The following is a 114,252-nucleotide window of genomic DNA, read 5'->3' as shown; positions in this document are numbered from 1 at the left end:
GACAATATACAGCCTTGACATACTCCTTTCACAATTTTGAACCAGTCTGTTGTTTCATGTAAGGTTTCTAACTGTTGCTTCTTGTCCTGCGTACAGGTTTCTCAGGAGACAGGTGGGTGTCTGGTAGCCCCATCTCTTGAAGAATTTTCCACAGATTGTTGTGATCCACACTATCAAAGGTGTTAGTGTAGCTGATGAAGCAGAAGTAGATGTTCTTCTGGAATTCCCTGTCTTTTTCTGTGATCCAGCAAGTGCTGGCAATTTGGTCTCTGGTTCCTCTGCCTTTTATAAATCCCGTTTGTACATCTGGAAGTTCTCAGTCCATGCACTGTTGAAGCCTAGCTTGAAGGATTTTGAGCTTTACTTTGCTAGTGTGTGGGATGAGTGAAGTTGTGTGGTAGTTTGAACATTCTTTGGTATTGCCCTTCTTTGGGATTGTAATGAAAACTGACCTTTTCTGGTCCTGTGGCCACTGCTGAGTTTTCCAAATTTGCTGGCATATTGAGTGCAGCACTTTAAGCATTATCTTTTAGGATTTGAAACAGCTCAGCTGGAAGTTCATCACCTCCACTAGCTTTGTTTTCAGCAATGCTTCCCAAGACCCACTTGAATTCACACTCCAGGATGTCTGGCTCTAGGGAGTGATCACATCATCGTGGTTATCTGGGTCATTAAGACTTTTTCTGTACAGTTCTTCTGTGTATTCTTACTACCTCTTCTTAATATCTTCTGCTTCTATTAGATCCATTGCTGTTTCTGTCCTTTATTGTGCTCATCTTTGCATGAAATATTCCCTTGGTATCTCTAATTTTCTTGAAGAGATCTCTAGTTTTTCTCATTCTATTGTTTTCCTCTGTTTCTTTGCATTGTTCACTTAAGAAGGCTTTCTTATTCTCTTTGCTACTCTTTGGAACTCTGCATTCATTGGGTATATCTCTCCTTTTCTCCTTTGACTTTCACTTCTCTTCTTTTCTTAGCTAGTTGTAAGGTCTCTTTGGACAACCAGCTTGCCTTTTTGCATTTCTTTTTCTTGGGGATGGTTTCGGTCACCACCTCCTGTACAATGTTATGAACCTCTGCCCATAGTTCTTCAGGCACTCTGTCTATCAGATCTAATCCCTTGCACTTATTTGACAATCCCTTGACATAATCAAATCATAAGGGATTAAATTTAGGTCATACCTGAATGACCTAGCGGTTTTCCCTACTTTCTTCAATTTAAGTCTGAATTTTACAATAAACAGTTCATGATCTGAGCCAGTCAGCTCCCAGTCTTGTTTTTGCTGACTGTATAGAGGTTTCTCCATCTTCAACTGAAAAGAATATAATCAACTGATTTTGGTATTGAACGTCTAGGGATGTCCATATGTAGATTTGTCTCTTATGCTGTTGAAAGGGATGTCCATGTGTAAATTTGTCTCTTATGCTGTTGGAAGATGGTGTTTGCTATGACCATTGTGTTCTCTTGGCAAAACTCTGTTAGCCTTTGCCCTGCTTCATTTTGTAGTCCAAGGCCAAACTTGCCTGTTACTCCAGGTATCTCTTGACTTCCTACTTTTGCATTCCAGTCCTCTATGATGAAAAGGACATCTCTTTTTTTGGTGTTAGTTCTAGAAGGTCTTGTAGGTCTTCATAGAATCATTCAACTTCAGCTTCTTCAGCATTAGTGGTTGGGCATAGACTTGGATTACCATGATATTGAATGGTTTGCCTTGGAAATGAACAGAAATCATTCTGTCCTTTTTGAGATTGCATCCAAGTACTGCATTTCAGACTCTTTTGTTGACTATGAGGGCTACTCCATTTCTTCTAAGGGATTCTTGCCCACAATAGTAGATATAATGGTCATCTGAATTAAATTCACCCATTCCTGTCCATTTTAGTTCACTGATTCCTAAGATGTTGATGTTCACTTTTGCCATCTCCTGTTTGACTTCCAGTTTACCTTGATTCATGGACCTAACATTCCAGGTTCCTATGCAATATTGTTCTTTACAGCATCAGACTTTACTTTCACCACCAGACACATTCACAACTGGGCATCATTTCTGCTTTGGCTCAGCCTCTTCATTCCTTCTGGAGCTATTTTATCTTTATCTCTATCACTTGCTAAATCTCCTTCCTACTTCCTACCACCTGCCCTCAAACCAGCTCCTGTTCTAATTTTCCCTGTGTGGTGAAAGACCTTGCATCCCAAACCAGGAAGTCATTTTATTATTTTTCTTCCAATTTTATTGAGATGTAACTGACACAAAGAATTGTATAAGTTTAAGGTGTACAGCATAATGATTTGACTTGCATACTTCAAGGAATGGTTATCATAATAAGTTTAGTGAGAATCCCTCATCTCATATAGAGACCAAATTAAAGAAATAGAATATTTTTTCTTTTGATGAAAACTCAAAATTCACTTCCTTAATAGTTTTCATGTATGACAGCACTATTATATTTAGTATGTTGTACATTACATCCCTAGTACTTACTTATCATTTAACTGGAAGTTTGTACATTTTGACTGCCTCCATCCAATTCCTTCTGCTCCTACTTCCTGCTTCACCTCTGGTAACCAAATCTGATCCTTTTGTTCTGAGTTTGTTTGTTTGTTTTTTTAAGGACAATTGACCTACAATACTATATTAGTTCCTGTTATGTAACATAGTGATTCATTGTTTCTATGCATTTTGAAATGATCTCCATGGGAGTTCCATACAAATCTTTGTATGTCATCATACAAAGATTTTACATAGTTATTGACTACATCCTCACACTGTAAATTTCATACCCATGACTCATGTTTTGCAGCTGGAATTTTGTACGTCTTAGTCTCCCTCACCCATTCTTACGTTTCAAAGCAGTGGCTCTCAGGTCCTTGAGAAAGACACTTTTGAGCTGTAGGGGATACATAGTCACAACTGTAAGCTCTTTTGAGTAAATGCTCTGAAAAAAGTAGGTCAGAGGCCTGTCATAAGGTTGGAACAAACAGTAAATTCTCCTTGCTGTGTTGAGATTTCTCAGGCAGGCTAGGTAGGAGGGGGTCAAACGGGAACTGGGGGTCATCCTAGAAATTTAGCAAATCTTTTGGAACAGGATTTTGCACAGAGTTATGTGCTGAGACTTCCTCAGTTCTCATTAGCCTATTTGCTACAGTTTCCATGTTCCTCCCTATTCTTACACTGCTCTTTTTGTTCCAGCTGATATAATATCTGGTCTGGATAATTGAAATAGACCCCTAAGTGATTTTCCTACAGTTGCAGTTTCAAAGGAGTTTGGAATGGGTGGAATAATCTTCATTAGTCATCTCACCTCTCAAAAAGCACTCAATGTTAAATAATATGTCCTTGTTATATAAAGGTAGCTTTCAATATAGCCTTCAACCCCTAGTACCACCAGGCTTTACCAGTGACATTATCCCCTTAAACCACTCTTTTATAGAAAGTCACTTTCTTCCTGTTGCTAGTCTCTCTTTCCTTCTCTTTCACAGCATCACACTTTTGCCCATTTTAACTACCTCTCTCAAGTTCCATGAGGAAACGTTGAAGAAAGGAAGGAGAAGGGATAAAGAAGACAAGTGGGGAGTTGAGAAGAGGGAATAAAGAGGGGAGAAAGAAGAGGAAAGAGGAGGAATCGAGGTAGGAGGATGGGAGTAGAAGAAAGAGATTTGACAAAGATTGAGGAACTGAAATAAATTAAGAGTTGGTTCCTGAGAATAAAGAAGACTGTTGGTACAATGCATTCCTATACAGTCTAGAGGTTAAGATTCTGGTTTTCACCCAAGTATCATTGGCTGCTTATCTTTACATTTTCATTAAAGAGTATTACATAGATAGAATATGAGAGTTGCTTTTTACTTTTGAGAAGTTAATTTAAAAAATTTTTTATTATAGGTTCTTTCCCAAAAGTTTTGATTAAGCTCTGCAGAGTTATTCATGCATTCATTCAACAAATACTTACTGAACAGCCATTCTTGCCAGGAACTGTGTTAGACACTAGAGATACAAACCTTCTTTTATTTCAGGTATTGTTGCCTGTCATATGCTCATGTCTAATGTGTCAGCTTCACTATATTCATACAGAGTTATACACATACATACATACAAACACATCAGCATTCTCTCTGTCCAGATTCCACCCCATATTTTTTAATCATCCATGTCAGCAAGAAGAATATAGAGTCCTTAGGATGCAATTTAGGGGATTTATTCCTCGAATTCATTCTAGTTACCTTATCCTTAACCACACACTTGGGTCTCCATTTCCCAAAGTGTCCCTCATAACTTCCCATAACTTCTCCTCCACCCTTCTCTTCTTCCTGTTCCTATAGCTCACTGTTACTGTCCAGAGTCCCATGAGCTTATTCCTATATCCTGCTGGCAGGTCTTTCTTCCCCATCCCCATTTCTTTGATTGAAATATCAGGGAATGATCTTCCTGTTAACTAGACATAAGTCTTTAAAGAATTAAAGTCTAATAGATGGACTTCTGGTTTCCTGCCCAGCATGTAAAGAGCTCATGAGTTGCTACTCAATACTAACAAAAAATAAGAGGGTGAGCAAACTGACGAAACACCAAGACTTCTTAGGTACATCAAAGACAATGAAGTCACAGTACAAACTACTTCCATTAAAATTGCAGAGCTACATGGATGGATACAGAGAATGATAACTTTCTGGAGACAAAATCCACACATAGAGACCTCTGTGGGAATTATTACCAAGGTAGTAAAACCTGAACTCTAATTGACAATTTGCTAGAGCTCAGTGTGGACAAGTCTGAAAGTTAAAAACTCCAGAGCAGCCTAGTTATAGTGGGAGCTACATATTTTCATGAGTTTTATCTCCAGAAATTCTATCAAGTCCTCAGAGTGAATATCCCTTGGTACTGGCAATAGGAGAAAAAAAGTAATCATTTTGAAATAAATCAGAACTTTCTGCTATTCTTTTTTTTTTTCAGGGAAATGCATTTTATTTATTTTTATTAATTAGAGGCTAATTACTTCACAACATTTCAGTGGGTTTTGTCATACATTGACATGAATCAGCCATGGAGTTACATGTATTCCCCATCCCGATCCCCCCTCCCACCTCCCTCTCCACCTGATTCCTCTGGGTCTTCCCAGTGCACCAGGCCCGAGCACTTGTCTCATGCATCCCACCTGGGCTGGTGATCTGTTTCACTATAGATAATATACATGCTGTTCTTTCAAAACATCCCACCCTCGCCTTCTCCCACAGAGTCCAAAAGTCTGTTCTGTACATCTGTGTCTCTTTTTCTGTTTTGCATATAGGGTTATCATTACCATCTTTCTAAATTCCATATATATATGTGTTAGTATGCTGTAATGTTCTTTATCTTTCTGGCTTACTTCACTCTGTATAATGGGCCCCAGTTTCATCCATCTCATTAGAACTGATTCAAATGAATTCTTTTTAATGGCTGAGTAATATTCCATGGTGTATATGTATCACAGCTTCCTTATCCATTCGTCTGCTGATGGGCATCTAGGTTGCTTCCATGTCCTGGCTATTATAAACAGTGCTGCGATGAACATTGGGGTGCACGTGTCTCTTTCAGATCTGGTTTCCTCAGTGTGTATGCCCAGAAGTGGTATTGCTGGGTCATATGGCAGTTCTATTTCCAGTTTTTTAAGAAATCTCCACACTGTTCTCCATAGCGGCTGTACTAGTTTGCATTCCCACCAACAGTGTAAGAGGGTTCCCTTTTCTCCACACCCTCTCCAGCATTTATTGCTTGTAGACTTTTGGATTATGCTATTCTTAACAAGGCCATCAGGAGGATCTGTTTTACTAGAGCATAACCTACTAGGTTATGAGTTGAGTTTCCCTGGTAGCTCAATTAGTGAAGAATCTGCCTGCAATGCAGGAGATACCAGTTCGATTCCTGGGTTGGGAAGACCCGCTGGAGAAGGGATAGGCTACCTACTCCAGTATTCCTGGGCTTCCCTGTGGCTCAGCTGGTAAAAATACATCTACAGTACAGGAGACCTGGGTTCTTGCCTACTACTGTGGGCAAGAATCAATATGCTAGACTTGCCTGACTTAACTCAATATGAGAGCAAATTTGGAAAACTCAGCAGTAGCCACAGGACTGGAAAAGGTCAGTTTTCATCCCAATCCGAAAGAACGCTCAAACTACTGCACAATAGCACTCATCTCACACGCTAGTAAAATAAGGCTCAAAATTCTCCAAACCAGGCTTCAGCAATACGTGAACTGTGAAATTCCAGATATTCAAGCTGGTTTTAGAAAAGTCAGAGGAAATAGAGGTCAAATTGCCAACAACCACTGGATCATTGAAAAAGCAAGAGAGTTCCAGAAAACATCTATTTTGCTTTATTGACTATGCCAAAGCCTTCGACTGTGTGGATCACAATAAACTGTGGAAAATTCTGAAAGAGATGGGAATACCAGGCCACCTGACCTGCCTCTTGAGAAACCTATATGCAGGTCAGGAAGCAACAGTTAGAACTGGACATGGAACAACAGACTGGTTCCAAATAGGAAAAGGAGTACATCAAGGCTGTATATTGTCACCCTGCTTATTTAACTTATATGCAGAGTACATCATGAGAAATGCTGGGCTGGATGAAGCACAAGCTGAAATCAAGATTGCTGGGAGAAATATCAATAACCTCAGATATGCAGATGACACCACACTTATGGCAGAAAGTGAAGAAGAACTAAAGAGCCTCTTGATGAACATGAAAGAGGAGAGTGAAAAAGTTGGCTTAAAGTTCAACATTCAGAAAACTAAGATCATGGCATACGGTCCCATCATTTCATGGCAAATAGATGGGGCAACAGTGGAAACAGTGTCAGACTTTGTCTTTTGGGGCTCCAAAATCACTGCAGATTGTGATTGCAGCCATGAAATTAAAAAAGACACTTACTCCTTGGAAGGAAAGTTATGACCAACCTAGACAACATATTAAAAAGCAGAGACATTACTTTGTCAACAAAGGTCCGTCTAGTCAAGGCTATGGTTTTTCCAGTAGTCATGTATGGATGTGAGAGTTGGACTATAAAGAAAGCTGAGTGCTGAAGAATTGATGCTTTTGAATTGTGGTGTTGGAGAAGACTCTTGAAAGTTCCTTGGACTTCAAGGAGACCCAACCAGTCCATCCTAAAGGAGATCAGTCCTGGGTGTTCACTGGAAGGACTGATGTTGAAGCTGAATCTCCAATACTTTGGCCACCTGATGCAAAGAGCTGACTCATTGGAAAAGACCCTGATGCTGGGAAAGATTGAAGGAGGAAGGAGAAGGGGATGACAGAGGATGAGATGGTTGGATGGCATCACCGACTCAATGGACATGAGTTTGGGTAAACTCTGGGAGTTGGTGATGGACAGGGAGGCCTGGCATGCTGTGGTTCATGGGGTCGCAAAGAGTCAGACACAACTGAGCGACTGAACTGAACTGAACTGAACTGAAGTATAAGTTATAATGTCTTCTTATTTTTAATTTTATTTTTTGTAGCTCAAGACTGGTCAATTTTTTCAACAGAAAGTGTTCTTAGTTTTTTATGCTTTCTATGCTTTTTTCTGGTGTCTATTTCCTTTATTTCTGTTCTGGTCTTTATTATTTGCCTGTTTTGTTTAATTTTAGGCCAGATTTGTTCTTCTTTTTTCTTGAAGTCTAAATTTAGGTTACTTGAAGTATAATTTTAGGTTGCTAAATATCTTTCGTATGCTGTATTATAAGCATTTTTCTCTATGCACTCTCCTCCCGAGCTGTTTTTCTGCATCCCATAAAATCTGATATGTTTTATTTCCATTTTATTTCAAAATAACTTTTTATTTTCCTCTTTATTTTTTGACCCATTAGTGGTTCTTAAGTGTGTTTTTTCAGTATTCACGTATTTATAGATTTTGTCGCTTTCTTTTTGCTTCATATCACTGTGGCCAGAAAAATTAGTTGGTATGATTTTCATCTTCTTCAGTTCAGTTCAGTTTAGTTACTCAGCCTTGTCCGACTCTTTGTGACCCCATGGACTGCAGCATGCCAGGCTTCCCTGTCCATCAACAACTCCCAGAGCTTAGTCAAACTGATGTGCATAGAGTTGGTGGTGCCACCCAACCATCTCATTCTCTGTCACCCCCTTCTCCTTCCACCTCCAATCTTTCCCAGCATCAGGGTCTTTTCCAATGAGTCAGCTCTTTGCATCAGGTGGCCAAAGTATTGGAGTTTCAGCTTCAGCATCAGTCCTTCCAATGAATATTCAGGACTGATTTCCTTTAGGATGGACTGGTTTGATCTCCTTGCTGTCCAAGGGACTCTCAAGAATCTTCTCCATCACCACAGTTGGACATGACTTAATGACTGAAAAACAATTCTTTTTCAAATTCTTTTCCCATTTAGGTTATTACAGAATATTGAGCAGCATTCCGTGTGCTATATTAGATCCTTGTTGGCTATCTATTTTAAATATAGCAGTGTGTATATGTCAATCCCAAACCCATAATCTATCTCTCCTTCCCATCATTCCCCCTGGTAACCATAAGTCCGTTCTCTAGTCTCTGAGTCTCTTTCTGTTTTGTAAATAACTTCAATCAAACATTTAGGGAAGAGTTAACACCTTTCCTTCTGAAATTATCACACAAAAAAATGCAGAGGAATACTCCCAAACTTATTCTATGAAGCCACCATCATCCTCGTACCAAAGCCAGAGAGATAAAATAAAATTACAGGCCAATATCACTGATGAACATAGACACAAAAATCCTCAACAAAATACTAGCAATCCAAATCCAACAATACATTAAAAGGATCATACACCATGATCAAGTGGGATTTATCCCAGGGATGCAAGGATTTTTCAGTATCCACAAATCAATCAGTGTGATACACACCAATAATTTGAAGAATAAAAAACCATATGACTGTCTCACTATATGATGGGAAAAAAGCTTTTGACAAAATTCAACACTCATTTATGATAAAAACTCTCCAGAAAGTGGGCATAGAGGGAACATACCTCAACATAATAAAGACAATAGTAATGAAAAATCAGAAAGAGAAATTTTAAAACACAATTCCATTTATCATTGTATCAAAAAGAATACAGAATTTCCTGGCAGTACAGTGGCTAGGACTCTGTGCTTTCACTGGGTTTGATCCCTAGTGGGGGAACTAAGATCTCACAAGCCACGTGGCAAAGCCAAAAAAACAAAAACAAAAAACCTAGGAGTAAACCTACCTAAGGAGACAAAAGATCTGTATTACAAGATCTATAGACACCAATGAAAGAGATAGAAGATGACACAGACAGCTGGAAAGATATACCATTTTCTTGAATAAAAAGAATCAATATTGCTAAAATGGCCATTCTGGCCAAGGCAATCTGCAGATTCAATGTGCCTGCTATAAATGCCATCAAATTACCAATGGCATTTTTCACAGAACTAGAACAAAAAAATCTTACAATTTGTATGGAAATACAAAAGACCCTAAATAGCCAAAGCAATCTTGAGAAAGAAAAACAGAGCTGGAGGAATCAGACTCCCTGACTTCAGACTATACTACAAAGCTACAGTCAGTCAAAATATTATGGTACTGGCACAAAAACAGATGTATAGCTCAGTGGAACAGGATCAAAAACCCAGAAATAAACCCATGCACCTATGGTCAATTAATCTACAACAAAGGAGGCAAGACTACACAATGGAGGAAAAACAGTCTCTTCAGTAAATGGTGCTGGCAAAACTGGACAACTACATATAAAAAATGAAATCAGAACATCCTTTAGCAACATACACAAAAATAAACTCAGAATGGATTAAACACCTAAATGTAAGACCAGATACTATAAGACTCTTAGAGGAAAACAGACAGAACACTCTTTGACATAAATCACAGCAGTATCTTTTCTGATCCATCTCCTAGAGTAATGGAAACTCTGTTTTCAAAATGGGACTTAATTAAACTCAAAGCTTTTGCACATCAAAGGAAAGTATAAAAAAGCAAAAATTCAACTCACAGAACGGCAGAAAATATTTGCAAAAGATGCAGCCAACAAGGAATTAGTCTCCAAAACTTACAAACAGTTCCTGCAGCTCAATATCAAAAGAACAAACAACTCAATCAAAAAAATGGGCAGAAGATCTAAATAGACATTTCCTCAAAGAAAACATGCAGATGGGCAGGAGGTACATGTTCAACATCAGTAATTATTAGAGAAGTGTAAATCAAAATTACAGTATCACCTCACACCGGCCACAACGGTCATCATCAAAAAGTCTGCAAACAATAAGTGCTGGATTGAATGTGGAGGAAAAGTAATATTATGTTGATGAGAATGTAAATTGGTACAGCCACAATGAAGAACAGTATAGAGGTTCCTTAATAAATGAAGATAGAACTACCATATGATTCAACAACCCCACTCCTGGCATATATCCAGAGAAAAACATGGCTCAAAAGGATGAATCTACCTCAGTGTTCATTGCAGTGCTGTTTACAATAGCCAAGGTATGGAAGCAACCTAAATGTCCATTGAAGAGAATGGATAAAGATGTGGTACATATATATAATGGAATATTACTCAGCCATTAAAAAGAATGAAATAATGCCATTTGTGGCAACATGGATGGACCTGGAGATTATCATACTAAGTGAAGTAAGTCAGACAGAGAAAGACAAATATCATATGATATCACTTATATGCGAGGTCTAAAGTCATTTTTAAAAACTTTGTTTCCAACGATTCAACCAGTTGGCAATTATAAGTCTTTCTTTTCCTGTCAGAAGATACTGCTAGAGCTCAAGTTATTTGTTTCTCTTACTGGAGCTGAAAGTGAAAGTGTTAATCACTCAATTGTGTTTGACTCTTTGCAACTCCATGGTCTGTCCATTGAATTCTCCAGGCAAAAATACTGGAGTGGTTTGCCATTCCCTTCTCCAGGAGCTGAGCTGGCTTGCTGCTAAGTTTGTTGAGGGTGCACATATATGCTTGCAGGAGAAGAAAAACACTGGCAGCAGGGTGGATGAGATGTGTGCTTAGATCTTTGGGCTTTGAGTGTGCCCAGAGCTCAGCAGGGCAATTTTCGTGTGGGTGAGCTCCAGAGGTCAGTGTACAGACTTCTTGCTGGAATCATGGGTAGAGAGCAGGATATATGTTAACTTAGTTTTATTTACCTTTCCCCCCCCTTTTCCCATCTATAGAGTCAAGGAGGTCTCTCCCAAGAAATCCAGGTTTTACTGAATAACAACGGGACCCTCCAGTTTAAATACCTGTGGCCAGGCAGACTTTCACTGAGCTGTTTCACTTTCCACCTCTTCTACTAGAATGATCACTGCCATGTTAGTGATGCTGCTGCTGCAACTCCGCTGGATCCACAGCCTCTTCCAAGGTCCAATTAATTCATATTTGGATGCAAGGAGGAATGGATCCCTCTTGTGTTCTACTTTGTAGAGCAGACATGCCTTTATTTGGTTATAAATGTCCAGTTAGTTGTAAATAAAAGGGGAGGGAAAAGGAACAACTCCTGATGACATAAACAATCTGGGGAAAGTCTTTTTTTGCATTGTGGTAATGAAAAGGCAGAGGAACCAGAGATCAAATTGCCAACATCCCCTGGATCATTGAAAAAGCAAGAGAGTTCCAGAAAAATATCTATTTTGGCTTTATTGACTATGCCAAAGCCTTCGACTGTGTGGATCACAATAAACTGTGGAAAAGTCTGAAAGAGATGGGAATACCAGGCCACCTGACCTGCCTCTTGAGAAACCTATATGCAGGACAGGAAGCACGAGTTAGAACTGGACATGGAACAACAGAGTGGGTCCAAATAGGAAAAGGAGTACATCAAGGCTATATATTTTCACCCTGCATATTTAACTTATATGCAGAGTACATCATGAGAAGTGCTGAGCCAGATGAAACACAAGCTGGAATCAAGATTGCCAGGAGAAATATCAATAACCTCAGATATGCAGATGACACCACCCTTATGGCAGAAAGTGAAGAACTAAACAGCCTCTTGATGAAAGTGAAAGAGGAGAGTAAAAAGTTGGCTTAAAGCTCAACATTCAGAAAACTAAGATCATGGCATCTGGTCCCATCACTTCATGGGAAATAGATGGGGAAACAGTGTCAGACTTTTTTTTTGGGCTCCAAAATCACTGCAGATGGTGATTGCAGCCATGAAATTAAAAGACGCTTACTCCTTGGAAGGAAAGTTATGACCAACCTGGATAGCATATTTAAAAGCAGAGACATTACTTTGCCAACAAAGGTCCGTCTAGTCAAGGCTATGGTTTTTCCAGTAGTCATGTATGGATGTGAGAGTTGGATGGTGAAGAAAGCTGAGTGCCAAAGAATTGATGCTTTTGAACTGTGTTGTTGGAGAAGACTCTTGAGAGTCCCTTGGACTGCAAGGAGATCCAACCAGTCCATCCTAAAGGAGATCAGTCCTGGTGTTCACTGAAAGGACTGATGCTGAAGCTGAAACTCCAATACTTTGGTCACCTCATGCGAATAGTTGACTCATTGGAAAAGACCCTGATGCTGGGAGGGATTGGGGGCAGGAGGAGAAAGGGACGACAGAGGATGAGATGGCTGGATGGCATCACCGACTCGATGGACATGGGTTTGGGTAGACTCCAGGAGTTGGTGATGGACAGGGAGGCCTGGCGTGCTGTGGTTCATGGGGTCGCAAAGAGTTGGACACGACTGAGCGACTGAACTGAACTGACTGAATAAGGCATTTTATTAACATCTTCAACTTTATATATCTAATTCTTTCTCCAAGTTTGGAAAATTTTCAGCTATTTCTTTAAATACACTCTGCTCCTTTCTCCTTTTCTTCTCTTTCCATTAGGCCAATTATTCGTGGGTTTTTTTTTTTTCTTATCATATCTGATAAGTCTTCTTCATTAAAAAAAAAAAAATCTTAGTTTTCTCTCCTTATCTGAATCATTTCTAATTTCCTGTCCTCCAAGTTGCTAATTCTTTCTTCAATCTTATCTGCCGTATTTCCTAAGCTCTCTCAGACATATTTTATTTCATTCATTGAGTTCTACAGTTCTACGATTTAGCTGGTTCTTTTCAACAATCTCAATCTTTTTTGGTAAAGAACTTCTTCTGTTCATTAATTTTGTTTCTAAGTTTTTTAAAGTACCTTTCTGAATTTTTGTTTAGATTGTTGAATCCTTTCACAACAGATTTTATGAATTTTTTCAATTAGATTGCAATATTTCATATCTTTGGATTTGGTTGCTAGAAAATTATTATTTTCTTTCTGTGACACCATATTACAGTGATTTTTCATAGTGTTTGAGATCATGTGCCTCTGCCATCACATTTGTAGTAGCACACAACTTTCTTGGACTTCCCTTGTGGCTCAGCTGGTAAAGAATCAGCCTGCCATGTGGGGACCTGGGTTTGATCTCTGGGTTGGGAAGATCCCCTAGAGAAGGGAAAGGCTACCCACTCCATTATTCTGGCCTAGAGAATTCCATGGACTGTATAGTCCATGGGGTCGCAAAGAGTCAGACACTACTGAGGGACTTTCACTTTCACTCACACCTTTCTTAGATTTACTTTGACTGTTACAGTTCAACAAAATGGCATCCGGTCCCATCACTTCATGGCAAATAGATGGGGAAACAGTGGAAACAGTGACAGACTTTATTTTGGGGGGGCTCCAAAATCACTGCAGATGGTGACTGCAGCCATGAAATTAAAAGATGCTTGCTCCTTGGAAGAAAAGCTATGACCAACCTAGACAGCATATTAAAAAGCAGAGACATTACTTTGCCAACAAAAGTCTGTATAGTCAAAGCTATGGTTTTTCCAGTAGTCATGTATGGATGTGAGAGTTGGACTATAAAGAAAGCTGAGTGCTGAAGAATTGATGCTTTTGAATTGTGGTATTGGAGAAGACTCTTGAGAGTCCCTTGGACTGCAAGGAGATCAAACCAATCAATTCTAAAGGAAATCAATCCTGAATGTTCATTGGAAGGACTGATGCTGAAGCTGAAACTCCAATACCTGATGCAAAGAACCGACTCATTGGAAAAGACCCTGATGCTGGGAAAAATTGAAGGCAGGAAGAGAAGGGAATGACAGAGGATGAGATGGTTGGATGGCATCAATGACTCCATTGACATAAATTGGAGGAAGCTCTGAGAGTTGGTGATGGACAGGGAAGCCTGGTGTGCTGCAGTCCATGGGGTTGCAAAGAGTCAACATGACTGAATGACTGAACTGAACTGAGCTTGCTATGGGGCTATACTCAGGAAAGCACATTAAAAAGTTGGCATAGAGCATGACAACCTAGAGGGATGGGGTGGGGTGAGGGGTGGGATAGAGGCTCAGGAAGGAGAGGACATATGTGTACTTGTGTCTGATTCACAATGTTGTATGACAGAAGATAACACAATATTGTAGAGCAATTTTCGTACAATTAAAAATAAATTTTTGAAAAAAATAGGGAAAAAATTGGCACAGAAAAACCTGGTGACAGAGTGGGTAAAGGTGTGGGCTTAGCATTTGGTGATGTGTGAGTGCCCACAAAGAGCTAGACACAGCTGAGCAATTAAGCACAGCACAGCACAGCACACAGTCTTGCGGGGATCCTCAAATGAGGGTACTCCTAGAGGTTCATGGGCAAACCTCCTGCTAAAATTCCTAAGCAGACAGAAAGAAACATGTCCTTTCAATGACCTTTGTTATTCTTGCTTGCCTCTTCCCTTTCCTCTCTCTCCCCCAGTCACAGAAGTCTCTCTTCACAAATCTGTGTTGGACAGAAATGGATTTGAAATGGGCTAGGGAGCTCTGTGGAGAAGGCAATGGAACCCCACTCGAGTACTCTTGCCTCGAAAATCCCATGGACGGAGGAGCTTGATAGGCTGTAGTCCATGAGGTCACTAAGAGTTGGACATGACTGAAGTGACTTAGCAGCAGCAGGGAGTTCTGTAGGGTCTCTTTTACGAAAATATAATCCCTTTTACTATGCGTTCTCCTTCATGACTTGAGCATCTCCTAAAGGTCCTAATACCATCATCTTTGGAAGTCAGTATTTCAACATATGAATTTGTGATAAGGAAAACATTTAGACTATAGCAAATATGTAAGAATTATAAATATATATGCACCAGCTTCAGAGCCCTTATGATATAAGGTAAACATTGATAGATTTAAGGGGAAAAAGACAGCTGAAATGATAGTAGGAGATTTCATACTACACATTCATTATTGTATAGAAGAACAAGAAAGAAAAGCAACGAAAAATTACAATCTGAAACAACACTATAATAAGCCATTTGGACAGAGTAGACACATATAAAGTGTGTCTTTATGTGTATATATATCTTTTAGGGTGCTAAAGTGCACCCTAAAAGAGCAAAGTGCACATTTTACTCAGGTACATATGAAAAATTCTCCAGAACCAACCATTATAATGATCTACACAAAAAATGTAATACATTTTAAAGGATTAAAATTATTAAAGTAATATTTTCCAATGAAAAAGGAAATCAATAGCAAAAGAATACTAGAAAATAGACAAATATATTAACATAAATTTCAATAACCTATGGGCCAAAGAAGAAATCACAAACAAGTTAGAAAATATCCTAAGAAAAATAAAAACAAAACCAACATATAACAAAAGTTGTAGAATGCAGCTAAAGTGTGCTAAGAGGAAAGTTTATAACTGTAAATGTCAAAAAAATAAAGATCTCAAATTAATAGTCTAATTTTACACCTCATGAAACCAGAAAGGGAAGAAAATCCTGAACCCAAAATAGCAGAAGGAAGGAAATAATAAAGAATAGAGCAGAGATAAATAAATAGGTAATACAAAACAACAGAGAAAATTAATAAAACTAAGAGCTGACTCTTAAAAAAGATCAATAAAACTGATAAATCTTTAGTTGCACTGATTAACAAAGAGACAAGACTTAAATAACTGAAATCATAAAGGAAAGAGGAAACATTACAACCAATTTTATCAGAAAAATATTATGTATTATGAGTACTATGAATAATTGTATGCAAACAAATAATTAATGTGGATAAAATAGACAAATTTCTCAAAACAACAACCTACCAATACTGAGTCATGAAGAAATAGAAAATCTGAACAGAACAATTACTAGTAAAGAAATTGAATCACTAATTAAAATCTCCTCCCTAAAAAAAAAAAAAAAAATGAAGTACCACATGACTTTACTAGTAAATTCTACCACATATTTAAAAAATAATTAGCATCAGTTCTCCTAACCTCTCTAAAAAAAAGGTGTCATTGTTTTTTCAAAAAGTTGAAAATCCAAATTCATTCTTTCAGGGCAGAATTATCCTGATTTTAAGCCAGACAAAAACATTACAAAAAGAGTAAACCACCAACCAATATCTCTGGTGAAAATTGATTCAAAAATCCTCAACAAAATACTAGCAAAGACAATTCAACAGCACATCAAAAGGAGTATATGTTATGACCAAGTGCAATTTATTCCTGGAATGCAATGATGTTTCAACAGATGAAAGTCGATCAATAAAATACACCACATTAATAAAATGAGAGGGAAAAAAGTCATCTTAGTAGATGTAGAAAAACTATTTAACAAAATTTAACACACTTTCATAATGAAAGCAGTCTACTCAAGCTGCAAAGAGAAGAAAATAATGTCAACATAATAAAAGCTGTATATAAAAATATCACAGATAACAGAAAAAAGACTAAAGGCAATTTCATTAAAATGAGGAATAAGACAAGGTTGTCCACTCTCATCATTATTATTTGACATAGTTTTAGAAGTACTAGGCACAAAAATCAGAGAAGAAAAAGTAATAGGAATCCAAAATGGAAAAGAATAAGTAAACTGTCACAGTTTGCAGATCACATTATACTATACATAGAAAATCCTAAGAAGACCTACAGAAAACTACTAGGGCTTATCAATGAATTTAGAAAAGTTTCAGGATACAAAAATTAATTCACAGAAATCACTTGCATTTGTATACACTAACAACAAAAAATCAGAAAAAGAAATTAAGCAAATAATTCCATTAGCATCACAACAAAAAGAATAAAACACCTAGGTATAACCCTATCTAATGAGGCAAAATACCTGTAGTCAGAAAACTAAAAAATATTGATGAAAGAAATCAAAGATGATACAAACAGATGGAGAGATATATCCATGTTCTTGGATTGGAAGAATCAATATTGTGAAAATGACTATATTACCCAAAGCAATCTACAGATTCAATGCAATCCCTATCAAATTACCAATGGTACATTTTCATAGAAGTAAGACCAAAAAAAAAATTGTTAAAACTTGTATGGTGACACCAAAGATCCTGAATTACCAAAGCAATCTTGAGAAAGAAAAATGGAGCTGGAGGAATCAGGCTCCCTGACTTCAGGCTATACTACAAAGCTACAGTCATCAAAACTGTAGGGTACTGGCATAAAGATATAAATATTGATCAAAGGAATAGGGTAGAAAGCCTAGAAATGACCCCATTTGGTAAAAAATGACCCCAATATGGCCAATTGATTTATCACAAAGGAAACAAGACTATACAATGGAGGAAAGACAGTATCTTCAATAAATGGTGCTGGGAAAACTGAACAGCTACATGTAAAATAATAAAATTAAAACATCCTTTAACACCATACACAAAAATAAACTCAAAATGGACTAAAGACATAAATGTAAGGCCAGATACTACAAAACTCTCAGAGGAAAACATAGGAAGTAAGTTCTTTGATATAAAAAGCAGCAATGTCTTTTTTGAATAACCTCCTAAAGAAAAATAAACAAATGAGACCTAATTAAACTTAAAAGCTTTTGCACAGCAAAACACAACAACAAACTATAAACAAGGTGAAAAGACAACCCTCAGAATGGGAGGAAATAACAGCAAATGAGCAATAGACAAAGGATTAATCCCCAAACTATACAAATAGCTCATGCCACTCAATACCAGAAGAACAAACACTCAAGTCAAAAAGTGAGCAGAAGACCTAAACACATATTTCTCCAAAGAAGACATACAGATGGCCAAAAATACATTAAAAGATGCTCAACATCACTAATTATTAGAAAAATGTAAATCAAAACTACAATGAGGTATCACTTCACACCAATCAGAATGGCCATCAACAAAAAATCTAGAAAATCTCCTCTACAAAATGCTGGAGAGGGTGTGGAGAAAAGAGAACCTTTTGCACTATTGGCAGGAATGTCAATTGATATAGCCACTATGGTGAACATTATGGAGATTCCTTTAAAAACTAAAAATAGAACTACTATACGACCCAGCAATCCCATTACTGGGAATATACCTTGAAAAAATAAACATAATTCCAAAAGATACATGTACCCAATGTTCACTGCAGCACTATTTACAATAGGCAGGATGTTTTATTGTTCAGTTGCTCAGTCATGTCCTACTCTCTGTGACCCCATGGACTGCAGCATGTCAGGCTCCTCTGTCTTTCATTATCTCCCAGAGTTTGCTCAGATTCATCCATTGAGTCAATGATGCCATCCAACCATCTCATTCTCTGTCACCCTCTTCTCCTTTTGCCCTCAATCTTTCCCAGCATCAGGGTCTTTTCCAGTGAGTCAGCTCTTCACATCAGATGGCCAAAGTATTGGAGCTTCAGCTTCAGCATCAGTCCTTCCAATGAATATTCAGGATTGATTTCCTTTAGGATTGAGCAGTTTGATTTGGTTTGACTGGTTTGATCTGGTTTGACTGGATGTCCAAGGGACTCTCAAGAGTCTTCTCCAGAACCACAGCCAGGACATGGAAGTAACTTAAATGTATGGGTAAAGAAGATGTGGTACACATATACAATGGAATATTACTTAGCCATAAAAGGAACAAAATTAGGTTATTTATAGAGATGAGGATGGACCTTGAGTCTATTGTACAGAGTGAAGTAAGTCAGAAAGAGGAAAATAAATTTCATTTATTAACAGATACATATGGAATCTAAAAAGAATGTTACAGATGAACTTATTTGCAGGGTAGGAATAAAAACATCGTAGAGAACAGACATGCAGACAAAGAGGGGAGGGGAGGGTGGGATGAATTTAGAGATTAGAACTGACATATATACACTACCATGTGTAAAATAGGTAGCTAGTGGGAAGCTGCTGTATAGCACAGGGAGCTCAGCTCGGTGCTCTGTGATGACCTAGATGGTTGGGTTGAGCGTGTGTGAGGGAAGTCCAAGTGTGAGGAGATATATGTATACATATAGCTGATTCACTTTGTTGTACAACAGAAACCAACACAACATTGTAAAGCAATTATACTCCAATTTTATAAAAAGGAATTATCATATGATTTAGCAATTCCACTTGTGGGTGCTTACCCCCAAAATTAAAAGCAGAATCTTGAAGAAATATAAAAATGGAAGCATCTTAAATATTCGTTGATTTGTTGTTGTTGTTCAGTTGCTAAGGGATGTCAAACTCTTTGCGACCCCATGGACTGCAGCATGCCAGTCTTCCCTGTCCTGTCCCTAACACCATCTCCTAGAGCTTGATTAAACTCATATTCACTGAATCAGTGATTCCATCCAACTATTTTGTCCTCTTTTGTACACTTATCCTGCTGCCTTCAATCTTTCCCAGCATCAGGGTCTTTTCCAATGAGTCAGCTGTTCGTATCAGGTGGTCAAAGTATTGGAGCTTCAACCTCAGCATTGGTCCTTCCAGTGAATATTCAGGATTAATTTCCTTTAGGATTGACTGGTTTGATCTCCTTGCAGTTCAAGGGACTCTCAAGAGTCTTCTCCAATACCACAGTTCAAAAGCATCAATTCTTTGGCACTCAGTCTTCTTTATGGTCCAACTCTCACATCCATACATGACTACTGGAAAAACTGTAGCTTTGACTAGACGGACCTTTGTTGGCAAAGTAATGTTTCTGCTTTTTAATATGCTGTCTAGGTTGGTCATAGCTTTTCTTCCAAGGAGCAAGCATCTTTTAATTTCATGGCTGCAGTCCATCTAGTCATCATCTGCAGTGATTCTGGAGCCCAAGAAAATAAAGTCTCTCATTGTTTCCATTGTTTCCCCATACTTGCCATGAAGTGATGGGACTGGATGCCATGATCTTAGTTTTTGAACGTTGAGCTTCAAGCCAACTTTTTCACTCTTCTCTTTCACTTTCATCAACAGGCTCTTTAGTTCCTCTTCACTTTCTGCCATTAGGGTGATGTTATCTGCATATTTGAAGTTATTGATATTTCTCCCGACAATCTTGATTCCAGCCTGAGTTTCATCCAACCCAGCATTTCACATACTGTACTCTGCATATAAGTTAAATAAGCAGAATGGCAATATACAGCCTTGATGTAGTCCTGTCTCAATTTTGAATCCATTCATTGTTCCATGTAAGGTTCTAACTGTTGCTTCTTGACCTGCATACAGATTTCTCAGGAGGCAGGTAAGGTGGTCTGGTATTCCCATCTCTTGAAGAATTTTCCACAGTTTGTTGTGATCCACACAGTCAACAGGCTTTAGCATAGTCAATGAAGCAGAAGTAGATATTTTTCTGGAATTCCTTGCTTTTTTATGATCCAACAAATGTTGGCAATTTATCTCTGGTTCCTCTGCCTTTTCTAAATCCAGCTTGTACATCTGGAATTTCTCAGTTCTTGCACTGTTGAAGTCTAACTTGAAGGATTTTGAACATTACCTTGCTAGCATGTGAAATGAATGCAATTGTGTAGTAGTTTGAACATTAGATGAAATATTTTTATAAAAATAAATATTTTATGGAAATAAAGGGACAACTATGTGCATATTTCTATTTTTTAAAAAAAGACAGTTTTGTCCTAAAACAGTAATACAGTTTTGGTCTCCAAATCTTTTGATGTTCTTCAAACATATGGACACTCTCAAAGAGTTTTTATGTGGGTTGTAACCATTGATGAGTAGTATATTCAAAATTGAAACTAAGAAGTGTTTTATTGTTTACTTACTGATTAAACTGAAGATAACAATGCTTAATGGTGAATACATTGCATAATGGTAATGTCTTACTAATATTATGAAACTATATCTGACTGTTTTGGTCTGAAATTGATCTTAAAGAGTCAGATTTTTTTTTTCAAAATATGAGACTAATGAAGGACAGAATTTGGTATCCAGCCTTGCATTTTGGTCTTTAATCCATTTATTTTTTATACGCAGGTATTTTATTTTATTTTATTTTATTTTTTCCATTTATTTTTATTAGTTGGAGGCTAATTACTTTACAACATTGCAGTGGTTTTTGTCATACATTGAAATGAATTAGCCATGGATTTACATGTATTCCCCATCCCAGTCCCCCCTCCCACCTCCCTCTCCACCCCATCCCTCTGGGTCTTCCCAGTGCACCAGGCCCGAGTACTTGTCTCATGCATCCAACCTGGGCTGGTGATCTGTTTCCCCCTAGATATACATGTTTCGATGCTGTTCTCTTGAAAGATCCCACCCTCGCCTTCTCCCACAGAGTCCAAAAGTCTGTTCTATACATCTGAGTCTCTTTTTCTGTTTTGCATATAGGGTTATCGTTACCATCTTTCTTTTTTTTTTCCATTTATTTTTGAGTTTATTTTTGTATATGGTGTGAAAAAATATTATAATTTCTTTATTTTACATGCAGCTGTCCAGTTTTCCTAGCATCAATTATTGAAGATACTGTCTTCTCTATTGTATATACTGACATCCTTTGTTATAGATTAATTGGCCATAAGTGTGTGGGTTTATTTATAGACTTTCTATCCTATTCCATTGTTCTATGTGTCTGTTTCTGGGTCAGTACAATACTGCTTTGATTACTGTAGCTTTATAGTATAATCTGAAGTCAGTGAGCATGATTCCTTCAGGTCTGTCCTTTCTCAAGATTGCTGTGACTATATGGCATCTTTTGAGTTTTCATACAATTTAAAAATGGTTTGTTCTAGTTCTGTGAAAAATGCCATTGGTAATTTGATAGGGATTGCACTGAATCTGTAGATTGCCTTGGGCAGTATGGTCAGTTTAATAAAACTGATTCTTCCAATTCAAGAACATAGTAAATCTTTTCATCTGTTTGTGTCATCCTCAGTCTCACTCATCAACATCTTATAGTTTTCAGAGTACAGGTCTTTTGCCTACTTAGATAAGTTTGTTTACAGGTATTTTATTCTTTTTGATGCCATGGCAAATGGGATTGCTTCCTTTATTTCTCTTTCTGACATTTCTTTGTTCATTTGTGGCAGTACAACAGATTTCTGTATAATAATTTTGTATCCTGCAACTGTACTGAATTCATTTGTGAGCTCTAAGGGACAGAATTTGGAGAGGGAACTTTTTTTATCTTATAAATTTATAAGTTTATAATACTTGAACTTGAAAAGTCAGTCAGGCAGTTCAGTCACTCAGTCTTGTCTGACTCTTTGCGACTCCATGAACTGCAGCATGCCAGGTCTCCCTGTCCATCACCAACTCCCAGAGCTCACCCAAACCCATGTCTATTGAGTCAGTGATGCCATCCAACCATCTCATCCTCTGTCGTCCCCTTCTCCTCCTGCCCTCAATCTTTCCCAGCATCAGGGTCTTTTCAAATGAGTCAGCTCTTCACATCAGGTGGCCAAAGTATTGGAGTTTCAGCTTCAGCATCAGTCCTTCAATGAACACCCAGGACTGATCTCCTTTAGGATGGACTGGTTGGATCTCCTTGCAGTCCAAGGGACTCTCAAGAGTCTTCTCCAACACCACAGTTCAAAAGCATCAATTCTTTGACACTCAGCTTTCTTTATAGTCCAGCTCTCACATCCATACATGACCATTGGAAAAACCATAGCCTTGACTAGAAGGACCTTTGTTGGCAAAGTAACGTCTCTGCTTTTTAATATGCTGTCTAGGTTGGTCATAACTTTCCTTCCAAGGAGTAAGTGTCTTTTTATTTCATGGCTGCAATCATCATCTGCAGTGATTTTGGAGCCCAGAAAAATAAAGTCGGCCGCTGTTTCCACTGTTTCCCCCATCTATTTGCCATGAAGTGATGAGACCGGATGCCATGATCTTAGTTTTCTGAATGTTGAGCTTTAAGCCAACTTTTTTTTTATCTTTTCCATTTATTTTTATTAGTTGGAGGCTAATTACTTTAAAATATTGTAGTGGTTTTTGTCATACATTGACGTGAATCAGCCATGGATTTGCGTGTGTTCCCCATCCCGATCCCCCCTCCCACCTCCCTCTCCACCCGATTCCTCTGGGTCTTCCCAGTGTACCAGGCCCGAGCACTTGTCTCCTGCATCCAGCCTGGGTTGGTGATCTGTTTCACCCTAGATAATATACATGTTTCGATGCTGATCTCTAGAAACATCCCACCCTCGCCTTCTCCCACAGAGTCCAAAAGTCTGTTCTGTACATCTGTGTCTCTTTTTCTGTTTTGCATATAGGGTTATCATTACCATCTTTCTAAATTCCATATATATGTGTTAGTATACTGTATTGGTCTTTATCTTTCTGGCCTACTTCACTCTGTATGATGGACTCCAGTTTCCTCCATCTCATTAGAACTGATTCAAATGAATTCTTTTTAATGGCTGAGTAATATTCCATGATGTATATGTACCACAGCTTCCTCATCCATTCGTCTGCTGATGGCTAACTTTTTCATTCTCCTCTTTCACTTTCATCAAGAGGCTCTTTCGTTCTTCTTCACTTTCGCCATAAGGGTAGTGTCATCTGCATATCTGAGGTTATTGATATTTCTCCCAGCAATCTTGACTCCAGCTTGTGCTTCCTCCAGCCCAGCGTTTCTCATGATGTACTCTGCATATAAGTTAAATAAGCAGGGTGACAATATATAGCCTTGACATACTCTTTTTCCTATTTGGAACCAGTCTGTTGTTCCATGTCCAGTTCTATCTATTGCTTCCTGACCTGCATACAGGTTTCTCAAGAGTCAGGTCAGGTGGTCTGGTATTCCCATCTCTTTCAGAACTTGAAAAGCTATGGGATATTTTAATATCTTAGCAATGTTTGCTCAATTCTGATGGCCTTGTTTCCTTGGTTTATTTTTACTGACTTTACCCACAATATCAAAGGTTAATCTGTTTGGGTTTTTTTGTGTGTTTTTTTTGTGGGCTTTTTTTTTTTTTTTTTTTGTATAATCTGATTAGAGAGAAAGGATTCTGTGTTTTACCAGAATAACCACTTATGGTTTATGTTGATTTTCATGTGTCTCTATTTAGGGAACAAAGGAAGGAGGTAAATGTCTTTAGAATAGTGGTACCTTCTAAGTTTTTTGAAAACATTTTATTGTCACTTTTCCCTCTTTTTAAAAAAAAATTTTGTTTTTATATTGGAGTGTAGCCAATTAAAAATATTGTGATAGATTCAGGTGAACAGTGAAGGGACTCAGTCATTCCTATACATGTATCAATTTCTCCCAAACTCCCTTCACATCTAAGCTGCCACATAACATTAAGCAGAGTTCCCTGTGCTATACAGCAGGACCTTGTTGGTTATCCATTTTTAAATATAGCAGCATATGCATAATTATCCCCAAATCCCTAACTATCCCTTCCCCCCATTCTTTTCCCCTGGTAACCATAAGTTCATTCTCTAAGTCTGTGAGTCTATTTCTGTTTTGTAAATAAGTTCATTTGTATCATTTCTTTTTAGATTCTGCATATAAGATGTCATACAATATTTCTCCTTCTCTGTCTGACTTACTTCACTCAGTATGACAATCTCTAGGTCCATCCATGTTTGCTGCAAATGGCATCATTTCATTCTTTTTAATGGCTGAGTAATATTCCATTGTATATATGTATTACAACATCTCTAACATTTATCTGTCAATGGACATTTAGTTTGCTTCCATGTCTTGGCTATCATAAACATTGATACAAGGAACATTGGGATGCATATATCCTTTTGGACAATGTTTTTCTCTGGGTATATGCTCAGGAGTGGGATTTCAGAATTATATGGTAGCTCCATTTTTAACTTTTCAGGAACCTCCATACTGTTCTCCATAGTGGCTGTATCAATTTACATCCCCACCAACAGTGTAGGAAGGTTCCCTCCTTTCCACGTTCTCTCCAGCATTTATTCTTTGTGGAATTTGTTGATGAAAGCAGTTTGACTGATGTGAGGTGAAATCACATGGTAGCTTTTATTTGCATTTCTCTAATAATTAGCCATGTTGAGTATTTTTTCATGAACCTCAGCCATCTGTATGCCTTCTTAGGAGAAATGTTTATTTAGGCCTTAGGCCCACTTTTAGATTGGGTTGCTTGTTTTGCTGATATTAGACGTCATGAGCTGTTTGTAATTTTTTTTCATTTATTTTTATTAGTTGGAGGCTAATTACTTTACAATATTGTAGTGGTTTTTGTCATACATTGACATGAATCAGCCATGGATTTGCATATGTTCCCCATCCCGATCCCCCCTCCTACCTCCATCCCCATCCCATCCCTCTGATTCTTCCCAGTGCACCAGCCCTGAGCACTTGTCTCATGCATCCAACCTGGCAATCTGTTTCACACTTGATAATATACTTGTTTCAATGCTATTCTCTCAGAACATCCCACCCTCGTCTTCTCCAAAGAAGACATACAGATGGCTAACAAACACATGAAAAGATGCTCAACATCACTCATTATCAGAGAAATGCAAATCAAAACCACAATGAGGTACCGTTACACGCCAGTCAGGATGGCTGCTATCCAAAAGTCTACAAGCAATAAATGCTGGAGTGTGGAGAAAAGGGAACCCTCTTACACTGTTACTGGGAATGCAAACTAGTACAGCCGCTATGGAGAACAGTGTGGAGATTGCTTAAAAAACTGGAAATAGAACTGCCATATGACCCAGCAATCCCACTTCTGGGCATACACACCAAAGAAACCAGATCTGAAAGAAAGAAACCAGATCTGAAAGAGACACGTGCACCCCAATGTTCATCGCAGCACTATTTATAATAGCCAGGACATGGAAGCAACCTAGATGCCCATCAGGAGACAAATGGATAAGGAAGCTGTGTTACATATACACCATGGAATATTACTCAGTCGTTAAAAAGAATTCATTTGAATCAGTTCTAATGAGATGGATGAAACTGGAGCCCATTATACAGAGTGAAGTAAGCCAGAAAGGTAAAGACCAATACAGTATACTAACACATATATATGGAATTTAGAAAGATGGTAATGATAACCCTATATGCAAAACAGAAAAAGAGACACAGATGTACAGCACAGACTTTTGGACTCTGTGGGAGAAGGCGAGGGTGGGATGTTTCAAGAGATCAGCATCGAAACATGTATATTATCTAGGGTGAAACAGATCACCAGCCCAGGTTGGATGGATGAGACAAGTGCTTGGGCCTGGTGCACTGGGAAAACCCAGAAGGATTGGGTGGAGAGGGAGGTGGGAGGGGGGATCGGGATGGGGAACACATGCAAATCCATGGCTGATTCATGTCAATGTATGACAAAAACCACTACAATATTGTAAAGTAATTAGCCTCCAACTAATATAAATAAATGAAAAAAAAAAAGAATCAGTGAACATAGAATGAGGGATAATTTTGGGTTTTGTTTGGAATATTGTTGATATTTAATGTTCTATCTTCCGGATATATAAGAAACTCTTTTCTCTTTTCATAAAACCCATAGCTATTCAGTAGAGTACGCTTTTATAAACATAAATAAAACATTTGTAAGTGATATCTTTTTATTTCTGTCTAACACCTCTGGAATTTGAAAGTTATTATTGAGTAGTCTTATTTTCATGACAATATAATTATGTGCATAGTTTCAAAGAAGTCTGTCTTCCTTGTAACTAGGAGATAATTGAAAACAATGATTGTGCAGTCAAGGCTTTGACTAGAATGCCATATTTGAGAATGATGCTTATTTTAATCAGAGAAGATCAGAAACTTCTAGGAATGTAAAGTTTGACTTTATTGAGCCAATTCTTACAAAGCTCTCTTTGGAAAACTGGCCTGGCATCTGTTTTACATGGTCCCCTGCCTTTCACATAAGACACGTCACTTCCTGGCAAGCCTAGGAAACTGAGTATCTTGGGAACCATGAAAAGAAGAATTTGCCCCAATTTAGAGGTTGGAATCTTTTAGTGAGCCCTTGATTTGGTTTTCTAGCCTTGGGAAGAATTTTAAAATATCTAATCAGGAATTTTAGCAAAGCAAATCTAGGAAGGCCTATAGGTATAGTACCAACTTTTGTTCCAGCTATGCAAATAATTAGACTAAATCTAATGTGATTGATCAGTCTTATTTTGTGATCAAGCTTGAAATAAAATATTTCCTGCCATATCAGTAAGTCATCAGTGCTTTCTGGTCTCCTAATGTGAATGAGGGCTCCCAAAAGGGAACACAATGCCTGTGATTCAGCAAATGCTGCCACCCAACCCCACGGTGATTTCTGTGGACCTTGTGGAGGATGCAAGAAACAGCTACCCACTATACTTGCCACCCCTTATGGTGAACAAGGAATTAAGGATGTAGAACAATCAGAAACAGGATTTGGCCCCAGATAGCTGAGGTGCATATGAAAGGAATGAATTCAGTGAGCCCAGAGGCTTGCATCTTCCCATATATAGAAGAAAGCTAAATTCCTTACTTGATATCTAGGTTTGCCTTACTTAACAATAATTTTTGATATTCAGATTGCCTGTCCCACTTAATTGCAAGCTTATATATAGCCTGACACCCTCTCCCACATCCTTGGAGCAGTGTTCTCAGGGCTACTGAGATGCTGGCTCCCTGGCTTGGAGTCCTTAACATTCCCACCAAATAAAATACCCTCTACTTTCAGGTTGTGGCTAACTTTTTAGTCAACACAAGGATGATCTTTGAAACTATTTTGATCAAAGAGAGAGGGGTAACACCTTTTGAAAAGTGTTTTGTTTCAATAAAATTTATTTATTGTTTACAGTAGGACCTTGGGTTGTTATAATCTAGCCATATTCATTCATTTGAGCTATTTTGCAAATCTTTGTGAACTGTAGGTAACTGATAGATATATAAGTCAAATATCTTCAGGTTCAGATTTAATTATCTCCCCTCCCCAGTTGGAAAAACACTTTGCTTCCTTTTACAATTTACCTCAACATTCCTTTAATTCATATACATGTATTGTATTACATTTTTTTAACCAGGTTATAATATCTGTCATGTTTCCTTATTGAATGAGCAAAAAAAAGTATCTTTACCACTTGTTCATTTTTATATTTGTAAGAGAGTCGTGGTTTTACCTTTTCTCAAAAATTATCTTTTGACAGATTGAATAAATGATAAATAAAGCATTAAAAATGGCTCAAAACTAACTTTTAACATACATTTTTAGACTTTTTGAATTTTTGTATTATATATGCCTATTTACTGTTCAAATGATAGAATTTCAGGATTTAAAAAAATTTATAATTGCCAAAAGAATGCTCTGTCCCCAGTATATTAAACCTTCACACATACATACACACACACATATGTGTATATATGCAATTTTTATATAAATGTATATAAATGTAATATATTTAATATGATTTACTATAACTAAAATAATACAAATAAAATGCATAAAATTTTAATAAAATATATACATATAAAATTTTCCCCTAGTGAAACTTATTCATTTGAAAGCAAGTTCCATTGTGGTACTTAACCATTAACTGCTTCAGCAAGTAGCTTTAAAAGCAAGAACTCAAGGGAACCTCGTAAGAGGTCTTCTAGTTAATTTCGGAATAATAATTGAGCTAAACTGTTTTCTCTCATTTTTGCCCCTTAACAGGCTAAGGAAGGTGGATAGACTTTGTTGACCTAAAACAAACAGACTGCCAGCTATCGCAGTAGCAAAAAAAGAAAAAAAGGAAGATAGCAAAGAATTGCAATTTGGAGTCTGCAACCATGTCTGGCATGTGTGAGTCTGCTATGACAAAGAGAGGAAATCTCTTTAAAAGAGATGGGTGGGAGTAGGGAGAAAGAAGTACTATAGTAAACAGAGTTCATAGGAAGAATTGAGAGATTAAAGTATAATGGCTTTTTACTGGTTAAATCATGATAATCTCTCATTGGCTGAGCTCTTCCCAGGAAAGAAGAGTACATCTTTCTTTCCTCTTGGACTCTGCTATTGTCGTAGGATGTGAGAACTTCCCCTTCTCTCCCCCTGATTCTATATTAATTTTTTAAAACTAATAGTCACATTCCCCCCCTTTGATAAGAACTGTTCTCTGAAAGCATAACTGATCAAGAGTCAGATTTTCCAGTTTCAGCAGCTTTTTTGTCCCTCAGTTCCAGGAAGAAACTTCCCTAGGTGTAATGTCCCATAACAGAAGGAAAGTGCACAGATTGAAACCTATTGAGGTCATATGTGAGTGACGAGGAGGAACAGGAGAACTCACAGGTGTCTTTTATCTAAAGCTCCATAGGTTATTGAGATCATAGATATTGGAGATCATCTGAAACATTACCATTATGAAAGATTTGGTGACAAACTTTCAACAAGCCTGGTTGAATATTTCAGGAAAGCTTCTCATTAGATGTCATCTACTTTAATTCCAAGAAACACTTACCTTTAGGTCACCAGAAGACATGCAGGTATAATCAGGTTTGATGCTATCTTTAGGTGTGTCATATGAATTCATGACTCTATTTCCTGGAACTTGGTGACAAAGACCTTTGTTAGAAGTACCTGATGCAGGCTTTTCCAGTAAGGTCGAAGAGGGTCTTTCTAGAGGTGTCTTATCTAATAGACAAAATCTAAAGTTTATAAGGAATGATACTAAAGGTCTTCATCTCCTGAGAGTGTACATTGAAAAGAATGATCTACCAAAGCATGATTATTTTTAATAGAATTGGACCTTTTCAATATTGGAGGCTAGTTCTTTTACTTGGTTGTGGGTCAAAAGAAGCAAGAGCCAAATACATTGGGTATCATGTGAATATCTCAAAGGGTGAGAGTTAATGAGTTTCAAAAGGCATGGATCTCAGATTCGTAAGAACCAATGACAATGCTTTTGGCTGAAGTATTTGGAAGGCCTCTACCAATTTTGCCATTTGAGTCTTTTTGTTTGTTTCTTTGCTTTGCTTTGTTTTATTTTAATTGGAGGGTAATTACTTTATAATATTGTGGTGGGTTTTGTGATACATTCACATGAATCAGTAATGGGTGTACATGTGTTCCCCATCCTGAACCTCTCTCCTACCTCCCTCCCCATCACATCCCTCAGGGTCATCCCAGTGCACCAACCTTGAGCACCCGGTCTCATGCATCAAACCTGGACTGACGGTCTACTTCACATATGATAATATATATGTTTCAATGGTATTCTCTCAAATCACCCCACCCTTGCCTTCTCCCACAGAGTCCAAAAGTCTGTTCTTTACATCTGTGTCTCTTTTGCTATCTTACATATAGGGTCATTGTTACCATCTTTCTAAATTCCATATATATGCGTTAATATACTGTATTGGTGTTTTTTCTTTCTGACTTACTTTGCTCTGTATAATAGGCTCCAGTTTCATCCACCACATTAGAAATGATTGAAATGAATTCTTTTTAATAGCTGAGTAACATTCCATTGTGTATATGCACCAAAGCTTTCTTATCCATTCATCTGTCGATGGACATCTAGGTTGCTTCCATTTCCTGGCTATTGTAAACAGTGCTGCAGTGAACATTGGGGTACACATGTCTCTTTCAATTCTGGTTTCCTTGGTGTGTATACCCAGCAGTTGGATTACTGGGTCATATGGCACTTCTGTTTCCAGTTTTTAAAGCAATCTTCACACTGTTCTCCATAGTGGCTGTATTAGTTTTCATTCCTACCAACAGTGTAAGGGGGTTCCTTTTTCTCCGCACCCTCTCCAACATTTATTGTTTGTAGACTTTTTGATAGCAGCCATTCTGACCGGTGTGAGATGGTACCTCATTGTGGTTTTGATTTGCATTTCTCTGATAATGAGTGATGTTGAGAATCTTTTCATGTGTTTGTTAGCCATTTGTATGTCTTCTTTGGAGAAATGTCTGTTTAGTTCTTTGGCCCATTTTTTGATTGGGTCATTTATTTTTCTGGAATTGAGCTGCAGGAGTTGCTTGTATATTTTTTAGATTAATTCTTTGTCAGTTGTTTCATTTGCTATTATTTTCTCCCATTCTGAGACTTCCCTGGTGGCTCAGACGGTAAAGCATCTGTCTACAATGCAGGAGACCTGGGTTCGATCCCTGGTTGGGGAAGACCTCCTGGAGAAAGAAATGGCAACCCACTCCAGTATTCTTGCCTGGAAAATCCCATGGACGGAGGAGCCTGGTAGGCTACAGTCCATGGGGTCGCAAAGAGTAGGACACGACTGAGCGACTTCACCTTCTCCCATTCTGAAGGCTATCTTTTCACCTTGCTTGTAGTTTCCTTTGTTGTGCAAAAGCTTTTAAGTTTAATTAGATGCCATTTGTTTATTTTTGCTTTTATTTTCATTACTGTGGGAGGTGGGTCATAGAGGATCCTGTTATGTATGATTTACGTCAGTGAGCGTTTTGCCTATGTTTTCCTCTAGGAGTTTTATAGTTTCTGGCCTTACGTTTAGATCTTTAATTCATTTTGAGTTTATTTTTGTGTATGGTATTAGAAAGTGTTCTAGTTTCATTCTTTTACAAGTGGTTGACCAGTTTTCCCAGCACCACTTGTTAAAGAGGTTGTCTTTTCTCCATTGTATATTCTTGTCTCCTTTGTAGAAGATAAGGTGTCCATAGGTGTGTGGATTTATCTCTGGGCTTTCTATTTTGTTCCATTGATCTATGTTTCTGTCTTTGTGCCAGTACCATACTGTCTTGATGGCTGTAGCTTTGTAGTATAGCCTGAAGTCAGGCAGGTTGATTCCTCCAGTTCCATTCTTCTTTCTCAAGATTGCTTTGGCTATTCGAGGTTTTTTGTGTTTCCATACAAATTGTGAAATTATTTTTCTAGTTCTGTGAAAAATACCGTTGGTAGCTTGATAGGGATTGCATTGAATCTATAGATTGCTTTGGGTAGTATATTCATTTGCACTATATTGATTCTTCTGGTCCTTGAACATGGTTATCTTTCTCCATCTATTTGTGCCATCTTGATTTCTTTCATCAGTGTTTAATAGTTTTCTATCTACAGGTCTTTTGTTTCTTTAGGTAGATTTATTCCCAAGTATTTTATTCTTTTCATTGCAAAGGTGAATGGAATTGTTTCCTTAATTTCTCTTTGTGTTTTCTCATTGCTAGTGTATAGAAATGCAAGGGATTTCTGTGTGTTAATTTTATATCCTGCAACTTTGCTATATTCATTGATTAGCTCTAGTTATTTTCTGGTGGAGCCTTTAGGATTTTCTATGTAGAAGATCATGCAATCGGCAAACAGGGAGAGTTTTACTTCTTCTTTTCCAATCTGGATTCCTTTTATTTCTTTTACTTCTCTGATTTCTTCTCTGTGGCTAAAACTTCCAAAACTATGTTGAATAGTAGTGGTGAGATTGGACACCACTGTCTTCTTCTTGACTTTAGGGGAAATGCTTTCAATTTTTCACCATTGAGGATAATGCTTGCTGTGGGTTTGTCACATATGGCTTTTATTATGTTGAGATATGTTCCTTCTATGCCTGCTTTCTGGAGGGTTTTTATCATAAATGGATGTTGAATTTTGTCAAAGGCTTTCTCTGCATCTATTGAGATAATCATATGGTTTTTATCTTTCAATTTGTTAATGTGGTGTATCACATTGATTGATTTGCAAATATTGAAGAATCCTTGCCTTTCTGGGATAAATCCCAGTTGGTCATGATGTATGATCTTTTTAATATGTTGTTGGATTTTGTTTGCTAGAATTTTGTTAAGGACTTTTGCATCTATATTCATCAGTGATCTTGGCCTGTAGTTTTCTTTATTTGTGGCATCTTTGTCTGGCTTTGGTATTGGGGTGATGGTGGCCTTATAGAATGAGTTTGGATGTTTGCCTTCTGAAATTTTCTGGAAGAGTTTGAGTAAGATAGGTCTTAGCTCTTCTCTAAATTTTTGGTAGAATTCAGCTGTGAAGCCTTCTGGTCCTGGGCTTTTACTTTGCTGGAAGATTTCTGATTACAGTTTTGATTTCCATGCTTGTGATGGGTCTGTTAATATTTTCTATTTCTTCCTGGTTCAGTTTTGGAAGGTTATACTTTTCTAAGAATTTGTCCATTTCTTCCAAGTTTTCCATTTTATTGGCATACAGTTGCTTATAGTAGTCTGTTATGATCCTTTGTATTTCTGTGTTGTCTGTTGTGATTTCTCCATTTTCATTTCTAATTTTGTTGATTTGATTCTTCTCCCTTTTTTTCTTGATGAGTCTGGCTAATGGTTTGTCTATTTTATTTATCTTCTCAAAGAACCAGCTTTTAGCTTTGTTGATTTTTGCTATGGTCTCCTTTGTTTCTTTTTCATTTATTTCTGCCCTAATTTTTATGATTTCTTTCCTTCTACTAACCCTGGGGTGCTTCATTTCTTCTTTTTCTGGTTACTTTAAGTGTAGAGTTAGGTTATTTATTTTATTTCTCTCCTGTTTCTTGAGGTAGGCTTGTATTGCTATGAACCTTCCTCTTAGCACTGCTTTTTACTGAATCCCATAGGTTTTGGGTTGTTGTGTTTTCATTTTCATTCATTTCTATGCATATTTTGATTTATTCTGTGATTTGTTGGTTATTCAGAAGTGTGTTGTTTAGCCTCCATATGTTTGTATTTTTAATAGTTTTTCCCCCTGTAGTTGACATCTAATCTTACCACATTGTGATCAGAAAAGATGCTTGAAATGATTTCAATTTTTTTGAATTTACCAAGGCTAGATTTATGGCCCAGGATGTGATCTATCCTGGAGAAGGTTCCGTGTGCACTTGAGAAAAAGGTGAAATTCATTGTTTTAGGGTGAAATGTCCTATAGATATCAATTAGGTCTAACTGGTCCATTGTATCATTTAAAGTTTGTGTTTCCTTGCTAATTTTCTGTTTAGTTGATCTATCTATAGGTGTGAGTGGGGTATTAAAGTCTCCCACTATTATTGTGTTATTGTTAATTTCCCCTTTCATACTTGTTTGTATTTGCCTTACATATTGCACTGCTCCTATGTTGGGTGCATATATATTTATAATTGTTATATATTCTTCTTGGTTTGATCCTTTGATCGTTATGTAGTGTCCTTTGTCTTTTTTCACGAGCTTTATTTCAAAGTCAATTTTGTCTGATATGAGTATTGCTACTCCTGCTTTTTTCTTTCCCCTGCTTTCTTTTGGTCTCCATTTGCGTGAAATATCTTTTACCAGCTCTTCACTTTCAGTATGTATGTGTCTCTTGGTTTGAGGTGGGTCTCTTATAGACAGCATACATAGGGGTCTTGTTTCTGTATCCATTCAGCCAGTCTTTGTCTTTTGGTTCAGGAATTCAACCCATTTTCATTAAAGTAATTATTGATATGTATGATCACATTGCCATTTACTTTGTTGTTTTGGGTTCGAGTTTATAAACCTTTTCTGGGTTTCCTATCCAGAGAAGATCCTTTTTTTTTTTTTTTTTTGCTAACTTTTTTCTTAATTGGAGGCTAATTACTTTACAATATTGTGGTGGTTTTTTCCATACACTCACATGAATCCGCCATGGGTGTACATGTGTTCTCCATCATGACCCTCTCTCCCACCTCCCTCCCCATCAGAGCTGGTTTGGTGGTGCTGAATTCTCAAGCTTCTGCTTGTCTGTAAAGCTTTTGATTTATCCTTCATATTTGAATGAGTTCCTTGCTCAGTAAAGTAATCTGTGTTGTAGGTTTTTCTCTTTCATCACTTTAAGTATGTCCTGCCATTCCCTTCTGGCTTGAAGAGTTTCTGTTGAAAGATCAGCTGTTACCTTATGGGGATCCCCTTGTGAGTTATTTGTTGTTTTTCCCTTGCTGCTTTTAATATTTGTTCTTTGTGTTTGATCTTCATTAATTTGATTAATATGTGTCTTGGGGTGTTTTGCCTTGGGTTTATCCTGTTTGGGACTCTCTGGGTTTCTTGGAGTTGGGTGGCTATTTCCTTCCCCATTTTAGGGAATTTTTAAGCTATTATCTCCTCAAGTATTTTCTCATGGTCTTTCTTTTTGTCTTCTTCTTCTGGGACTCCTATGATTTGAATGTTGGGGTGTTTAACATTGTCCCAGAGGTCTCTGAGGTTGTCCTCATTTCTTTTAATTCTTTTTTCCTCTCTGCTTCATTTATTTCCACCATTCTATCTTCCACCTCACTTATCCTATCTTCTGCCTCAGTTATTCTACTGTTGGTTCCCTCCAGAGTGCTTTTGATCTCAGTTATTGCATTATTCATTATTGATTAATGACTTTTTTATTTCTTCTAAGTCCTTGTTAAACATTTCTTGCATCTTCTCAATCCTTGTCTGTAGTCTGTATCTGTAACTTCATTCTGTTTTCAAGATTTTGGATCATTTTTACTATCATTATGAATGCTTTTTCAGGTACACTCCCTATCTCTCTATCTTCTCTTTTGTTTGGTTTGGTGGGCTTTTATCATGTTCCTTTATCTGCTGAATATTTCTCTGCCTTTTAATCTTGTTTAGGTTGCTGTGTTTGGGGTGGCCTTTCTGCATGCTAGAATTTTGTGGTTCCTCTTTATTATGGAAGTTCCTCCCTGTGGTTAGGGTTAAACGAGTGGCTTGTCATGGTTTCCTGGTTAGGTGAGCTTGCGTCAGTGTTCTGGTGGGCGAAGCTGATCTCTTCTCTCTGGAGTGCAGTGAAGTGTCCAGTAGTGAGTTTTGAGGTGTCTATGGGTTTGGTGTGACTTTTGGCTGCCTGTATTTTTGTGCTCAGGGTTATGTTCCTGTGTTGTTGGAGAATTAGCTTGGTATGTCTTGCTCTGAAACTTGTTGGCTCTTGGGTGGAGCTTGGTTTCAGTGTAGGTATGGAGGCTTTTGGATGAGCTCTTGTCGATTAATGTTCCCTGAGTCAGGAGTTTCTGGTGTTCTCAAGTTTTGGATTTAACAGCCTCCTGCTCTGGCTTTCAGTCTTTTCTTACAGTAGCCTCAAGACTTCACCATCCATACAGCACTGATGATAAAACATCTAGGTTAATGGTGAAAAGATTATCCACAGTGAGGGACAACCAGAGAGGTTCACAGAGTTACATGGAGAAGAGAAGAGGGAGGAAGGCGATAGAGGTGACCATGAGGAGAAGATGGGTAATCAAAAGGGAAGAGAGCAATCTATCCAGTAATCAACTCCCTATTTGCTCTCCACAGTCTGGAACACTCAGAGGTTCATGGTATTCCATAGAAAAGAGAAGAGGGAGGAAGAAGATAGAGGTGACCAGGAGAAGAGGAGGGAGTCAAAAGGAGAGAGACAAATCTAGCCAGTGGTCAGTTCCCTAAGTGTTCTCCACAGCCCAGAACACCCAGAGAGATTCACAGAGTTAAGTAGAGAAGAGAAGGGGAAGGGAGGAGATAGAGGTGACCTGGGGAGAAAAGGGAGAGTCAAAAGGGGAGAGAGCAATCAAGCCAGTAATCACACCCCTAAGTAAAAATGGGTACTGAAGATTGGATTCTTAATGGTACAAAATTAACAACAAATACCAAAGAGCAAAGATTAAAAATCTAGAGTAGAGGTTAGACTCTCAAAAATACAATATATAAAAATTTTAAAAAATCACAAAAGTTTCAATGCTGTTCTCTCGAAACATCATGTCAATGTATGACAAAAACCACTACAATATTGTAAAGTAATTAGCCTCCAACTAATAAAAGAAAAACAAGCAAACAAAAATCACAAAAGTTATTTAAAAACATTCGAAATTTGCTTTAAAAATAGGTTCTTTTTTTGCAAGGTAATAGTAGGTTTTAAAAATGAAAATTAAAAGAGTAATAAAGAAGTTAGAATAAAAAAATTTAAAAATGATAATAGTCAAATATATATAGGAATTTCTCTGGGACTGTCGAGGGCAGTGTGGGGTCAGTTCAGTTTCAGATAGTTCCTTGTTCCAGCTTATACTTCTTCTCAAGGTCTATAGGTCCCTTCCAATGTAGCCAATGTTAACTATAGGGTTTTAATCTGTTGCACCTGTCACTTCCAAAGTGGTTCCCTCTTCTTTGTTTATTTTGGCTTCCTCTGTTTGCAAGTCTCTTCAGTGTCTAACTTCTGGCCTGACACAAGGGGGTAAGGTGGTCATTTATTTAAGCTCACATGTCCAGTTGTGCTGTGGGGAGGAAGGGACACTGCAAACAAATATCACTGGCGTGTGTGGGGAGTGCTCGCAGTGTCTGGGCCACACTGGGTTTTCCCCCGCTCACGGCGTGTGTACTTTCCCAGTCTACACTGCTCAGGCTCCAGGTTGCTCTGCAGGGGAACTGTCTAAAGCGGGCCCTGGGTTGTGTGCACTTCCCAGGTCTAAGCCGCTCAGGTTCAGGTTCTCGGGTACTCCACAAAGGCACAGACTCGGTTGGGCCTGCGTTTTGTGCCCTTCCCAGGTCCGAGCAGCTCAGGCGACCAGGTGCTTGGCGAGCACACACTCCCAGGTGGGCGGTGCATCTTATCACCTCCCCGTCCCAGCTGCTCGGTTTCCTGGGTGCGCAGCAGGAGCACTGTCTCAGGTGTGCTGTGTGTCTCCTCTGGGGAGCTGATCTCTGGCTGCGACCCTCCTGGCAGATGTCAACCGTCCAGGATCCCAGGAAGACTTGGTTAGCAACTGGGAGCCTGCTTGCAGTTTGGTAGAGGATGCCGTCTCTGGGGCTGAGTTTGCCCCTTGCCTTCCGGCTCTGGCTGTCACCCGCCTGCCTCCCTGCCTCTGGCAGGGGATGGGCTGGTCTGCAGCTGGCTAGCTCTCCTCTGGTATTCACTCAATCCTTTGTTCTGTGAGCGGCCTGGCAGTGCCTTAGGTTAGAGCTTTTCGCGGAAAAGTTCTCTCTCTCCCTTTCCTCTTTTTTTTTTTAAATTTTCTCTCTCTGGCTATCCCACAGTTTGGGTTGCTATCTCATGTTAGCTCCCTCAGATTGCCCTCAGGGCATTCAGGCCTGGTCCTTACCCTATTCAATGCAGCCTGTGCCTCCCTGTTCAGCCCCCGCTTGCTGGTGGCAGACACGAGCGTCTGGGCTACTTCTCCACTGGGAGTTGTGGTTAGGCATGTAATCTGTGGGTTTTATTTATTTATTTATTTTTCCTCCTGGTTATGTTGCCCTCTGAGATTCCAAAACTTGCCACAGACCCGCCAATGAGAGGGTTTCCTGGTGTTAGGAAATTTCTCCTCTTTCACAACTCCCTCCCTGGGACGGGTCTCTGTCCCAGCATTCTTTTGTCTCTCTTTTTATCTTTTATATTTTGTCCTACCTCCATTCCAAGACAATGCGCTGCCTTTTTGGGTGCATGGTGTCCTCTGCCAGCGTTCAGAACTTGTTTTGTGGTATTTGCTCAGCATTCTAATGATCTTTCAATGAATTGGTGGGGATAAATTGGTCTTCCCCATCCTATTCCTCCACCAAGATGTTCAGCTATGCCAATTGAGTCTTTTCTTTTTTCATTTATTTTTATTAGTTGGAGGCTAATTACTTTACAATATTGTAGCCAATTGAGCCTTAATGACGCTATTACTGCATTGAATTAAACCAGATGACTGAGAATAGTAAGTGCAGTGAAAGTGTTGTAAATAGTGGCCAAACAGCACAGATTTTTCAAAGTACCTGACCAGTAAGACAGGTTCCTCAATTATTATGAAGTTATAGAGGAGTTTCCCAGGTAGGGATAATCTTTTCCAAAAGGAATTTAACCTTAGAAGATGCAGTAGCCTACCTGCAAGGAAGCTTTAAGTTCAGTCTGAAAATACATAGATCATGACCAAAACACATTTATATATATTATATGGAGGAAGTTCTATGAAATCCGCTTGCCTGACCTCAAATGGACCATTAAGTGGTTTAACATTTCCAGGAGTATTATAAAGCAGGGTGCCTTGGGTTATACTTCAAACAGGTGGAACAAGTGAGGTAGGCACATTTTGTGGCCTTGTTAATATTAATATTCCCCACCAATACTTATTGATGAATGCTATCATTTTGTCAGTAGGCCAATGACTTAATGCATGTATAGTGGTGAGTAGGGGAAATTTTAGAGTCCTGGTGGGACTGGGTTATTATTTTGTCCATACCAGAGACTTTCTCTTTTTGCCCAACCAAAAATTATTGAACTTCCAATCTTGTTTCTCCTTTCCTAAGGTCAATTGTTGAGCTTCTCTAACCAGTTCTTTGAAGTTATCATTTGGGAATATATCACTTTGGACCATGACAGAGGTGTGGCTGCAGTTGGTTCCTTTAAGGGCAGTATTTGTTTTAGAAATGTCAGCAAGGTGATTTCCTTTAGTTTCTAGGCAGTCAAGTTTAGAATGCAACCAAATCTAAATAACTGTGAAGAAAGCAGGTAAAAGTATTGCATCCAATAGTTCCTGAGCAGAGAGACCATTTTTAATTGTGATTTCACTGTGAGTAAGGAAGCCATGTTGCTTCTATACCACTCCAAAGTTATTAATTACTCCAAAAGAATATCTACTATCAGAATAAATATTGACAGTTTTTCCTTTAGATAAAGTACAAGCACATGTGCAAGTGGTTTATTTAATTCAGGCTGTTGGGCCAAAGTAGCCATAAGTAAAGGTGCTGCCTCAACAATATCAAAAGAAGTTACAGACAGCATACCCAGCACAGTATTTGTTATTGCCACCTTTTAAAGAACTATCAGTGAATCATGAGAAGTCAGAATTACCCAAAGAAGTTTCCTGTAGATTATCACAAGGAGTTTGGAGGTGATATGTCAAGATTAAGCAATTGTGACTTTGTTGGTGATGGAGGGAGAAAGAATAGCAGGGTTAGGGCTATTACAACATACGAAGAATTACATGAGACCAGTTAACTCAGTTCAGTTCAGTTCAGTCACTCAGTCATGTCCGACTCTTTGCGACCCCATGAACCACAGCATGCCAGGCCTCCCTGTCCATCACCAAGCTCCCGGAGTCCACCCAAACTCATGTCCATTGAGTCGGTGATGCCATCCAACCATCTCATCCTCTGTCGTCCCCTTCTCCTCCTGCCTTCAATCTTTCCCAGCATCAGGCTTTTCAAATGAGTCAGCTCTTCAAATCAGGTGGCCAAGGTATTGGAGCTTCTGCTTCAACTTCATTCCTTCCAATGAACACTCAGGACCAATCTCCTTTAGGATGGACTGGTTGGATCTCCTTGCAGTCCAAGGGACTCTCAAGAGTCTTCTCCAACACCACAGTTCAAAAGCATCAATTCTTTGGCACTCAGCTTTCTTTAGAGTCCAACTCTCACATCCATACATGACTACTGGAAAAACCATAGCCTTGACTAGATGGACCTTTGTTGGCAAAGTAATGTCTCTGCTTTTTAATATGCTGTCTAGGTTGGTCATAACTTCCCCTCCAAGGAGTAAGCGTCTTTTAATTTCATGGCTGCAATCACCATCTGCAGTGATTTTGAAGCCCAGAAAAATAAAGTCAGCCACTGTTTCCACTGTTTCCCCTGATGGGACCAGATGCCATGATCTTAGTTTTTTTTTTTTTTTTTTCCATTTATTTTTATTAGTTGGAGGCTAATTACTTTACATCCTGAAAACTTCCACAAAATGGGGAAAGAAATAGTGACGCAAGTCCCAAAAACCCAGAAAGTCCCAATCAGGATAAATCCAAGGCGAAACACCTCAAGACACATATTAATCAAATTAACAAAGATCAAACACAAAGAACAAATATTAAAAGCAGCAAGGGAAAAACAACAAATAACACACAAGGGGATTCCCATAAGGATAACAGCTGATCTTTCAATAGAAACTCTTCAGGCCAGAAGGGAATGGCAAGACATACTTAAAGTAATGAAAGAGAATAACCTACAACCCAGATTACTGTACCCAGCAAGGATCTCATTCAGATATGAAGGAGAATTCAAAAGCTTTACAGACAAGCAAAAGCTGAGAGAATTCAGCACCACCAAACCAGCTCTTCAACAAATGCTAAAGGATCTTCTCTAGACTGAAAACACAGAAAGGTTGTATGAACGCGAACCCAAAACAACAAAGCAAATGGCAATGGGACCATTCTTATTAATAATTACCTTAAATGTTAATGGGTTGAATGCCCCAACCAAAAGACAAAGACTGGCTGAATGGATACAAAAGCAAGAACACTATATATGCTGTCTACAAGAGACCCACCTCAAAACAAGGGACACATACAGACTAAAAGTGAAGGGCTAGAAAAAAATATTTCACGCAAACGGAGACCAAAAGAAAGCAGGAGTCACAATACTTATATCAGATAAAATAGACTTTAAAATAAAGGCTGTGAAAAGAGACAAAGAAGGACACTAACTAATGATCAAAGGATCAAGCCAAGAAGAAGATATAACAATTATAAATATATATACACCCAACATAAGAGCACCATAGTATGTAAGACAAATACTAACAAGTATGAAAGGAGAAATAAACAATAACACAATAATAGTGGGAGACTTTAATACCCCATTCACACCTATGGATAGATCAACTAAACAGAAAATTAACAAGGAAACACAAACTTTAAATGACTCAATGGTCCAGCTAGACCTAATTGATATCTATAGGGCATTTCACCACAAAAAAATCAATTTCACCTTTTTCTCAAGTGCACACGGAACCTTCTCCAGAATAGATCACATCCTGGGCCATAAATCTAGCCTTGGAAAATTCAAAAAATTTGAAATAATTCCAGTCATCTTTTCTGACCAAAATGCAGTAAAATTAGATCTCAATTACAGGAAAAAAAAATTAAAAATTCCAACATATGGAGGCTAAATAACACGCTTCTAAAAAACCAACAAATCATAGAAGAAATCAAAAAAGAAATCAAAATATGCATAGAAACGAATGAAAATGAAAACACAAAAACCCAAAACATACGGGACACTGTAAAAGCAGTGCTAAGGGGAAGGTTCATAGCAATACAGGCTTACCTCAAGAAACAGGAAAAAAGTCAAATAAATAACCTAACTCTACACCTAAAGCAACTAGAGAAGGAAGAAATGAAGAACCCCAGGATTAGTAGAAGGAAAGAAATCTTAAAAAATAGGGCAGAAATAAATGCAAAAGAAACAAAACAGACCATAGCAAAAATCAACAAAGCTAAAAGCTGGTTTTTTGAAAAGGTAAACAAAATTGACAAACTGTTATCCGGAGTCATCAAGAAACAAAGGGATAAGAACCAAATCAACAAAATTAGAAATGAAAATAGAGAGATCACAACAGACAACAATGAAATACAAAGGATCATAAGAGACTACTACCAGCAGCTCTAAGCCAATAAAATGGACAACTTGGAAGAAATGGACAAATTCTTAGAGAAGTATAACTTTCCAAAACTGAACCAGGAAGAAATAGAAGACCTTAACAGACCCATCACAAGCACGGAAATCGAAACTGTAGTCAGAAATCTTCCAGCAAACAAAAGCCCAGGACCAGATGGCTTCACAGATGAATTCTACCAAAAATTTAGAGAAGAGCTAACACCTATCTTACTCAAACTCTTCCAGAAAATTGCAGAAGAAGACAAACTTCCAAACTCATTCTATGAGGCCACCATCATCCTAATTCCAAAACCAGTCAAAGATGCCACACACAAAAAAAAGAAAACTACAGGCCAATACCACTGATGAACATAGATGCAAAAATCCTTAATAAAATTCTAGCAAACAGAATCCAACAACATATTAAAAAGATCATACATCATGACCAAGTGAGCTTTATCCCAGGAATGCAAGGATTCTTTAATATCTGCAAATCAACCAATGTAATACACCACATTAACAAATTGAAAGATAAAAACCATATGATTATCTCAATAGATGCAGAAAAAGTTTTTGACAAAATTCAACATCCACTTATGATAAAAACTCTCCAGAAAGCAGGAATAGAAGGAACATACCTCAACATAATAAAAGCTATATATGACAAAACCCATAGCAAACATTATCCTCAATGGTGAAAAATTGAAAGCATTTCCCTAAAGTCAGGAACAAGACAAGGGTGCCCACTCTCACCACTACTATTCAACATAGTTTTGGAAGTGTTGGCCACAGCAATCAGAGCAGAAAAAGAAATAAGAGGAATCCAGATAGGAAAAGAAGAAGTAAAACTCTCGCTGTTTGCAGATGACATGATCCTCTACATAGAACACCCTAAAGACTCTACCAGAAAATTATTAGAGCTAATCAATGAATACAGTAATGTCACAGGATATAAAATTAACACACAGAAATCCCTTGCATTCCTATACACTAACAATGAGAAAACAGAAAGAGAAATTAAGGAAACAATACCATTCACCATTGCAACAAAAAGAATAAAATACTTAGGAGTATATCTACCTAAAGAAATGAAAGACCTATATATAGAAAACTATAAAACACTGATGAAAGAAATCAAAGAGGACACAAATAGATGGAGAAATATATCTGTGTTCATGGATTGGAAGAATCAATATTGTCAAAATGGCTATACTACCCAAAGCAATCTATAGATTCAATGCAATCCCTATCAAGCTACCAACAGTATTTTTCATAGAACTAGAACAAATAATTTCACAATTTGTATGGAAACACAAAAAGCCTTGAATAGCCAAAGCAATCTTGAGAAAGAAGAATGGAAATGGAGGAATCAACCTGCCTGACTTCAGGCTATACTACAAAGCCACAGTCATCAAGAGAGCATGGTACTGGCACAAAGACAGAAATATAGATCAATGGAACAGAACAGACAGCCCAAAGATAAATCCACGTACCTATGGACACCTTATCTTCAACAAAGGAGGCAAAGATATACAATGGAAAAAAGATAACCTCTTTAACAAGTGGTGCTGGGAAAACTGGTCAACCACTTGTAAAAGAATGAAACTAGAACACTTTCTAACACCATACACAAAAATAAACTCAAAATGGATTAAAGATCTAAATGTAAGACCAGAAACTATAAAACTCTTAGAGGAGAACATAGGCAAAACACTCTCCGACATAAATCACAGCAGGATTCTCTATGATCCACCTCCCAGAATATTGGAAATAAAAGCAAAAATAAACAAATTCGACCTTATGAAACTTAAAAGCTTTTGCACAACAAAGGAAACTATAAGCAAGGTGAAAAGACAACCTTCAGAATGAGAGAAAATAACAGCAAACGAAGCAACAGACAAAGGATTCATCTCAAAAATAAACAAGTGACTCCTTAAAAAAAACAAAAACAAAAAACAAGCAACTCCTTCATCTCAATTCCAGAAAAAAAATGACCCAATCAAAAAATGGGCCAAAGAACTAAACAGACATTTCTCCAAGGAAGACTTACAGATGGCTAACAAACACATGAAATAAATGCTGGAGAGGGTGTGGAGAAAAGGGAACCCTCTTACACTGTTGGTGGGAATGCAAACTAGTACAGCCACTATGGAGAACACTGTGGAGACTTCCTTAAAAAACTGGAAATAGAACTGCCGTATGACTCAGCAATCCCACTCCTGGGCATACACACCGAGGAAACCAGATCTCTAAGAGACACGTGTACCCCAATGTTCATCACAGCACTGTTTATAATTGCCAGGACATGGAAGCAACCTAGATGTCCATCAGCAGATGAATGGATAAGGAAGCTGTGGTACATATACACTATGGAATATTACTCAGCCATTAAAAAGAATTCATTTGAATCAGTTCTAATGAGATGGATGAAACTGGAGCCCATTATACAGAGCGAAGTAAGCCAGAAAGATAAAGACCATTACAGTATACTAACACATATATATGGAATTTAAAAAGATGGTAATGGCAACCCTATATGCAAAACAGAAAAAGAGACACAGATGTACAGAACAGATTTGGGACTCTGTTGGAAGAAGGCAAGGTGGGATGTTCTGAGAGAATAGCATTGAATCATGTATACTATCAAGGGTGAAACAGATCACCAGCCCAGGTTGGATGCATGAGAGAAGTGCTCAGGGCTGGTGCACTCGGAAGATGCAGAGGGATGGGATGGGGAGGGAGGTGGGAAGGCGGATCGGGATGGGGAATATATGTAAATCCATGGCTGATTCATGTCAATGTATGGCAAAACCACTACAATATTGTAAAGTAATTAGCCTACAACTAATAAAAATAAATGAAAAACAAACAAACAACAAAGAAAAACAAAGTGAATCAGGTCAAAAGCTAGCATAGTTCCAGTTGAAATAGCCTTTTTAAAAAAACCAATATTTTTACTGACAAATAGTGGATTTACAATGTGTTAATTTCTTCTATATAGAAAAATAATTCAGTTATACATATACATATATTTATATACATTGTTTTTAAATATTCTTTTCCATTTGGAGTTATCATAGGATATTGACTATAGTTCTCTGTGTTATAGAGTAAGACCTTGTTGTTTACTCACTCTATATATAAAAGCTTACATCTGCTAACCCCAACCTCCCATTCCACCCCTCTACAAACACCCTCACCCTTAGCAACCAGCAGTGGAAGAGCCTGATTTCAAAACAGAAAAAAAGAAAAGAAAAGAAAAATAAAGTTGACGTGACAAATGAGTACTCACAGAACAAGTCCTTAACCAGAAAAGATGAAATCTTTAAATAGATCCCAAATAAAACTTGGTGAGCTTCAAAATGAAAAAAAAAAAAAATACAGCAAAAGCTTGTATCTAGGATAAAGGCATCCTTAGACCCCGGGGAAAAGGAGAGAAGCAATGAGCAACTGGCCTCAATGTTGGTAATGCACCTATTTGCTGACCAGCCTGAGTCACTGGGAGTCTTTTTTGGATCCCCATATGGGCCACCAAAATGTTGACATAAAACAATTACACTGACAGTTATTTCTATAGCAAAAATGGTTTTATTTGGGGTCAGCAAATTGTGATGCAGAGTCTGCAATCATGGTGATCCACATGCAACTTTCTTCAACAAGGAGACAACTCTTTTAGAGGGAAAAGGGAAGTTAGGAAGGCTGTAGTAAACATAGAGTTCACTGGAGAAATTAAGAGTTCAAAGTATAGTGGCTTTTCATTGGTTGAGTTGTGAGTCTCTCATTGGCAAAGATGGTTGGATGGCATCACTGACTCAATGGACATGAGTCTGAGCAAACTCAGGGAGATAGTGAAGGACAGGGAAGCCTGGTGTGCTGCAGTCCATGAGGTCACAGAATTGGACACGACTTAACCATTGAACAACAACAGCAACAACATTGGCAATTAAGAGTTCAAAGTATAGTGGTTTTACATTGGCTGAGTTGTGAGTCTCTCATTGGCTGAGTTCTTGCCAGGAACAAAGATAGTGTTTCTTCTTATTACTGGGCTATGTTATGGTATTAGTGTGTGAGAGTGTCCCTTTTTGGCCTCTCAACTCTGCTTTAATTGAGGTTTCTGTTTGTTACTTTTCACTTTTTATTCCCACTATCCCAAAGAGAGAAAAGCAACTGGCGGTAATACTTGACCTCTAGCCCAGAGTTCTTAGTCTTCTGTAATGCAGTTATTAACTATAAATGGTGAGGGAGAATAAACAAAGAGCACTTATTCACAGCAGGCACTTTATAGCAGTCTCTAAAGCCAATTTTTTTTAATAGGTGAAGAAAAAGAAGCTATGAAATAATATGCTTACGGTAGTAAAATAGTGTGTGGAGTTGACCAAATCTAGGCTCTTTATGTGCTCCTCTCTGTTATATACCTAGCTCTGTCCCTACCAGACTAATCTCTTTAAGGGAACAAACCCTGTTCTGTTTTCTCAGTGTTTCTGGAGATGATTTCCCCGTGAATTGGGTGGGGGAACAACTGATTCCATGATTTATTTGGTCATTTTAGAGCGTTTCATCCTAAAGTGGGTGTGGCCATTTGCTTTTTCTTTTTATAATCGCAGAGGCTAGTGAAGCTGGGGGCGGTGATAACATGGCAGTAGGAAGGCTGATGAACTGAGCTCCAAGTTTTAAATGTACATTTGTTATCCCCGATTTTCAAAAGCTCCTCCGTAAGTGTAGAGTGTGACCTTAGAGGTAATATTGACAGTGGCACAGGCGCGACTATTACTGCTATAAAATTCAATGACTAGTATAAAATTCAACGACTAGAAATGCACAGAAGTTGCCTCAGCCTTCTTCTGAGTGGAGCCCTCCCTCCAGGTGCCAACTACAGTCATTGGTTCTGAGGTTAGGGAACTCATCCAAGTCTTCTCCCAGAAAGCTTTAGTTAGCTGCTGCCACTGCCCCAGGCTTCACCCCGCGGACAGCTGAGCAGCCCCACTGTGCTCTTTTCCTTCAGTCCTTGATAAGGAAACCCAGCTCAAAACCAGCAAAACTACTCCCATTGCTGCCAAGGTCTAGGAAGCTGGAGGCTTCGAGTCTGAACTCAGCCCTGCCCACACTGAACCCCTCTTTGTCCCTACATTCCCTGTTGAACCCCACATCCATGCTGTTCCCCTGTCCCAGTCTTGTTGCTGAACCTGAATCCCGCCGTGTTGTCATTCCTGACTGTGGTCCTGGAACCCGCTGTCATCAGCCTTTTGGTCCCTGCAGCTGTCTTTGCCACCTCTGTCACTTTCCCAAAGGAGACAGTATTCAAACATCTGGAAAGGGAACTCCTTAAATGTGCAGAAAGAAGCCAGCTTTGGCAGAACATCCTATTAGGCAATTTTGATGTCCTTTGAAAAAGATCCCATATTTAGACTGACTTTACAATACTACCATACCATTTTGTCCTCTTGCTTTCATGACAAGAAGATGTATCTCTGCTACTAAAGTAACTTGCACTTGTAAAAACTTATAAATGCTCTACAAAGCAAGCTATACGCTTGACTCATTATCAGTTAAAAAAAAAAGGCTAGGCAAGAATTATATCATTTCAAGAAAATATGAATTTCTATTTCAAATACATAATTACAGAAGAATTTCCTGAAATTGGTGACCAGCAGGTGAAATCTTTTCCAGAAAAAAGATTCTAAAAGTGACACAGGAATTGGGGGAAATTGATTACTAGCATCCTTCAAACTGACCCTCTTTCCAACCCTCTATCCAATTTTGAAGAAAGGATATTTAGCAGAAAGGATAACAGTTAAAAGATAGTTTGCCTACTGATACAGAAGAACTGTGAGTTCTTAAAGAATTAGAGAAAGGGAGATTTAATACATATGTTTGATAGAAATTCTCACACTGTGTTTAAAGATGAAGAGGATGAAATCTCTTCAAAGAAGAATGGCAGAGGAAAGAGGCATGTAGATACTACCAAAAATAACCAAATTTCTTATTCAGATAGCTCTCAAGTTGAGGCCACAAATGCAAGGTGCAGGATCAAGGATTTATGACATAAATAAATTAATATAATCCCGTGCCATCCATGTATTTTTCTCATTCTGCTTAGCCTGAAAGTTTGGGTTCAAATAAATACAGAAAAAAATACCCAAACTCAGCGAGAAGGCAGTGGCAAGCAAACAAAAGGGAAATAAATATCTGTATTAACTATATGCCAGATATGATAAATACCAAAGCACCTACCGACATTAACAAAGTTTTCATTTATGTGGTGAATGGTGAATATCACCCTGCTTTCCCAGAACTGACTTTGAAGCCTCCCAAAGGAAAGAATAGTTATAGCAGTGCAAGCACTGCAGCTGGCATCAGTGAAAAAGGATGACCTCTGGAAAGCAGTAACCATGAAGGTCGCTTTAAGTATCATGATAGTGGTGAAGAGAAAAAGCAGGAGCAAGATAGTCTTTCAAAGGAAGATTTGCCTTGATCTGAATCATCTAAGATAACTGAAGAAGTGAAGTGTCATGCCAGCCACTGCTTTTTCCAACTAGAGCAGAAAGAATGTTCAGGAAAAATGGAATAGAGTGCTTCAAAGCCTAAAGATGCCAATTTGCAGGAGAAAATTCAAATTCAGTTCTAAAAATGAAACTGCATTGTTTGGAAAAATTAAGGAGTAGACATATTAAAATTATTCAAAACAGAGTTTGTGATAAAATTATTCTTGTTAATTTCACAACAGGTTCTTTTACTTATGTGTTAATTTTGAAAAAAAGAGAATCAAATGCTGAATACTTATAGCCAGAATATTTTATTAGTTCCAAGTTACTCTGTTAACATCGCCTAATGATAACAGAGGAGAAGGCAATGGCAACCCACTCCAGTACTCTTGCTGGAGAATCCCATGGACAGAGGAGCCTGGTGGGCTGCCGTCTATGTGGTTGCACAGAGTCGGACACGACCGAAGACTGAAGCGACTTAGCAGCAGCAGCAATGATACAGAAGTAGCATCTAAAATTATTTTTTCAAAGAAAATTGTTTGAATGTTGTTTGCAACTCTATCTTAATATAGTTTTTTTTCCATTTATTTATTTATTTTTTAAATTATTTATTTATTTTTTTTTCTATTTATTTTTATTAGTTGGAGGCTAATTACTTTACATCATTGCAGTGGTTTTTGTCATACATTGAAATGAATTAGCCATGGATTTACATGTGTTCCCCATCCCTGTCCCCCCTCCCACCTCCCTCTCCACCCCATCCCTCTGGGTCTTCCCAGTGCACCAGGCCCGAGCACTTGTCTCATGCACCCAACCTGGGCTGGTGATCTAGTTTTATATGAGATATAGTAGACCATCACAAAAATGTAAAGGTTTCAACTGATCTACAACTCTTAAACTTATTTATGTTTTACAGGCATTTTTGTATCCCCATTACTCAAAGTTTTGCACCTAAATACATACTTAAAATGTAATATATTTTCTTCTGGTTATTTCAGAATAACCAGAATATATAACAATATATTAATTATATATTAACAATATATTAACACAAAAGGCAGAAAGAAATGCTTAAATCTGATAAAGGAAGCTATTTGTATGGAAATGATATTAAAATGAATTTTGAAATTAGAAAAACAAATGCTGAAGTGTTTATTATTTATTTTTATTTTAAGTAAACACCACTTGTACCTCCTAGTTCCTAATAGCCCACATGACAAACACCTAAGTAATAGAGGAAAGGCCTCTTGCCCACCTTTCTTGCAACTCTTGTCCCTAATATAGCTAAGCTGTGCTGAACTTCCTACCATTCTCCCAAACACTGCATTTTCTTTGTTCATACTGTTTCTTCTGTCATGTTTTCTTTTTGTAACGTGTTTTCTCTAGTTTATATGCCCATAAAATCCTTGTTTATTCTTCAAAACTAGCTCAAAATGTATTTTCTTTAAAATGCCTTTCTTAGGAAAAAAATATCTCCCCATTTCCACGGCAACCTTGTACATCTATTTCATTATATTTATATTACAAATATCTGTTTATGTGTCTGTCTCCCACTAAACTCAGAATCTCAGATGGACCTTGACACCCATCCACAATAAAGGTTTGACAACTGAAAGCAGAGTTTTGTCATCAAAAGGCTTGAGGTTAATACAAGCTCAATTCAAGGACTTTCAATATCCAAAGTAAAAAAGTATCTGCTTGGAATTCTTTTTCAGTACTGAAAGTGGATGGCAACAGAACAAGGCTGAGAAGTCCAGGATCAAAAAAGAGGAAAAAGGCTCTGAAGGGTAAAATGGTTCACTGACAAAGGAGATGTAGCTGATGAATGGTAGAAGGGGGACATTTGAATCTTCAGGCTTTAAACATCAAAACCAGTTCTCTTTATGCTTATATATCTTCACATTGCACCTGAGACTTAAAGGTCTGTCTCCATCTTGAATTTGATGTTTTATACTCCACCATTTGTTTTCATGTGTGAGAATACTCTCCAGGAAACAGAATTCCTTTTCTCATTTAATATGCTCTTCTCTCCTTAACTTCCATGCTGTTTTTCCTAAGATTTCCTTGTGCTCAAAATGCAGAACAACTGCCACTGCCCTTACACAACTTTCTAAGCTTTTGCCTCCTCCTCTGTATCCACTTCTCACTTTATTTAATACCATTCTTGAAGCAGTAGTTAAATACAGGCTTGGCACCTACCAGGCCAAGTAGGCTTAGGGACTACTGAGGGCCAATCAGTGCATAGGCAGCCACAGGAAGGATTGGCAGTGTTCTAGAAAGGGAGCAGGGGTTGTTCAAAGCTCAAAGAGGGAAGTCATAAGATCTGGATGGCTCATGCACTGTTGAATACTCTCTCTTCTAACAGAGGCTAAGGCACGAGTCTCCTGAAAGCGGCGGTGTCCCTCCTCAGTAAGCCTCCAGAGGCCAGACCTTGACCTTGCACTGGCCCCATCCTGAGGGCTGACTGGTGTCCTCTCAAAGCTGTCCAGGAAGCAGAGGTTGTGGCGGATGGTATTCTTCCATCCATCTGGAGCTGTCCAGAAAAAGGGGAAATGCTGTTGGGTGAAACTGTAGATCTCTTGCACATTGAGGCCACAGGGAGGGCTGTTTCTAAGTGCCAGAGCAATTAAGTGACTGTAATTGAGGGGGGGACGAGGCCAGGACTTCTCCTCCTGGCTGTTGCCTTGCCATAGCTTCTGGCTCTGGAAGCACTCCCTTTTGTTTGGGGACTGGCAGACCACAGAGGAGTTGTTATCTTTTTCCTTGGTCTCCTCTTCTATGAGCTCCCTGTCACTGGAGGAAGAGGTGATCCGCTTCTGTAGGGGAGGTTGCTTGCTGGAGGAAGATGGCAGAGACTGCATCACTGTGGCCTCTGAGCAGTTAGAGACTTCATCTCTGAGTAGCTGACGAGAAACGCGTATGCGTGCAAGATCCTTTTTCTTTCTGGGCTCTGGGGTCCCCCGGCTGCCAAGGGAGCATGCAATGTTGGGATTCACCCACATCCACAGGTTGGGTTCAGAGTTAGGACGATCTTTTCCGGGGCTGGATTCCCTCCCCTGAGGTACTTTTGGAGCCTCCATTACTTGAAGTCTGTATCTGGCAAGGTTCTGCTCAACTAAGGGGCACTGGTCTGTGGTGCAAGAAAGGGAGAACTCATTTCCCATGTCCCAGTCCAGCAGCCCTGGGATCTGGCCATGGAAACTGTACCAGAGCTCAGGATTTTTTAGTTTTAGGTCCATCTTTAGTGGAGAGGTGGGTGGAGAGAGATTTCTAAAAGGACAGAGATCTCTGAGGCACTTTTCAAAGCCTTTGTTGAGGCACCAGTTTTGATGCAGTATATCTCATCTAGAGTTTATCAGAAGGTAGATATACCAGAAAGGGGGGCACCAGTGCCTCATTGATTAATTGTTAAACTTGGAGAAACCACAATGTTCTGGAATGGAACTCAAAACAAACAAGTAACTAAGAAGAACTTTTTAGCAGGAAAAAAGTTCAAGGTAGAATTCCTGAGTTTTCATTGGAAGCACAGAGTCCCCAAGTGAGGACCTATAAATTTTGAACTATGTGCAAACTAAGGTGACTTGTATAACAGGTGCAAGTCTGGCATATCTTTCAACTCTTGCTGAGTTCATTTAACGATGGAACAGACATGTACATGTATCACATTATATTTTGAGTCATTCTTAAATGTTTTAAAAAGTCATTTTTTTAAAGTGCCTTTTGTCAAGTGATTTCACATAGATGATCTCAACTGATCCTCATGACGGTCCTGTAAGATAACACAGTGGGTATTATTAATCTCATATTACAGATAAGGGAACTGAAATCTATGTAATAATTAAGACTACATATCTAAGTAAGTAGCAGAACTAGGTCCACAGCCCAGATCTTCTGACCCTTTCATTATACCCACTGCCTCAATCATATTCAAAATACTATATAAAAGAAGCAGCAATATATGTAACCTGAGTTTTTAAAGTAAGATGGAATCTATCAGAAGATAAACTGTTAGCCTCAAATCCATACTAGAAATAAACTGTGCTATTTTCAGTCTTATTCTTGGAAACAGCTTCCTTATCTCAGGGCACCTTCTCAGAAACTGAGTTCTAAACTGTACTCTGAAGACAGTACACTCAAAGTTGAGCTATGGAATGCAAGTTTCTGAAAGCTCCAGAGTTTGACTTCCCAGTAAGTTCATCCCATGGGCATTCTTAGGAAAAACAAAATGGGAAGGTTTTATTTAATTGAATCTTCACAAAGTCCATCTCTATAGTATGTGATTTCATTAAAATCATTACAGAAAACTATACCTCAAAAATGTCCAGCAAATGTCAACAGGAGCTCTTGAGGGGACAAACTAAACCTCTATTGTTTCCTCCCCATTCTTGTCCTATTCTATCCCAAATCATCCTCCTTACAGACAGCCAGAGTGATCTTTCTACTGTATAAATATAAAAGTTAATAATAATAATAACATCAATTGTTAATACTTACTGAATGCTGTAAGCACTATATGTGGTTTAACTCATTAATCCTCAAAACAATCCTATGAAATACATGCTTTTGTTATTATCCCTTCACAAAGGAAACAAGATTTTTTTTTAAAGCTTAAGTCAGATAGTCAGTAAACATCAGAGTTGAATTTCAAATCCAGGCAGCCTGAGAGTTTTTGCTCACTATACTATAATCTCTTCTGTTTCTCTACACCAACACAAAATATATGACTTAATGCAGCAAAAAAAGGCCATCCAGAATCCCATTTCTGTTTACCTTTACAGGCTAATTTATCACTTCAGCTTCTTTGCTTCATAGTCACCTCCCAGAAACAACGAACTTCTGGGATTTTCATACCCCCCCCCCCCCATCTTTTGTGTATGGCTCTTGGCTCTAGTTGCCAGCTCTACTTGGAATGGTCTACTCCCAATTGCCTTGGCTTGACTGTTCCCTACTCATCTTTTAAGATGCAAAGATATTCAGTTCAGTTCAATTCAGTTGCTCAGTTGTGTCCAACTCTTTGTGACCCCATGGACTGCAGCATGCCAGGCTTCCCTGTCCATTACCAACTCCTGGAGCTTGCTCAAACTCATGTCCATCGAGTCAGTGATGCCATCCAACCATCTCATCCTCTGTCGTCCCCTTCTCCTCCTGCCTTCAATCTTTCCCAGCATCAGGGTCTTTTCTAATGAGTCAGTTCTTTGCATCAGGTGGCCAAAGTATTGACCTTCAGCATCAGTCCTTCCAGTGAATGTTCAGGACAAATTTCCTTTGTAATTGATTGACTGGTTTGATCTCCTTGCAGTCCAAAGGACTCTCAAGAGTCTTCTCCAACACCACAGTTCAAAAGCATCAATTCTTCAGCACTCAGCTTTCTTTATAGTCCAACTCTCACATCCATACATGACTACTGGAAAAATCATAGCTTTAACTAGATGGACCTTTGTTGGCAAAGTAATGTCTCTGCTTTTTAATATGCTGTCTAGGTTGGTCATAGTTTTTCTTCCAAGGAGCAAGCATCTTTTAATTTTATGGCTGCAGTCACCATCTACAGTGATTTTGGAGTCCAAGAAAATAAAGTCTGTCACTGTTTCCATTGTTTCCCCATCTATTTGCCATGAAGTGATAGGATCTGGATGCCATGATCTTAGTTTTTTGAATGCTGAGTTTTAAGCCAGCTTTTCCACTCTCCTCTTTCATTTTCATCAAGAGGCTCTTTAGTTCTCTTTGCTTTCTGCCATAAGGATGGTGTCATCTGTGTATCTGAGGTTATTGATATTTCTCCCAGAAATTTTGATTCCAGCTTGTGCTTCATCCAGCCCAGCATTTTGCATGATGTACTCTGCATAGAAGTTAAATAAACAGGGTGACAATATACAGCCTTGACATACTCCTTTCCCAATTTGGAACCAGTTTGTTGTTCCATGTCCAGTTCTAACTGTTGCTTCTTGACCTGCATACAGATTTCTCAGGAGGCAGGTAAGGTGATCTGGTATTCCTATCTCTTTCAGAATTTTCCAGTTTGTTGTGATCCACACAGTCAAAGGCTTTGGCGTAGTCAGTAAAGCAGAAGTAGATGTTTTCTGGAATTCTCTTGTTTTTTTGATGATCCAACAGATGTTGGCAATTTGATCTCTGGTTCCTCTGCCTTTTCTAAATCCAGTTTGAACATCTGAAAGTTCTTGGTTCACATACTGTTGAAGCCTGGCTTGGAGAATTTTGAGCATTACTTTGCTAGCATGTGAGATGAGTGCAATTGTGCAGTAGTTTTAACATTCTTTGGCATTGCCTTTCTTTGGGATTGGAATGAAAACTGACTTTTTCCAATCCTGTGGCCACTGCTGAGTTTTCTAAACTTGCTGGCTTATTGAGTCTTGTTGCATATTGGTGTTAACAGCATCATCTTTTTTTTTTAACAGCATCATCTTTTAGGATTTGATACAACTCAGTTAGAATTCCATCACCTCCAGTAGCTTTGTTCGCAGTGATGCTTCCTAAGGCCCATTTGACTTCACATTCCAGGATGTCTGGCTCTAGGTGAGTGATCACACATTGTGGTCATCTGGGTTGTGAAAATCTTTTTTTGTATAGTTCTTCTGTGTATTCTTGCCACCTCTTCTTAATATCTTCTGCTTCTGTTAGGTCCATACCATTTCTGTCCTTTATCGTGCCCATCTTTGTATGAAATGTTCTCCTTGTATCTCTAATTTTCTTGAAGAGATCTCTAGTCTTCCCCATTCTATTGTTTCCTCTATTTCTTTGCACTGATCACTGAGAAAGGCTTTCTTATCTCTCCTTGATATTCTTTGGAACTCTGCAAAGAATTTCAAGGACGTTATCTCTAATAAAATGCTGCTTCCACCTCCCAAAAGGGAATTAAAGGCTCACCTTCCCAATTGCGAATCGATCAGGGAAAAGCAGGGGACTAATCCTGAAATATTCAGCTTTTTATGACAAAAGAGTGTGGCAGCATTTTAACTCTCAGCAGTTCTTTATCCCATAAGTAGGGACTCTAGTGTTGTAGAATTTCTCTTCCATCTTCACCAGGGAGCACAGTCCGATCTTTAGGGATTGGCTAGTTAAACCAGGTCATCCCTGTGTATTTTATTTCTTTAAGCCTCTTTAAAATATTTAATGTGTAGGTAATTGAACTCACCATGTAACAAGAGTACAATATGTCTAGCAGATGAATAAGACACAACTCAAGAGAATATTGCAGCTAAATATAGGAAGACAGACAAATAAAGAGAAAATTAAAACAGTGTGATGAGTGCTAGACATTGTGTTAGGAGAGCATAGAGAGGGAAAACCCAACTTTAATGATAGGAATCAGAAGAACTCTCAATAGGAGGAGTTGCTTGAGCTAAGACTTAAAAATACACGCTACCCATGGGTAGATACATGCGGAATAGGCTAGCACACGCTAACCAAGAACTTGGTACCTTGTTTTTCTTAAGTGTGTTCCAAAAAAAGGGGTCAGAGCATTTTGCATATGCTCTAAAAAATAGTTAACAGTCATATTTGTGAGTATCCTTGTTTCTAAGCTCCTACCCACCTCAAATGTTAATATAGTTAGCGACTAATGAAACTGCATCATAAGCAAAATAGGGCACACACACATACACAGACACACAGACACAGACACATACATTAATGGCCCAATAATAGCAGTGGTGGAACTAGCATTTTTGTCTGCCATCAATTTTCAAAAGCATTCCTACATTCAGACTGAAGTCTCCACTAAAAGAACTATTAAAGAAGGCAGTTTATACATGTTTTGGGACAGGAAAAAAAATCAGATATGTCTCATAAATAAATTCTCTTGTTATAAACAAGAATACTTTCAAGCACATCAGAGGCAGTGTTAAAAGGATGGATAGTTAATTTACATGGTATTCTGCTACCAAACTGTGACTTTTTGATGCACACATTATTATTAGTTAAACTGGTTTGGTCTTTAAAGGGCTATGAGTACATAATGATATCCAAATTTTTAAAAGAAGTTAATTGTTATTTAAAAAACAATAGTAAATGCCATAGGCTATTTACTTTTTCTTGCTTTTACATAAGAATTCTTAAATTCTTAAACATAAAAAATTCTTAAAATTCTTAAACATGTTTTTTTTTTCATTTTAAGAATATGTCTATTTCTAAAGTATAGATATGTACTTGTTTCTGTTGGAGGGTAGACAGGAAAGAATACATGAGAAACAATGAGTAAACCATATGTTGTTCTAGGAAAATAGGTACATACCAATGGCTATTGCGTTTGTATGCTGCCTGGGCTGGTTTTCAAACCATGCAACCTGATCCTGGGGCTGTGCAAATCTATAGGAAGTACCTCTTCCTAATTCATACAGAAGAGTCATCCAGTCACCATTTGGCCACAAAGTATATCCTATCAGAAACAGCAACTTTTTTTTCTTTTTTTTTTAGAAACAGCAACTTTAAAAAAAAAAAAATTCACACATAGGCAAGCAGTATGTATACCAAGAACTGGTAAAACAGATTAGCCCTAATGGTCAAACATAATAATAGGTCCAATAGGGTATTCCAAGATGATTAATGATATAATGTAAATAAGAGAACGATCTAGGAAGACTCAACCCCTCATCTCCTAGGAGATGGGTCCACTAAAAAGACTTACTAATTATAATAAAATACAAATAAAAAATATAAGCCTTAATAGTAGTAACAACCCAGATATAAACAGCAAAAAAGACAGAATAATGGGTACTTCCAACATGCAGACATTACAGAATGCTTCATTTTGTTAAAGACAAGTCAACCCCTAAAATAACTCTACATGACAGAGATGCAGTGTGAAATATCAAATAAAACATCATTCTTAAGAGGATCTTAGCCAATGCCACATGGTTAAAATTGCCTTTAACTATTAAATCATGTCCTATAATTCCCCCAAAGAATCAATTAGTTGATAGCACATATTCTGTTACCTCAGCTTGTCTGAGATGGTATTTCTCTTTTCCTCTCAGTTCAGTAAGGTTATTGAAATCCTAGGAAAATGTAAAAGAGTGAAATTCTAGAAAAATATCAAAATGATTATAACAACCTAAAAAAGGAAAAATGTAAGGGCAGCAATAAAGAGGAAACAAATTAAACTCACGGTGTTCATATTTTAGAATAGGCTTAAATGCAAGATCATGAATATATCTGTAACCACTGTATATATGTAGGTTTAAAATGCTATTCAAACTGAAGTGTTTTAAAAAAACAGTGCTAAATTTGTAATTGCATTTTAAAACTTTTAGGAAATTTAATTAATCAAATTGACAATCAATATTTAGATGGTCAATTAAAAATTAGTTTTAAAAAAAGTTTTTAACAGTTTTATTAGTTATTTGAATTTAATAAAATTGAGCAGTAAACACAGTACAAATAGTAGCAAAAAAAAAAACAAATAAAATAATAAAATCTTTCAAAAATTCTCTAGGTACAAAAGTCCAATGGCTCACTGTTCTCATATGAACCAAAACAATGGAGTTCAACTTTGGACATTTTATGTTTCAAGCAGTTGGGCTTGTCCATATAGCAAACTGTAGAAGACTGCTGAAATAAATCATTGTTAATCCAGTCACCAACTTCTATCTGCTACATCTTATTGAGCTTCAGTTTCCTCATTTATAAAATGAGGATAATAAAAAATCTTACCTAAACAAATATTGAAGTTATTGAGACTATCAAATGACATAATGTGTGTCATTAATTACTATATAATGTACATCAAGACCTAGTTTTACTGTTTGACACATAATAAGTTCTGTAAATGCAAACTTTTATTTATGTTATTTTTAAGAATATGGTTCTTAAACAGGGATATATCATTCAGAAATCATATTGAAAAATAAATGAGATTTATTTTAGTGACTATGCATGGAATGCTTACTTAAATTAGCTGTATTGAGATTGGATTTTAATTATTAGTTTGGGAGCTGCAATCTGAGTTAAAAATCTCAATCCAACAAAACTTTGAGCCTTACTTAATTTTAAAGCTTTGAGAGTCCTGAACTCAAAAGCACCTGAGGAAGCAAGTGTGTTAGTCACTCAGTCATGTCTGACTTTTTGCGACTCCATGGACTACAGCCTGCCAGGCTCCTCTGTTCATGGAATTCTCTAGGCAAGAATACTAGAGTGGGTAGCCATTCCCTTCTCACAAGGGGAATCTTCCTGACCCAGAGATCAAACCCGGGTCTCCTGCACTGCAGGCAGATTCTTTACCATCTGAGTCACTAGGTAACACCTCTTTATTTGGAATATTTTTTCAAAGTGTTCTGAGATACTTTGAAAGCAAATAATAGTCCCTTGTTCATTGCCACTTACTGCTTGTTTTCCTCTCCAAGGGTTTGACTTTAAGTGCTTAGGCAGGGGAAGAAAACTTTCTACAAGGTAAAACAGAACATAAAAACAAATAACAGCTTTGTTAAGATAACTACATCTCGGGATGAGTTTCACACACTTTCCTGCAAAGCTCTTCTTAATGCAAAGGATTTTAATAATGATTAAGTGATTTGTGAAGAACATAAAGGATCTTAAGTACAGTACATGTTTCACACCATGTTAGCTGTTTTTTGTTATTCTCACGAGGACAACTCATAGCTACACACATATATAGAAATATATACTGTAGCCAGGTTAGTATAACACACTGATTTCACATATTTTGGTAACATACTCTTTGCTCCAAAGATATAAGAAATGATAAATAAAAATGTATAGACAGACAGACCATAAAAGATAGTCAAGCTCAAATACAAGAAAAATATCTCACTAGATCAGTAATACAAAATAATGAGTGGAATTGAAGCAACTGGCTTGCTGGACTATGGATTATCAAGCAGGACCTGGATGTTAGGAATTTGATCTCTTTGAGGGAAAGGAAACAAAAAAACTGGGACTAAGATGAGGCTACCTCTGCTTGTGAAAAGAAGGTAAAACATACCTCTGCGAAACTCTGGCAAACTACAGGTCTAAGAAAGAAAACAATTAAAGACCAAACTTTGTAGCTAGATGCTGAGCCAAGCTGCTTATTAGCTATCGTAACTGGTTCTATTTGATCTCCTGGACCTATGGTATCCTCAGTAACATCATGAGGCCATAATTTGGAACTATCATTTTGGGATTTGTAGTGAATTTAAGCCTGAATAGCTGGGAGGAAGCAACCAATCAACTTCATGATAAGGGTGGGTAATTAGACTAATAAATAGAGGTAGAGAACAAAAATCTTCCATTCAAATGAAACTGAAAACCAAAATTCCAAAACACATGAATAAATTTAATAACAAGAAAAATTAACAGCCAGATCATTAATTCACTTGAGATAGCAATAAAATTATGGAGTGATCTGGAAAACAAAGTAAGTATGCTTAGGATACTTCAAAAAGATAAAGAATCAACATATTAAAAATGTATACAGTGAAAGAAACTGATAGAAATGAAAGCAATTAAAAATTTTGAAATAAAAATGTCACTGAAAATTTTAATATGCAATAGATGAGACAAATTTGACTGGATATGGCCAAAGAGCAAATTGGTGACCTGGAAGATACAGTACTAAAGAACTCACAAAGCATGCAGCAGGTAGTAATAAAAAGATAAAATTACAAAAGAATAGTTAAGATACATGGAAGATAATCCATCTATTTCATCTAATAGGAAGTTCAAAAATATTGAGAATAACAAAGAATCAATAATTGAAGAAAGATTGCTAATTACTTTTCAGATTTGAAGAAATCTGAGTTCTCACATCAAAAGTCCACTGAGCAAGATAAATAAAAATCAACCTACTCCCAGACACAGTGAATAAAACCTCATAACATCAAGAATAAAGTGTCAGGAAAGGTGGGTGTTTGATACAATGACAGTGTTGCTGAGTTGGGTGCTGGTGGTAGTGTGCCGGCCCTCAGAATCTCTGAGAAGCCACTAGTACCTTCTGCCCTTGTCATCTGAAATAATCTTCTCTCATTATTTCCAAGATTATTTCAAATACAATATGCCACTGGGACACTTAAGTTTTGTTCCATAGCCATAGGGATAGAGATTTCAGAGGGGTCTGTGTGCGTGTATGTGTGTGTGCCTAGCTATATAGAGGGAAAGTACCTCCCACTGCTCTTAAGGTGTGAGAAAGTTTTGGATACTGACACCCATACAAACTGTGTTGGGAGTAGGCTAATTGCAGAAGCTAAGACTGTGATTAATAAAGCCAGGATGGAGACACAGAATCACTGGTTCACTTACAAAAAGACAATGACACTGGACAACATACTCCAGTTTGAGTCAAACCTGGATGTGCAATTTGGAGAAGAGGATGCAGATCCAGATGCCATGTTTCATTCCTTTGTTTTATATGGACTCTTTGGAACAGCTGAATAATTGACTCTGCCCCAAAGGGTGCTGAGAGGTTCTTGCAGGAAATTTATCACAATGTACTGAAACCTCAGACTTTTTTTTTTCTTGAGAAGTAATTTACATAGATTAAAATGCATAGAACAGATACATTCAATATGATCAATTTTGACAATTGTATACACCCATGTATACACCACCCAAAACAAGATGTAGAACATTTCTATCCCTCCAGAGGGTTTTCTTATCCCATTTCCAAGCAATCGTCACTCACCCTTGCAGCTACTTTCTGTTTTCCATCACCATAGATCAGCTGTGCCCGTATTTGTACTTTACATAAAAAAGAATTATACAATCATCATAATAAATAATAATAAAACAACAATCTTAAGAACCACTAGAGGGGAAACATGCTTCCTTCCAAAGAAAGATAAACTAGTCTGGGGGAAAACAACAATAGATGCTAGAAATATTTACACATGAAGTTAAACTGTCAACCTGGATCTTTGTACCCAACTAATACCTCATAAGGGCAAAATAAAGGCACTTTCAGTCTTTTAGTTAGAGTCCCTTGGACTGTAAGGAGATCCAACCAGTCCATCTTAAAGGAGATCAGTCCTGGGTGTTCACTGGAAGGACTGATGCTGAAGCTGAAACTCCAATACTTTGGCCACCTCATGCGAAGAGTTGACTCATTGGAAAAGACCCTGATGCTGGGAGGGATTGGGGGCAGGAGGAGAAGGGGATGACAGAGGATGAGATGGCTGGATGGCATCACTGACTCAATGGACATGAGTTTGAGTAAACTCTGGGAGTTGGTGATGGACAGGGAGACCTGGTGTGCTGTGATTCATGGGGTCGCAAAGAGTCGGACACAACTGAGCGACTGAACTGAACTGAACTGAACTGAAGCACCTACATACTGTCATTACATACACAGGAAAACAATGTATCTTATAAATAAGAGAAATGAAGCCAGAGAGAAATTATAGAGAAAAAGAATCAATGATAAGCAAAGCAACTGATAAACTATGTCTAATGTGACTATAAAATTACCATAACTGACCTTTTGTTTAAAATGGCAAACTAAAACTGTCCAAAATAATTAGGGGTTCAAATGGGTAGTTCAAGCATACTAAAGTCCGTGCCACAGTTAAGAGGATAAAAATACTGAATAACCAAATAACATTTTGTATATATAAAATGTTCTAGCAAATATAAAATATATATACACAAGTACATACATATGTAATACATATATATATATGATATGTAAGGACAATGTGAATGTAAATATAAATTATAGCATCCAGATCAGCAGAAATAATCAGGGATAGAGAAGCTAAAAACATTTATGTTAAATTGAAAATGAACAAAAAGGAAGTAGAAATGAGTCAAAATGTATCAATAAGCATAATTGTAAACAAATTAGCCTCATCTAACAAAGACTGTTATAACAAGTTTTTTGGTAATCTAGTTATATACCATTTATAAGAGCTTCATCTAAAACAAAACCACACCAAAATATATATAAAAATATAAAATAAAAATGATAATAACAAAACAGAAAAAATTAGTGTGGCAATACTAATATCAGATACATTAAATTAAAGGCAAAAAGTAATCTTCATATTATAGAGAAGAACAGAAAGCCAAGAACAACTAAGATACATTAAAGAAAATACAGTGAAGAGATCTGCCCTACCAAACACCAAGACTTCTTACAAAAGCTATAATAAATTAAGACTGTGTTATCAAAACAGGGAAGACAGAAAGGCCAATTAACAGAATAGTCTTCAGAAACAAAATTCACCATCATTACACTCTAATCCTCTTTTGTTTTTCTCTTAGCATTTATCATTCTTTAACATGCTATATAATTATACTATTTATTTTGTTGACTGTCTGTCTCTGTCCCTTAAATTATAAGGTCAGTGAAGACCAGGATTTTTCTCTGTGTTTGTCTGTTTACAATGAAGAGTGCCTAGAAGAGGATCTGGCTCAAAGCAGATCATCAATAAGTACTGACTGGCTGAATTAATAAATAAAAAACTAAATATGAAAAGCAAAATTAGATTTTTTAAAGAAGAAAATCCAGGGGAATAAATATGTTTATGTCAGTGAAATAGGTAAGAATTCCTTGGAAATACACATAAATTACATAAAAAATTAAAATGAGTACACACACACACATACTACACACCATTATAAACAATGGTTAAAAACAAGCCACGACAGGATGGAGGAAGATTTATGAGACACACAAACAAGATCATATAAGGAACTCTGACATATCAATAAGAAAAAAACAAACAATTCAGTATAATAGGCAAAGGATATGAAAAGTTCCATTCACAGAAAACAAAATCTGAAGGGTCAATAAACACACAACAGATGCTCAACCTCACTTGTAATCAGAGAAATGAAAACTAAAACAAAAATAAGATGTTACACACTGTCAGATTATCAGTATCTAATAAATTCAAAGATACTTAAAATTTATTACCTGAGAAATCTACTTTTAGGTATACATTATAGAAAAAGTCTTGGACATGTGCACACTGAAAAATACATAAAAGAAACAGCACTTTTTAATGGCTGAGTAATATTCCATGGTGTGTATGTACCACAGTTTCCTCATCCATTCGTCTGCTGATGGGCATCTGGGTTGCTTCCATGTCCTGGCTATTATAAACAGTGCTGCGATGAACATTGGGGTGCACGTGTCTCTTTCAGATCTGGTTTCCTTGGTGTGTATGCCTAGAAGTGGGATTGCTGGGTCATATGGCAACTGTTCTGCAGTCTTCTCCACACCATGACTACACCATACCAGCGAGGGGTGAGACAAGTGTGAACACTGAGCAGTTCCCAATTCTACCCCTCAAACCAGATTGGTAAACAGAGCAGATTTTATTTGCCACATTCTAATCTGTCTCAGGGTTCCCTGAAGGAAATGATAAATGCTGGAGAGAGTGTGGAGAACAGGGAACCCTCTTGCTCTGTTCGTGAGGGTCCAAATTGATACAGCCATTATGGAAAACAGTATGGAGATTCCTTTAAAAACTAGGAATAAAACTACCATATGATCCAGCAATCCCACTACTGGGCATATACCCTGAGGAAACCACAATAAACCATAATTGAAAAAGACACATGTACCCCAATGTTCATTGTAGCACTATTTACAATAGCTAGGATATGGAAGCAACCTAAATGTCTGTTGACAGATGAATGGATAAAGAAGTTGTGGTACATATACACAATGGAATATTACTCAGTTATAAAAAGGAGCACATTTGAGTCAGTTCTAATGAGGTGGATGAACCTAGAGCCTATTATACAGAGTGAAGTAAGTCAGAAAGAGAAAGACAAATATTGCATATTAACACATATATATGGAATCTAGAAAGACAGTACTGATGATCCTATTTGCAGGGCAGCAAAGGAGACACAGACATAAAGAACAGACTTTTGGACACAGTGGGGGAAGGAGAGGGTGGGATGACTTGAGAGAATAGCATTGAAATATATACATTACCATATGTAAAACAGATAGACTTTTCTTCATTCAGCAAAATGCCCTTGAATTGTGTCCAAGTTGTTGTATCAATAAATAACTTATTTCTATTTATGCTCAGTAGTATTCAACAGTTTGAATGTACCATGATTTGTTTAATTCACCTGTTGAGGGTGTAAGAACTGTTTCCAAGATTTTGCTATTCCAAATAAAGCTGCCATAAATATCTGCATATGTTTTTGTGTGAAAATCAGTTTTTATTTCTCTGGAATAAATGCCTAGGCATGAAATAGTGGGCCCTATGGTAGCTTCCCAGTTAATAAGAAACTGGAAGGCTTTTTTCTAGCATAATTCCAACATTTTAATTTTCATCAATAACTTTTGAGTTATACTGCTTCTCTTTATCATTATCACCATTTGCTGTTGGTATTATTTCCTTTATACCTATCTGATAGGTATATAGTGACTCCTCATTATGAGCTATTTAAATAAAACATATATTGAGATATAATTCACATACTATATAATTAACCATTTTAAGTGCACAATTCAGTGGTTTTTAGTATAGGCACAAAGTTTTGCAAGCATCACCATAATCAATTTTGGGATATATTCAACAACACAAAAATAGCTTGCAGGCACATTGGTAGTTATTCCTCTCCATTTCCCCACTCACCCTCACTCCAGTTCTAAGCACCTTATTTTTACCTCCACAGATTTGGAAAATTACAAGGATTTCTTATAAATGGAAGCATATGAAAAATGGTCTTGTGTGTCTACTTCTTTCATTTAGCATGAGGTTTCCAAAGTTCATACATGTTTTAGCATGTATGAGTACTTCATTGCATCTTATGGTGGTAAAATACAAAATAACATCAATTTTACCATTTTATTCATTTAAAAATATACATTTCAATGTCATTTACAGTATTTGCAAGATGTGTAGCTATCACCATTATGTAGTTTCAGAACTTTTCATCAATCCAAATGGAAGCCCTGTAACGATTAAGTAGTCATTGCCCATTCTCCTTTTTCCTCAGCCTGAGGCAACTGCTAATCAATTTTCTATCTTTAGAAATTAGCCTATTCTAGATATTTCATATAAACGAAATTCTTCAATATGTGGTTTTCTGGTGTCTAGTTCTTTCACTTAGCATGTTTTTGAGGTTCCTCCATGTGTTAGCATATACTTCGTTGCCTTTTATGGCTGAATAATATTCCATTGAATGGATAAACCATATTGTGCTTATCCATTCTTCCAATAATGGACATTTAGGAAGTTTCCACCTTTGGCCATTGTGAATGGTGCTGCAATGAATATTCATGTTAAAGTTTATGTTCAAACACCTCTGTTAAATTCTTTAAGGAAAAAACTTAGGAGTGAAATTACTCAGTATAAGGAAATTCTAAGTTTAATTTCTTGAGGAAGAGCTGTTTAAATAGTGGTTGCACCATTTTGCATTACAACCAGGAATAGAGAAAAACTCCAATTTCTCCACATCCTCAACAATACTTATTTTCTGATTTTTAAAATAAGACCCATCTTAGTGGATATGAAGTGGTATTTCATTGTGGTTTTGATGGCATTTCCATTAATGAATAACAATGTTGCACATTTTAAAAGTATTTATTGGTTATTTGTATATCTCCTTAGGATAAATGTTCCTAATAGCAAGTTCCTCTTGCTATTTTTTAATTGGATTATTTCTATTTTGTTCTCTTTTGTAGCTTATGTTTTTAGTGTCATATGTAAGAATCCACTGCTAAATCCATAAGTATTTACCCTTATGTTTTATCTTGAGTTATATAGTTTTCCCTCATATTTAAAATTCTGATCCATTTTTAATTACTTTCTGTATATGGTGTAAGGTAACAGTCCAAATTCATTGTAAAGTTTTGAATGTGCCAATGCATTTGTGAAGAGACTTTACTATCCCCATTGAATGTTCTTGGAAGCCCTGCCAAAAATCAACTGATCATATGGGATTTTTCTGGCAGTCCAGTGGTTAAGATTCTTTGCTGCCAATGCAGGTGGCATTGTTTAATCCTTGGTTGGGGAATTAAGGTCCCTTATGCCACATGGTATAGCAAAAATAAAGAACAGAACAACAAACCAAAACAAAATCAAAATCAAATGATCATGGATGTATGGGTTCATTTCTGGAATCTCAATCATTTAAAAAATGCTGTTCATTTCCAAGGCAAAACATTCAATATCACAGTAATCCAAGACTATGCCCCAACCATTAATGCCAAAGAAGCTGAAGTTGAATGGTTCTATGAAGACCTACCAGACCTTCTAGAACTAACACCCCCCCCCCTCAAAAAAGATGTCCTTTTCATCATAGGGAATTGGAATGCAAAAGTAGGAAGTCAAGAGACACCTGGAGTAACAGGCAAGTTTGGCCTTGGAGTACAAAATGAAGCAGGGCAAAGGCTAACAGAGTTTTGACAAGAGAATGCACTGGTCATAGCAAACACCCTCTTCCAACAACATAAGAGATGATTCTACACATGAACATCACCAGATGGTCAATACCAAAATCAGATTGATTGTATTCTTTGCAGCCAAAGATGGAGAAGCTCTATACAGTCAGCAAAAACAAGACTGGGAGCTAACTGTGGTTAAGATCATGAACACCATATTGCAAAATTTAGACTTAAATTGAAGAAAGTAGGGAAAACCACTAAGTCATTCAGGTATGATCTAAATCAAATCCCTTGTGACTATACAGTGGAAGTGACAAAAGATTCAAGGGATTAGATCTGATAGGCAGAGTGCCTGAAGAACTATGGATGGAAGTTTGTAACATTGTACAGGAGGTGGTGATCAAAACCATCCCAAGAAAAAGAAATACAAAAAGGCAAAATGGTTGTCTGAGGAGGCTTACAAATAGCTGAGAAAAGAAGAGAAGTGAAAGGCAAAGGAGAAAAGGAAAGAAATATCCATCTGAATGCAGAGTTCCAAAGAATATTAAGGAGAAATAAGAGAGCCTTCCTAAGTGATCAATCAGTCAGTGAAGTTGCTCAGTCGTGTCTGACTCTTTGCGATCCCATGAACTGTAGCCTACCAGGCTCCATCATCCATGGCAAGTGAAATGTTGTGAAGTAATTAGCCTCCAACTAATAAAAATAAGTGGAAAAAAAAGAGTACTGGAGTGGATTGCCATTTCCTTCTCCAGGGGATCTTCCTGACCCGGGATCAAACCCAGGTCTCCCGCATTGCAGGCAGACACTTTACCATCTGAGCTACCAGGGAAGCCCCTAAGTGATCAATGAAAAGGAAGAGAGTAAACAATAGAATGGGAAAGACTAGAGATCTCTTCAAGAAAATTAGAGATACCAAGGAAGCATTTCATGCAAAGATGGGCAAAATAAAGGACAGAAACAGTATGGACTTAACAGAAGCAGAAGATATTAAGAAGTGATGGAAAGAATACACAGAACTATAGAAAAAAATCTTAATGACTCAGATAACCACAAAGGTGTAATCACTCACCTAGAGCCAGACATCCTGGAATGTGAAGTCAAGTGGGCCTTAGGAAGCATCACTATGAACAAAGCTAGTGGAGGTGATAGAATTCCAGCTGAGCTATTTCAAATCCTAAAAGATGATGCTGTGAAAGTGCTGCATTCAATATGCCAGCAAATTTGCAAAACTCAGCAGTGGCCAGAGGACTGGAAAAGGTCAGTTTTCATTCCAATCCCAAAGAAAGGCAATGCCAAAGAATGTTCAAACTACCACACAATTGTACTCATCTCACATGCTAGCAAAGTAATGCTCAAAATTCTCCAAGCTAGGCTTCAACAGTATGTGAACCGAAAACATCCAGATGTTCAAACTGGATTTAGAAAAGGCAAAGGACCAGAGATCAAATTGCCAACATTATTTTTCTAGCAAAGGTCCATCCAGTCAAAGCTATGGTCTTTCCAATAGTCATGTATGGATGTGAGAGTTGGACCATAAAGAAGACTGAGCACCGAAGAATTGATGCTTTTGAACTGTGGTGTTGGAGAAGACTCTTGAGAGTCCCTTGGACAGCAAGGAGATCAAACCAGTCAATCCTAAAGGAAATCAACCCTGAATACTCATTGGAAGGACTGATGCTGAAGCTGAAGCTCCAATACTTTGGCCACCTGATGTGAAGAGCCAACTCATTGGAAAAGACCCTGATGCTGGGAAAGATTGAGGGCAGGAGGAGAAGGGGACAACAGAGGATGAGATGGTTGGATGGCATCACTGACTCAATGAACATGAGTTTGAGCAAACTCTGGGAGATGGTGAAGGACAAGGAAGCCTGGCATGCTGCAGTCCATAGGGATTGCAAAGAGTTGGACACAACTGAGAGACTGAACAACAACAATTTTGGTTTTTATTCATTTCAAAGTATTTTCTAATTTTTCTTGTTATTTCTTCTTTGAATCATTGGTTGTTGAAATGTTGCTTGAATTCTACAAATTTCTAAATTTTACAATTTCCCTCTCGTCAATATCTAGCTTCATTCAGATAACACGATTTGTATGTTAATCTTTTAAAATTTTGTTGATATTTGTTATATGGTCTAACATGTAATCTATTCTGGAGAACACTCCATGTACCCTTCAGAAGAATAGGTAGTCTGCTAATGTTGGGTTCAATGTTTTGTCTAAGTCTGTTAGACGTAGTTGACTTCTAGCTTTGTTGCAGTCTTCTGTTTCCTTACTGGTCTTCTGCCATGTCGTTTTAACCATTTTTCAACATGATTTATTTATCCCTTCAGTTAGTTTAGAATTGTCTATTTCTTTCTTCAGTTTCTTCAATTTTTTTGCTTCATGCATTTTAGGGCTCTGTTGTCAGGTGTGTGTTTATTGATGATTGTTACGTCTCCTTGATGGATTGACCATTTATCAATATATAATATCCCTTTTTGTCTCTTGTAACATTTGACTAAAGTCTACTTTGTTTGCTTAATGGTATATACATCGCAACTCTCAGTACCTATTTCCCTTTCCATTCTTTCTGTTTCAACCTTATATGTGTCTTCGGATCTAATGGGCCTCTTGTAGAAAGCCTATAGATGAGAGACATTTATGTTATTATTATTTTTTTTTTTTTGGTCTTGCTGTGTGGCCTGTGGGATTTTACTTCACCAACCAGAGATCGAACCCACACAACCTGCAGTGAAAGTGTGGAGTCTATAGCCACTGGACCACCAGGGAAGTCCTGAACGATGTTTCTTAAAAAAAAAATCCAGTCTGCCAGTCTCTGCATTTTATGTAAAGACTTTAATCTATCTAAATTTACAGTGATTCCTGATAAGGAAGGATTTATTTTTTGCCATTTTGCTATGTGTTTTCTACATTTCTTATAGTTTTTTTGTTCTATTCTTGTATTATTGCTTTGATTTGTGTTTAACTGATTTTTTCTAGAATACCATTTTGATTCCCTCCTTATTTCCTTTTGGCATTTGTTGCTGTTGTTATTTTCTTAGTGGTTACTGGGGTATTGAACTTAACATATTAAATGATGGCTATCTAGTTGAGTTGATACCAGCTTCGCTCTGTCCCCATCTTTCTTTTCTTTCCTTCTAGGAATCCCATATGCTCAATGATGTACCATGTGTACCTTAATCTCTATTTTTCTTTATTCTTTTTCTTTCTGAATCTCAGATTAAATAATTTCAATTGATCTATTTTTGTATTTGCCTATTTTTTTTCTCCTTACTCAAATACACAGTTGAATCCCATAGTGGATTTTTCATTTCAGTTATTGTAGTTTTCAGGTTCAGAATTTCTATTTGGTCCCTTTTTATAATTTCTATCACTTTACTGATATTCTTTTTGCTGAAACATCATTCCCCTGAATTGTATTACTTATTTATGAGAGGTTTCCTTTGATTCTTTGAGTATATTTTAAGCAGTTGATTTAAAGTCTTTTCCTAGTAAGTCCAATGCTGGGGCTTCCTCAGAAACTGTTTCTGTTAATTTCAATTTTTATAAAATGGGCCAGACTCTTTGCCTACTTCATCATTTGTGTTGTTTGGACATTTTGAATATTTACAATACAATAATTCTGGAAAATAGATTCTCCTCTCTAAGGTTTGTTATTTTTTGCTTGTTTGGAGTTGTTTATGCAGATTGGCTCTGAGTTGGGGCATTTCTTCAAAGTTTAGTCAGGCCACTTGTAGCTCTGTTTTAGTTCACTTTCTGCTACTGGAAACTTAAAGATCAGGGTAGGGTAAAAACATGGGGTTTTCTCTGGTATTTTCTTAGCACACATCTAACTGTGGGCTTCAGTAGTATGTGAACCGTGAACTTCCAGATGTTCAAGCTGATTTTTCAAAAGGCCAAAGGAACCAGAGATCAAATTACCAACATCCACTGTATCATCAAAAAAGCAAGAGAGTTCCAGAAAACATCTATTTCTGCTTTATTGACTATGCTAAAGCCTCTGACTGTGTGGATCACAACAAACTGTGGAAAATTCTGAAAGAGATGGGAATACCAGACCACCTGACCTGACTCTTGAGAAACCTGTATGCAGGTCAGGAAGCAACAGTTAGAACTGGACATGGAACAACAGACTGGTTCCAAATAGGAAAAGGAGTACGTCAAGGCTGTATATTGTCACCCTGCTTATTTAACTTATATGCAGAGTACATCATGAGAAACGCTGGGCTGGATGAAGCACAAACTGGAATCAAGATTGCTGGGAGAAATATAAATAACCTCAGATATGCAGATGACACCACCCTTATGGCAGAAAGTAAAGAAGAACTGAAGAGCTTCTTGATGAAAGTGAAAGAGGAGAGTGAAAAAGTTGGCTTAAAGCTCAACATTCAGAAAACTAAGATCATGGCATCTGGTCCCATCACTTCATGGCAGATAGATGGGGAAACAGTGGAAACAGTGGCTGACTTTATTTTTCTTGGCTCCAAAATCACTGCAGATGGTGATTGCAGCCATGAAATTAAAAGACACTTACTCCTTGGAAGGAAAGTTATGACCAAACTAGACAGCATATTAAAAAGCAGAGACACTACTTTGCCGACAAAGGTCCATCTAGTCAAGGCTATGGTTTTTCCAGTAGTCATGTATGGATGTGAGAGTTGGACTATAAGGAAAGCTGAGTGCCAAAGAATTGATGCTTTTGAACTGTGGTGTTGGAGAAGACTCTTGAGAGTCCCTTGGACTGCAAGGAGATCCAACCAGTCCATCCTAGGGGAGATCAGTCCTGGGTGTTCATTGAAAGGACTGATGCTGAAGCTGAAACTCCAATACTTTGGCCACCTGATGCGAAGAGCTGACTCATTTGAAAAGACCCTGATGCTGGGAAAGATTGAGGGAAGGAGGAGAAGGGGACAACAGAGGATGAGATGATTGGATGACATCATCGACTCAATGGACATGGACTCAATGGACATTTGGGTGGACTCCGGGAGTTGGTGATGGACAGGGAGGCCTGGCATGCTCCAGTTCATGGGGTCGCAAAGTGTCGGACACGACTGAACTGAACTGAACTGAACTGAACTGTGGGCACACACACGGTGTTGTGAATTTCTTGGTGTAGACAGAATCCTTTCCAAGCCCTTATTCCCCCATCTGTCTCATTACCCAAACTTCTCCCTTTCTAAATTTTCAGGCGTTTTGCTGCTTGCCTCCTTTGTTGTCCCTTACCACAGACAGCTGCAATTAGTATATTGTACTTTAAATGATTTTAAAAAATACTTCCCAAGAGGCACCTCCAGTTCAGACAGAGTTCTGAGTGGAGAGGGCAAAACCAAGTCAGGTCCCTGAGTCAATCTCGCAGGGTGCCATCAGACACAAAAGTAAACAACTACAGTCTTTTGAGAACTGCATCCATATTGCCCCCTCTGATGCCAGTAAGCCATCCCAAGAACGTAGGCCACTGCTCCCATGCCCACTGCTGAACTGGGGAGTGGGGGATAAGAGGTTGGTAAGTGAAAATGTTCTAAGGCTATCTTATGATGTTTTGCAGCCTCTTCATTAAGCATTCCTCATGGCTCAGATGGTAAAAATTCCACCTGCAATGCGAGAGACCTGAGTTTGATTCCTATGTTGGGAAGGTCCCCTGGAGGAGGGCATGGCAACCCACTCCATTATTCTTGCCTGGAGAATCCCCATGGACAGAGGAGCCTAGTGAGCTACAGTCCATGGGGTCACAAAGAGTCGGACATGACTGAGCGACTAAGCACTATTCTCAGTGACATCACTTGCTCATTTGTTTTTTAAGAGGCACTCACATTGTTCAGAAAAAAAAGTTGTTTGGTACTGAAAATAGATCCCTAAGCACTTGTATTAAATACCTGTTTGTTTGTTTGTTTTTCCAGAAGTGCACATAGTCTCTCCAAATGTACAGTATCCATCAGCTGGTAGCCATGAGGTATTTGAAGTCACAATTGCAAATAGGCCCAGCTAAGTTATCCCTGCTCCTATTTTTAAAAGTCTCCACCTTCAGAGACTCAGGTTTATTTGACTATCTCCAGAAAGTTTTCTCAAGAAAATTTATAACTGTGCAAATCTTTTGCTGAGAATTGTTAAAACAACCCAGAAGCTTTTTACAAGGACAAAACTCACAGGATGTTATAAAAAAACTATGACTCTTGGTCCCATTCATAAGTTCCAGGATATGTCAGTACTACTCAAAGTTATAGTCATTGGATCAGCAGAATCACTATCATCTTGGAGTAAGAAATGAATATTTATGGACTCCACTTCAGACCTATTGGAAAAAGGGACCAGGAATTTATGCTTTAATAAGTTCTTTATGTTTTTTTTTTCCTTATGGACAGTAAATTTGAGAACCATTGTAGAATGTAATATTTCTTTCATGTTTTCATTATTTGACCACCTACTGCCTGTGGTCAAATAATGCAGGCAGAATTGTTATCCTGGCATTAAATAGTGAATATAATTTTCATTTATTTGATTTCTTTATATATGCTATTAGTCAGAAAATATTGGACAACTAAGGAATTTGGGTTTCCACTTAATATAGATGAGTTTCATTTAGCTCTCTCTAGATAGGCACTCACTTTGTTTCCTGTTTAGTACTTATTGTTGATGTTTGTTAATATCCCATAATTTAAAAAGTAATTTTATTAGTATAACTGTTACTTTTAAAATATATCAGACAATTTCTTTTAATTTTATAATCTGTAACTTTCCCTAACAGAATTCCTGAAGAAGCCACTATTAGCCATAATTTGAGTCATTGAAATCTGAGACTATTAGTTTTTTTCCCTGAATGATAGAAACATTATATGGCCAATGTAGTGATCTTTTGTAGTTTTCTATGATATTCCCTAAATTTGCAGAGATCATTTATGGGGAAAAACACATCTCAAACAGAACTATACTGGTTCCTTTTTATATTCAATCTATTGCATGCATTGTATTTAATTAAAATCAATTTGAATCAGATATGGACTTGTGTATTTCATTGTGTATTCTATCATGATTTTATCTTTGTCTGTGCATCTAACATACTCCGGGAAGTATTTTGTCCCTTTTTACTTAGGGAATAAAGGCTTTTTTTTGGTGATAAAATAAATTAAAAGGACAGGCTGGATTCAGCACTAGTAATATTCTAACAGCATGAGGAATTGACAGGGATGCTCACCTGAAGCAACAAAACCTGTTTGTAAAATAACTTACCAAAGCTGATCAAAGGTCTCCATGCATATTTCATCTTCTTAGAAGAGTCTTTGCCAGTCTTCCATAGAAGCTGTACCCTGTCCTTCAATATTGGTGAATGACCAGGTAATAAAGCATGAAGTTTAAGCCAAGAGTCCAACTAGTTATCCATTTGGAGTGGGATGGTCTGAAAAAAAAAATAGTGACCTCAGGAAGATCAATTATAGAATAATTAAAGATAATTTGAATGCTGAAGGGTTCTGGGACTTTTCCTTTTCTGGTTCACTATGGATGATCTAAAGGCCATTTTCTGTGATATATAGCTTCCCCATGTACTGCTCTACGATTGGTGTGATGGGTGAAGGAGTCAATGGTGAAGGAATAGAGCAGATTAACGATGAGTTCAGTGGACTAGGGCCACCTGATTTCCTGTAGGAAGAAGTGTACCCTGTATTAGTCATCCATGAATGCATAATAAGTTACCTCCAAACTTAGAAACTTAAAGCCATAAATATTTATTTATTTATTAACTGTTTCCATGCTTTGTTTTAATAATATTCTTAGTGGGTAAACTAGTTTTACAGGGGTATTTTGGTGGAATGGAAGAAATTTAAGCACAATTTGAGAAAGCTTAGGTTTCTAATTTAAGATTTTTTATATAAAACAGAGCAAGATCATCTCAATCCATCAATAGACAATTCCAGCAACTTATCCTCTGAAATCATAATGAAATTTAAATTATTTTCCTATGAAAGACAAGACTTTCAGATCCACAGATTTTGTCTAGTTCAGCTGAGTTTCATAGCAAAATTTTTGAAGGAAAATACTTAAGGAAGGAAGTGATATGTTGATTTACATTCTGAGACCAGTTCTTTAAATGGGTAACTAATTCTGAATGCTTTCCTGTCACCACAGTTGTGCCATCCAAATATATTCCTACACAAAATCTTAACTCCATTTATTATCTCACAATTTCTGTGGGTCAGGAATCCAGGCATGGATTAATGGGTGCTTCTGCCTCAAGGTTTCATATAAGACCACAATTAAGGTTCTGGATAAGATGTTAGTCTTCTCCCAAGGTTTGACTAGGAAGATTTGCTTCCAAGCTCACTCAAGTGGTTTTTGGGAAGATTCAAATTGTTGCAAGCTATTGCTTGCAGTTCCTTCCTGATTGTTGGTTAGAGACTGCCCTCATTTCCTTACAACATGGATCTCTCTATATGGCAACTGACACTGTGGCGCTGACTTCCATTAAAATGAGAAAATTAAAGCAAGATAGCACGAGCAAAACAGAAGCCAGAGTCTTTTCATAATCTTGGAAGTGGTATCCCATTAATTCTGTCCATTTTATTCATTAGAAGCAAGTTATTAGGTTCAACTCATACCCAGGGAAGGATATTACACATGGTATGACTATCAAGAAGCAGTGTCATTGGGGACCATCCTAGAGGCTGCTTACCACAACCCTCATAGTGTAAGGTGCTCCATCCATTTGCTCACCTTCCCGGGATTTCCTGGCAGTGAGGAGGAGATCTACACTAGACACACATTAAGGGAGACAATTCTAGATCAAAACATAATGTTAGAACCTCTAATATGAAAGCCTGTTATTGTACAGTCAACAAAAGGGAAAGGCATCACCTAGAAAGAGGACCATGATATTCCACAGGCAGAAAAGCATTTTATAAGAGGAACTAAGCTCTCTTAATCAGTGTATTACAGATTATTATCTTCTCACAGTAGGCCAACCTTAATAAGAAAAACGGAGAATCCCTTCATGTCTCCATACCATCTTGTGCAACCTCAACCTTCATTTCCCTATTCCATAAGTCAGCCTTCACCCAGATCAGAGACCAACACCCTCATATCGCCAAGTGACAACCACTATCCCTGTAAAGAACTTTACTTTTCATATTCACAAAATGAAATAGCGCCTTCTGAAATGAATATCCTTATTCCTATTCTAAGGAAACCCAGATAATCCCCACAATTAAAAGATTGCAATGCACCTTTAACAAGAGACAGAATATGGCAAACAAGAGTAATATTGTATTATGAATATATAAAAATTGTCCTAAGTTAAAGGAAACTGAGTGTAAAACAAAGTTGACTTGAAAATAAGAACAAATGGATGAATTAATTTCTGGCTAAGAATGACTTAATATCTACAAAAGCAAATATAATTATGGAAAGCCAACAAAAATAAAACAAGTAACTTAAAATAATGATGTGTTCTGGATAAAATTTATATAAAAATATACTGGTGACTCATATTTAAACAATAGAAAATAAGCATGAAAATATTGGCAAATGAGCACAATATGTGTAATGGGCTAAAATGAGTGAGAAATAAATAGAAAAACATCACAAATCATTCAAAGAATCCCAAATTATGATATTTCATCAGTTTAGAAACTTTGTCCTATGATGCAGAAAAGTTATCCATGGCTAAGAAACCAACCACAAGGAGTATTTATTTTCTATAAGTTGAATGTGCTGACCAAGTAATTTCTTTTAAATCACATTTATCTTTTCCAGTAATTCATATGCTTGGAATACAGAAGGAGACAGTTCACTGTGTCGCACAGAAAAAAGACTACTTCCACATATACCACTCAACCATCATAACTCAGTAGGAGCTGGGGAGGCAAATTCAGTGGGGCCTAAAGTTTTCCTACAATTCATAAATACTTCTTTTAAAAAAGTACAAAGTTACAAATGCAAAATTATTATGAAAGTGAATATTTATTTAGAATGATGTTTTGGACTGAATATTTTTGCTACCCCCCCCAAAAAAAAAATTCATATGCTGAAGTCCCAATCCTCAATGTGATGGTATTAGGGGGTGAGGATTTGGGAGATGTTTAGTTCATGAGCCCTCATAAATTTGATTAATGCCTTCATAAAAGGGATCCATAGAGATCTTTCACCCCTTCTGCCACATGAGGACACAATGAGAAGACAGCCATCTATGAACCAGGAAGCAGGGTCCCACCAGACACCAAATCTGCTGGCACCTTGTTCTTAGACTTACCAGAATGCAGAACTATGAGAAATAAATGCTTGTTGCTTAAATCACTTAGTCTGTGGTGCTTTCGTTATAGCAGACCAAGTTAACTAAGACCAATGAGAAACTGACATTAAAACAACACACATTTTTTATTTTTTAATGTTTTTTTTCATTTATTTTTATTAGTTAGAGGCTAATTACTTTACAATATTGTAGTGGTTTTTGCCATACATTGACATGAATCAGCCATGGATTTACCTGTGTTCCCCATCCTGAACCCCCTCCCACTTCCCTCCCCATCCCATCCCTCTGGGTCATCCCAGTGCACCAGCCCCAAGCACTTGTCTCATGCATCCAATCCGGACTGGTGATCTGTTTCACACTTGAGAATATACATGTTGATTTTACATCCTGCAACTTTACTATATTCATTGATTAGATCTAGTAATTTTCTGGTAGAGTCTTTAGGATTTTCTATGTAGACGATCATGTCATCTGCAAACAGCGAGAGTTTTATTTCTTCTTTTCCTATCTGGATTCCTTTTATTTCTTTTTCTGATCTGATTGCAGTGGCCAACACTTTCAAAACTATGTTGAATAGTAGTGGTGAGAGTGGGCACCCTTCTCTCGTTCCTGATTTTAGGGGAAATGCTTTCAATTTTTCACCATTGAGGGTAATGCTTGCTGTGGGTTTGTCATATATAGCTTTTATTATGTTGAGGTATATTCCTTCTATTCCTGCTTTCTGGAGAGTTTTTTTTTTTTATCATAAATGGATGTTGAATTTTGTCAAAGGCTTTTTCTGCATCTATTGAGATAATCATATGGTTTTTATCTTTCAATTTGTTAATGTGGTGTATTACATTGATTGATTTGCGGATATTAAAGAATCCTTGCATTCCTGGGATAAAGCCCACTTGGTCATGATGTATGATCTTTTTAATATGTTGTTGGATTCTGTTTGCTAGAATTTTGTTAAGGATTTTTGCATCTATGTTCATCAGTGATATTGGCCTGTAGTTTTCTTTTTTTGTGGCATCTTTGTCTGGTTTTGGAATTAGGATGATGGCGGCCTCATAGAATGAGTTTGGAAGTTTGTCTTCTTCTGCAATTTTCTGGAAGAGTTTGAGTAGGATAGGTGTTAGCTCTTCTCTAAATTTTTGGTAGAATTCAGCTGTGAAGCCATCTGGTCCTGGGCTTTTGTTTGCTGGAATATTTCTGATTACAGTTTCAATTTCCATGCTTGTGATGGGTCTGTTAATATCTTCTATTTCTACCTGGTTCAGTTTTGGAAAGTTATACTTTTCTAAGAATTTGTCCATTTCTTCCAAGTTGTCCATTTTATTGGCATAGAGCTGCTGGTAGTAGTCTCATGATCCTTTGTATTTCAGTGTTGTCTGTTGTGATCTCTCCATTTTCATTTCTAATTTTGTTGATTTGGTTCTTCTCCCTTTGTTTCTTGATGAGTCTGGCTAACAGTTTGTCAATTTTGTTTATCTTTTCAAAAAACCAGCTTTTAGCTTTGTTAATTTTTGCTATGGTCTCTTTTGTTTCTTTTGCATTTATTTCTGCCCTAATTTTTAAGATTTCTTTCCTTCTACTAACCCTGGGATTCTTCATTTCTTCTTTCTCTAGTTGCTTTAGGTGTAGAGTTAGGTTATTTATTTGACTTTTTTCTTGTATCTTGAGGTAAGCCTGTATTTCTATGAACCTTCCCCTTAGCAGTGCTTTTACAGTGTCCCATAGGTTTTGGGTTGTTGTGTTTTCATTTTCATTCGTTTCTATGCATATTTTGATTTCTTTTACAATTTGTTGGTCATTGAGAAGCATGTTATTTAGCCCCCAAATGTTGGAATTTTTAATAGTTTCTTTCCTGTAATCGAGGTCTATACTGCATTGTGGTCAGAAAAGATGACTGGAATGATTTCAATTTTTTGAATTTACCAAGGCTAGATTTATGGCCCAGGATGTGATCTATTCTGGAGAAGGTTCCGTGTGCACTTGAGAAAAAGGTGAAATTGATTGTTTTGTGGTGAAATGCCCTATAGATATCAATTAGGTCTAGCTGGTCCATTGTGTCATTTAAAGTTTGTGTTTCCTTGTTAATTTTCTGTTTAGTTGATCTATCCATAGGTGTGAGTGGGGTATTAAAGTCTCCCACTATTATTGTGTTATTGTTAATTTCCCCTTTCATACTCATTAGCATTTGCCTTACATATTGTGGTGCTCCTATGTTGGGTGCATATATATTTATAATTGTTATATCTTCTTCTTGGATTGATCCTTTGATCATTATGTAGTGTCCTTCTTTGTCTCTTTCCACAGCCTTTATTTTAAAGTCTATTTTATCTGATATGAGTATTGCAACTCCTGCTTTCTTTTGGTCTCCGTTTGAGTGAAATATTTTTTTCCAGCCCTTCACTTTCAGTCTGTATGTGTCCCTTGTTTTGAGGTGGGTCTCTTGTAGACAGCATATATAGGGGTCTTGTTTTTGTATCCATTCAGCCAGCCTTTGTCTTTTAATTGGGGCATTCAACCCATTTACATTTAATGTAATTATTGATAGGTATGGTCCCATTGCCATTTGCTTTGTTGTTTTGGGTTTGTGTTTTTTTAAAGCATTGAAACATGTATATTATCATATGTGAAGCAGATCACCAGTTCAGGTTTAATGCATGAGACAGGGTGCTCAGGGCTGGTGCACTGGGATGACCCTGAGGGATTGGATGGGGAAGGAGGTGGAAGAGGGGTTCAAGATGGGGAAATGCATGTACACCCATGGCTGATTCATGTCAATGTATGGCAAAAACCACTACAATATTGTAAGGTAATTAGCCTCCAATTAAAATAAATAAATTAAAAAATAAAGCTGAAAAACAGAAAACAGAAAAAAATTAAATCTGATATTAAAAAAAATAGAAAAAATACCATATTTTTATTACCTAACTCAACTCTATAATCTTTTATCCTGCATTCACTGGCTGAATGCTCTTTTATTGCTTCTTCATATATCAAGATATCTGTAATATCATTTGTTGAATCAAATTTATTTTTCAATTATCAATAGTTGGGATGAAGGTATGACACTGAAAGATGAACTCCCCAGGTCAGTAGGTGCCCAATATGTTACTGGAGAAGAGTGGAGAAATAGGTCCAGAAGAAATGAAGACGCTGAGCTAGAGTGAAACAACGCTCAGTTGCGGATGTGTCTGGTAGTTAAAGCAAAGTCCGATGCTGTAAAGAACAAAATTGCATAGGAACCTGGAATGTTAGGTCCATGACTCAAGGTAAATTGGAAGTGGTCTAAGAGGAAATGGCAAGAGAGAACATCAACATTTTAAGAATCGGTGAACTAAAATGGACTGGAATGGGCAAATTCATTTCAGATGACCATTATATGTACAACTGTGGGCAAGAATCGCTTAGAAGAAATGGAGTACTACTCATAGTCAACAAAAGAGTCTGAAATGCAATACCTGGGAGCAATCTCAAAAACGACAAAATGATCTGTTTGTTTCCAAGGCAAAGCATTCGGTATTACAGTAATCCAAGTCTATACCCCAACTACTAAAGGCAAAGAAGCTGAAATTGGATGATTCCATGAAGACCTACAAGACCTTCTAGAACTAACATCAAAAAAATATGTTCTTTTCATCACTGGAACACAAAGGAGGAAGTCAAGAGGTATCTGGAGTAACAGGTAAGTTGGGCCTTGGAGTACAAAATGAAGCAGGGCAAAAGCTAACAGTTTTGCCAAGAGAAAGCACTGGTCATAGCAAACACTTTCTTCCAACAACAAAAGAGAGGACTGTACACATGAGCATCACCAGATGGTCAAAACCAAAATCAGATCGATTATATTTGCTGCCAAAGACAGAGAAGATTTATACATGCAGGAAAAATAAGACAAGCTGCTGACTGTGGCTCAGATCATGAGTTGCTTATTGCAAAATTCAGACTTAAATTGAAGAAACTAGGGAAAACCATGAGGTCATTCAGGTATGACCTTATGATTATATGGTGGAAGTGACAAATAGATTCAAGGTATTATATCTGATAGAGTGCCTGAAGAACTATGGATAGAGGTTCATAAAATTGTACAGGAGGGTGTTATCAAAACTATTCCCCCAAAAAAGAAATGTAAAAAGGCAAAATGATTTTCTTAGGAGGTCTTACAAATAGCTGAGAAAAGAAGAGAAGGAAAAGGCAAAGGCAAAAAGGAAAGATATATTCATCTGAATGCAGAGTTCCAAAGAATAGCAAGGAAAGATTAAAAAGCCTTCATAAGTGAACAATGCAAAGAAATAGAGGAAAACAATAGAATGGGAAAGACTAGAGAGCTCTTCAATAAAATTGGACACACCAAAGGAATATTTCATGCAAAGATGGGCAAAATAAAGGATAGAAATGGTATGGACATAACATAAGCAGAAGATATTAAGGGGAGGTGGCAGAAATACACAGAAGAAATACACACAAAAAGATCTTAATGACCCAGATAACCATGATGATGTGATCACTCACCTAGAGCCAGACATCTTGAAGTGCAAAGTCAAGTTGGCCTTAGGAAGCATCACTATGAACAAAGCTAGTGAAGGTGATGGAATTCCAGCTGAGCTATTTCAAATCCTCAAAGGTGATGCTGTGAAAGCCCTTCACTAAATATGCCAGCAAATTTGGAAAACTCAGCAAAGTCCACAGGACTGGAAAAGGTTAGTTTTCATTCCAATCTCAAAGAAAGTGAAAGTGAAAGTCATTCAGTCACGTCTGACTCTTTGCGACCCCATGGACTATAGAGTCCATGGAATTCTCCAGGCCAGAATACTGGAGTGGGTAGCCTATCCCTTCTCCAGCAGATCTTCCCAACCCAGGAATCAAACTGGGGTCTCCTGCATTGCAGGCGGATTCTTTACCAACTGAGCTATGAGGGAAGCCCAATCCCAAAGAAGGGCAATGCTGAAAATGTTCAAACTACCACACAATTGCACTCATCTCACATGCTAGCAAAGTAATGCTCAAAATTCTCCAAGCTAGGCTTCAACAGTATGTGAACTGAGAACTTCCAGATGTTCAAGCTGGATTTAGAAAAGGCAGAGGAACCAGAGATCAAATTGCCAACATCTGTTGGATCATAGAAAAAGCAAGAGAATTCCAGAAAAAACATCTACTTCTGTTTCATTGACTATGCTAAAGCCTTTGACTATGTGGATCACAAAATCTGTGGTGTATTCTTTAAGAGATGGGAATACCAGACCACCTTACCTGCCCCCTGAGAAATCTGTATGCAGGTCAAGAAGCAACAGTTAGAAGTGAACATGGAACAATGGACTGGTTCCAAATTGGGAAAGGAGTACATCAAGGCTGTATATTGTCACCCTGCTTATTTAACTTATATGCAGAGTGCATCATGCAAAATGCTGGGTTGGATGAAGCAGAAATTGGAATCAAGGCTGTTGAGAGAAATATCAATAACCTCAGATATGCAGATGACACCACCCTTATGGCAGAAAGCAAAGAGGAACTAAAGAAGTCTCTTGATGAAAGTGAAAGAGGAGAGTGAAAAGGCTGGCTTAAAACTCAACATTCAAAAAAATGAAGATCATGGCATCCAGTCCCATCATTTCATGACAAATAGATGGGGAAACAATGGAAACAGTGATAGACTTCATTTTCTTGGGCTCCAAAATCACTGCAGATGGTGACTGCAACCATGAAATTAAAAGATGCTTGCTCCTTGGAAGAAAAGCTATGACAAACCTAGACAGTGTATTAAAAAGCAGAGACATTACTTTGCTGATGAAGGTCCATATAGTCAAAGTTATGATTTTCCAGGTAGTCATGTATGGATGTGAGAGTTGGACCATAAGGAAGAATTAACACCACAGAATTAATGCTTTTGAACTGTGGTATTGTAGAAGACTCCTGAAAGTCCCTTGGAGAGCAAGAACAACCAAGTCAATCCTAAAGGAAATGAGTTCTGAATAGTCGTTGGAAGGACTGATGCTGAAGCAGAAGCTCCAACACTTTGGCCACCTGATGTGAAGAGCTGAGCTCATTAGAAAAGACCCTGATGCTGGGGAAGATTGAAGACAGCAGGAGAAGAGGACGACAGAGGATGAGATGGTTGGATGGCATTACTGACTCAATGGATATGAGTTTGAGCAAGCTCTGGGAGTTGACAGTGGACAGGGAAGCCTGGCATGCTGCAGTCCATGGGGTCACAAACAGTCAGACATGACTGAGTGACTGAACAACAACAACAAAGTTGGGATAATAATGTAAATTCACAAATGTGCAAAATAGACATAGAAGCAAAGTCTATAAACAAAGATGAAGAATGATACACATATGTACTTGCTGTCTGCTACATGTCTATGCTCTATGAACTCAGGGATTCTCATGAAATCCTTTTCACCCATTTCTTAATAAAAGCAAAAGAAAATGTGTAGTGGGTACATAATTAAATGTGCTGTATTATTAGTATAGTAGTTTCAGATGAGTCCATCTGTTTTGTCTAGGCATAGATGAGAATCAAATTTTCCACTTATAATTTTACACATTTGATAATTTGAAAACATTAAAAAAAAAACCCTACCTTTTCATATATCAAGGTCAGTTCAGTTCAGTTCAGTCGCTCAGTTGTGTCCAACTCTTTGCGACCCCATGAATTGCAGCATGCCAGGCCTCCCTGTCCATCACCAACTCCCAGAGTTTACTCAAACTCATGTCCATCAAGTCGGTGATGCCATCCAGCCATCTCATCCTCTGTCATCCCCTTCTCCTCCTGCCCCCAATCCCTCCCAGCATCAGGGTCTTTTCCAATGAGTCAACTCTTCGCATGAGGTGACCAAAGTATTGAAGTTTCAGCTTCAGCATCAGTCCTTCCAATGAACACCCATGACTGATTTCCTTTAGGATGGACTGGTTGGATCTCCTTGCAGTCCAAGGGACTCTCAAGAGTCTTCTCCAATGCCACAGTTCAAAAGCATCAATTCTTCAGTGCTCAGCTTTCTTCACAGTCCAACTCTCACATCCATACATGACCACTGGATCAAAACCATAGCCTTGACTAGACAGACCTTTGTTGGCAAAGTAATATCTCTGCTTTTTAATATGCTATCTAGGTTGGTCATAACTTTCCTTCCAAGGAGTAAGTGTCTTTTAATTTCATGGCTGCAATCACCATCTGCAGTGATTTTGGAGCCCCCCAAAATAAAGCCTGACACTGTTTCCACTGTTTCCCCATCTATTTCCCATGAGGTGATGGGACCAGATGCCATGATCTTACTTTTCTAAATATTGAGGGTAGTGAGCAATAAATTAGAAACAGGTAAACAACTGCAAACCACACGAACATATCTTACTAAACTTCAACTAAATGTATCTGAAACTCCCTCTCTTTGCTCTTAGCAGATCTCAAATATACTTGAAGTCATTCCAGTGTCCCCTGGCAGAAACAGTAGTGTGATGGAGCAAAAGCCGAAGTGGAAAGAGACAATAGACTTAATCAAATGGTGTATAAAAATCACACCTTTCAAATTTTGCAAAAGCACAAGATCATGTGAACATGTCTCAAAGTGTCTCCCAAGGTTTCAGAAGAGGCTTATAAAACTGACAGGCTGTAAACTCAATATTTCTTAGCTCCAGAGTAAATCCACCCCTGCACTACACCTGATACCTTAGGACTAGGGCACATAAGGGCAGCAAGTGCTAAGAACAGAACTCTTATATCTATTTTTTCAAACCTCCTAGAAGGTTCTTTAGACCAATTGAATTACTTCTCCTCAAAGGAAACTTTTGTGCATTTGTCATTTAACATGACAAAGATGTTTACCTCTTCTTCTTTTGGTAATTTCAAATCAAACAGAAAGGAAAACAAGACACAGAAATCTAAGTTATGATATCAGAAAGACAAGGATACATTTATAATCTTGACCCACAATGTATGTAGGAACAATGAGGACAGAGGAATGGTAGAGCAATGGAAGGTAAAATGTAAGTGTTTTCAGGGAATCATAGAAAAAAATGATGAAAGCTAATTCATTTCAAAGAATTTCATTTACTTTCCAGGAAAGGTATTAGAATTGTGGGGATCAGGGACTATTAAAAATGGAGGCATGTCGTGAGAATGAAAACTGCAATGTTTCTAAAAAATCTAGCAATTAGACATTCTTCACTATCTTCTAGTCATTCCTGGACTTTCAGGGTGATCTTAGTTCCACAGCTTCTGTCCCCATTGCTTTGACTGCTCTAGTGAGTAGAACTTTAGGTCACAGAGCCTAAGGTCTAGACACTATAATCTTTTTGATAGTGACATATGACTTGCTAACGCTTGAGTGTCTTCCATCAAAATAAAAGTAGGGTGGGTGTCTGAACGTAGCTTTCAGACCATTTGTATCATTATTATTCTTAACCATTTACTTTTTCAATGCTCTTTGATTAGATCAGACATTGTGGTAGAGGTCTGTACCACTGTCTGTGCCAATGTTTCCAAGGTTCATTAGACTTAACTAGAATTTGCAAGTGTGACCCTCCAGTTATAACCACAGTGATGTAATTTGACCCCTGTAGTGCCAAAGAGTCACATTTTATGTAGATATTAGTTTCAGAAATTGGCTAGCAATATGGATCAAAGATAGCCAATATAATATTATCTATCCATTGAGTTGTGGGCAAGCAAAATATACAAGATTTTGTATATAAAAACATGCACCATAATATATGCATGCATATATATACAATATAATACACTGGGCTCTTCTGTCTATGGGATTCTCTAGGCAAGAATACTGGAGTGGGTTGCCATGCTCTTCTCCAGGGGATCTTCCCAACCCAGGAATTGAACCCACTTCTCCTGGCTCCTGCATTGCAGGTGGATTCTTTACTGCTGAGCCACCAAGGAAGCCTATATATATGATTGAATGATATATAATATGTAATAGAATACATTCAATATAGCTTAAATGTATTTTAATTACATAGTGGAAAGAAAAATGTGCAATGTCATGTCATGTAAACAGTTGTTATTTGAAATCACCTAAGGAATATATTTGAGGGTAAATTTTTACTGGTTTGGGTGAGGACAGTAACTAGAACAGGAGCCCTTACTAGTTGCAGTAAAAGTTCTAAGGCCCAGAGAAATTAACCAACTTGCATTCCCCTAGTGATTAGTTATGCAAATACCAGGAAATCTATTCCAAAGTCTCAAAAGTCAGTGATGCAGATAGATCAAAAATTTTGAATCAGTAAGAGATGGTAGTTTGAGTGGGTAAAGGTCAGGTGAAAGTGAGAATGGCCTGAGGTATTTGCTGAGTATGAAATTTGCATACCTAAAGCTCACCTTTACCTGTCTCTGGATGAGTTAATGTGTCTGTCTTACAAGAATGTCTTAAAGGGACCAAAGAAGGGAAAAGGTAAACCACGACGGCTACCATTTCACCCATGGTAGGATGTATGGAAAGAGTAACATGGAAACTTACATTACCATATGTAAAATAGATAGCCAATGGGAATTTGCTGTATGACTCAGGGAACTCAAACCAGGGCTCTGTAACAACCTAGAAGGGTGGGATGGGGTGGGAGGTGGGAGGGAGGTTCAAGAGAGAAGAGAAAGAAAAAGAAAAAAAAAAAGAATAATGGTCACCAGAGGGGAAGGGAAAGTGGAAACGGATAATATAAGTGTAAGGGCTTAAGAAGCACAAACTAGTTCATATAAAATAAATAAGCTATAAGGATATATTGTACAGCACAGGGAATATAGCCAATATTATATAATAACCTAAAATGGAATGTAATCTATACAAATACTGAATCACTATGTTGTACACTGAAATTAATACAACTTGTAAGTCAATTATACTTTAATATAAATCTTTGTCCAAAAACATAGGACAAAATCCCAATACTCATGGATCACAACCTTGTCATGCTAACTGTTAGTCACTCAGTCATGTCTGACTCTTTGGGACCCCATGGACTGTAGCCCACCAGGCTCCTCTGTTCATGGAATTCTCCAGGCAAGAATACTGGAATGGGTTGCCATTGCCTTCTCCATGTCATGGCAAAAGGGCTTACATAACTCAATGAAGCTATGAGCCATGCCATGCAGGGCCACCCAAGACGGACAGGTCATAGTGGAGAGTTCTGACAAAAACGTGGTCCACTGGAAGAGGGAATGGCAAACCTCTCTAGCATTCTTGTCACCAGATCCCAATGAACAGTATGAAAAGCCAAAAAGATATGACACCAGAAGATGAGTATCCCAGAACAGAAGGTGTCCAATGTGCTACTGGGGTAGAGTGGAGGGTAGTTACTAATAGCTCTGGGCTTCCCTGGTAGCTCAGACAGTAAAGCGTCTGCCTACAATGCGGGAGACCCGGGTTCGATCCCTGGGTCGGGAAGATCCCCTGGAGAAGGAAATGGCAACCCACTCCAGTATTCTTGCCTGGAAAATCCCATGGACTGAGGATCCTGGTAGGCTACAGTCCATGGGGTCGCAAAGAGTCGGACACGACTGAGCGACTTCACTCACTCACTCCACTCTCCAGAAGGAATAAGGTGGCTGGGCCAAAATAAAAACAACACCCAGTTGTGGCTGTGTCTAGTGGTGAGAGTAAAGTCCAATGCTGTAAAGAATAATATTGCATAGGAACCTGGAATATTAGGTCCATGAATCAGGGTAGATTGGATGTGGTCAAGCAGCAGATGGCAAAAATGAACATCAGCATCTTAGGAACTGAGTGAACTAAAATGGATGGGAATGGGTGAACTGAATTCAGATGACCATTATATTTACTACTGTGGGCAAGAATCACTTAGAAGAAATGGAATAGCCCTCATAGTTAACAAGAGCATCTGAAATGCAATACTTGGCTGCAGTCTCAAAAGTGACAGAATGGCCTCTGTTGTTTCCAAGGCAAACCATTCAATATTACAGTAATCCAAGTCTATGCCCCAACCACTGATGCCAAAGAAGCTGAAGTTACTGGTTCTATGAAGACCTACAAGACCTTCTAGAACTAACACCAAAAAAGATGTTCTTTTCCATCATAGGGGACTGGAATGCAAAAATAGGAAGTCAAGAGATACCTGGAAAAACAGGCAAGTTTGGCCTTGGAGTACAAAATGAAGCAGGGCAAAGGCTAACAATTTTGTCAAGAGAACACACTAGTAATAGAAAATACTCTTTTTCCAACCACACAAAAGATAACTATACTAATGGACATCACCAAATGGTCAATACTGAAATCAGATTGATTATATTCTTTGCAGCCAAAGATGGAGAAACTCTATACAGTCAGCAAAAACAAGACCTAGAACTGACTGTGGCTCAGATCATGAGCTCCTTATTGCAAAATTCAGGCTTAAATTGAAGAAAGTAGGAAAAACTACGCCATTAAGGTATGGCCTAAGTCAAATCCCTTACAGTGGAGGTGACAGAGATTCAGGGGAATGGATCTGGTAGGCAGAATACCTGAAGAACTATGGACAGAAGTTCATAACATTGTACAGGAGGCTAAAGCCTTTGGCTGTGTGGATCACAATAACTGTGGAAAATTATTAAAGACCTGGAGAATACCAGACCACCTTACCTGCCTTCTGAGAAAGCTCCAGTATGCAAGTCAAGAAGCAATAGTTAGAACTGTACATGGAACAATGGACTGGTTCAAAATCAAGAAAGGAATATGTCAAGGCTGTATATTGTCACCCTGCTTATTTAAAATTATATGCAGAGTACATCATGTGAAATGCCAGGCTGGATGAATCACAAGCTGGAATCAAGATTTCTGGGAGAAATATCAACAACCTCAGATATGCAGATGATACCATTCTAATGGCAGAAAGTGAAGAGGAATTAAAGAATCTCTTGATGAGAGTAAAAGAGGAGAGTGAAAAAACTGGCTTAAACTCAACATTCAGAAAACTATGATCATGGCATCTGGTCCCATCACTTTATGGCAAATAGAAGGGGGAAAAGTAGAAGCAGTGACAGATTTTATTTTCTTGGGCTCCAAAATCACTGTGGACAGTGACTGCAGCCATGAAATTAAAAGATGTTTGCTCCTTGGAAGGAAAGGTATGACAAACCTAGACAGTGTATTAAAAAGCAGAGTCATCACTTTGCTGACAAAGGTCCATATAGTCAAAGCTATGATTTTTCCAGTAGTCATGTACAGATGTAAGATTTGGACCATAAAGAAGGCTGGTAGTGGTTTAGTTGCTAAGTTGTGTCTGACTCTTGTGACCCCATGGACTGTAGCCCGCCAGGCTCCTCTGTCCATGAGATTTCCCAGGCAAGAATACTGGAGGGGATCTTCCCAAACCAGGGATCGAACCTGGGACGCCTGCACTGCAGGCATTCTCCTGAATTTGGGTGGCTCAGATGGTAAAGCGTCTGCCTGCAATGTGGGAGACCCGGGTTTGATCCCTGGGTCAGGAAGATCCCCTGGAGAAGGAAATGGCAACCCACTCCAGTACTCTTGCCTGGAAAATTCCATGGACGGAGGAGCCTGGTAGGCTACAGTCCATGGGGTTGCAGAGTTGGACACGACTGAGCAACTTCACTTTCTTTCTTTACCAACTGAGCCACCAGGAAAGCCTAAAGAAGGCTGAGCCCCAAAGAAATGATGCTTTCGAATTGTGTTGTTGGGGAAGACTCTTGAGAGTCTCTTGGACTGCAAGGAGATCAACCAGTCAGTCCTAAAGGAAATCAACCCTGAATGTTCATTGGAAGGACTGATGCTGAATCTGAAGCTCCAGTACTTTGGCTACCTAAGGTGAAGAGCCAACCCATTGGCAGGGACACTGATGCTGGAAAAAACTGAGGGTAGGGGGAGAAGAGGGTGACAGAGGATAAGATGGTTTGATGGTATTACTGACTCAATGAACATGAGTTTGGGCAATTTCTGGGAGATAATGAAAGACAGAATAGCCTGGCATACTGCAGTTCATGGTGTCACAGAGTTGGACATGATTGAATGACTAGACAACAACAGTATATATACATATGTGTTCTTAACACACACACACAAACATGTGTATAAATACTGTTGTTGCAGTCACTCAGTTGTGTCCAGCTCTTGGCAACCCCATGGATTGAAGCCTGCCAGGCTCTTCTGTCCATGGGATTTTCCAGGCAAGAATACTGGAGTGGGTTGCCATTTCCTTCTCCAGGGGATCTTCCCAACCCAGGGATTGAATCCAGGTCTCCTGCACTGCAGGCAGATTCTTTACCATCTGAGCCACCAGGGAAGCCACAAGCACTATTGGTAGGTTCATTTTATAGATGAAAATTAAGGCATAGAAAGATTAAGCTTTTATTTATACTTTTTTGCTGTATCCCAATAAATAGAAACAAATGCCTTACATATCAGTATTGATCAGATTTACTTACTTTAAAGTTAAAGGATAGGGTAGGCAAAATATACACACACACAACAGTTTTCTTTTAAAAATATTTTCAGGTCTTTCCTTAATAAAGGGAAACCTAATTACATGTTTGTATCTTCTTGAAAATTTGAGTGTTTACACATCAAATCCTAATATCCTGGAGAAGGAAACAGCAACCCATTCCAGTATTCTTGCCTGGAGAATCCCATGGACAAAGGAGCCTGGCAGGCTACAGTCTGTGGGGTCGCAAAAGAGTCAGCCACGACTGAGCATACACATCCATACTAATATGTATGTTTTCTGAAAAGATCCTAAAAGCAAGGCATCTAGAGAGGATGTCTTCAGGAATGCAAATGCCACACAACACAATTTTTTAATGCATTTCAAGATAAGAAGTGGTTCTCAGATTGTTCTTCACATATTAGTTGCATTAAAGTTATACTTTAAAATGGCTGAGTAGGTTGATACTCTTGTCTTCTAGAGCCCTTTGGCATTGCATAACCTTCAGGTATATTTAATAACTCATTTAATCCTCAGAATACCTATGAGGTAGATATTATTAGAAATATAGATTTTACAAGTGATTACACTAAGAAATAAGAAAGCTATTTGCCATAAGAACGAAGACAGCTATGCAGCAAAGTTACAAAGCATTTGTTACAAAAACTCAAATTGTGACACATAAAAAGTCATACAATACCTTGCCTAGAGTACTCATAATGTTTGACAATTCAAGGCCTTCAAAAATGAATCAAAGCTATCCATTGGATTTCAGGATGTGTCCTAACATTTCTTAACTGATCAGGTAGTTTGCCTAAGTTATTTGTACAATAATTTATATACAGTGTGATTTATGCTGAATACCTACTTTCTTTCCACAAAATCTGGAATCTTGATATATGCTAACCAGAGGGTGCCTAAAGGAGAGCTTCCAGTCAAAGCTTCAGCACTGAGTCTAAAATGGGCCTCCCAGGTGGACAACACTTCATACAGGTGTCACAATTCACTACTGGCAGAATGAATTGCATGACACACAGTCCATAAGGTTGCAAAGGATTGAACACAACTGAGCAACTGAGAGCACACACATGCACTATGTGACGACTCTGGGAGGCATGTGCTGGTTTCCTCTAGACATCAGCACATGTCACTTTTCCTTATCTTGATTTTGCTTTTTATCCTTTGGCTGTAATAAATCTTAACTGCCTCCTTTACAGATAAAGATGTTTCCTGAAACTTACAATCAAAGTCCAGGACTCATACATTCAAAAATCTTTGGTAGAAACTTCACTGTATAAAAATTCTCTTTTATAACTATCTTCTATTACGAGCACAAATCATGGTCGTGAAGTCTATAGTAAGCTAATGAAGCCTCTGTTTATCTATTGACATCTTGAGGCCAAATAATTGATCTTTTTGAATTGTGGTGCTGGAAAAGACCCTTGGGAGTCCCTTGGAGTGAAAGGAGATCAAACCAGTCAATCCTAAAGGAAATCAACCCTGAATATTCATTGGAAGGACTGATGCTGAAGCTGAAGCTCCAATACTTTGGCCACCTGATGTGAAGAGCTGACTCATTGGAAAAGACCCTGATGCTGGGAAAGATTGAAGGCAAAAGGAGAAGAGGGGGTGCAGAGGATGAGATGGTTAGATAGCATCACCAACTCAATGAACATGAATTTGAAGCAAACTCTGGGAGATAGTGAAGGACAGGAGAGCCTGGTGTGCTACAGTCCATGGGGTCACAAAGAGTCAGACATGACTTAGTGACTGAGCAACAACAAGAAGAATTTTCAAAAGCATGATATTTAATCAATCCACATTATAGCATTTATGGGGAGATAAGAAATAACATTTATAGAGTACACCTCAAGGTTAGGGGAACTCCATAAACTTCCTCAATATAAGATTCTTCAAAATTTCTCTTTAGGCCATATTTAGACCTCCTAAACTCATGTTTTTTCTCTTTCCTCGAATACACAACATGTACCAAATGTATAACCATATATTCTTTGCTTATCATCTCTATGTGTTAGTGGCCTCATCTGTATCAGGATAATAATAGAATCTATTTGATAAGGCTATAATGAGGATTGAATAAGTTAATACAGGTAAAGACCTTAGAAGAGTGTCTGAGTTATAAATCCTATATATGGGTTTATTTAGAAACTGCTCTATATAAACATCTTAGTCTTTCCATAAAGTTCCATAGCTCTCTGCAATCCACTACATTTTTTTGCACAGATTTCCATTACCTGCACTGCTTCCAGGTGCCCCTCCAACTTTTAACCTCCAGTCACCACACCCTCCCCCTTTTTACAAGCATGACATTGTTAGTCTCTTTTGGCTCTCCATTTGTACTAGCAGACAAACAGGTTCTTCCACAAAAGGTCCTCTGCAGGACCCACACTCCTTAGAAAGAAAAAAAAAGAATGGTAAGTGACAGTTTTCTCTCCTCAGAAAGGATTAAAACAAATTGTTTTGATAAAAAGAACAAGAAAATCAAATGCCATTTCAAGGTTTAGAAAAAGAGTAGCAACAGTTATTCTGGGACTGTGGTCACGGGACCTGAAGGGAGCTTTCTGGAATGAGAGCTGCTAAAAGTATTGGGAGATGGAATCAAATATGTGAAAAATTGAAAAAGAAAAAGAAAGAAAACTAGTGGAACAAAAGTATGTAATAATACAGGTATTTTAGACTTTAGTGTCAAATAAATTCAGGTTGGAATCTTAATTAATTATATCTACACAAAGATAAATACATTTTATATGAAGACATACTCTGAATATCAATTGAGATATGTGTCAAGTGCATAGTATTCTGGAAATCAACAAGATTTATTTTTACTTGTACTTTTAACATAAATTTTAAATGTTCATTAACTTGTTTTACTGTATTTATTTTTTCACTTTCACTTAGAGCCAGTCCTTTTCTTAAATTCAAACACAAAATGTTAAACATAAAGCAATATAAGGGCTATCAGTCTCTTTTGGTTCTTTCGGTATTTGGATATAACAAATACCTGGCAACGACACAGAAATCACTGAAGTCTTGGATGTTTTTCCTTAAATCAGCATGTGAACTGAGTAGCCTGCCAACTTCTATGCCTAATAGAAATAAGTCAGAGCTCTGACCCTCCAGCAGCAAAAGAAAACAAGAGAAACGAGTCAGAGTTCTAGCCCTCCAGCAATAGAATTAAACAGAAGACAGCTCACCTGTATTGTCATTTCACTGATGATTGTGGCCATGTCTTTGATTCTGTCACCGTCACTGTGTATCTGAGAATCATTCAGTGCTGTACTCAGTACAATCCCACTGTGAGACCACCTTCCAGATTGAGGCATAGAGAGCATGAAATCATTCATACACTCATATTAAAAGGCTCCAAGACAAAGGTGTAGATGAAACAGAAACTTCTTTGAGGTTGAGACTGATAATACTTACTGCCTACTCTGCTTCATTGTCACACAGCAAAACACCATTTCAAGCCTACTTTGTTTCTAGGGGAGACATTGTAGCCATATTCTGTCCAATAGAATGTGAGTACAAGTAATGTACACTGTTTCTAGTCTGGCCATGAATCATTCCACATAACCATTTTCTCTCTCCATCTCCTAAGTATACAGTTGCCAGCCCAGTTAAATTTCTGAGGTAGTGGAGTCACAGGATGGAAGAAACTCAAATACTGCATCTTGAAACAGAGACATCCAGAAAATTGTCTTGACAAGGAACATCCTCATGGGTCTTGTATGAGAAATAGACTTTTAAAATAAGATTATGAGATTCATAGGTTGATTTTTATAGCAGCTGGCTTTACTTATTCTAATACATGCCCCTATGATTCAAAAGAAGTTTAGAGAGTGAGATAGTCTATCTTTACTCATTTATCACACATTGTCATAGAGAACTAAATTAGGACCTTGATAATTACTATTCATTTTAAAATCAAAGAACATGTGCCATGGTTTACTAAGTAGCAAGTCTGAGACTCTCCAGTAGGTGTAGATAGCACAGAAATTTTTCAGGCCCTGAGAACATGGAGAGACCTTTAACTATATTATATGGGGTAGTGAAGCTTTATAAGCCATGCTTCATAATGACTGATAGCTACATCTGAACATCTGTGAAGTGTTCCCAGTAAAGACTGGAAATAGGGCTGGTTTTAATGTCAGACATACCTGGGTGAGAATCCTAGGTCTACTACTTACTAGGCTTAATTACTGAAACTCCTTTATTTCCTCATTTATTGAAGGGAGATTTTAATGTTTACTTTGCAAGGTCTTTAGGAAACAACAAATGTGAAGAGCCTGGCCCACAGGTTAATATCGATAAAGGTCATCAATGAGACAGTCGGTGCATGTGAGACACATGAGATCCTTGATAGTAAAGACCTTGTCATCATCATCTTTGTGTTCCCAATATATCCTGCACAGCATCTAGTAATTGGTTAGTGTTGTTACTGATAAATGCTTATGGAGAAGATCTGAATCAGGCCTTAGCCTCTTCCATGTAAAAACTGAAGAGTACAACTTGGAGATTTTTTGTAACTCCAATACCTTGTATCTATTTGGAAATTAGTTATATAGGGTTGCAAAGAGTCCAACACAGCTGAAAAGACTTAGCACTCATGCATGCATGCATATGGTTATATTAACATCATTCTCCTTTGCACAGAAAATTAAATGTATTGCATTGTAACTATTGTCATGATGGGTTTTTTTTTTATGCATGTCTTTGAACTGCATGGGTCAGATATGGTTCCTCACTCTCCGCTAGGTTAGGTGGTGCAAACATAGAATCATTTTAGACACAACAGATTTGGCATCAGAGTAAAAGTATTTCCTATGATGAACAACATTTAATAATTATGAAGTGTCACTTTTAAATAAAAATATTTGCATGTTTTCTTGGAAATGCCTCACATGATCTTTGCTAAATTTCATCATGCAGTTTTATTTCAATGAGCATTTTTTCCAGAACAAACATAAAACCACACAATGAAGTATTAACAACAAAAAGAATGAAAGATCTATGTGTGCAATAAGATGGATGAACCTTGAATGTATATTACTAAGTAAAAGAAGGGAGGCTGAAAATTTACAGACTATATAATTCCATGTATATGACTTTCACCAGAAGACAGAACTCTGGTGATGAAGAGTTTGGAAGCTGTCCCAGTTTAGAGTGGGTAGACAGTGTGACAGTGATGTGATAGCATAAGACAGTGTTTTAGGAGTAGTATAGCTGTTTCATACCCTGATTGTGGTGGCAGCAAAATAAATCTATACATACATCAAAATTTGTAAATTTTATTCTAACATAAATCTATTTTACTGTATAAAACTTTATAAAAGGAAAAAGCCTGTGAAATGCCACTAAAGCTATACAGTAGGAGACATAGCAGTAAACGTATTTGTTAGAAATAGTCCCAATACAATGACCTCAGCTTATATCTTAAGAAACTAGGAAAAGAAAAGCAAACTAAACCCAAAGTAGGCACAGAAAATAAAATAATAATGATCACAGCTTAATGTAGTATAAAGCAGAAAACAATAGAGAAAAGTCAAAACCAAAAGTTCTTTGAGAAGTCAATAAAATTAATAAACTTCTATTCAGATGATCAAAAATAAGACATGGGACACACATAATCAATGTCAGCAATGAGAGGGATGGAATTACTATGCAGTCCAGAGATACTTAAAAGATAAGGAAATATTATGAGTTTCATGCCAATAAACTACATAACTTAGATTTAATGGACAAATTCTTTGGAAGGTGCCAACTGGCACATCTCAAGAAGAAATAGATAATCTATATAGTCTTATAGCTAATGAAGAAATTGAATTAATAGTTTAAAACCATTCCAAAATGAAAACTATAGTCGTGACTTCACCACTGAATTACAACAAATATTAAATATCAGTTCTATGAATTCTTCCAGAAAATTGAAGAAAGACTACTTACCAACTCATTCTAACACTAGATTAAATAATAATTTTTTGGATATACCATCAAAGGAATTATTGATAAAAGGAAAAAGTGGTAAGTCAGACTGTGTCAAAATTATTATTATTTTTTTTTTAGAGAACATTAAGAGAGTGAAAACACAAGCCACAGGATCAGATGAAATATTTGCAAATCATACATCATATAAGGCCTTTGTGTCCAGAATATATACAAAACACCTAAAACTCAATAATTTTGAAATTATTGCCCTGGAGGGCATGGCAACCCACTACAGTATTCTTGCCTAGAGAATCCCATAAACAGAGGAGCCTGGCAAACTACAGTCCATAGGGTCACAAATAGTCAGACATGATTGAAGCAACTGAGCATGCACACAAGCAGTCTCCCTTCAGAGCCCATGCCTTTCACAACTGTACACTATGGCTTCCTCCTAGATGATCAGGAGAGGAGACACTGGAAATCTGTTTTAAAGGCTAAAGTTTTGTAGATGAGGTAGGGAGAAAAAGAGACCTATGGAAGATGATGTAGTAAGCAAAGTGTGTAGATATCCTGTCCAGCACTCCCATTTTCTCCTCTACAGGGCCATCACTTTGCCTGTTTCCTCTGGTGTTTCTCTTGGCAGGACAGCATACCAGCAATTAGTCACAGCTAAACTAAAAAGTAGAAGAATTGTACAGAAAGCATGTGCTTTCATGTGGAATGAGCATGCAGTTTTTCCACACAGAATAGGATGTACATCAAAGTTTAAAATATAATTCTATGTAGCCTGCAAAATGATTCTATAAGTGGATTTTATCATGGGAATATTTTTCAGAAAAAGTTGTGGAAGACTGAAATGGGCTTCCGGAATTTTGTTTTTCTCTTTTATTCATCAGCATTGTTGATTGTGATCCCTTAGTACATACCACCCAGTAGGAGAAAAAATTGAAACATAAAACTTCAAAATTGTCACAAAACCTGTGGGAGAAAGGTTAGAAAACTCTCAGGAGTTCTTTGAAAAGAACTCTTAGTTTCTCTAGGACAGTTTCAATACCTAACTTTTGGTTTCAAGCTCAGACTCCCCTTCAAATCTTCTTCCTCTCTAGGGTTATCAGCTTCAGTTGTTTTGTTATCTCACACCCTGGCTACAGAATTCTCATTCACTTATCAGCAGTCCCCTCAGCTAATCAGAGTTGCTTGAGTTTAACATCTACCATGTGACATGGAGTTCACATAACCTAAAGACAGTGAGCCTTTGTGCATGCAGAAACACATTTTTGTGTAAATATAAACAAAAAGGCATGAGAAAAAACTAAAGAAAATTATTAACAGCAGTTAGCTCTGGGCAGGTTGGTGAAACCACATGAAGTCCATCTGTTTAGGGAGCACAGATGCTCAAAGTTCATGACAAAAAAAGTAGCCTCTCAAAAACCTAGAATGTCAAAGCCTACCTTTGGCACATGATTGTGCACTTAAGTGACCACAAAGAGTTCTGTTTAGAAGGGAAGTTGAAAACCAGGCTTGGGTGGAAATTGGAATGTGTAAACAGAAACACCTCTGAGAAGGAAAACTGGATGCAGTGGATAGAGGTTAGTGTGTAATTGTAACCTGGTGAAAGTGGGAGAGGCACAGAACACTTCAGAACCTGGTACAGCCTCTATTTTTCCCCATGACTTTCCAGTTAACTCTCTTCTCTTATTGGCATGATTGTTTGTGTGTTTGTTTCTGGAGGGCAGGATGTCTGAAAGGGTTGGATATGGCTGCTATGGGCTGAAAGTGTGTGTTTTACAAAAATTATTATGTTTAAGTCCTACCTTTAATGTGACTGTATTTTGAGATGGAGCCTCTAAAGAAGTAATTAAAATCAAATGAGGTCATAAGGATAGGACCCTCATCCCATAGGATTATCATCCTTGTAACAGAGATCTCTGTCTCTTCAAATATGTCACATGAAAAACAGAGAGAATGCAGAAATCCGCAGAAAGCCTTCACCAGAAATTGACCCTACTGGACCTTGATCTAGAACTTCTAGTCTCCAGAAGTGTGAGAAAATAAATTTCTGTTATTTCAGCCTCTCAGTCTATGGTATTTTATTATGGTAGTGCCAGAAGACTAAGACAATGGGGATTGAGAAGTGATTTATGAGAAAAAGAGTTATGATTTAGAAATGTCTCATATTTGCAGAGTGAAAAAATAATTTTTGCTATTGGAAACAAAGAAGCTTTACTCACTTCAGTACAGATAACAAAATAATGCTGCCTTACTAAAATACAAAAGTCACTTAACTTTTTCCAAGTTTTTAAAGCAAATCCTGAGAGATTACTGTTTCAGTACTAAAAAAAAAATTGAGGCTCTTTAAATATAAAAAGACTTTCAAATATATTTTACTCCTTACTTATTTTTTAATGTTTTACAGTCCTTTTGTAACATTGTGAGTTCTCATTTTTTTTGCCTAAGTTCTAAACATTAGACTTGCTCATCCCTATATTATTTCACTCCATTCATCTACCCAGGGTGAGCTCATCCATCTTTATTTTTATTTTTTTATTATTTTTTAGCTCATCCATCTTTAATTTATCATCTATGTGTTGGTGATTCTTGGATCTCTAACTATAGAATGTCTTTACAAACTCCAGATTCCTTTATCCAGCTGTCCATCTGAAGAAATAAAAAAGGAGTCCCAGGGAACACAAATGGATAAGGTTCAAAACTGAACTCATAGTCATCTCTCCTTGCTAACATGTCCCTCCAAATTTTTTTATTACCTGTTTTAGGAAATAATACCAGAACTAAGGGCTTCCCTAGTAGCTCAGCTGGCAAAAAATCTGCCTGCAATGCAGGAGATCTTGGGTTGGGAAGATCTGCTGGAGAAGGGATAGTCTACCCACTCCAGTATTCTTGGGTTTTCCTGGTGGCTCAGTTGGTAAAGAATCTGCCTGCAATGCAGGAGACCTGGGTTCGATCCCTGGGTTGGGAAGATCCCCTGGAGAAGGGAACGGCTACCCACTCCAGTATTCTGGCCTGGAGAATTTCATGAACTGTATAGTCCATGGGGTCACAAAGAGTCAGAAACGACTGAGCGACTTTCACTTTCACCAGCACTCAAAAAATTACCTCCAAAATAAAGCAAATAAACACTCATTTGGTTAATGCTGGACCTCTCTCTTTCTCTTGCTTCTCATACACAATAGGATACTGTGCTGTGTGTGCTTAGTCGCTGAGTCGTGTCCGACTCTTTGTGACTCCCTGGACTGTAGCCCACCAGGCTCCTCTGTCCACGAGGATTCTCCAGGCAAGAATACTGGAACGAGTTGCCATGACCTCCTCCAGGGGATTTTTCCAACCCAGGTCTCCCGCATTGCTGGCTGATTCTTTATGGTCTGAGCAACCAGGGAAGCCCCAATAGGATACTAATTACAGTCTATTTTGACACATGTATGTATGTCTCTGCAACTGTTCACAACTCACAGTCTCTACTGCCACCATAGGGACCCAAGTATAAGAAGATGCTAAATGGAATATTTGCAGTTTACCATGAATTTCAGAATGTGGCCAAACATCTAGGTGATAGTTTAAGGAAATAACCAAAATCATAACTTGATATTAACTCAATTTTTACTATGACCTGGCAGAATTGCAAACACTAATAGTAAAAATTTCCTGAACCAAGAAATCCATTCCCAGAAAGGACTCTAATTCAATTAGTATTGGCTCACTGTCAGATAGGAGGTAAGTTTTAATGAGTGAGTTGACCCCCATATTACCTTCCAGGGTTCTACAAGTCATGAAACATTAATTACTGGCAAGAGTGCAGTCAGCGAACTAAACTTACAAAAGTCAGAAGCCTTTTTTTCCCCATTTATTTTTATTAGTTGGAGGCTAATTACTTTACAATACTGTAGTGGTTTTCTGCTGACAACAGTGAAAAAGATGAAACTACCTGCAGTTAAGACCCAGCCTAAGATCCATCCAGAATTCTGAACACTCTGAGTTAAGGAGAGGGGTTATGTTTACCTGGCATTCCCTCAGTTGCCTGTTACCTCCAATCCTTTACACAACTACCCCCTGATCCTTTAAACTGCTCCCATGCCTCAGTCCTAGTACTGTGATAAGGGTTTGGTCTGTAATACCAGACAAACCTGGGCTCAAACCCAGACCTGACAACCTAACTCCAATTTGAGTAAGTTGTATACTCCTGTTATGTCTAGCATGCCTCATCTGCAGAATAATGGGCATAATAGTAACTACCTTATAGGGCTACTGTTGGTATTAAGTAAAATAATGTATGCTAAATGGTTGGCACAGAGAAGCTATTCAAGAAATGATCACAATGAATAGAGACGCCCTACCCCATTCCTCCTCTGTATCCATGCCTCTTTACCTATGTAAGAAGTCAGGCTTCCACATGTATAAGTCATAAATGAGAGTTCAGTTCAGTTCAGTTTAGTCGCTCAGTTGTGTCCGACTCTTTGCGACCCCATGGACTGCAGCACGCCCGGTGTCCTGTCCATCACCAACACTGGGAGCTCAATCAAACTCATGTCCATCAAGTAGTGTATTGGACACCTACCGACCTGGAGAGTTCATCTTTCAGTGTCCTATCTTTTTGCCTTTTCATACTGTTCATGGGGTTCTCAAGGCAAGAATACTGAAGTGGTTTGCCATTCCCTTCTCCAGTGGACCACGTTTTGTCAGAACTCTCCACCATGACCCGTCCATCTTGGGTGGCCCTACATGGCATGGCTCATAGTTTCATTGAGTTAGACAAGGCTGTGGTCCATGTGATCAGTTTGGTTAGTTTTCTGTGATTGTGGTTTTCATTCTGTCTGCCCTCTGATGGATAAGGATAAGAGGCTTATGGAAGCTTCCTGATGGGAGAGACTGACTGAGGGGGAAACTGGGTCTTGTTCTGATGGGCAGGGCCATGCTCAGTAAATCTTTAATCCAATTTTCTGTTGATGGGCGGGGCTGTGTTCCCTCTAAACTTTAAAGAAAGTTGTAAGGATTGAAGAGATAATGGATGTCAAGTCCTGACCAGACAGGTGCTAAGTTTATAACTTAAACCAAAGAGACCAATGCTGGAAACTCTACACAGAAATGGAAATGGCACAGCAAGTGTGCACCTGTAAATGGATGGACAACTACAGGCCTGTGTGCACACAGGTGTGCATATACACTGGGGGCCTGAGTCAACAAGGTCTCCCCCTCTCTGTCCAGGACAAGCTCAAGACATAGGCAATCTTGGATCTGAATGTCAAGCACAGTATGGCTCCAGCTAGAGATGCTGAGGTAGGAAGGCGAGTTACCTCATTTAAGCATTCATTCATTACATCAGGTCTCACTTTTTGAGGACTTTCTATGGACTACCAGGCCCCATTGAACCAGGAAGGAGCCAGATGGAACAACTGAAGAGTTTAGTCTTGTGATGAAAAATGACTGGGGACCCACCCTTCAGAGGAATTTCCTATGTCTACATGCAAGATAAAGTTGGATAAGGAGAAGGGAGGTGGCATAAAGCCATTGAATGTAGCATTCTCTTTCCACATAAATCTCAATAAGAGACCCTGTAAGGGTGTGGTAACAGAAACAACTTCATTTAATGACTCTGAGGAGAAAATAAAATATCAGTGGGATCAGGAAAGTGGGCCAAAAGTCCTGATTCCATCACCTGTCAGGGATTTGGTATCAGTCCTCAGATACCTCAGATGCCTCATATCTACATTGGGCATCTTAATGCAGCACTCCCCAACCTTTCTGGCACCAAGGACCAGTTTCATGGAAGACAAATTTTCCATGGACAGTGGGGGTGGGGGGATTGGATTCAGAATAATTTAAGCACATTACATTTCTGTGCACTTTATTTCTCTTATTATCACACCAACTCCACCTCAGGTCGTCAGGTGTTAGATCCTTGAGGCTTGGGACCCCTGTCCTAATGAGACGGAATGATTAATTTTAATTTTGAGATAATGCACAATAAAAATAGCAGAAGGAAGTTACTTAAAATTGTGCTCAGTTGCTCAGTCATGTCCAACTCTTTGAGACTCCCTGGACCATAACCCGCCAGGCTCCTCCATCCACGGGATTTCCCAGGCAAAAATATTATATCTTAGATCCAGAATGGTGAATAATAATATGCTGGATCTAAGGTACATGTTGAGAAAATAAATGCAACAGTTGTTAATTGCCCAAGAATAAGTGACATTTCAATTAACATTTGGAAAAACTTTAATGTGACTGCATATTTAGGTTAATTTCCAGGCAGATATTCTACCTATCCCTCAGAATCATTCCCACCCTTAAACAGAAAGCACAAAAAGTGGGGAATTCCCAACAGGAAAATGTTTGGTATGTCCAGGAGTAGCCAAGGAGGCACCCTAAAGTCTACCAGTGGCAGGCACCTAGGGCTTACAAGAGCACACAGACTGATTTCATGGGTGTGATAATTGGCACCTTTTGGTCAGACTACCACTGATGTCACTTGAGGTGAGCAGGCACACTATAGACCTCACAGAACCTCAGGAAGAATTTTAGGCAGCACCATCACTCCTGTGATGATGTAGAGTCAACTAAGGGATGCATTTTGGGGTTTGGAGCAGGGCGAATTGTGATCCTGATAAAAGTGTAGGAAACTCAGTATGGAGTTATCCTTGCTTAAAGAGAGAATTTCCACCAAGGCACAAATGCCATGGATGATATATAGTCTTCCCACAACTACCACTGTGCTGGAAGAGGCTAGCATTAGAGAGGTTTCTTCGGGCATCTGAAACCAAACGATCCTACTAAACCTAACAAAGGCCCTCCACACTCCCCCTAAAAGGCCAAGGCACCTAAGAGAAAAGCAAGGCAGCCAATCTGCTTCTCCTCCTGCATCCCTAATATCATCACTTACCCAAACCAGAACACTGAGAGGCCCACATAACCTATTGCTTGCCCTCACTATCCAGATCCAAGCAATCTCCAAGACTTACTGATTTGGTCTTTGAATCACTCTGGTATCCATTCCCTCTCTCCATCTTAACTGCCAACACTCTTTTTCAAGTACCAATATCATTAGCTAAGATGAAAGCAACAGCCTCTAATGTGGTCTTCCATCCACCACTCCCACCTTCCTCAGTGTCTGTTCTCCACAATGCAGCCAAAGAAGCTTTGCTAAATCAAGATCTGACCTGATCAGTTCCTCACTGGAAACGATTCAGTGCTGTCCCATTTGGTGGCTTTGGGGTAATATTTAACCACCTTTATACATCATAGAATTATTTAATCAGGCACGTCTTTGCTTCCTATTTAAGTTTCAGGGAAAGTCATAAGTTACCTTGATTTCAATTAAAGTAGAAATAAGATTTTAATCCTTTATCAAAAATACTGAACATAAATTTGACTCTCATACTTGAACTGCCCATGGAATAGCAGACTGGTTCCAAATTGGGAAAGGAGTACATCAAGGCTGTATATCATCACCCTGCTTATTTAACTTATATGCAGAGTACATCATGTGAAATGCCAGGCTGGATAAAGCACAAGCTGGAATCAAGATTGCCAGGAGAAATATCAATAACCTCAGATATGCAGATGACACCACCCTTATGGCAGAAAGCAAAGAACTGAAGAGCCTCTTGATGAAAGTGAAAGAGGAGAGTGAAAAAGTTGGCTTAAAACTCAACATTCAAAAAACTAAGATCATGGCATCCAGTCCCATCACTTCATGGCAAATATGGGAAACAATGGAAACAGTGAGAGACTTTATTTTGGGGGGCTCCAAAATCACTGCAGATGGTGACTGCAGCCATGAAATTAAAAGACGCTTGCTCCTTGGAAGAAAAGCTATGACCAACCTAGATAGCATGTTAAAAAGCAGAGACATTACTTTGCCAACAAAGGTTCATCTAGTCAAAGATATGGTTTTTCCAGTAGTCATGTATGGATGTGAGAGTTGGACCATAAAGAAAACTGAGCACCAAAGAATTGATGCTTTTGAACTGTGGTGTTGGAAAAGACTCTTGAAAGTCCCTTGAACTGCAAGGAGATCAAACCAGTTAGTCCTAAAGGAAATCCGTCCTAAATATTCATTAGAACGACACGGGGAAGTTGAAACTCCGATACTTTGGTCACCTGATGGGAAGAACTGACTCATTGGAAAAGATCCTGATGCTGGGAAAGATAATAATCAGGAGGAGAAGGAGATGACAGAGGATGAGATGGTTGGATGGCATCATTGACTTGATGGACATGAGTTTGAGCAAGCTCCGGGAGTTGGTGATGGATAGGGAAGCCTGGTGTGCTACAGTCCATGGGATCACAAAGAGTCAGACATGACTGAGTGAATGAACTGAACTGAATATACTAGATTGGATATACTGCCCTTAAAAAAAAATCCTAGTAACACAAGTGATTCAATTGTTATTGCAGTATTGCTTGCAGAGAGGGCAAATAACTAGGAGACACAGTGTACCAGGCCAACAGATGGATGACTGAAGAGATTGTGGTAAAACTACCATACCAAAAACTACCAAGGGATGTCATTCAGTCATTATAATGAAAGACTTACTGGTATGAGTCGAGTAAATATTATAGTTGATTAGGAAAAAAAAAAAGAAGTGAAAATTGTACATAGAAGGATCTAACTTTTTAATAAATGAAACAGAGCAGAAAAACATGGTCTATCTAAACCATAGATCTATCTATGCAGATACACCTAGTGAGTCCACTCTTAGATGACCCTAGAGATCCATGCTATGTTCTCAGAGAACAGGTACAGAAAGACTGATAAAAACATTCTTTTTTTTTTTTCCTTGAAAAAAAAAATGGAAACTTCAAAAGTCTGGATTATCAGGAGAAAGATAAATTACAAATACTGAAAGAAATAGTATGCAAACACGAAAAGGACCTCGGGCTACATCTGCCAACTTGCAAAAACATTTTAAAAATTCCTATATAATGTGTATGAACACAGAAATAGGTAGCAAATATGTACAAATCGACTTGGATATAATAGTTACTGAATTCATGATAGCAAACCCCACTAAAGAAGGAGAGTGGTGTCAGTCTTGGAAGAGGTAAAATGAAGGTTTGCAGCTTCCCAGGTGGTGCCAGTGATGAAGAACTCATCTGTCAAAGCAGGAGACATAAAAGGCACTGGTTCAATCCCTAGGTCGGTAAGATCCCAGGAGGAGAGACGTCAACCCACCCCTGTATTCCTGCCTGGGGAATCCCATGGACAGAGGAGCCTGATGGGCTACAGTCCATTGGGTTGTGAAGAGTCAGACATGACTGAAGCAATTTAGAATGCACGCAATGTAAAAATGACACCAAGGTAGGGTCTAATTTTGAAATCTGACATAGCAGGGCACTGGTTATGCAGATGTTTGTAACATTTACCTTATCCTTATCCCTATGTTTGTGATTAATTTGTAGCAAAAAAAATTCTATTCTCAAACCCAGAAAATAATCCTCAAAAGTAACTACATGGCTTTTGTTTCATAACGGTAGGAGTTCACAGGCTATAAACTTCCTGACAAACCTTAATTCTGGGAAATTGTAAAGTAAGTCCATGCTTGCACTGTGAAATGATTCAGAGAAATGATTCTTCAACAGACTAGAAATAGTGCGGAGTCCTTGAAAGAGAGCCATCAGATGGGGTCAGACTCACTTGTTCAAGTAGTAGTGGCCTGTAGTCTGTTCAAGTTTTATTGCAAATGAAGAAATTGGCCCAAGTGTGCTCTCTGCCCTTGGGAGGCACTTGCAAAAATCAGAGCAGGACCTACAGGCAACTGAAAGATGATTAGTTAGAGCTTAGGAGTGGTGTGGGTGACCCCTGCATTTCCATCTCTATCCTACCCCCAGCACTTACAACCAAGTCGTGACTATAGCAATGTCTACCCAGGTGAGAGCAATGCCTAAGGAAACTTAGACTATAGCCAGGACAATGTCTGGAATAGGATGGTTACTAAACAACCCCAGGGAAGAACAGGGTGCGTTGAAACCCACAAGAATTACTGCCAAGGTCCAGTGTGTCGTAACCCTCTCTAGTCCCTCCCAACACTTTCACTGAAAATATGGCAATAATATAAATTCACCTGAACAGTAATCATAGTTCTTATTCATTAGGCACTCCTGAGGAGTGAGGTACACATATGCCTTATGCATTAGTTTACTTTTGCTGATGTAACAAAGTACTACAACTTTAATGGCTTAAGGCAATCAAATTTATTATTTTAGAGTTCTGGGAGTCAGAAGTCTAAAATGTGCCTGCAGGTCTGTGTTCCTTCTGGAGGCTCTAGGGGACAATCCACTTCCTTGTCTGCTCCAGCTTCTAGAGGCCTCCTACATTCCTTAGCTCATACACTCTTCCTCCATCTACAAGGCCAGGAATGTAGCATCTTCTCTCCTCTTTGATCTCTGCTTCCATCCTTATGTCTTTTACTGAATCTAATCCTGCTGTCTTCCTTCTGTAAGGACTCTGTGTTTACCTTGGGTCCCAGATAAACCTCCTCTAAAGATCCTGAACTTAATCACACCTGCAAAATTCCCTTTTGCCATATAAAGTAGCATATTCACAGATTCTGGGGATAGGGATGTGGACATCTTTGAGAACTAGGGGGAAATTACCAACCTACGTCATCTTGCATGAGCTATATCCCTTTAATCTTCACAATACCACTGTGATATGCTTGTTCACAGATGGAGAAACTGAGGCCTATGAAGGTTAAATAATGTGCTGGACTTGACACAGCTTGGAAGAGGTGAAGCCAAGTATAGAAATCCTAGCAAGGTGTGTAAGGATCCTTGCCTTCACCTTTCACACATCTGTCCCCTTTCTCATCTCTTTCCCTTCTGTTCCTATCCCAAGGGATCAACAACACTTCCTTTCGTGTTAAGCCTCCTTGCACCACCAAATGTGCACTCAACTGGAGCAGTTGTGAGGTATGCTATTGGCAGCAGGTGGAACTTAGAAATCTGAAAGTGTGAGCCCCAATACTGACATTCAACAGGAGAATTAATCTCTCTCTAAGTTCACTGGTATTTGAAAGTTGCTATAAAGATTCCAGTTTGGAGATAGTTTAGTCACATAGCTTACCACAGCAATGTTAGCCTCCCTCCTCTCTTTGTACTTCTCAGGCCCTCACAAGTCACTGCCCTTCTTTTGTCATGTGCTACTTACTCCAGACAGACCTGTGGTCCACAATGTCCCAAGGCATGGTTTTATGATTTCCTCCTGTTAATATCATGCCTGGCAATATTCTTGCTATTGAAAACACTGTGCTTCTTGACTACTAACCTCTGTGGCCTGTCTTACATAAATGTGATCTCTGTTAAGCTTTTGGGAACACTGAGAGTAGCTCACAACTTAAAGCCTGTTCCTTTTAGGAAAGCTGTTAAGAGCTGCAGCCAGAGGTTGTGCTCTGCTTAAGCATAGGCTCTGATCTACCCAGGAGCTGTACAGAGTTGCCTTCTCATTGTTGCAGGTTGAAGCAAAGGTTCACTAAGCTGAATGGAGTGTCAGGGAAATGGTGCCCCCTCCTCATTCAACTGGTTAGTGAGCAGACAAGCAAACACTGCCTCAAGTTGGTTTATGGAGAGCATTCACCAAGAGGTGACTTTGGTAGGCTCTGGGTATAAAGAAAACTTGAGTTAGAAAGTGACTCATGGGAAGAAAATAAGTTTGCTGGATTGCATTTCCATCAGAATGGAGAAATATGAGTAACCTAAGCTATGCAGATGACACAACCCTAATGGCAGAAAACAAAGAGGAGCTAAAGAGCCTCTTGATGAAGGTCAAAGAGGAGAGTAAGAAGGGACATGGGTAAACCTATGGATGATTCATGATGATGTTTGTTATAAACCAATACAATACTGCAAAACAATTATCCTTCAAATAAAAAGAAATAAAAATTTGAAAAACGGGCCTAAAATTCAACATTCAAAAAACGAAGATCATGGCATCTTGTCTCATCCCTTCATGGCAAATAGAGGGGGAAAAATGGAAACAGTCACAGACTTTATTTTCTTGCACTCCAATATCACTGTGGACTGTGATTTTAAAAGATGCTTTCTCCTTCAATGAAAAGCTATGACAAACGTAGACAGTGTATTAAAAAGCAGAGACATCACTTCGCTGATATTACGTCCATATAGTCAAAGTTATGGTTTTTCCAGTAGTCATGTATGAATGTGAGAGTTGGACCATAAAGAAGGCTGAACACTGAAGAACTGATGCCTTTTGAACTGTGGTGCTGGAGAAGACTCTTGAGAGTCCCTTGGACAGCAAGGAGATCAAATCAATCAATCCTAAGGGAAATCAACTCTGAATATTCATTATAAGAACTGATGCTGACACTCCAATATTTTGGCCATCTGATGAGAAGAAGTGCCTCATTGGAAAAGACCCTGATGTGGGGAAAGATTGAGGGTGGGGCAGAAGTGGGACTGCAGAGGATGAGATAATTTCTCCATTCTGTTGTACTTGTGCAGTCTCTCAGTCATGTCCAACTATTTGAGATAGTCAGTTGGATAGCATCATCAACTCAATAGACATGAATTTGAGCAAATTCTAGGAGATAGTGAAGGACAGGGAAGCCTTGTGTGCTGCAGTCCTTGGGGTCGCAAAGAGTCAGACATGACTGAGAGACTGAACAACAAGAACAACAGAATGGAGAAGCTAATTTAAACAATATGGGTGGCTTTGTAGTCCTCTGGTCTTGCAGATTCGTGAATTGCAAACACAAAACAAATGAATAGAAAACACACAAAGAAGAAACAACTGAAATCAGAGGAAACTGCTCTATCTCAGGGTTGCCCACACGTGCTGTAGGATTTGAAGAGAACCTGACAACAAGCCTGGCATCCAAGGCAAGAGAGATTATCTTTCCTACTTGTTCAGAGGACAAATCATAGAACACAGATATTAGGTAAAGTCATCAAGCCTGTAAGTGACAGGTGCTGGGCCAGAACTCACATTCCCATGTTTGAGTTCAATGTTCATTCTTCAAAACTAGGCATTCCTTTTCTACACATGTACAGAGGACTGGATCTTGTTGGGTGAGATGTAGTTGGCAAGTCTGCTTTCTAAAAGGGACACACTTTCCCACCCTAGAACTTATTCACTGGGTGTAGTCATATCCTATTCCACCAATTCTCTCAAGGGCTAAGGGACACCAGGGGGTGAGATAGGGCCCCTTTCCTCATTGGGATTACAATCTGAAGTCCTGTCAAGGATTTCAAGCAAACATTCAATCTCTTTCAGCCAAACAGTTTTAAAGTATTCACTTGCTTTTAAAAGTTCACGTTAACAACATGGGCAAAATCTTCCTTGTCATGCATTTCTTCAACATTCATTTATTTATTAAATGTTCCTCTCACACACTGCTTCAAATACCTTGAGAGAGACAAAGGCTGTGCTTTTTCTGTGATAAGAGCTTTGTGTTTATTATCTCATTTAATTCTCACAACCCTATGAGGCCACTGGTACTTTAATTAACCCAATTTATAGATGAGGAAACGGAGGTTCAGAGAGGTGAAGTGACTGGTGTAAAACAGTATCTTTGGAAAGACATAACAAAGGTATGGAGTGCTTGCTACAGAGAGCAAAAATGAGATCATTACTCTTTTGCCCAGATGAAGAGGAGTTTCAGGAAGAGACCTCTGAGCAAGCAGCTAGAATTTAGGTAGTTGGAGATGAGAAGAGAAAAGGCAATTCATGCAGAAGAAAGAGTGAGGCCCTGTTTCAGTGACCTGAAATGGATAAAATTCAGAGTATGGTTTGAATTGGGCTTCCCTGGTAGCTCAGCTGGTAAAGAATCTGCCTTCAATGCAGGAGATTCCAGTTCAATTCCTGGGTCGGGAAGATCCCTTGAAGGGATAGCTACCCACTCCAGTATTTTTGGGCTTCCCTGGTGGCTCAGAAGGTAAAGAATCTGCCTGCAATGCGGGAGATCTGAGTTTGATCCCTGGGTTGGGAAGATCTCCTGGAGGAGGGCATGGCAACCCACTCCAGTATTCTTGCCTGGAGAATCCCCATGGACAGAGGAGCCTGGCAGGCTACAGCAGCAAAGAGTCAGACACGACTGAGCAACTAAACAAGCACAGTAGGTACTTTGAATTATATTTGAATTACAGTATGAAAGAAAGAAGCAAAATAAATCATGTATTCAGGTAGACTGGAGCAAAGAAACCTTGGAGCCAACCTGCACTCCACCACCCACTCCCTATTCACCATTTCCATCCAATCAGTCTTGAAAGACTGTCAATGATCACCCTCAAAAGGTCTTTCTGCCTCTCCATCCCCATGGCAACCACCTTAAGGCTCACTTTCATTCCCTCTTGCTTCTTATTCTAATTGCTTCCTAAATGGCCTGCCAGAAAATTGCCTACTCCTTTGTAAGGCTGTACAAATGCAAGTTTGATTCTGTCACTGCTGTGCTTCATAATGTCATGAATATATAACACTTTAAAAGCTCTTCACCTGAAATAAATTAAAATACACATAGACATTTTCTGAACACAAGGCTAGTGAATGAATATGCTATGTAAACCAAGAAAGGAAAGGAGAGCTGGGACTAGCTGATTCCTTTTAAGAATACACTCATGCCCCTCCCCCACTGTCACATACTCCCTCAGCCTGAGGATGGAGTGTTGACACAATCCCTCTCAAGACCAAAGAGTTGATAATTACAGAATGGAAAGACTGGTAGCCATCCCTTTCACTTCGGAGCCCTACTCCTTTCTGTCTCTTTCCTCTATCATCCTCTTTTGCATGACTGGGTCCATTCTCTATGTGCTAGGAACCTGGCAAAAATGGAGGCCCTATTTCCTCTGCATGGAGACACAGGAGGTATTCTTTTACTCATGGTTGCTGGGAAAGAATGCAGGAGGGCTGGAAGCAGAGGGTGGTTAGCCAAGCAACCCCTGTATGGGGCTAGCCACAAGGCAGCTAAAGGTGACGTTTTGTTTTTCATGACAGGCCAAAATTTCCAGTGGTCATAGAAGCGACAGCAGTGGCAAAGATGCCACAGAGATAGGGAAGGTAGAGGACCTATGAGCAAACAGACATAGACCTTGGTAGGGAAGATAGTGACAATGTCATAGAGAAGGTGGTGACATCATTAAGAGCATGGAGTGGAAAGAAAAAAAGCATGGAGTGGGTAGCCTTTCCCTTCTCCAGGGGATCTTCCCAACCCAGGGATTGAACCCAGGTCTCCCTCATTGCAGGTGGATTCTTTACCCCAGCTGAGCCACAAGGGAAGCCCAAGAATACTGGAGTGGGTAGCCTATCCCTTCTCCAGAGGATCTTCCTGACCCAGGAATTGAACTGGGGTCTCCTGCATTGCAGGCAGATTCTTTACCAACTGAGCCATCAAGGAAGCCCCTCATTAAGAGCAGTTTCACTAAGAGACAAGTTTCTGAGGCTTGTCTGTAGTACAGTACTCCCTCCTGTTCTCTAGGCTGCTGTAGTTATAATCTTTGCATCCATCTCTCACTTGCCTATGTAATCCCACTCCCATCTCCAGGAGATCTTCCTGACCCAGGGATTAAAACTGTGTCTCTTATGTCTCCTGAATTTGCAGGTGGGTTCTTTACCACTAGTGCCACCTGGGCATGATATACAAAGCCTGAAGGCTTCACAAGATCCAGGGCCTCTAGGACCTCCATAGCTGCCCTTGGCCCAAGCATCTTAGGGGTGTCAAACAGCCTGGAGACCCTGGGCCCCTATTCACTTTGTATCAGCATTTTTAGGAATATGGGTTGGGGTCCTAATACCTCGTGAAGGCCAAGTTCTTCACAAGGAATGGGCACCTCCTTTCAGAGTCCAACCATCCGGAGCAGTCCCACAATTTGACAGAGTCCAACTGCTTGGGGGCCCCAAACACCGTTTGACCAAGCCGCCCAGCAGGGTCCAAACACCTTGTTGGGCCAGAACACTGTTCAAGGCCTGAATATCTGGTGATATCCTAATCCCTCAGAGATCTGGAGCTCTTGGCATTGTCTCAGTCCCTGACAGCACCCCCAAAAACTGGGGAGACCCAAGTGCCTGATGGTATACAAGCACTTGATGAGGCCCTTACAACCCAGAGTTTGTGCCAATCCACAAAGCCTGAATATATCTGAGACTCCCAGCCCCATGTGGGCCCCAAGCCCATCTTGAGTCCTAAGCAACTTCTAGGGTCCAAGTCTTTAAAGGGCCAGAGCAACTCCCAAGGCTACAGCAACTCTCATGGCTGGAGCAATTTTCAAAATTGGATCAGCTTTCAGAGTCAGAGCACTCCTAGGAGTCTAAGTATCTCTGAGATTCCTAGTATTTCATAAAGCTTAGGTACCACAGAGATTCCAAGTACTTCCAGGGGCCTGAGTATTTTGGAGGCACCAAGCACTTCACAAGATCTGAGCCACTGTGAGGCCTTAAACACTTTCAGTGCTCAACAGGCTCCAGCCATAAGAGACCCAAGCAAATGCAAATATTTAAGTATATCAAGTGATCCCGCTACTCCAGAGGCTACCAGCACTTCAAAGTATCCCAGAACTTTGAGGATCCCAAGAGTTTCTAAGGTCCTAAGGACTTCTGAGGCCCCCAACACCTCGAGATCCCTTAGCATTTCTAATGCCCCAATAACCTTAAAGGCTCTTAGCACCTTTGAGAACCTCAACACTTCAAAGGCCCCCAGAATCTCTGAAAGTCCAAGTACTTTGAAAGTCCCCAGCATCTCTGAATTCTCAAGTCCCTTGAAGGTCCTTAGCACATTGGATATTCCAAATACCTCAGAGATAGTACTACAAATATTCCAAGAACTTCAAAGGTCCCCACCACCTTAAAAGCCCCTGAACACATTAAAAGTTCCAAGCAACTCTGAGGTCTCCACCACCTTAAAGACCCTTAGCACTTCAGAAGCCTTAAGTATGTTGAAGGCCTGGAGTAACAAAAAGTTTTCAAACACTTCCAAATCCCAATAAATTGAAGTCTCTGATCATATCTAAGGCTCTGAGTATCTCAGATGCTACTGGAATCAAAGATAACTCAGGACTTCAGAGAACCCTAGTCTGTCAGAGGCCCAAAGCATCTCTCAGAAACAAACAATTTCAAGGTATCAGAGTACCTACAAATCTCAGGGAATCTCAAGGTCCCCAAACAACATCAAAATATAGAAGAGCTTTAAAAATGTTCTTATAATTATGAGCTAGGCATTATTATTGTGGTGGACACTTGTGCTAAAGACAGCCTCATGAAAGACATTCTGCAGAAACTAGGGGTACAGCTGAAGAAGTACTGAATATCTAAAATCTGAAGAAGATAATCACACAAAAGTTTGTATGGCAGGGTTACCTAGAGAATAAACCACTAAATTCACTGGAGAATGCATTTTTTCTGACAATTCACAGTCACTCATGAAATGAATAAATGGAAATTTTACACTTCACAAAGTCTATAGCAGAGATCTCTGGAACTAACCATTGCAATACAGTAAAGTTGAAAAACAGGAGGTAACAGCCAGAGCCAAAGCAAAAAGCAGTGACTAATTTCCAGCTTGAGCCCATCGTAGAGTTCCAGCCTCTGAAAATGACTGAAAAAGTCCTA

The 114,252-nt window shown here is 38.4% G+C and overlaps 1 protein-coding gene and 1 pseudogene across 1 annotated transcript; one reads left to right on the top strand and one right to left on the bottom strand.

Moving 5' to 3' along the window:
- Positions 1-49,608: 49,608 nt before the first annotated feature.
- On the bottom strand, positions 49,609-94,172 carry FOXR2 (forkhead box R2). The gene is made up of 4 exons (XM_020916658.2): positions 93,956-94,172; positions 74,363-74,528; positions 57,783-57,842; positions 49,609-52,600 (listed from the first exon to the last, which is right to left on the bottom strand). Exon 4 carries the CDS (start codon positions 52,068-52,070, stop codon positions 51,126-51,128), a length of 945 nt encoding a protein of 314 aa, XP_020772317.2. The 5' UTR covers positions 52,071-52,600; positions 57,783-57,842; positions 74,363-74,528; positions 93,956-94,172; the 3' UTR covers positions 49,609-51,125.
- LOC139034220 (proteasome subunit alpha type-5-like) lies at positions 59,746-69,961 on the top strand (annotated as a pseudogene).
- Positions 94,173-114,252: the final 20,080 nt, after the last annotated feature.

The sequence above is a fragment of the Odocoileus virginianus genome, unplaced genomic scaffold (genome assembly GCF_023699985.2).
Source record: "Odocoileus virginianus isolate 20LAN1187 ecotype Illinois unplaced genomic scaffold, Ovbor_1.2 Unplaced_Contig_50, whole genome shotgun sequence".
Lineage (NCBI taxonomy): Eukaryota > Metazoa > Chordata > Mammalia > Artiodactyla > Cervidae > Odocoileus > Odocoileus virginianus.
Note: the sequence above shows the minus strand (reverse complement) of the source record. Positions and strands in the feature narration are given on the sequence as shown.

Coding starts and splice junctions, on each gene's coding strand:
- FOXR2 (XM_020916658.2), bottom strand. CDS start 52,070: ATGGACCTAAAACTAAAAAATCCTGAGCTCTGGTACAGTTTCCATGGC.